Source organism: Anser anser, assembly GCF_964211835.1.
Source record: "Anser anser genome assembly, chromosome: 1".
Taxonomy (NCBI): domain Eukaryota; kingdom Metazoa; phylum Chordata; class Aves; order Anseriformes; family Anatidae; genus Anser; species Anser anser.
The window spans coordinates 151,650,474-151,781,210 of NC_139720.1; the positions used below are offsets into that span (position 1 = coordinate 151,650,474).

Below are 130,737 nucleotides of genomic sequence, written 5' to 3' on the forward strand. Positions count from 1 at the left end.
TGTAGAAATGTACTTATGTGTATTTGAATGTATATTTATGTTTGGCCTGCCAAACTTGATTTTTCCAGTGCCTGCACACCTCCTCCAGTGGCTTCGTATGTAACAAAAAAACGTGTCACAAAGACGCAGTGCAAATTCTCCATTATTTTGGGGCAGCTTCTCTGAAGTAGTTTATATGTATGTGATTTGTAAAATTCAACACATCAACCATGGACATATTTTGATATATGATAAATACGTGATCGAAATAAAATGTGTAATAAAATGTCACAGGTTCTCCCTCCTAGATTAAACCATGGTCTGACTTCATGGCAAATAAATTCCATCAATCAGCTCATCATTTGCTGTCAAAAAAAAAAAAAATCAAAGCCAACATAAACAAAATAAAACAACAACAACAACAACAAAAAGGTTAAGGTTTAGTTCTATTAATAGTTCTCATAAAATGAACAGGAAATTTAATTCAATAAATTAATACACAAGGAACAATACACAAACATAAGATTTTTACAGTGTAAAACACTGAGGAGTTAGTGTTTGTGGACATAATTTTAAAGAATAGATAAACAACAAAAGTCTAAAAATACATTGGATTAAAATCTCATACACAATTTATTAGCACAGCAATCAAACCTGAAGATTCCCAGTTGTTTAAGAGGTGTTTTTAAAATGTAACATACAAAAATAACACAGAAAAAATTAAATCTCTGTAGATTACTCACAATTTGAACTTTCATATATCCAGCCCAAATTTGTGTTTGTAGCTTGACTTTGCAGGATTCTTTTATGCTAGAACCAATGATCCGTGGTATGATCTCTGACCATATGTTGTTCCATTTAGATTTACACCAGACTGAAGTCTTCTGATCCAGAAAGAAGAAACCTGCCTAAGAAAACAAAGAAAAACAAAAGAATCACGTTTGCATAAATACCTCCACCACCACCTTGCCTGCCTCATTGAAAGGAAAAAAAAAAAAAAAGGAGGAAACAGGATGGTGGGATGGTGGGAGAGGAAGCCAGAGTGGGAGAGGGAGAGAGAGGCAAAGAAAGGGGAAAGGAGGCAAAGGGAGGTAGGAAGGGTGTAAGGGGATGAGAAAGTGGAGTGAAAAGGGAAAAGGAAGATATTTTGGGAAATGTGAAGTGGAAAGAGGAAAGAGAAAGGGAAGGGGAAGGGAAAACTAAAAAGGAAAGGGAAGAGAAAGGGAAAGAGGAAGAGGGAGATGGAAATGGAAGGGGAAGGAGAAAAGGATGGGAAAGCGAAAGGGAAAGGGAAAGTCCCTTTAAAAAAAAAAAAAAAGTCCCAAGCAAACATCATGACATTCTCAGTATGCCTGAACTAAATATGGAGTAATTACACTACATTTTGAAAATATAATTTGAATATTAAATCTCACTGGAGGTGATCTGCACTATCACTCTACGCTATCACTGGGAGTTTATATGTGAGAGCCCAGACAAACGTTACTCAGCCTCTTTTCCTACAGCTCTAGACTGGAGTGTGCTCCGGTGGGGGCTCTCCATAGGCCGCAGCCTCCTTCAGGTTGGATCCACCTGCTCCACCATGGGCTCCTCCATGGGCTGCAGCATAGAAATCTGATCACTGTAGTACCCATGGGTTGCAGGGGGACAGCCTGCTCCACCAGGGACCTCTTCACAGGCCTCAGGGAAACTTCAGCTCCGGAGTGGGGAACACCTCCTCCCCCTCTTTCTTGAGTGACCTTGGTGTCTGCAGGACTGGTCCTCCCTCACTCTCCCAGCTGCAGTTTTTTGCTCTTTCTTAAATCTACTCTTACAGAGGTGCTTATTAGCTCATCTCTGGCCAGCAGCAGGTCCCTTTTGGAGTCGGCTGAAGCTGGCTCTTATCTAACATGGGGCAGCTTCTGGACTTTTCTCACAGAGGCCACACCTGCAGTACCCCAATACAAAATCCTTGCCATCTAAACTCAATACACCTGAAATGACAGCTGTCATGGTATTCAAGTAAGGCTCACTTGAGGTCAATTTGCAATTCTTTCTGAATATTTCACTCATCTCATTCTTAAATTGACAATTTCCAGTTGTGCTTCATAGAACATAAGGCAGCACTAAAGACTGGAAAATACGCATCTCTTTTAATAAAGAATTAATATTTATTGAATATTTGACTCTAAATAAATCAGATAATTTTACTGAATAAAACCAAATGTTGGGGGAAAAATCTCTGTGGGGTAAGTGAGTTCAAAGCAGCATTAACATCCAAATATTCATGATCATTCCTGCTAGCAGTGACTTCGGCTGTGTAATTTGCCATAGAACACTCCTGAGCACACTCTTGATGGATGTGGCCTCTTGTCTGGTAGGAGGACACACTTGGCTCACTGCACCTTCTGTCCAGCAATGCACTAGAGGCCCAACAAGCCTTCACTGTGCATGGTTTATCATGTCACCTGGCTTAAGCAAAGCTGTACTAAAACGCTGTAAGCACTGTGTTTGTTGACTATCAGAGTTCAGCTGGAAGAGAATTTATCTTCCTTAAATACTTGTTATCTTTATTAGATAACTTATCATCATTTAGGCAGTTTCAAGTTCATACACTTTAAGGACACAATAGCTAATGCTGTCAAGTGGACTTTGAAATGATCCATGAAGGAGAATATATTGCCACTGTTTCATAATCAAATACTATAGGAGATTTACCTTGCAATATTTCTTACATCCATAAAGCTCGAACATTCCCAGTTCAGAATATTATATTTGTTTCCCCAGAGAGACTCAATTTTGATGCAGTATCTCCTCTGCAGAGCAGGCCTTCTTTAACTGCCTTTGCAGCTGGTTTGATTGAGGTCAAGTAAGTCATCAAAGGTCACTGAATGAATGAATGACCCAGAAAGATGCTGAAACTAAGCCAGGACCTTTTCAAGTTCCATTCTGTAACTACTGAAGCACACTCTCCCTTGAATAATTCTGCCTGTTGATCCCCACTGAAAGTATATATATTTCTAGTGGACAGGAAATGAAAGTTTACATTCAAGCTGCTGTTAAAAGTTTCTGTACATTGAGGGGGTAGGGCTGGAGGGGGACTACACTTTTTTAGTGTTACATTAATAACATTACTTCCATTTTTATACTTTATGATATCCTTAAGTCCTAAGAAAAGATGGGAACTAACACAAACCCATGCTCACATACATGCAGCTTTACACCAGAAGTCAGATCCCAGCTTTGAGGTTTGCAGACTTTGTCTTTTCATTTGAACAGATTAAGTTTAACAGTCTTGTTTTAGTTTTTTTCACAAACATTACAGCTTGAGACACTTCATTTTCTTGTTAAGAGAACAGATTCCTGTGTTTGTAAGAATCACAGTGAATCTTAGTGTACAGCCCACAGCTAACTTTCTGGGCCAGAGATAGCAAGTCCAATATCAGATGTGTAACTATAAATTTCAGTGTAATTCTACACAGATTTCACCAGTAAAAAAAAAAAAAAAAATCTGGAGATAGGTGTAACGTGCATTTGCTAAACAGCTTTCACATGGAAAGTTTGGGGTGCATAGCATGCAGTTATCTCCTAGGGCAAGACCCTGTATGGGCTCCTAGAACCAAAGACAATAAATAAGGTAGAAGTAACTAACTACCTGATTAAAATGGTAGGATCTGTATGCTGCATTTCCGTATGGAATGTTGTCCTGGTTTCAATTAGGACAGAGTTAATTTTCCTCCTAGTAGCTGGTAGGGTGCTATGTTTTGGATTAGGATGAGAAGAGTGCTGATAACATGCTGATGTTTTAATTGTTGCAGAGCAGTGCTTACACCAAGCCAAGGACTTTTCAGCTTCTCGCTCTGTCCTGCCAGCGGGCAGGCTAGGAGTGCAGCAAGAGCTGGGAGGGGACAGACCCAAGACAGCTGACCCAAACTGGCCAAAGGGGTATTCCATACCATCTGATGTCATGCTAAACAATATATAGGGGTGGCTAGCCCGTGGTGGGGGGGCCAGCTGCTCGGGAATAGGCTGGGCATCGGTCAGCGGGTGGTGAGCAATTGCATTGTGCATCACTTATTTTGTACACATTATTAATAGTAGTACTATTATCATTATTATTATTGTTGTTGTTATTATTATTTTCCTGTCTTAATAAACTGTCTTTATCTCAACTCACAGGCTTCACTTTCCCATTTCTCTCCCCCATCCCAGAGAGGGAGGGTGAGCGAACATTTGTGTGGTGTTTAGCTGCCGGCAGGGTTAAACCTCAACAAATGTATACATATACTTAAAATGAAACACAACAAAACAAAAAATTTTATGTGCAAATGCAGAGAACAAAATTTTAAATGTAATTAAAACTGATTTCAAACATATAGACTTTTTCTTTTCAAAAAGCCCACTCACAGCCTCATGTCCTAATTTTCTTTGCCCTATACACAATGACTCCAGACATTTTGCTGACATTCCAGTAAGACCAGTACTGTTTTCCTTCTACCTGTGGGGAATCACTATAGCTGTCAGTTTATCACTTAAACACAAAACAAGTCCATTAGCTAAAAATGTGCCAAATAGAGCCATGCCAGAACTTCTTATCTCCTATAGGCACAGCAAGGAAGAAAAGGCCCATGCATTAACCATATCTTTTTGAGAAATCATGGCAGTCTGGTGAAGTTCTCACTGAGAACTTCAGTTCTTCCCCTGGAGAGGGGAAATATAACCCCCATTTTTTAAAAAAGGAAAAAAGGAAAACCTGGATAACTACAGACCAGTCAGTCTCACCTCTGTGCTCAGCAAAATCATGGAGCAAATAAATCCTCCTAGAAACTATGCTAAGGCACATGGAAAACATAGAAGTGATTAGTGACAGCCAACATAGCTTCACTAAGAGCAGATTGTACCTGACAAATCTGGTGGCCTTCTACAACACAGTTACAGCATTGGTGGATAGGGGAAGAGCAACTGACAACATCAACCTGGACTTTTGCAAAGCATTTGACACTGTCCTGCATATCCTTGTCTCTAAATTGGAAAGACGTGGATTTGATGAATGGACCACTCAGTGGGTAATGAATTGTCTGGATGGTTTCACTCAAAGTGTCGTGGTCAATGACTGGACCAACATGCTGGAGGGAAGGGATGCCATCCAGAGGGACCTGGACAAGCTTGAGAGATGGGCCTGTGTGACCCTCATGAAGTTCAACAAGGCCAAGAGCAAGGTCCTGCATCGAGGCCAGGGAAATCCCAAGTGCAAATACAGGCTGGGCAAAGACTGGATTCAGAGAAGAAGGACCTGGGGATGCTGGTTGATAAGCTCAACATGATCTGACAGCATGCGTATTTGCAGCCCAGAAAGCCAACCATATCCTGGGCTGCATCAAAAGAACTGTGACCAGCAGGTCAAGGAAGGTGATTCTCTCCCTCTTCTCTGCTCTCCTGAGACCTTACCAGGAGAAGTGTGTTCAGCTCTGGCACCCCCAACATAAAAAGGACATGGACCTGTTGGAGCACAACTAGAGGAGGGCTGCAAATATGATCAGAGGGCTGGAGCACCTCTCCCATGAAGACAGGCTGAGGGAGTTGGGGTCATTCAGTCTGATGAAGAGAAGGCTCTGGGGAGACCTTACAGTGGCCTTCCAGTACAAGAAAGCTACAGAGGATATTTTTAGAAGGGAATGTAGCAATCAGACAAGGGGTAATGTTTTTAAACTGAGAGAAGGTGAATTTAGGTTAGATATTTATAATAAATTCTTTACTCAGAGGGTGGTGAGGCAATGGAAAAAGTTGTCCAGAGAAGCTGTGTATTCCCAATCTCTGGAAGTGTTTAAGGCCAGGATGGATGAAGCTTTGAGCAACCTGGTCTAGTGGAAGGTGTCCCTGCCCATGGTGGGGTTGTGGTTGAGTTAGATGATCGTTAAGGTCTCTTCCAACCCCAACCATTCTATGATTGTATGAGTCTACTTTAAAACCTGTACACATCTTGGAACAGGTTACTTTCCCACTTCTCATCTCCATCTGTTTTTGTTCTGCTTTTTCTGTGTAGATCATGTCCTGCTTAATTCAATGTTCTATGAATCTTGATTGCTGGTACCAAGTGTTTCTGGACTTCTGCTGCGAATTTACTTTTCCTATAATGTCTGTACGTGTAGGGCTTTTGTTTGTTTGTTTGTTTGTTTCTGTATGATTTAGGTTAGGCTGAAACTGGTAGTCTGAAAAAGGGAAGGAAAGGTCAGTACCATTTCTAGTAATAACAGCTATTTACAAGCCCAGGGAACTCAGCAGGTATCACTTTCCTTCTTAGTGACATGCAGCTATCTTAGATCATAATAGTACACCCATTTTTGCAGCAGTAACACGGCATAACCATTTTAAACAAAGGAAGTGAAACATATATTTATGCATGGCTACAAGGCAATTGCGGGGATGCAGGGTGAAATTCATCTGGAAATGAGCCAGAACACAGAGGGTATCTTCTCACCCTGCAGAAGGGTCAATGCAGATTTCTGTAGTCACAGCTCATCAAGGCTTCAGCTTTGCACTTAGCTGAAGGGGCCTACTAATGTGGCATACTTCAGACTTGACACTGAAGAAAATATTAGGAAAAAGTGATCCATATCCCCCAAAATGAGTTGAAAGATTACTCTAGGAGTTAGAACATATGGAATTTGTTAAACACCCTGCTTTATCCTTGGGACTCAAGGCATCTTCTTTTTAGCTATGAGATCTGATGGGATTTTAGCCTAAGTAGTATGACTATGATCTTATGTCCTATAAATCAAACTGCTCCAGAAAACTTCTGCTCATCAAGTGATGAATAATAAAACTGTTTTAGAAGCTTCTTTTTAGCTTTCAGAAAATAAAACACTCTTTGGTATGCAGTGTTTCAAATGTTCTCCTTTATTTTCCCGTGGGGGATTTTATATATATATATATATATATATATGCATGTGTGTGTGTGTGTGTGTGTGTGTGTATAATCAGACAGTTTCAAGTTGCCTAGAGCTATTGACTGGTATATATGCAAAATCTTGCCATTATGTTTTCAAAGCAGCAACAAATAGAATCAGGAGTACAATTCCTTTGACGATACTTTGAAAAAAAAAATAAATTACCTTCCATTATTGTTTGGGCTTGATCCTTCTCCTTCAGAACCTTGTGGGAGTTCTGCCATTGACTTCAGGGGAAGGAGGATTGGGTTGTTTTCTGCACAGATTTTAAAACAAAGGCTTGAAATTGGCAGGAACAAAACACTCTGCCATGAATCGAGACAGCACGTTGCCAGACGGCAGCTTTTCAGAGTTATGCAAACAAATTTGGTTTATTCAACATAAATATTTGAAGGGAATGGAAAAGAGGAAGATAATTCTTACTTACCGAAGGGTCAAATTTGAGTCTCTTCAATTTTAGCTTGGCACCAAGAGGAAAAGAATCTCTATGAACACTGTTAAATTATTGGTCTATAAAGCACCTGAGCATATGATGTTTCATAATATTATACAGATACTTCTGGATAAATGAAGAAAAATAAGAATGTTGAGACATGGTGAGAAGGCATTTTGAGCTTTCAAGATATATATTTGAAGTTAAGCAGTACAAGTAACCCCGTAATTTGTAAGTTAAATATTCAAAATATGACTAACTCTCCAGATAAACTCAACAGGCAACAGCTGATGGAAGAAACATATCAAGAATTCCAGAAGAGCACTGCTATAAAGTTGTTTTGTTGGTTTTGTTTGTTTGTTTTTGTTTCTTTGCTTGTAATTAAGCATCACTCAGAAAGACAGGAAATGAGCATATTAAAAGTGACAGGGTTTTTTTGTTTGTTTGTATGTTTGTTTTTCTCATAAAGTAATTTTGGGTCTATTTAGAAGAATGGCTCATGCTGTGGTAAGCAATAAAAATATTACTTTACTCAAAAACCTTGATTTTTTTGCAGTGGAATGAAACAGCTAAATGATGAGATGTATTTGTACAGGTCAGAGTAAGGGAGCTCTAAGAACTATACTCCACTGTCACAATCTTTTTCTCAATGTCTAGAATAAAAAAATAAATTTAAATTAAAAAGTACATCTGCCATGAATTCTCTGTGCATACAATTTCCTTCCGCCTGTGGTGAGAGGTGAACTTTTGAAATGGCAGAATGCTTCGTCTCTTAACAAATAATGAAATCCACATTCCAGTCAAATGTGATCAGCCCTGTCAGTGTAGAAGGATATTTTTATTGTTCATGTTTGCCTTCAGAGTGCCACTGTACATTACTAAGCATGTTGGCTTCTTGCCACCTCTATTTTAACATAGTCAAAATCTGGGAACTGGAGAAATATCTGCCCTTTTTTTTTTTTTTTTAATGGGAGAAAACATTATTTAAGTGAGCAAATATTTTTAAAAACTTAGGCTAGAATATGAATGTGTTCATATATGGACATGCTTATTTTAGTAAAACAGAAGTGACCATATCTTTGAATTAAATTCTTGTCCCTTACATACTGTTCATCTGCACTGTTTTGACCTCATGGAAGAGAAAATTGACTGTAAATTGTCTGAAAAGATTTGTCTGAACTCATGGAGCAGTAAATTCTACTTTAACATTATTTACTTGAGAGAAGTTGGACTTGCCACACCTTTATCTCAAAAAGGTGACATTAAATTTTTTTTTGTACTCTCTAACAAAATGTATCAGTGCGCCACAAACTTGAATGAATTCTTTGTTTGTATGATCCCTAGAGCACTGAGCAAAGGAGAAGAGAATAAATAACTAGCAGAGAAGATCAGAAGAGTAAGGCGAGAGAGTGGGAAGGAAACCTTTTTTATTCTGATGAAGGAGTTTCATTTCTAATTGATCCTCCTCTCAGCTTACTTCAGGGACAGGCATATGACATATGCTACAGACGGATAGCCAGCAATACCCATACAGCTGTAAGGTTCTGGCACTTCTGGTCCTGGCCCATGCTGCCAGCTGGCTAGCAGAAAGCAGGTTTGCAGGATGATTTGATTTTCCACAGCTGTCATACAAAGCAAGAGGTCGAGGGAGGTGAGGAGAAAGAGGAGTTGTTGGATAGGGAGGGAGACATAACTGACTGATCCTTGCTTACAGTACAGAGCCTAAGTTCAGCCTTGGTGGCTGCAATATCCCTGACAGAAACTTTCTCCATGTGAAAGCTCTTCATTTAAACAGTGCGTTAAGGAAAGTTTTTGCTGTGGTGATTCTATGATTCCACAACTCTATTAATTATGTTCATCAACAACAAAACTTACATAAGAAAATCTACCTCTTCCAGGGACATTAGTTTTTTAAAGGAAAGATAAATAAAAATCCTTGGTTGCTGGCACCAAAGTCAAATACAAAGTCTTCTGCATATTTTTCATTTTTGTTAATGTGGCTTAAATAAAAATTCACTTTTATTATCCCAGAAACCTTTAGGTAAACTGGTAGGTAACTTGCAGGATAGACCAAAAATCATTGTAATTTTTTAATATCTAGAAACACGTAATTTCATAGCTATCAATTTTAATGAAATATACCTGTTTATTAATTATTTGTAATTTTTTAAAACTAGACAGCTTTTTAGAGTATGTTAATTATTTCAAGTCATTTGAAAAAAAAAGTTTCCTGTGAAATAACCTGACAACACTATTCAATACCAAAAACTGAGCATGAGGAATTTCAGACTAACAGGACTGAATAATTGGATAACAAAATGTCTGAAGTCTATCAATATGGAAAAATATGAAATGAAGAACATGAAGATAATATTTTCTTGTTCTAGTATTTAGCTCTATTGATTTCTCCCACTTTGAACCCTGTGCTCTAGTCATCCCATCTCAGAAAACTGAGAGGTTCCATGACTGCTGGGATGATTGTATGGAAACAGTATCCTACAAGGCATGACTTAATAGGTTCAGATCTTCAGGTCAGAGAAGAGATGGATTCAAGTGATAAAACAGGTCTACAGAACTATGAATGGCACAGAGGTCCACAGAACCAATGTTGGCGAAAGAGTGATTATTCACTTCTAGTGCCCTTCTAGTACAAGAAGTATTTGCTAGCAAAAGAAGCTAGTAGAAGACAGATTCAAAGCAGAGTGAAAAAGGTAGTTTGCCATGCAACTTGCAGTCTGTCATTGGAACTCCTTGCCAAAGGGCCTGGTGGCTGCAGGAAGTGGAGACTGATCAGCTACTGGAAAGACAGATTCATACAAGGCCTGTAAACAGACTAATCACAGAAGTTGAGGGAAGTTCTTGAGCTGAAAGTAACTGAATAGTAGGAAAGCCAGCAGGAAGAAGTATGTCATGCCCTTGGCCTTTTTCCTCCTTCTCCTGAGCATTCACTGAAAGGCCAATGATGCTGATCTAGACAGATCTTTGTTCTGAATTGTATGGCTGCTCTTTCATTTGTGTTATGAAAAACCCAAGCAATTCTCCAGCAAGGAAGCAAATATTTATACTCAGAAGAGTTATTAATAAAGGTATTTGTATCTCAGCAGATTATTATGAAATACATGGGAGGAATGTTTTGAAGAGACAATAAGCCATTTATTGGAATTCACAGTCCAACACTTGCTTCTCTGTGACACACGATGGAAGCTGAAAACAAGAATTCAGAAAGATGAGCAAGCTAAGTAGGGAAGGGCCAGTGGTAGCAACAGAGGACAATGGGACTGTACTACGTACTGTTCCAAAAGGATCCACTACCTTAGAAATCAAATATCTTTAATTTGGGGTTCATGGGCAAAACTCTTCTGGTAGTGCCAAAGCCCACTGTGTTTATTGTATTATTTATTTATTTATTTATTTATAATAATAACTATTATTATTATTAAACTGCAATTAATACACTCCCTTTCCCCTCACATGACCAACATTTAAGAAATGTACTTTCTTACTTGGCTTGAAATATAGACCTATATTTTCCCAAGCAAATAATTATTTCACAGCATATGTAAAGATTTTTTTTTCTCTGTTACCTGATATATTCAGAAAGCCATACTGTTGGAGGACAAGATGAACTCTCAAGTCTGAAACTGCACTGGGATTATACCATTAGATATTTCTGTACTCATTCAGTCACTAGACAAGGTTGATATTGTTGCCTTCAAAATAGACCATACTATGGAGGAATGACCAGATTTAAAATACTACTTTCAAATTAAGATAAAGAATGATTTAGAAACTGTACCCCTTTAGAATCATAGAATCATAGAATGGTTTGGACTTGAAAGGACCCTAAAGATCGTCTAATTCCAACCCCCTGCCAACTCTCCTGCCATGGGCAGGGACGCCTTCCACTAGACCAGGTTGATCAAAGTCCTATCCGACTTGGCCTTAAATACTTCCAGAGACAGGGCGTCCACAGCTTCTCTGGGCAACATGTTCCATTGCCTCACCACCTTCTGAGTAAAGAATTTCTTCTGAATATCTAACCTAATCTGCCTTTTAGTTTAAGGCCATTACTTCTTGTCCTATCACTCTGTCACCTGAGAGAGTCCCTCCCCATCTTTCTTGTAGGGTGCCTTTTGGTACTGGAAGGCTGATGTAAGGTCCCCCTGGAGCCTTTTCTTCTCCAAGCTGAACAACCCTAACTCCCTCAGCCTGTCTTCATAGGAGAGGTGTTCCAGTTCTTTGATCCTCTTGGCCCTCCTCTGGACTCATTCTCATTATCCTTGGGTTCAAGTTTCAAGTTCAAGTTCAAGTTCAAGTTTCAAGTTCAAGGGTTTATTTTTTTGTTTGTTTGTTTTTGTTTTGTTTGTTGTTGTTGTTGTTGTTGTGTTATGCTTTTTTTTCCTCCTCAGTAAAATGGTGTAGCTTTGCTTATGAGCTTTGCATATTTCTTATATTTTTTTCTGGATATATTTATATTTTAAGCAACTTTCTCCTGTGAGTTTTCACTCAGATCTGCAGGTCTTCTAATACTATGGAGCAGGTAATTTGTCCCCTAAATATTCTTCTGCCACAGCGATGCCTACAGTGAGAGTACACTCTTAGACTATGTTGATACTTCTAAATAAAATATTGGACCAAGATTGCCCAATGGTCAAGGATCTCTTGCAAACCTAGTTGAATATACATTCCCTGATATAGTTCTGACCCACATCAAATAACTCTCTCAAACAATACAAGTAAAAATTCAGGATACAGAATATCACAGGAAGCTTCCTAAGGACAATGTGAGGTTTTAGCCATTCTAGTTTGAGGAAAGAAATAGCATGGGCAGACAGGTACAAGCTTGCACCAATTTGCCTCTGGACCAAGACACACTGGCCTTTTTGTTTATTTGTTTACTGGTGTAGGTGGATCCTGGGAAACTGGCCTAAACTCTTAGCAGAATCCCCCCAGGAACTCTAGGAGATCTCACACAGACAAGGCACAGAGCAGGCTTCAGCATTCCCAACCATACACAGAACACAAAAGACATGTAGCTGCTGTATGCGTATAACTTGGAAAGCTTCACTAGTCATCAGTGCAAGAGAATTGAGTTGAAGGGGGAAGGGGATAAAACCAGGCATGCCAGTGATGAGCTAAGGGATGGTGCGCTAGAATCAGAGGGACTGTGTGCCAGTGAGGTCCGTCGGTCGGCTCCACAAGGTGCTGTGTGTAGGGAAGTGCATTTGAAGTGATTCTACACAAACGCACGCAGTATGAGGAATAAAATGGACAAGCTAGAAGTCTTGGCCCAGCCCCACAGCTACAACATCATTGGCATAAGCGAAACCTGGTGGGATGAGTCCTGTGGCTGGTGTGCTGCAATAGATGCTTACAGGCTCTTCAGGAGGGACAGGCAGGGTAGGCAAGGTGGCGGGGTGGCAATGTATGTGAAGCATGGGCTGGACTGCGTGGAACTTCAAGTTGGGGATGGCAAAGTTGAGAGCCTCTGGGTAAGGATTAAGGGACAAACAAATAAAGGGGATGTCATTGTGGGAGTCTATTACAGACCACCCGGCCAGGACAACACCACCAATCAATTATTCTTTGCAGAACCAAGAGATGCCTCAAGATCAACTCCCCTTGTCCTTATGGGGGATTTCAACTTGCCAGATGTCGACTGGGATCACCACACGGCTGACACAAGCAAGTCCAGGAGGTTCATAAAGCACCTAGATGATAACTTCTTGGTGCAGGTGCTAAGGGATCTAGCTAGGAAAGGTGCCCTCCTAGATCTATTGCTGGAAAACAGAGAGGGTCTTGTGGGAGACGTGGCAATTGGTGGCCGTCTCGGTCATAGTGACCATGAAGTGGTTGAGTTTAGAATTTATGGTGACAGAAGGAAAACTGTCACCAAAACTTCAGCCCTGGATATGGGGAAAGAAGACTTCAGGCTGCTCAGGGAACTAGTCAGCAAGGTCCCCCGGGAAGCTGCTTTTGAAGGCATAGACGTCCATCAGTGCTGGTCAGTCTTTAAGCACTGCCTCCTAAATGCACAAGATCAGGCGATTCCAAAATATCGGAAGGCAGGCAGGCGGGGCAGAAGGCCGGCCTGGCTGACCAGGGATCTTCTACTGGAGCTTAGGCGAAAAAAGAAAGTGTACGGCTGGTCAGGTGGGTCAGGCAACCAGGAAGGAATACAGGGATGCTGTTTGTGTTTGTAGGGAGAAAATTTGTGTGGCCAAAGCCCAACTAGAGTTGAAGCTGGCCATGACTTTGGGAGACAATAAAAAAGGTTTTTTTAGATATGTGAGCAGAAAAAGGAGAACCGAAGAAAACATAGGTCCGCTACTTGAAGGGGAAGGTCTCCTCACAGACAATGACATAGGCAAAGCAGAGACGTTTAATGCCTTCTTCGCCTCTGCCTTCAATGCTGATGATGGGCTTCAGGACCCTGGGTGCCCTGAGTGGGAGGACCATGACGGTGGGAATGACAAACTCCCTACCGACCCTGAATGTGTGCGGGATTTGCTGCTCCACCTGGATCCATACAAGTCCATGGGTCCTGATGGGATCCATCCCAGGGTGCTTAAAGAGCTGGCTGATGTCATCACGGGACCTCTCTCAACTATTTTTCAACAATCTTGGGAATCTGGAGAGGTCCCAGTAGACTGGAAGCTGGCAAATGTTGTGCCAATTTTCAAGAAGGGTAAGAAAGAAGACCCTAGCAATTGCAGGCCTGTCAATCTCACATCAGTGCCTGGTAAAATTATGGAGATGATTCTTGAAGTTATTGAGGCGCACCTGGGGGACAATGCAGTCATTGGTCCCAGCCAACATGGGTTCATGAGGGGTAGGTCCTGCCTAACAAATTTGATTTCCTTTTATGATAAGATCACCCATCTAGTTGACCAAGGGAAACCAGCTGATGTGATCTTTTTGGACTTCAGCAAAGCTTTTGACATGGTTTCCCATAGGATCCTACTGGACAAAATGTCCAGCATACAGCTAAACAAAAACATCATACAATGGGTGAGCAACTGGCTGACGGGCAGGGCTCAAAGGGTTGTGGTTAATGGGGTCACATCAGGCTGCCGGATGGTCACTAGTGGGGTCCCCCAAGGCTCCATTTTAGGGCCAGTCCTCTTCAATGTTTTTATAAATGATTTGGATGTAGGACTAGAAGGTGTTTTGAGCAAATTTGCTGATGAGACCAAACTTGGAGGAGTTGTGGACTCTGATGAGGGTAGAAAGGCCTTGCAGAGAGATCTGGACAGACTGGAGAGCTGGGCAGTTACCAACCACATTAAGTTTAACAAGAGCAAGTGCTGGGTCCTGCACCTGGGACGGGGCAACCCTGGCTATACATACAGACTGGGCAACGAGACACTGGGGAGCAGCCCCGCAGAGAGGGATCTGGGGGTTGTGGTTGACAGCAAGTTGAATATGAGATAGCAGTGTGCCCTGGCAGCCAGGAAGGCCAACCGTATCCTGGGATGCATCAAGCACGGCATCGCTAGTCTGTCAAGGGAAGTGATTGTCCCACTCTACTCTGCGCTGGTGCGGCCTCACCTCGAGTACTGTGTGCAGTTCTGGGCACCACAGTACAAGAAGGACATTAAACTGTTAGAGAGTGTCCAGAGGAGGGTGACGAAGATGGTGAAGGGCCTAGAGGGGAAGATGTATGAGGAGCAGTTGAGGGCACTGGGTCTGTTCAGCCTGGAGAAGAGGAGGCTGAGGGGGGACCTCATCGCGGTCTACAACTTCCTAGCGAAGGGGAATGGAGAGGCAGGTGACCTATTCACTGTAAACACCAGTGATAGGACCCGCGGGAATGGTGTTAAGCTGAGGCAGGGGAAGTTTAGGCTGGACATCAGGAAGAGGTTCTTCACAGAGAGGGTGGTCGCACACTGGAACAGGCTCCCCAGGGGTGTAGTCACTGCACCAAGCCTGTCTGAATTTAAAAAGTGATAGGACTGTGCACTTAGTCACATGGTCTAAACTTTGAGCAGACCTGTGCGGTGCCAAGAGTTGGGCTAGATGATCCTTATGGGTCCCTTCCAACTTGAGATATTCTATGATTCTATGACTCTATGAGAATTAACCAGCCCTTGGCTTTCTGATTTTGTTGTTGTTGTTGTTGTTTGTTTTTTCCTGGTATGCACATTGCTGCTGGTGACTGTGCTTCATATTTGCATACACCCTTGTGGTGTATGTCTATTCAGGTTCACTTGTCTTGTTTTCTTCTTATTCCTTTTTATAAAGAAAGAAAACATTTTGGTCCTCTAAGAATAACATCAGTGAATCACAGACTAGACATAGAATCATAGAATATTCTTAGTTGAAAGGTACCCACAAGGATCATCAATTCCAACTCCTGGCTCCTCATAGGACTAGAAAGTATTGCTCTGTGAACATAATTCACTTGTGCAAAAACCTTTGGAAGTAAAATAAGAATAAATGGACCCTCTGTCCTCAAAAGGAAGAAAAGTCTTCTTAATTAACACCTTTAACTGCTGTCAAAATCTCATTGACTCTAAAACATTTGAAAAGGACTAACCTGGTTCAAATATTTTTAAACTGCTTGTGGAATCTCTCGAGACATCACAAGATGTTATTTCTGCAAGAACTGTAAAGGGATAGACCTTTCCCTTCTAGAATGAATCTCCAATAGCTTGTGCCATCAGAGAAAAAAATGATGATGCATTAACATGGCCCTGACCCAGCTGGTTGGCATGCATTGTCACTCCAAAATTCCATTAATAGGGTGCCTGAGGACATGAACTCAGTTTGACTTTAAAGCTTCATGTATTTCAATTAAAAATGCATTTATTTAATTAATGTAGACATTAGAGAGGACATAGGTTTAAAAAGGAATACTGAATTTGATAGACTTTCTTCCCTTTTTCCAAGATATTTGGGAAATACTGTTTTGTTTTCTTTTGTTTTTATGCGTAAGATAGGAAAGAGATGAAATAAAATATTTCAAATGAATAGATAGGAGGTCTGAGGAAGATGTCAGGCCTACTGAACTCGAAATCATTATGTTTAGAAGTTGATTATTCTCTCTTTTTTATCTTTTTTTTTTTTTTTTAACAGCTGATAATGCAGTACTGCTTTCATTTGAAGGGGTTAAAAGCAAGAGAATTTTTTTGGCCACAATGAAAGAAATGTTTACTGGTATCATTTCAGAAGTAGAGTCAATGTTTTTGTAATACAATAGATGGGACAAATTCTGCCCTTGATTACAGATGGGCAAATTCATCAAAAGAAGAAAGTGAAGCAATAGGAAAATATGTAGGTAACAGAAATTTCACCAGGGATGTTCCTAATTTAACTAGGCATTGTGGGCCTTATTTTCAGTTTCAGTAAAAGTCTTTGACTGACCAGCTTAACTCACTTTAAAGATCATTTGCACAGCAGAGTTAAGGGCCTTAGTAAAATAAGATTCAGAGTACAATTTCTTCTTCATAATGGTTAGAGGATTTCATGAAGATGCCACTTCTGTCCCGCCTTTATAGATCAACTTTTCTGATGCGGTAATAGCAGTGTTCATTTTAAATAATTAGCTGTCATGTGGATTGCAGTCACAAATGGATACATCTTTCCTAAGACACCCTGTATGGTATCTATTCTTATCAACCTAATGTAAACAGAGCTTGTGTTACCCACAGACACACCACATAGATCTTATCTAGCATAGGAATACCAAATCCACTGACTGATTCTTAGGTAGCTATCAGCTAGCTGGCAGCTGTGATTTTTCATATCTAGTACATCTGTTCAATACCATATGCCAAGGCTAGATCTAGGGATTTTGGCACCTTCCTCTGGTTGGACAAGTTCTTTGACATGTTTTCTCCTTGATGTAAAACCAAACAATGAAACGCTTCAACTGCCTTTGCACCTACTATTGTCTGGATTATTTATTTACTTTGAGCAGTTATACAAATGGACAATTCTGCAACCTGATAAAAAGAGGGGAACTTTGATACATATCACAGAATAATGATGTGTCAGAGAGTGGTTACACAAGTATTGCTTTTTGAGCTGCAAAGCTTAACCTTGCTTACTGAAAAGGAAAGATGGTAGTCTATGAAGAAAGTTTTGTGGCCTGTTGAAATAGGTTTAAAAATCCTAAAAATGTAAAACATGGGGAATATTTAAGATATGCTATAGCAAATGGAGCAATAATACCTCATAGTTATACAGACAATGCAGTAAAGTAACAGAACAGAACAGTCATTGTAATTTTTCATCTCTCTCTACAGCTTGAATCATACACAAATCCATCCTATCACCAAAGAGGTGATTCTCTCTTCCTTCTTCTCAGCTACTTTTTGCCCTCCACTTTTTCTGCCTCCAGAATTTGTGGAGATTCACAGTAGTTCAAAGAAGGAACTGATCCAGCCAAACTATTACTGGGGAGGTGCAAGGAAACAGGAAGCTTATTCTCAGAGAAGATTGGTCTCCAACAAGTTTTTTTGGCATGGAAGCTAGGTCTGCCACTAGAAAGGAGATTGGAACAAACATTGATGTGTTCATCACAGGCAGAACAATCTCTTTAAATCCCAATTTAAATTAGTGTAAACTTAGAGTAATAATAAAATAATAAAAAAAGCAATCTTAGCTTTACTAGTTCTTCATATGTAAGTCTTCACCTTCACTGCAAAATTCAAATGGTAATTCCAGTTTTAGTGGGTTGAAAGCCACTGATTTCTTGTGGATGCTCTCAGCTGTGGTTCTTAATGCACCTACAGCACAGCAGATTTTGTGTGTGAGATAAGCCAGCCTGCCAGAACCTGTTCAGGGACAGAAGCTTGTAACACTTTCTCTCTGGGCTGAACCTCAAGGCATAATGCTGCCAGAGAGTCCAGCACCCAAGATTTCTGTGGCCACAAATGCTATCTGACAATGACCTGATCACAAATTTACAGATTACAAGATTACACTTCTTATATTTCAGTACTGGCCCTGCTGAACAGTGGTGGCCTTTCTACACACTGCAGTCTGGTCTGGAGTAATTCACAGATGACAAAACTAGGTCTTTGAATACTTCTTAAAAAAGTCTTTTACACCTGTGGAAGTACCATCAAAATTTTTAAAACTCCAAACAGTTAACTTTTTTTTTTTTTTCAATATGCCATTGCTGCAAGAAACATAAAACAATAACGAATGCATGAGTAGAGCTGCTCAACACTGGGAGTGCCACATTTTCTTTCCTTCAAGAATGCGTGTTTCAGGAAACCTACGTGCTAAGGGTTATAGATATTACTGCACACGTTTCTTTCTTTTCCATATTTTAAGGAGATGAAATGGCACACAGCTTTTATCTTTTTTTCTTTCTTTTTTTTTTTTTAAATTATAGCTCTTTTTATTTATAAAGACTTCAGCTTGAAAAGCTGTTAAAAGTAATACACCACATCTTTCTGAGAATACAATTCCATTATTTAATCATGCCCAGAGGCAGCAAAGACACTGGGAAATAATTGTCTTTTTGTCATTCAAGCATGAAATGCCCAACATTGTTTGAAACCTAATTCTAACAAACCTTTAATATTCTACTTCAGAAATCCCTTGACCATGGGCAAGTACAATCTCATTTCTCAGTTTTAAAACAGTTTGATGAAGAAGTATTCCAGAAGGCATAAGTTGTGTTTTGTTCTCTAAATCTTTTTTTTGTTTTTTCAGGTCTTCAAGGTTTCATTTTTTTTCCATCTACTAAAATATGATTCCATTAATATTCTAGCATCCCTGTAAAGTATTCTAGCATCCCTGTTCATTTATATAATATCTTTAATCTGAAAATTCCTCTTTTAATTTTGGTCAAATCACATATGAAGAAAGCATAACATACTGAACGACGTGCCCAGAACTGCAGTAGTTAAACAAGCATGGGAAGATTGTTCTATGACAATGGCATCATTTGAGCACAATTAGCTTTTCTCAGACTATTGCCAGTTTTTCTACTAATCAGTAAGCATTTGCAGAAACTTGCAGTATACTTTTCCACATCATGATCAAAAGATTTGTCATATATCACAAAATCACAAGATTCCAGCACTCAGAAATAAATAAGCTAGTTAATGTTAACACTATGTCTAATAATTAATAGGCCCAGTAAATGAAGACACACACAGAGATGAAGCTGTTGCTGGACTATATATCTCATTTTGACTCCGAAGGACAGAAGACTAGAATATCAGCACCTGATATCTTGTAGATATTGGGGGATGATATTCAGTATAGGTGGCCCATAAACAGTAGGCTTAGATTCAAATTCAAAGCTAAAGTGTACAGTTTCACTCTCAGATCTGTAAATAAATAAACCAGTTCCATTAAAATGACAATCTAAGCACAGATATGTCAGGGATTCACAGTCATTGATTATGACAGAAGTAGATTAGGAAAAGGAGTGCTGTACTGGATTCAAATGGGGACGAGAAAGCAAAGAATTCTTCAGAATTTGATGTGATAACATACACAGAGTGAATCTATCTTTTAATTGCCATCTAATATGAATAAAAAAGTTTAATCATTTGTCTCAGTCACAATACTTTTCATAAATTTTGTTAAAAGAATACACAGATGCTACAAGCTTGCCTGTATAAACTTAAATACCTTAAGTCATGGATGTTCTGCTTCTTTTAGTGATATCCGCACAGCCCATGACACACATGCTAATACTGTAATTTGAGTGGACTTTCTCCATAGGTGATAACACCTATAAGGTGTTTCAAGTACATCAGTGAAAATGCTATTAAATAATAAAGAGTTTAGAAAAAATAAAATAAAATAAAATAAAATAAAATAAAATAAAATAAAATAAAATAAAATAAAATAAAATAAAATAAAATAAAATAAAATAAAAACTTTGGAATATAGGCAACATCCGGTGCTTTTTATAGACCCCCTGATTAAATCAAAGAAGTTGAAAACCCTGAGCATGGATAGAAACAGGAATGCACCTCAAGTTCTAATGTATAAGTTACACCTCCTTTGCAGAACTCCACTGTAAGGGGGAAGGGAAGGGAAGGGAAGGGAAGGGAAGGGAAGGGAAGGGAAGGGAAGGGAAGGGAAGGGAAGGGAAGGGAAGGGAAGGGAAGGGAAGGGAAGGGAAGGGAAGGGAAGGGAAGGGAAGGGAAGGGAAGGGAAGGGAAGGGAAGGGAAGGGAAGGGAAGGGAAGGGAAGGGAAGGGAAGGGAAGGGAAGGGAAGGGAAGGGAATTAATAAAGACATGCTGGAGAAAAAAAAGAATAGCCAGTTATAGTACATTAGTTAGACAAGAATAATGCAGAAACAATTGGGCGAAAACAATTTATATCCAAGATTTTAAAAGCGGGGAAAAAAAGTATTTCACACAATTGCCTCCAAAAATGAATTGCTCCTGAACCTCAATCTAACGTGTGGTACAGTGCAGCTTGTCAAAAGTGTATATTTTAATATTTTAATATTATCTTTTATTTTTAAATATTTTCATATTTAGATTTTTAATATTTTTATGTTATATTTTGTTATATTCATTAAAAAAAATCAACCTATACACTTTTCCCAAAATGTACTAATTTCAGCCTAGGGAATGAACATCTCTTTGTATGTCAAATTCTAAGCTTTCAGTTGGATCTATCTAAATATATGTTTTGATTATTTCTTTATAGAGATTGTTCAGATTTATTTTGATTTTGCATGCTTTTATATATAGATATCTATACCTATAAATAACATTATAATTTCAGCAGAAAAAGTATATCGCTGTAAATATGCATTTTTCAAAAAGATTATGCCAAATATTGAAGACTGTCAAGGTACTACACAGCACAGAGCTAAGCCCTCTGTCCTCTGCCCCCTTAGTATCCTATTTGCTTTGCTGAATACACAGTGAAACTGTAATAAAGGGCTTCAGTGAGTAGATTTTAAATTAACTGACAATTTGAACTTTGAATGATCACAGTTTTGTGACTGTTTGGGGAACATGACTGCTGGATTTAAAGGTGGATAAAGACAAAAACTATTCTTCTCTGACAAACCATTCTTCTAAATAAATTGAATTGTTTTTTTTTGTTGTTCGTTTGGTTTTTTTTCTTCAGCAGAGAAATGATACTTAATCCATTGAGATGTAAAAACTCTATAAAAGAGACTCTTTACAGGAGCACTAGGGTCACCAGGTTAAAGAAAGTGAATGGTATTCCTAATGGAAGATAAACGGTTGCCCTGTGGGGTTTTATCTGTCATACTAATCTCAAACAGCATCTTGTATAAAAGTAAAGTTAAAAAGACTGTTAAAGCAAGCTTCTCCACTGCAGTAAACTAATACCTGTGGCTTACCGCCTCTGCCCTACACATGTGAAATGTTTAAAATGTTTGGCAGGAAGCTTTTTCCCACATTTGGCTAGGCATACTCAGTGAACCCAATGTGAGATAATCCAAAACAATTCAGGTTCAACAAAGGTTGGGAAAATATTATAGTGGACACAAAGCTTTGATGGAAAGCTTCTTTGATCTTGAGATTATAAAATACACAATTTCTAATCTGACAAATTTTTAGCTGCAAAGCAGAATATCTAAACATTCCTCTTTTGTCATAACAGTTTAATCCCTTAAGAATGTGATTTAAACCATCAGGGAGCAAAGGTTACCACAAGATTTGTATGAAAGAGGAAACCTGCCTCAGACACCTAGATAGAAAAATGTGAAGGCCATTAAATTATATAACTAAACACTCTCTGCAGATTGGCACTGCCAGGTCACTCTCAGTTCAAGCCGTGTCATATATCCATTGTTCCAAACAGTTATTCACTGAATGAATACCAAAGCAGTTATGATTATTTTAAAAATTGGATTTGAGTTTAAAATTATCCACTTTATCATGCATGGAAATAGCATCAATACAATAAGAGTCTAGATAACAAGAGCTGAGAGTTGTTTCTTTGTTGTTGTTGTTGTTCTGGGTTTCTTTTTGAGGGGGGAGGGTTTTGCATATATAAAAAAAAAAAAAACCTTTTGTAGGTCTAATAAAATATATTGCCTCTTCCCAATAACCTTACCCATGTAATCTTACATGGCCTGTGGGCCACAATGACATCTCTTCTACAAATGTAAAAATAGTGATTTTAAACTTTAAGCCATCCTTAAAATGCATTGACTTCCCGTTAGACACAAAAATTCTTGTAAGGAAATATGATCAGCAAAAGCAAATCCAAAGTTATGTTATAAATTAGTTACACAAAATGATTCAATACTGTAAGTGACATGTATACAAGTATGAGCCAGAGTTCATAGAATATTTTTTTCAGTGATGATAAATTATGAATTAATTTTTAACATTAATTTGACTACCAAATCTTATAGAGCACTAAATAACTTCTAATGGCTTTAAAAGTCAGATGGATTAAATGTCAAATTTTTATATTAAAAAAAAAGTCTTTTTTTCTCACTTCAGTTGAAAGCAGAGTTCATTCTTTTTTATTTCAAAAGCCAAAAAGTAGAAATTTAATTTCATGGTGACTTGATTTCCACGGGTTCTGCATACCAGTGTTAGTCACTAATGTTTGCAAGTTAAATACCTTTATTCAAAATCCCTTCTTTTTTTAACTTTCTAAACAAATTGTTCCCTACCCTATAATCATCCATGACAAAGAAAAAAAAATTGGGTGCATAGGACAAAGTTTGAAATAATGACTAGAACAGAGTTTTTTTACTCAATATAAAAATGAATATAAATAATGATGATTAACATGTGAAATATCAAATTAGAAAGCATAACCTAGTACAATGTCATATTACAAAACAAGGAAATCATTTATCTTTATGGTACAATTTTTTAAAACCTGAGCTTTGGTTTTACGATTTGAAAGAACAAAATAGGAATAGGAAAAAAAGCATCCATAAACATTAATCTCCATAATATTTAATTGAGAAATATCATGTCAGAAACAGTAGAAATATGTATTCTTGACACAGTGTTAATTTTTATGTTTCTTGGCACTATATCAATAGAAAAAAAATCTTTATTTCTTGTGAGAATATGTAATGACCTTTCTTAATCACCCTAAAATTTTCACAAATTTTGGTCTGTCCATATCTTAAATGTGGTGAAAAATGACTAACATACTAAAGCTACTCAGGACAGTATGTTGGAAAGACAGGTAGAATATTTAATTGCACAAATCTTGGTGATTTGTGAAGTAAGTATTTATTTGCTTAGAAATGTCAGTAAACAAAATAGATGATCATGCAGAATAAGAACATCCTTTATAGATCCCAGGGTGGCACACTCACTAATCATTCTTGAATCACATCTAGTTATCTCTACATGCCCTCAAAACACAAGATGTGGTCTCTGACCCAGCACAGGGTGGCAAGGCTTTTAATCCCCAAGGGGTGGGCTAAAGACTGGCTCTCCCTTAGACTTTCTAGAATTTGCAGAATGTGACTGCCTGCCTCTTTATGTACTTGAGCACAGGTTAAATACAGGGATTATCAGGTCTTTACCAAATGATTTCCCTAGGGTACTTTCTGTTTCTTCACAATGTACAGTTTGGAAAATTAAAATACATAGACTTCCATATAAACCTAGGATAGTGTCATAAAAAATACAATTCATTTCAGAGGGCAGCACATTGACCATTAAGTCTTCCCTTTCCATTGATGAAAGGGTTTCTATGATTCTGAAAGGGTTTCTATGATTCTGAAAGGATATCTGTATTTCAACATTCTTGTTCTTGGGCAGAAGTATTTCAGAGTAGCGTTTGTGTACTGATACAACACAGTAAAAATGCCATAACATTAAAAAATACTTTCAGTGCATCTCCTTCACTAAACCTGAGATATAGCTCAATGTAACTGACAGAATGAATGCTTTCTTCTAAAAATCAGAATACATTTTTATACAACATGTGCATAACATTTACAACTTTAGTTTAGGCACACACACAAAATTGTTTTGCAGAGTTTTCATGAAGTATTTTCATAGTGCTTTCATTAAATAAGTTATTATTCATATCTATCAGAATAAAAGCATGCATACTGGTGAAAACTTGCTTAAGGGAAACAGGGAACTGAGACAACACTCACACTGAAACAACCCCCATACACCCATGTGACTGACCCAGAAACAATTCAGTTGTTGCCAGTACAGCTGTCTTTGAAGTCAGCCAAACAACCACACTCTCCTGCCAAAAAAAAACCTCCATAGCTTGTCATTAGGGTATTGCAATTAATTTGTCACAGTTTCAAAGCAGTTATTTTATTTTTTAAAATGATTCTTCTCTATTTCTCAGTTCTTTATGTTATCTTTTTAACACAGTGCCTTGAATGGTCATTACTTCCCTGAGAGAAACTTCTGTTCTCTGAATCTTCTTTCAAACTTGCCTTTGTCATCTGCAGTTTCTATTGTCGTTCTGCTCACATGGATGCACTTTATCATCCAACTTCTGTCTTTGCTCATGATAAAACAATAAAACAATAAAATAAAACCAAAACTCACATTTGTCCTATCTGCAGTCTCAGTCTTTTGAAACATCCCTCAAGATCCCATATTTCTGCTTGTGTTTTGTTGATATCATCAGATCAGTTTTGGCTGAATTTCTGCTAAATAACTCCAAGAAAGTGTATATTTTTTTTTCAGAAAATCTTCCTTCTTGCAGAACATGTCTTTTTATTTTCAAACTCTATTACTCTCCTCATTTAAGAACTTGTACTCCTAAAGCACATAATGATCTTTAATGACCACCTCCCTTCTCCATCACAAATTTTTCTTGTTTGTTGATCTGCTCTGTAGCTATAAATCATAAGAGGGATTTAGCTTTACTTTTACTTTACTACTCTTGGACATTTTGTCTTAATTTCTTTTTAGTTTTCCAGTTTCATTATTTATAATTTCCTCAATTTGTTATCCCATTTGACTTTTGAACCCAGACTAGTTCATAGCAGCATGTGAAAATAAACTTCCACATTCCCTTTCCAACCAGTATCTTTAAAGTACTAATAGTCTTCTCTAGATGTTGAGTACTCTAGAAAGCTTCTGTTTTTCTGCCTCATTACATACCACTTAGTTCACCGCTCCTAATTTACTCCACCAGTTTACATCCTTGCAGCTGGACTAAACTCAAAAGTTTTAGACATCTTATTTAGGTAGTATTTCCTACATTATAGTATTTTGGCTCCTTAGAAGAGTAACAAGGACTGACAGGTATGATACAGCATCTCTGAAAGACCTATTGCAGAGAAAATTCCTTGGAGTACCTAAACTGGCACCACACATCTCTGTTTAGATACCTCAGTTGTACTCTGCGTGTTCAGTCTAAGTTTGTTGTCTATGTTCCCTCTGTAGTCCAGAATAAGTGTTTAAAATAAGTGGAGTGAGTTGTCTTCCAGAGATGCGTATTTCTGTCCATTGAATAGAGAGAAATTTACAGAGTTCACTACCAGAGAAGTCAAATTAGTGGGGAGCACCTTGTCCTCAGTGTATAACCATGGGAACTGTGGATATTAATTTCTTCTCTGTGTTTCCTTTATGCCTGAAATTGCCCCTAATCATTGTTATTTTACTTCCTCTTTAAATTTAATCTGAAAACTTTACCATTCTCTCTATTTCATATCTAGTTGTTATTAGTATGGCAAATATCAAAGAAAGGAGTTGCTGTTTCAGTAGCACTCATGGAATATATACTCCTGGATTTCTTTGTTTCAAGTCTGTGTCAGAATTAGGAGTGAACTTTAACACTGGCAATATAGTAGACTGAACAAAGATTAGATTCTTCTAGAAAAAAATCATCAAAAGAAAGGCATTTGGCATATCCACATTCCCCTATTCACTCTTGGTAGGCTCACATGAAGCTCTAAGGAGACAGCATTGAATTATTTCTTCTTTTTTTTTTAATTTTTTTTCCTTTTTTTTTTTTCCCCAAGATAGATGTTAAATGAAGTCAACAACATTAGTCAGAGGTCAAGAGAGCCTGAATTTCAATTTGATGAGGATGACATTCAATAATCTGAAAGACCAATATTACAGACCTTTGACTGTTCTTTCACAGGAAGAATTAGTAGCACAAAAAGCTGAGCATCATACTTTCCCATTGACTTCAAATGGAAATAGAGGTTACTGCACCTCAAGTACTGAGCACCTTTCACTACCAGGACTTCATTTAACAAAGGAGAAAATGTAACTGAAGCTAAAAGTGCTGGAGAGACAGTTAAGCAAAATGGCCCAGATCATTTCTGCTAGATATTATTTCTGCGGAGACCAGGACTTTCAGGAATCTCTGAAATGTGGCTTTCTTTATGTATTTATTTTATGATTAAATTACATCATTATCTTAATTTAATGATTTAAGTATAGAATAAAATTCCTGTAATATGAGAGCAATGTTTATTATTTCATCTTCTGTGAGGACTTCAGACTCTCAAGATGACTAGAGCAGCATGTACACCTCAACAGAGCAAAGGTCATTTTGGGGATGTCAGGAATTAAATAGCTCTTTGTTGGGCTACTTAATAAATAAAGAGGGATTATAACAATGATTATTGTGGCATGGAGGACAAGAGCATTCTAGGCTATCCAGCTGCAACTTGTATATTCTCTACCAGCTTTATTTTTAACATACAAATGCTTCTTTGGCTGGAATGCACATGCAGATTAGGCCCAAAGCAAAACCTTTTTTGGACATAAATGTCCTTCACACTTGTTTTCCTTCTTTGCAGATGATGGCATCAGCGAAACTTGCCAGAGAAAGTCATAACAATAATACTGACTACAGTAAAACAAATTGTGCTACATGAAAAAAAAAATAAATAAATAAAATAAAATAAATAAAATAAAATAAAATAAAATAAAATAAAATAAAATAATAAAATAAAATAAAATAAAATAAAATAAAATAAAATAAAATAAAATAAAATAAAATAAAATAAAATAAAATAAAAAAGATAAAATAATAAATGTAAGGATGTAAGTCATTGGTTACAGAGTTAAGCAATAGGAATATAAGCAGAAGAAAACAGTTGAGTAAGACAGAAGCTCCATCTGCAAGTGAAGGACTTAGGAATTATTTGGGAAGACTGGGAAGCTGTGAGAATAAAATTAGCAGGAAACAGACTACACAGAACCATGTAAAAGATCTAATGTCAGAAAATAGGGAAATAATTTAATTAAGTATAGCCAAGTAAGCATTGCTTATAAAGAAAAAGACAAAAACTCAACACTAAAGCAGGCAAATCTGCAGCATGGAGATGAAAATTATGTGAAAATCAAAGCAGTCAACAAATATGGTCAGAGCCACAAAATGAAAGGGAAAGTGTAGAAAAAGATCTGTTCAGTATCTGTATGTTTCTTTGGTAAAGACCTCAGGCTGGATATGGGTATACAAAGAAGCTTAACAAAGGTTCATTCTCAATTCAAGAATTCAAGTTCCTGAAGCTTTAGCCTTACCATGATAAAAGCATTAATGGAGTATAGCTATCATTGACTTTCTGAGAATATTTTCAACTTGAACCAGGCATAAGGACCAAGAAATGGAAGGGACAGGAGGGGAGGGGAGGGGAGGGGAGGGGAGGGGAGGGGAGGGGAGGGGAGGGGAGGGGAGGGGAGGGGAGGGAAAAAACTTACTTAAACCTTATTAGAATTAAATAAAGGCTTCTATAGGTAGATCAGTTATAAAAAGAAGAGCAGAGAAATTGTGGGCCCTCTCCAGAAGGAAATGGGAGACCTGGTTACCTGGGATATGGAGAAGGTTGAGGTACTCAATAACTTTTTTGCCTCAGTCTTCAGCAGCAACAGCTCCAGACACATAGCCCAAGGCCCAGAGGGCAAAGGCAGGGACTAGGAGAATGAAGAACCACCCACAGTAGGAGAAGATCAATTTTGCTGAGCTTAGTGGTGCAGTCAACATCCTGGAGGGCAGCGTTGCTATCCAGAGAGACCTGGACAGGCTTGAGAGGCAGACATGTGAAAACCTCATGAAGTTTGATAAGGCCAAGTGCAGGGTCCTGCATGTAGACAGGGGAAATCTCAAGCACTGAGACAAGCTAGGCAGAAAATGTATTGAGAAGAGCCCTGAGGAGAAGAACCTGGGGGTGTTGTTTGATGAGAAGCTCAACTTGAGTCAGCAATGTGCACTTGCAGCCCAGAAAGCCAACTGTATTGTGGGCTGCATCAAAAGAAGTGTGGCCAGCAGATTGAGGGAGGTGATTCTCTCCCTCTTCTCTGCTCTCATGAGACCCTACACGAAGTACTGCGTTCATCTCTGGGGCCCCCAGCACAAGGACATGGACCTCTTAGAACAAGTCCAGATGATGGCAATGAAAATGATCAAAGGACTGGTGTACCTCTTCTATGAAGACACTCTGAGGAAGTTGGGTTTGTTCAACCTGGAGAAGAAAAGGCTCCAGGGAGACCTCTTTGCAGCCTTCCAGTACCTAAAGGGGGCCTACAGAAAAGTAGATGAGAGACTTTTGGTTAGTGAGTGTAGTGATAGAACAAAAGGTTTAAAACTGAAAAAGGGGAGATTCAGATTAGATATTAGGAAGAAATTATTTACTCAGAGGGTGGTGAGGCAATGGGACTGGTTGCCCAGAGAAGCTGTGGATGCCCCATCCCTGGAGGTGTTTAAGGCCAGGTTGGATGGGGCTTTGAGCAACCTGGTCTAGTGGAAGTTGTCCCTGCCCATGGCAGGTGGGCTGGAATTAGATGATCTTTAAGGTCTCTTCCAACCTGAACCATTTTATGATTCTACTTTTGGAAAACTGCTAACATGGGCTTCATTGAAAAAAAAAAAATCTGGAAAATCCATCCACAAGTTTAAAAACAAAACGAACTTATGAAGGTTTATGTAGAAAGTCCTATCCCAAAATTAAGAGAGGCTTGTCTAAGTCAGAATAAATCCTTACCTATCCAAGAGTGATGGAAAAAAAAATGTGACTTCTGCTCTAAGTGCCCACTCCAAGGCACAGTGATGTTTAATCTCAAAGCATGAAATCTTGAACGTTTCTCTAAGGCAATGTGAAGTATGTGATAGCTGGAGAAGTATATGACTATTAGGAGGACATAATTAACTTATTTTTAAATATTTTAATTAAAATAGTTTGTTTTCTTTTTCACTAAATTCTAGAGTTCCAAATTTACTTTCAACAATGCTTCTATTTTCCAAGTAACATTTTCGTGCAAGTGTTTTCCACCAAGTATTTTCTTGTATTTATAGCTTCTTGCTAGAAGTGAGCTGCTTTTTGTAGCTTCTCATTTAAGTGATTCTTCTAGTTGGCAAGGAACCTAAGACTTAAACACTGTATTTCAGCATACAGGTTCATTCCAGGAATCCTGTCTTTGACTCTTTATCCTCTTTTTGTGCTACTGATCCAGAGATTTTAAATTGCTTTTTAAAAGTAATTTAATGAACCAATAATGTTTTGTTTCAGCTTGATATGTGTTTGGTTGGTTTACTTGGGATACAGTTACCAAACATGACTCACCCCAGGATGATTATGTTTCAGCTTCAGCCAGGTGCAGCTAGGACTTGGCAACAGTCATCACGAAGATGGTGTCTGCGAATTCTACACTTGCTGACCTTCACGATGTGGGTGTTTGGAATGACTCTGTTGGCACAAATACAGATTCTCTCATACAACCATCTGTTCCTTGTGAAAAGGATTTTTCAACAGGTACCTGGGATGTTTCATCTACAGCATTCAATTTTCAGCAAATCTCCCATGTTTATGATGGGAAAAGTAATGTACACACTTCCCTGAAGAAAGTAAGTACACTAGAAATATTTAGAGATTAAGTTCTTAATCAGTTTAAATGCAAGAGTAATTCATGGAGCTCCTCTTCATGACACCCCAAACCAATCCCAAGTTTGAAGATCTAAAGGCTAGTCTTCAACCCCAAGGTCCTCACCCATTCTTCTATCATATAACTCCATTTTCACAGACCTATTTGTTCTCCTGTATCTCATCATTCCTCTTGCATACCTACCCTGCCTGTGCCAGGAGAATGACTAGCAATTAGTATGTTGATGGGAAAGGGTATCTTCCAAGATAGGTATAACACAATGTGCCTAATAATAGACCTGATTAGCCTCTTTGTTGCTGTTATTTACGGAACTACAAATCCCACTTACTGAACTGAAGAGAATACATACTTACTGAAGAGAATATATAAGTATATTTCTCTTTTTCTTAATTTGACCTACATCACACAGCTAATGCTGGAAGAGGGTTTTTAGCTTTCCCATTTAACTACTAAACCAAGAAACTACTTCCTAACAACAGCCTTCAAGTACTCCTGTTCCACTGATTCAAATGCCAGCATCTGTGCAGCATCTGTTTTAAGACAGCTATGTCAGTATGAGATGTTATTTTTACTCGCTATATGCCAGTTAGTTTTCTTGAGGTGATTACTGATTTTACATATTCTTTGGAGACTTCCTTCTCTTCAGAAATTCCAGCAAAAAGTTTATCTACCACTGAACTGTACCAAAGGAAAAAAGTAGTTTTCTGTATACAGGACAAAGTTTTTGCAATTGTAAGCTAAAAAAAATATGAACAAAAAATATAGCTCTCATTTGAATATTGAAAGTGAAGAGTTCTTTCTGCAATAATAGACATACTAACTTATTATGAAAGATACATTAGTGTATAGAAAATAAACAGAAATTCTATATGGATGGTGAAGGTTACAGGCTATTTGACAATGATTCCGGAACCAATATTGTCATTTATGTAGCATACTGAATACTTTGCAGTCAGATTCTGTGACTACAACCATTTCTTTTCTGATGCTTCTGAGACATCTTTTATTTTAGGAGTTTATCGTTTAGAGATAAAGAGGTCTTTCGTTTTAATGTTTCCTGAAATTCCAATGTTAATACAGTCTTTATTGGCAGGGGAGTGGTAGGAAGTATGCTGTCTTACAGGTAGGGTATTTTCCAAACCAGTTCACTGGTTGACCTGGTTTTGGCTAGGATAGAGATAATTTTCCTCCTAGTAGCTGGTAGGGTGCTGTGTTTTGGATTTAGGATGAGAATAATGTTGATACCATACTGATGTTTTAATTGTTGCAGAGCAGTGTTTACAGCAAGCCAAGGACTTTTCAGTTTCTCACACTGTCCTGCCAAAGGGCAGGCTGGGGGTGCAGCAGGAGCTGGGAGGGGACAGACCCAGGACAGCTGACCCAAATTGGCCAAAGGTGTATTCCATAGCATATGGCATCATGTTGAATAATTATATGGGGAGGCTGACTGGGGTGGGGGGACCGGCTGCTCAGGGATAGGCTGGGCATCGGTCAGTGGGTGGTGAGCAATTGCATTGTGCATCACTTGTTTTGTACACATTATTAGTAGAAGTACTATTATCATTATTATTATTATTTTCCTTTCTTTTCTGTCCTAATAAACTGTCTTTATCTCAACCTTTCCTTTCTTTCTAATTCTCTTCCCCATCCTAGAGAGGGAGGAGGGAGAGTGAGCGAACAGCTGTGTGGTGCTTAGCTGCTGTCCGGGTTAAACCACAACAGTGGTTCACATGGAAATGTCTTTAACATTTATTTCAAAGTATCTTATCTCATTTGTTTAAATTGTGTTTCAGAATTTCTGCCCTCCCATCTGTGATACACAGATACAAAAACATACAATCTTAGGGTTCAAGCCAAAGTAACCACCAATGACAAGTTCTGCAGTTGTCAGGACATCTGCAGGTGCTTAGTACTCTGCAGAAGCACTCTATCACAGCTACCTGGTACAGAGTCTCTGTGTCCTACTTCTTCAACTCATATTTCTTTCTTATTCATATCCTAATACGAACTAAAGCTTATATATAGTTTTCCATGTATTCATTTCTCATCTAATCTTCATAACAGTGTAAAATCCTGTAATGTATTATTTTTAGAGACAGCTGGCATACGGAATGATAAGCAACACAGGAGTCCAAATCAGGGAATTCACTCCAAGCAGTCAATGGGTTTTTACATAGATAGATAGCAGTTCTCACTGCTTCTTCTCCTAAACAGATGGATGCAAGCCAGTTTCAAAACTTTGGGAAACACAGTATTATGGTCAAATTAGCAAACTGTTTTGCATTCTGAGAAGTATATGACCCAACCAGACTTTCTAATTTTCTTATGTTATTTAACTGCTTGAGATAAACAAGAGTTTTAAGCCACAAAGGTGGAGAAGAAAAATCGGAATAAATTGCAGACTTGAGTAACTAATGATGTACATGCTCCTTATGTCCATAGCACTTCATTCTGAGTACATCAGTTAGGATAAAAATGTGTTAACAATATCTGGTGCAAACTGATGCTTCATCAAAATTCCATAAGGGCTGGAATGTATTCTGAAACCCATACTCTACCAACTTAGAAATCTGGGAGGTCGCTGATATGCTCCTCTTGAAAGCTTCAGATTTTTGCAAGCATCAGCCTAAGCTGTTCTTTCAGATATTAAAAGAAAGGCCAGGTCTTGCTTGTTTATATTGGAGCTTATTTCTTTTAGAGTTTAACAGTGCCTTCTAATGCGGAGAGGAGAGGAGAGGAGAGGAGAGGAGAGGAGAGGAGAGGAGAGGAGAGGAGAGGAGAGGAGAGGAGAGGAGAGGAGAGGAGAGGAGAGGAGAGGAGAGGAGAGGAGAGGAGAGGAGAGGAGAGGAGAGGAGAGGAGAGGAGAGGAGAGGAGGAGAGGAGGAGAGGAGAGGAGAGGAGAGGAGAGGAGAGGAGAGGAGAGGAGAGGAGAGGAGAGGAGAGGAGAGGAGAGGAGAGGAGAGGAGAGGAGAGGAGAGGAGAGGAGAGGAGAGGAGAGGAGAGGAGAGGAGAGGAGAGGAGAGGAGAGGAGAGGAGAGGAGAGGAGAGGAGAGGAGAGGAGAGGAGAGGAGAGGAGAGGAGAGGAGAGGAGAGGAGAGGAGAGGAGAGGAGAGGAGAGGAGAGGAGAGGAGAGGAGAGGAGAGGAGAGGAGAGGAGAGGAGAGGAGAGAGGAGAGGAGAGGAGAGAGGAGAGGAGAGGAGAGGAGAGAGGAGAGGAGAGGAGAGGAGAGGAAAAAAAAGAAGAGAAAGGAAAAAGGAAAAATATTCCAAGCAAGACCAAAGGATGGCTAGAGAATGGTGTGCAAAACACAGAAAATAAAGACAGGCTAAACATACTGAGATCTGGAAATATATATATAAAAAAAGAACTCTAGCATTTATCATTTTATTTGGTATAGTACTGCTGGTTTTGAGATCTAATCTTTTTAGTAGAAGTCACCATAAAACACAAAACTAGATGGAAAGTTTCCCATATCAGGGAGATCTTAGGTAGAGGAATGACACTGGGGAGGTTTCTGGTATAAATTGTGTTTTTTCCCAGCTGAACATTAAACCTACAACTACATGCTCTGTAAGCTAAACAAACTGTTACTGTGAGCCTGATCTGTAAGTGACAAACACTTCAGAAAAATAAAACAATTCAGGTAATAGCTAACTGCAAAAAAATGCATATTTTGATTTTCACAATACAAAGATGAATTTGTAACATAAAGACAATGAAGTACAAAAGAAAAAAATAACCAACATGGTTAGAGTAATTCTGGTAATCTTGAAAACTACACTAAAGACACTGTAGTTTAGACACCTAACTTTTTTTTCTGTCTTATTGACTTTGTTGAATCTGTGCAGCTTGCTTGTGTGGGCATCCAAATGTGTATGCCAACAGAAATGCAGACAGTACAGGTGTCACTACCTAGCAATTTGTCAAGATGCAGCAAGGAACGAATCTAGGTCATTTGGATAATTCTCATTTGAATAATCATCATCATTCAAGTCAACTCAGTCTGTTGCCTGAGGCATCTGAGCAATTTCATCCCCTAACCTCCATTCTGTAAAGTACAGAAAAATATTGTGTGAACTCAATAGAACTCATAGGAAAAAAAAAACAAAAAATTTAAAAAAAAAAAGAAAAAAAAAAAAAGAAGGGTGTAAATTATTGGTTTAGATACTAGATATTCTAAAGATTGTATATAAATTTTCAAGACTTACAGAACCTTCACAGTCATATTTTTCTAGTCATTACCCTTACCCTTTTTGATAAGTAATAGCTAATGAATTTGCTGGAGATCATAGAATCATAGAATCATTAAGGTTGGAAGAGACCTTCAAGATCAACTGGTCCAACCATCACCCTACCACCAATGTCACCCACTAAACCATGGCCCTGAACATCATGTCCAAACTTTCATTGAACACCCCCAGGGACGGTGGCTCCACCACCTCCCTGGGCAACCTGTTCCAATGTCTGACTATTCTTTCTGAGAAGAAATGTCTCCTAATTTCTGAACTAAATCTCCCCTGGTGCAACTTGAGGCCATTCCCTCTAGTCCTGTCACTAGTTACCTGTGAGAAGAGGCTGATCTCCACCTCCCGTCACCTTCCTTTCAGGTAGTTGTAGAGAGCAATGAGGTCTCCCCTGAGCCTCCTCTTCTCCAGAATAAACAATCCCAGCTCCCTCAGCCGATCCTTGTGTTCCAGGCTCTTCACCAGCTTTGTAGCCCTTCTCTGTTCACGCTCTAGGGTCTCAATGTCCTTGTAGTGAGGGGCCCAAAACTGAATACAGTACTTGGGGTGCGGCCTCACCAGAACAGAATACAGGGGAACAATCGCCTCCCTGGTCCTGCTGACTACACTATTCTTGATACAAGCCAGGATGCTGTTGGCCTTCTTGGCCACCTGGGCACACTGCCAGCTCATGTTCAGGCAAGCGGCAACCAACACCCCCAGATCCTTTGTCCTCTGCACAGCTTTCCAGCCACTTTCCCCCAAGCCTGTAGCATTGCACGGGGTTGTTGTGGCCAAAATGCAGGACCTGGCACTTAGCCATGTGGAACTTTATCCCATTGGCTTCTGCCCATCGACCCATCCTGTCCAGGTCCCTCTGCAGGTCCTTCCTACCCTCCGGCAGACTGACACTTCCCCCCAACTTGGTGTCATCTGCAAACTTACTGAAGATGCACTCAATTCCTTCATCCAAATCATCAATAAAGATATTAAAGAGGATGGGCCTCAACACTGACCCCTGGGGAACACCACTCGTGACCAGTCGCCAGCTGGATTTCACTCCATTCACCACTACACTCTGGGCCCGTCTGTCAGCCAGTTTTTAACCCAGCAAAGAATGTACCTGTCCAAGCCATGGACTGCCAGCTTCTCCAGGAGAATACTATGGGAGAACGTGTCAAAGGCCCTGCTGAAGTCTGGGTAGACTATATGAACAGCCTTTCCCTCATCCACCAGTCATGTCACCTGGGCATAGAAGGAATTGAGGTTGCTCCCACATTGCTAAACACAGCCAGGTAGTTTCAGCTTTCTCCCAAAAAGAGTAATGATCTAAATACATCAGTTTTGTACTAAGAGAATGGATGAAAGTCAAGAAAGAAATCAGCATCAGACAAAAAGAGTGACTTTCGCACATTATCAATTTTCTAAGCCAAGAGATATTATAATTTAATATTATAACATAATTATTAAATTAATTATTAAATTCTAAGATTATAATACTGAAAGAGAGGATGAAAGGAAAGAGAGGAAACAGACAAAGATCAACAGAAGAAGAAGGAGGAAGACGATCAGAAAAATAAATAGATTCCTCAGAGATGCTTAACAGCACCTCTGAGCAAGAGACAATTACCAGTGGATAAAATAAGCAAACTGGATGCCAAGACAGAAAGTAATGATAGAGCACCAAGTAACTACGTCAATATATTTGTAAATCTACAGAAGGTTCCAGGAGGAAAAAAAATCATCCAACTTTCTATTTGTTGAGATTGTAACCTTCTCATAATATAATTTTTCACTACATTTCTGGACAGAAAAGGAATGCAACCATTCATAAAAGTTTCTAAACAAAGAAGTAACTGCATTTATTTTGTTTTAAGACACATAAAAACATATGCCAATAAACAAGAAAATATTTAAAAAAAAAAGAAAGGGGAAGAAAGGGGAAGGAAAGAAAAGGAAAGAAAGGAGGGGAGGGGAGGGGAGGGGAGGGGAGGGGAGGGGAGGGGAGGGGAGGGGAGGGGAGGGGAGGGGAGGGGAGGGGAGGGGAGGGGAGGGGAGGGGAGGGGAGGGGAGGGGAAGGGAAGGAAGGGAAGGGAAGGGAAGGGAAGGGAAGGGAAGGGAAGGGAAGGGAAGGGAAGGGAAGGGAAGGGAAGGGAAGGGAAGGGAAGGGAAGGGAAGGGAAGGAAGGGAAGGGAAGGGAAGGGAAGGGAAGGGAAGGGAAGGGAAGGGAAGGGAAGGGAAGGGAAGGGAAGGGAAGGGAAGGGAAGGGAAGGGAAGGGAAGGGAAGGGAAGGGAAGGGAAGGGAAGGGAAGGGAAGGGAAGGGAAGGGAAGGGAAGGGAAGGGAAGGGAAGGGAAGGGAAGGGAAGGGAAGGGAAGGGAAGGGAAGGGAAGGGAAGGGAAGGGAAGGGAAGGGAAGGGAAGGGAAGGGAAGGGAAGGAAGGGAAGGGAAGGAAAGGAAAGGAAAGGAAAGGAAAGGAAAGGAAAGGAAAGGAAAGGAAAGGAAAGGAAAGGAAAGGAAAGGAAAGGAAAGGAAAGGAAAGGAAAGGAAAGGAAAGGAAAGGAAAGGAAAGGAAAGGAAAGGAAAGGAAAGGAAAGGAAAGGAAAGGAAAGGAAAGGAAAGGAAAGGAAAGGAAAGGAAAGGAAAGGAAAGGAAAGGAAAGGAAAGGAAAGGAAAGGAAAGGAAAAACACTTTTGTCAATTAGATTTCTTTTTCAAGTGTGGTCTATTAAAATTAATACTGGCACATGAGGCAGCCTGAAACCAGCATGTCTTTTCTGTGTTTTACAGTGAGAACTTAGAAAACAATGTTTTCTTCAGGCTGACCAGAGGCTATCTGAACACCTGGCTTTTTATTGAGGGAAACCTAAGTATTGTGGTGTTCCCATCATGGGAGTCACATATTAGACTAAACAATAGTCTGACTTCTAAAGAAGCAGAAAGGGGAAAATGGAAAGATGTACTCTGTTTGATTTTGGCAGCAGGGAATAACTAGCTAATGCTAGAGTTTAGTTTATTTTAGAAATTATTTGTATTGAGAATTCAAGAGATCTGCTACTGATTTTTTTATATTTATCTGACTCATATGAAATAGCATTTGTTGCTCTGAAACTACTATTTCAGGTATCTTGTCAGGGAACTGAAAGCACCATACTTTTCACAGAGTCACAGCAAAACTGAAGTGGGAAACCACCTCTGGAGATCATCTAGTCTAACCTACCTGCTCATAGCTGCTCAAGGCCATGTCCAATCATGTTTCAAATGTCTCCATGGATGGAGATTCCACAATCTCTCTGGGCAACCCTTGCCACCTTTGTGGTTAAAAAACAAACAAACAAATAAACAAACAAACAAAAAAATGTTTTCCTGTTTTAAATGGAGTTTCTTGTAGGCCAGTGTACACCATGTGCTTACAGTACTCCTCACCAAAACCTGGGAAACCTAAGAAAGCATCGGAACAACTGCAGCATATTAAGCAAAGCTTAGGGTGCTCAAGATGGGCTACCGATGGCATATTTGCCAGTATCTGAGTTAGAATCAGCACACTCGGGAAATGGCAAAGCCTTCAGAGTCAGTATGACCTTTTAAGGTCAAGAACTGGAACAAGCTAAAATCTGATTCAGTCATCCTTGAATTAAAATAAAAAACAACAAACCATGAGCAATGTGTTGTGAGGTACAGCAGTGACTAAATACCTCATTATCTACCCAGGACCAAGGGAGGAGGACAGGCTCTCAAGTATTGTGCAGCATATCCAGGAGGGTGAGGAGGTGGCACAGAAGAGGAGAGGTGAGGGTGAGCTGTAGAAGGGAGTGAAGAGGGAAGGCAACAGAAAAGGGTGATGACATCATTTAATAGATTTGATTTATGAATCACTAACTTTGTGAAGTTAATTCCATACTCACCTTTCTCTCCACTGCTCCCCCACTCCTAATAAAGTTGTGTGTTCTAAACCCTTGAATTCTTTTTTTGTTAGCAGGGAAGTATTGCTCATGAGGAAGACAATGTTCATTTAATTTCCCAGCTTTCCCAGGAGACTCTTGTGCATATTATTTAAGTAGTTTTCAAAGGAGCATACGTATACTGGCCCTCTTTACTACCCACAGCACCTCTACCTAGACAACTTAATACACCAGTCAACATTTACAAGTCATCACTTAATCAACAGTGAAGAAAGGTAAATTGAAATTAAATACCCTAATTTAAGAGTTTCATTAGCTTTGCTATAATACAAATAGCAACACACATTCTCATTGAAGACTGGTAATAAATGTGTTAAACACATGAAAAGAAAGTGATACAATTGTGAAAGCAAACACATAGGTAAAAATTTCTGAAAGGTTGTATGTGAGAGTGTGCAGTGGGAGCAGACATGATTTGGCTACTATGTGTGCTACTGTAGGTGTAAGGAAGGAAGTCTCTAAATGGTGGCTTAACATGACTCTCTGCAACCACATCACAAAGAATACAGGAGTAACTTGTCCCTCCCAGCCTCTGTGAGAATCAATCTGAGGAAGCCTGATGCTATAGAGATATTTCCTGTATATTGTGTGGGAAATTCAACTAAGTGCAAACTACCGGCAACAATGAGACAATAAATTATAATAAACAGGAAAAATAGCATTGGCTCCTGAAATCAATGGCTGGAGCACATGAAACATTCACAGCATTGATAAATGAATAAATATAACAAAAAACCATTGGGTTTTGAAAGAATGGGCAGTTTTATCTGCACTGAAAGGCTCCTTTTCTGTTAACTAGATACATGTAAAAAATAAACACTGTTGAAGGACTTTGATGAGATTTTGAATGCTGGAGAGGTGATTTAGAAAGCTGCACAAAACTCTGGAGTTATTCCTTTGCTTGGCCTTGAAAACTGCAGCACAGTCTGAACAAACAGCCACCTTCTGGCAACCCCATTGCATCTATTCATGTCTGCCATTCAGCCTGTGTTAAACATCTGAAACATAAGCAGACCTCCTTTCTGAAAAATTTAAAAATATAACAAAAACAGAGGCAACACTCTTGGAAGCAACCTATTGTCCAGTGAAGAAGACCTGGAATACTCACAGGATTAAGTACTGTTAATCTTGTGTGTTTATGCTATCTTATTAAATTCAAAGGAGCAAGCATTTTGAGATGAAACAAGTGGGACTAAAAGGTCTTCTCAAATAAGACACTGAAACACCTTGCAAGCTGAGGGAACTGCAGTATTCAGCTTTTTTTTTAATTTTTTTTAAGTGTCTTCCTTTGATATCCAGGCTCCAAAAAGACCTTATGAAAATGCTTATCTTCAGCTCAGAAGAGCTGTGCCACCTGAGGCAAAGTGAAGTTCACCTCCAGACAGCCTCCAGAAGTCTCAGAACCTTGTGGGACCAATCTATGGGAGGGAACACCTAGCTGGGATAGGGCAGCGGAATTTAGCCTGTATTAGAGATCTCTGCTCTTCAGCAATGAAAGATCCAAGGACCCAAACATAGATTTTTAAAGGGAGTAAATTATTCTTTCAGTATAAATTAAGAATAAAAATAAAAAAGCAGGAACCTACAAACACACTCCTATTGTTCTTGAGTTAATTCATTTTTACTATTTTTGGTTGAATTACACAATAGAAGACCAGGAGCAATGAGGTACATAGAATACATATTTTGCAATATGAACTTGATTGTTTGTTTGCTAGTGTTCCAGAATAAAATGTTGAAGAGAATACAAGAAAAAGTGTTACACTCAGGTCTTAGTACAGTAGTTGAGGCTCTACCTTTTACAGTATATAATGAAGAATTATTTCCATTTATTCTAGGTAGGAAAACTTTCAGATTTAATGGAAACTGGCTAATTAACCCATAGAAAGTAATGCTAGGTGGCAATGACTGGGCTGTGTAGATTCTCGTGAGAAAGCATTCCAGGATTCAACACTGTGGCCATTTTAATTAATGACTAGAAGGGGAAATTCTCATTATGTCAAGGAAAATCAAAAATTATAAGAAAATGTGGCAAGAAATAATGTAAGAGGATGGATAAATATTGGTTTCACAGAAAGAGGCAGCCTTCAATACAAAGGGAAAGTAAATGCATGGTGCTTGTCAATGCAAATAAACTCTTCACTCTAGAAACTTATTTGAAATGTTATGTTCAGATCTGGGTATCTCATCACTGATAAATGCAGAGTATTCTAAAAGAAGTATTAAAAATATTAAGAACATGCAAAGAATGATTAAAAAAAAATAGCAGATAGTAAAGCATGTCTAAGCTTGGCAAAGGCAGTAGAACACAATAGCAACCCCTAAATATTTGAACAACAAAGAAAGAGAAAACTTAGCAACAAGAGAAATAACCAGATTAACTGCAAGATACTGAAGTGTCCTTTTAGAAAGTTCTATTAATGTCGGGACAACAAATGATAGAAATGCTGTCAGCAAGCACATTCAAAGTTAGAATAGACAAAATGATAGTAACTATGTAGTAGTCATTCTGTACCCACAGCTTGAGCAGCTTGATGTGTTAGTATTTCTACCTCTCTCAATGCAGCTAAACATCAGAATAAATAATATACATCACTTATCTTTTACCTTATGAATAGTAAAGAAATTAACTTAATAAAATGTTTCTGAGATTTCTTTCTTTTAGCATAAACAATCTCCACTACCTATAAATAATCTGTTATGGAAGAGGCATGTTAATAGTCCAACAACTATTCTGAAAAGCTTCTGAATTGCATAACACGTTCATATTAATCATTATCATAAATAGTTCGTACATGTCTAAATGCTTCCTATTTTAAATTCTACCACGCAAAAACAATACCGTAACTTTGCAGTACCAACTGCAAATACAAGCGTATCACTGTGGCTATGAGAGAGGGCAGTAGAGGGCAGCATAGACTAGGAATAACTCCAGAACGAAACGGTCCAGGAAAAAAAAAAAAAATATATGATTCTGTAAGAGGTGGAGAGAGAAATCGTTAAGACTCAATGCATGCTGATTTTTCTTTCTTGGGATGCTCAGTAAATTTGAAACCACAGGAAGTTGTTACCAGCCCTTCATCAAAACATCTAAGCATCTCCCCAGCCTCTATCATGGTCATCCTGTGCTAGTTTTTTATTTAATTATTTATTTTCAAGGTGACCTCACCTGGCATTGCAGCTTATGTTTACATTTCAAGGATTGCAGCACATACTTTATAGCTTCCCAAGTCACCTTCCTTTCCATCCTCAGCCTTCCCCTTTACCCTCTTCCTGATATTAAGCTTTAGGTAACTGTATCTTAGGCAGGATTGACTGGAGTAAAATATGAAATTTTATTTTGGGGGGTAAAATGGCAAGGAAAAAAAAAAGCAGAAATGAATTTAAAACTATGTTTATTTGAAGATAGTCTAGAACAGTTGTAATTGTTTCATGTCATCCTGCCTATTTTTCCTTCAAGTCTTTTCACAGACTGAAGACACAGAAGCTGGAAAATGTCCTCCCTTGGAACTGGACATAAAACCTTACTTCAGTGGCTGTATCCTCCTGCCATCTCATTTTGTATATATTTCCTTTGACCGTCTGGGCCTGATTTCTGCCTACCTTTTATTTTATCATCTGTAATGCTTTTGGCTCAGAACACAGTCTGTGTCCTATGGCCTTCAACTCTTTTCTTCCCACTCCATCTGGCTGGTAATCAGTCATTTGCAGCTTTCCATTTATAATATTTTTCTTTGCCTCCTAAAATCCTAAGTAAAAAAAAAGATTTAAGACAGCATTATTTGTAAACAAAATTTTGGAGCCCTGTATCCTATACATCATTCTTCTATTGTTGTGCTATGTTCTATACACATACATGCATAAGCATGCACTGAAAGTGCTTAACATAAATATTTCCAAGCATTACAATATGAAAGTGATCTCAGGCTGACCACTTATTTTTTGTGAATTTAGTTATTCTCAGAAACCGTAGAAACAGGCAGAAAAAAATATATATATATACTTATTATTTTCAGTAATATCTCAACTAGAAGGCTTTGTCATGAACCAGAACCACATTTCAAAACACAGTGCAAAGAATACCATCCCTGTTCCAAACAAACAAGACAAAACAAAATAAAACCAAAACAAACAAATGGAAAAAAAAATCATGGAAATGTAATATGAGGCACTATGTGATTTATTTATTATACATATTTATTTTTGTAAGGCATGGACAGCTACACAAACTCTGCCACCCACTTTCCTCTTACAGCACTGCTCTGCAGTGATCCATATTCTCTTGTGGGACATTTAGTTAATCTGTAGAACCTTGTTAAATAATAAATGCACAGCACTGACAAGTAAAAGTTTGCTTAAAGGACTACACCAGTTTTTGTGAAGTGTTGACAACTAGCAGAAATCTGTTGATCCAAGTAATATGGGAACCACTGGTTTTCGGAGAAAAAGTCCACACTGAAGAAATTTAGAGTTCATGTGGAGAGATGCCAGGAACAGTGTATATAGTCACCATGGGTATGAAGATGTTCCTCGAACAAGATGGTAAACCTTCTGTGGTATGGTGGCTTTATTTACACCAGGAGTGAGCTAGCCTCCCTGCACCCTTCAGACCTCAAGGAATTGCCTCAAGCACAGCCCACCTGCCCATTTCAGCCACTGCCTGTGAGTAAAGCTAGATCTAGACCATCTACCCAGTCACTACCTGAAGAAAAGAGGAGTCCTATTCATCCTGTGAGTGTTTGAGCAGATGATGTGGAGACCTTCATAGTACCTTCAAAAATTTTTGTTTGAGCTATCATTTAGCTAAAGAAAAGGTTGAGGAAGCATTACACACACTTCCTTCCCCTTCTTCTCCAAAATATGCCTTGCTCTGAGTTTTAATGAGTACTAACATTTTTTCTGATGGTTGGTTACCATTAAGGGTCAGGATCCTGTGGACACTCTATCTAGATGTGACAGATCTTAAGATCCTGAACTTGGGATCACAAGGAAAAGAGTCTGGGGATTCAGAAGAGAATGATTCAGAGGAAGAAATACCCATTCTCTATCACTTGCTTAATAGAAATGAACACTCAGCTAGAAATTTAAGCCAGGTGTCCTTTTCCTTTAGATCACATCAGCTGTTCAAAATGGCCTTGAATCTCAGCCAAAGCTGAGACACTCTCGTGAATATGAGACTGCGAAGTCTGGAAAGAGGAAAAGTTAAAACCCAAGGAAGATAAAAGACCCCTAAGAGGCTCCACTTCCAGCTGAAATTATTCAACTTACATAACATCCTTTCACCATTACACTTAAGAAAATTAGAACCATCTAAACCTTGATAATGGAAAAACAATCATACAGCACTAGTAGATGCATTACAAAGTCTTCAAGGAGTGATAAATACAGACAAGAGCTATTTGTCTGACAGTTTGTACTGTGAACGCAAGTAATTCCAACCAACATACATAAAACAAAGTAATACTATAGATCCCAGAAGATGTGCCTGAGGAATACCAAGTGACACCGAAGACACAGGAGATCAAAGCAATAAATTTTACAAGGTAGGAAAAAGAGTACAGTTATAGCTGATGGTCAAAAGTGTCAAATGCCACACGGAAGTTCAAAAGTAGCAGGCAAATGTAGTAATAACCCTGCTACGAACAACTCCATATACATATTATCTGGACAGCCTTCAGAGAAAATGAAAAATAAAACTCCAAAGATATCTATATTTTATCTGCAGAGCTTTTTGCACTACCCTTTGACTGAAATGACAGAAATTCTTGCTTTTTAACTGACAATACTTTTGCTGACAGAATTCCCTCCTAATGCAGCCACTTGTCTTAAAATAGAAAAAAATATTTCCTGTATCAGAGTAAGAAAAGTAGATGTGATGATCAGATAGACAATTTGGAGTTGGAAAAAAAAATCTGCAAAAGAAACCATGGAACGGACAAAACAAGACAAGATATTTGATGCAATGAAACCATACTGTTGTTTTGCCGGTTACCCCTCCACTTTCTCTATACTTTATCTGTGCACTGTCTACTCAGCTTATAAAATCTTTTTCAGAGGAAATTTGTTTTCATACTTGTCAAAAAATGTTGATACTTATTCTGGACTGAGTGTAGTAGTGAAATTTTCAAACTAGTTGTCATATATAAAAATATTTCAGATAAATCAGTTTGTAAAATTAAAATTTAAACGCTGTCCAATAATAATACTTTATTAAGAAATCCAAATATATCCAAATATGGTGAACAGTAATGAAAATGGTAGTTCTGAAGCATACCTGCAAAATCTTCAGCTCACAGTTAACCCCTGTTTACAGAGGCTGAAAAAAAAATATAATTAAAGTGATTGTTCTTATTTCACTGAACTCTTGGGATTTCGAATTTTGCCCAGCAGTAGAATGATATAAGGCCTTCTAGGCAACCACACTTCAGACAGCCTTGCAAAAATAGCTGATCACTGAACAGACTCATCACATTTTAGGGCAGAGAGAGAGCCTGATTCTGCAGCCTACGACTTAAGGATGCTTTTCCTGGATGTGGGAGGACCAGATTTAAGTCTCCTGTAGAGAACAGAGAGAAGACTCTGAATCTCTCACTTCTTGGTGGTGGCAGTGTCATTCCACCAAACAATCAGCCCAGAACATAGGAAATCCTTGTCATTGAAATTTTGGGGAGGAAGGTTGGGAAGTATTTTTACCAGACGGTTTTCTTTTTGGTAATCTAGCATTTTTAGATGAGAAAATGACCAGTTAAAAATTAAATCTCAAAAGGCAGAATAACACTATTCCATGGATACCACCTAATTAATATATGGCAAAATTTGATGAAATGTTAATACCAATGTTAACACTGAACACAGAGTATTTAAATTTAGGGCAAAAAGAAATAACAGATGGAACAGAGATATATGCAGAGCTCTTACATTTATATATTCATCTACTTATGAATATATTAGCATCTGACTCACAAATAAAACATATTGAAATAGTCATAGGAGCACTATCTACCAAAAAAAAAGTAAATTGTGAAAATTTTAACATGCTACCATTTGTAAATGTAAGCTCTTTTTCAAGGGCTGATTTTTTTAGAAGATTATTGAGCCTTTCTGTGCAATTAGGAAAAATAAAATACTTTTCTGGTTAGTAAATTCTACCCTACACCACTGCCATCAATAGAATTTTTGCCATCAACTTCAATGGGAAAAGAATTATACCCTGTGTTAGCTTTTGGCAATTATACTGACATTATCAGTGATTTACTGGGTGGTATTTCAAACATGATACCATATGTCAGCTGATACTAAGCAAGTTTGAGTGACAAAGTTCTGATCATAACCACTTGGTTAATAAATATCACAGATATTGAGCCTCTAGAGCATTTAAACTCTGACAGTTAGGGCATCACCGCAAAAAGAAAAGCCTTGAAAAAACCCTAGGAGACTCAGCTCTAGGTTCAAATGACTTCCTCTTAAGTATTCTACTTCTCAAGTTGATTAAGATTCAGTACATAGCTCTGATTTGAAATTGAGCAGTTCAGCTAAGGGGGAAGCTGGAAATTTTCTGTTGTTGATAGGTAGAAGTGGGAAATAGTACTGCTAACACTTCGTGATGATTTCCAACCCTTTTAGATGTGTAGATCCATATGAATTTAGGCTACTGAAATGTTTGCTTTTCTGAGTTACTTTTCACAGACTTTTTAGAACTGCCTTACAGATCCAAGGGGGTTTTGTACTCCACATAGCTGTAAAAATATATGGAAAGACTATCCTGTATTGGTTATTATCTTACTATCCTGTATTGACTTAAACCTTTAGAATCACCAAAGAATTACCTTTTCCTCCCACTTTTATGTTGGTTAAATGGCATTGATGCCAGTTAGTTTTAATCTGAGAGTAGAGTTGGGTCATTTGTACTTTAAAAACACACACTTGCATTTCTTCTCTTTCTTACATTTGATGGCAAAATATGGATATTTTGAATATGAATGTGAAGCAGAAAAACAAGCCAAAAACATAAGATGAAAACAATACCGATGGAAGACATAGCCAATGTCATATTACTGGTGGTGTACAGATAATACGAGCTATTAGCTTTCATTTTTAAGCAGCTTTTCTGAGTTAAAGATCTTTCAAAAGACAGAATTTCAAATACATTTTGATCAAAAGGGTTATTTAGATAAAAGAAAAATAGCAACAACAACAAAAGTACAAACTACTCAATCTACAGAAGTAGTTTAAATCATTATATTGTCTGTTTTGAATGATGTTCACGGACAAGCATGTCATTAAGGAAAGGGCAAGGTAAATAATGAGTTGCTGACTATCAGCTGCAGAGAAATAAAAAAAAGAAGGATCCCACAAGCCAGGGAGCCTGATGCTGCATCATTCAGTTAATGGGCTGAGAGAATCAGAATTAACATTAGAGCTCTGTACTGAGAGATCGGAAATGCAGAGAAAAAAGAAACTAGAGCATTCAGGGTAAAATCAGCTGCTGTATATACAGGCCAGAGGATGTTATTTGGCTGCAGGGGAACTAGTGTGGATCATCAGTTTGTACATCAGCCCATTAGCCTCATGCTGGTTAACTGTATTTTTTCAGCTGGGAAGTATTTAAGGCCACATGTTAAAACTATTTTTTTCTCCTTCTTTCTAGACTTACAAGGAGGAACAGGAAGAAATTTAAAGTAAATTAAGAGTAATGGCAAGATATTGACTTGCTAAATGAACTTATTGAAGTCTTTTAGATCATATGAGGCTTGAAATCAGAGGGGCAGAATGGGGGGGGAATGACAGGCAACATACTGAAAATGAAAGAGCAACTCGGAACATTAAAAGTTTGCATGGATTTTAAAGTCAGCAGTAAAACCTGTAAGGAGGAACAGGTGTTGCTCTCTGATTTAGTCATGGGTAATATCTGGAGTCAATAATGAAATCCCTAAAGATGCACTAGTGTGATCAGAAGAGGGGTTCAGTGCTCAGTGGGGAATCTGAAGGTGAGGATGAGCAATACAGCTGTGCTAGCTCTTGCCAGCTGCTGCTAAAGGGAGGGAAACCTCCCTCTCACGGCCCTCTTCTTGATCTTGAATAGGCTCTGGCATTTATCTGAGCTCGTGGTGCGCTGGATCAAAGAGCTAAACTGGCAGAATATTAACTCCACCTTCCCCCGAAGCATGGGTTGTGCTGAAGAACTGGAGTGCCATATTGGAGGAATATTGAAAGCTGTGTATGGACAGTAAAGGCATTTTTTAAATATGCCTTCCCCCACTACCCAAACGTCTGGTCTTCCAGAGGAGACAGATAGCTGTCCCACATTCTCCCTCTCAGCCTGGTGTGTTGCTGTAGTGTGATGCTGGAATGCACAAAATGACATGCAGGAGGATGCTGACCAGTGCATGCAGACAGTTGCATTGTGTAATTCTGCATGCCCGTCTGCTGGCAAAACATAACCTCACCTCCCAGACCTCATCCCCAGCCACTAAACCACTCAGTAATCTGGGCAGCAGCCATCAGAGCCTCTGCTTTGGACTACACTTTTCATTATCAGTCCCCCCCTTTTTTTTTCTTATTTATGACTGCTAGAAAAGAAATTCCTCGTCTCTGAAAAACAGAGACTGAACTGGTGCAGCCAAAGTCTGCTTGGAGGGAATCCAGCATCTTCTATAAACAGTTCATTTTCACCACATTTAATGCAAGTACCTCTAAATAATAGTAATATTTTGCTTTCAAACATTATTTTGGCCTTTGACCAAAGTTCCATTTTATGTCTAGTCTCTGTTACAATGTTTTTGACCTATTATGTACTGATCTTTCTTTCAGAAGAGATAAACTTCTAAAAATAACTCTTTATCTTCACACGACTCATTTATAATTTTACAGAAGATTAAAATTCCACTGATGAATGGGTAACAACAGATGGAGCTGGGCCAACACAGAAATACCCAGTCTCACTTTGGTATCTTCCAAGTACATTCTACTTCAGTACAATGCTCTGAAGCAATATCTGCTTAATGACTTCTGCATCATTATTCTATAGATAAAGAATGAAATATCCAACAATTTCATGTAACTGAGGTCAAAGGGAAGACTGATGTGTGTTTTGGGAACAGAAGGCTGAATGGGGTATGAAAAAAAAAATGCTCCAAAACCACACCCCAATAATTCTAACTTGTGGGCAAATAGTCTGAAAGAAAATATTTATACAGAACTGAAATAGACACTGATGATCATAAGAAAGCATGGCAGAGAGATCCTTCCTTACTCATAGTAATTTTGTAGTTAGTTTGTAGTAAAGGCTCTAGTTTGTAATTACATTTTCACTGCTGTTAATTTGAAACAAACATTATTGTTTGGGGTACAGAGACTCCCTTGCCTGACAGACATCTTCACAGGTTCTGCATCTTCTTTATCTACTCACAGTCACCATCTGCCACAAGATATCTTGCTTAATGAATGGTTAATTTGTATATGTTTGATAACAATTTAAGAATACTGGCCTAGAAAATTATCAGTAGCAAAGGAAAAAATTACCACAGGACAAGCAAGGGTGTGACCACAAAATATACTGAGTTTGTACCTATCTTTCTGTCTGTCTTCCTGCACTTTGCCCCTCAGTGAAATTGTATGATTGAGAAAAACCTGAACATGTACAGTTACTGTAGAACAGATGATGCAGTGTAAGTGTGGTGCTAGTTCATCCTCTGACAACACCTGTATTTTGCTGTCTACTTGCATAATTGCCATAATACAGCTCGCTTGTCTTACTCATTCTGTAAAAACAATGTGGGTTCTCTTATCTTTTGAAATGCAGTTTTGTTGTTGGTTTTTTGTTTGTTTTTTGTTTGTTTGTTTTTGGTTTTGTTTGCTTTTCGTAATTCAGGTTATTTTGACTGCACTGAGGCAGGAGCCAGTGACATGAACACGATTATCTGAGCTTACTGGGAAGTTGCATAATATGAGGAAATGGTGCAAGGCAATGGAGAGGAGGATAATGTCTTCAAGATGAGCAGCAGCAGACAAAAAAGGATGAGGGACCTGAACCTTAAACTCATGTCAAGATTTCAGGAGAAATTTAGCTTGATGTGGGAGAAAAATCACTTTGCTAAGTAGAGACCTTTTGGAAAGCTATACAGTCTTATAATTAATACACCACACTCAAAGTAAGGCCCCGCCTATTCTTTTCCCCACCTGCTCATGCTCAGTCAGGCAAATCCTTGCTTATGGCCTCACAATTGTGCTGTAGTCAATGACCCTGGAAGTATTTATTAATCTGGCAGCACACCTTTGCCCAAAAATCTATCCCTAACTGTCATATTTTCAGCTTGTCTTCCAAGCCCCTATTAAACTCTTGCCTGAGACAGGAGACAGAAGTCAGAAATGAAAGACTCTTGTCAACCAAAACTTCCATTAGCAGACAAGCTGAGTTCACTAAAGTCCTGCTGCCTGTAACCTGACCAGCTCCAGCTAAACTCAGGACTCCAGGGGCAAAATGTCACTTTGTTTATCCTCTTAAGTATCTGACTCCTAGCAACTGTTCATTTGCAAAACACCTATAGGCTACGTGTACCGGGTTGTGAACCCTACCGTCATTTGACACCTGTGGGTATACATCTGGCTCCAGTAGAACTGAATCAATTTACATCAAGATTTTCATATTTTTTATTGTATACATTATGAGAATTAAGGTCCTGTATCTGTAAGCAGCATCACTGTGGAAAAATCATTTCCTCTTCACCCACTTAAATAATTTAGCAAACATTTCTTTTTCCCTATACAGACATTTTTGCCATGTTAGTGACTAAAAAATTTACACAATCATCTACCTCTTCATCCAAATTAGAACATTTTGGTTGGAATTTGTTGTTGTTTTTCCAGAAAATTACATAATCTTACCTTGCCACTGTGAAAAATACGTGTGTTTTACAGGTAGTTATTTAAGGGATACATATTCAATAAATGTCAAAAAAGAGAAGTTCTTCAAATGCCTATTTTGGAGAATCCTTTTATTAAATTACAAAATCTGTTGCCAAGAACAGTGGAACACTTCAGTGTTCCCTTCCCCCTGCCTTAACTGATAGAATGCCTGAGGATAATTGTTTTTTAAAAGGTAAGAAGGTACTTGAAACTCGATCTACTGCCAGAAAATGTAGGTCCTTCAGTTAGCTAGAGAGGTTTTGCTAATGAGATCCTAGTTCAATCATTTATATTTCTTTGGTAGTTATTTTCTTATGCAAATTAACAGACTTTTCACCACACAGAAACAGGCAACAACTGACTGTTAAAAGAATTGTCTTCTCTTAATGAAAACATCCAGCTTCTTCTTTCTTATGAGTTTACAGAAGGTTATTTGTTTGGATTATTATAATCCAAAGTACTTCGATGTTCACACCACACTGGGGTTTAGAAAACAACCCTATTATCTGTAATTGCAACTGCAAAGTTCTTCCCTTCAGAGAATTACTACTACCTTGTAATCAAAGAATGCAAACCCAAATATGTTATATACAACATAATGAAGAATGTCTATGAAATCCAACAGCTTTTTTTTTTTTTTTTTTAATAATGAAGCAGGCCACCACGATTTTCTTTAAAGGTACTCAAAGGAAGGAGGTAGGAAGCATCTAAAAAAAAAATTTAACTGTTTGCACATTCTCTATCATTCAATTAACATGCTAACAGGGTATAACTCTCAAAGAAATTAAATCAAAGGGACAGGGTAAAGGCATTTTAAACTCTGTATTTCTTTTTCCCTAACAGGTAACCTTCAACCTAGGGAAATGGTGATGGAGGGAATAAACGGAAGAAGCTAGAGCAGTGGGGAATTTTTATCATCTCTCCTGTATTAAACACAGAGAAAAAAATATCTTTAATTCTCTTTTACTTTTTACAAGAATGACAAAGACGGTCAAGGACCATGAGGTATCCATAGAGTTGTAAAAACAAATGATTAACTGCATGCAAATGTAGTGTTAAGCCTTAATTTGCTTCTTTATTTCTGTTTTCACACTAACTGAAAGCTGCTGCTGCTACTAGGTGTCAGGAACATGATCCTATTTTGTTTGATGCCACAAAAGATCAAGTTGAACTTTCCTTAGCCTCTAGCTATGTTGAATTCTGTAATGAAGAGTTAATCTGTGCACAACTTGAAGGCTGAAATTATACTTTCTTCTGTTCTCAATAAAGGTGTAAATTCTAACAGATATTCTGAAACCCCTGGGAGATCCTGCCTCATAACACACCATAGTCTGCTGAGGATTATTTTTAGACTCCTTTTTTAAAGCAAAGCTCCTCAGAGTTCTGCAAATATTTACTGGTTAAATCTTGAACAGACATTGATGTTTGAAGAGATTTTTTTTCCCTTCGATTATAAGGCCCACAGATGCCTATAAAAATAATGACTTACTTTCTTTAAGCTTATTTATCATTTACCAACTTAAATTTACCACATTTCTTATGGTACTTGTAATGTCATCAAGCAGGACCAACTCCTGTTGTAATATGCACTACATATTAGAAGTTAGCCTCCAGTCACAAAGCTGTTTCAAACACAGTACTGTAGGATCTCATGCATTTTCATTGGACACTGTTTGTACTTTCACAGCTCAAACATCTTTTTAAATGTCTCTTCCATTTTGTCATCTCTCAACTTTTATTACAAAGTGTTAAATATTCTTCTAACACTGCTAAGCACACATTTCCATCAGCTGAAAAAACAAATGAGTAACTAGTCACAGTGCTCTACTGTCAGAATAGATATTGCACAATATGTCAAACTTGACTGCATTTTCAGCTATTTACATTACTCATTGTTTACATGTTTAATTGAAATAGAAAACAATGTATTATAATCATCCTACCCAAGAAAGAGTAATTCATTCATTCATTTATTTATTTATTTATTTTAATTCTGAAACAAAATTAAGGAACACAACTGAAAGTAACACTCTCTGTAACACAGAGAAAAACCTGAAAAACAAAATCTAAACAATATTCTTTAAAAATAATTATAGGTTATCTCTTTTCAGCTCTAATTATTATCTTTCCATGACAGGAACTACAAACATTTCATGAATATTTCCATTTCAGTTTGTATACACTACTAAGCAGGTGCTTTTTCACACTTATGAGGTAGTCCATTTTAATTTCTCTTTGTTGACAATGGAGCACGAATAAGGGGAAGATCTTCTATGTCCATGCTGGCAAAAACTGGAGCTTGACACCACAGTCATTAGTTTGAGCTAGTCTTGTGAAGGATAATAAGTCCTATGCCAGAAACATAACATTAACCTTAGCTAACAATGATCAAACTCTTATTGCTACTAGGATTTTAAACAAAGAAACTCGAATTAGTCAGAAGCATTTTAAAAGTGAAATGCTGCAATGCAATAATAGAAGAATACTGGAGAATTAATGGATAAGGTCTGATCTCTACATTCATTAGCACAACGGACTTCAAAGTCTCTGGATTCCATCCAAATACAAGTATTAAATATGAATAATAGTGAAAAGATTCATTCAGTAGGATACATATCAGTTTTATCTGAACCTCTTGAACTCATTAATCAAAATACCTGTAAGACCTGACTTCATTTATTTCTTCTGATTGAATCAAAATACTTCTGAAAACTACCTTTCCAGAGAAGTTTATATATATCTTTTTTTCAGCACTGCTTGTAGCTTGGAAGTGAAAAAATCCCTATGAAGTGTCAATAAGAAGTTTCAGTCATGATAAATTAAAAGGTTAACTGTAGGTGCAACTCAAACTTGGAATGGAATTTTGGATTAGATTTTATATCTAAATTGAATTTTATCTGGATAGAGACAACTGTCATTCAGAGGACAAGAATTGTTTCAGAATCTCTAAAATACAAATATATGTAGCTTCTCAGGTTGCTTCCATTTAGTGTTTTTTGTTTTGGTTTGGTTTTGTGTGTGTTTGTTTAAGTGCTCTTATATAGGATATTTATATTTATAGGATAAATTTCACACAAATCAAGTACCCATTCCTCAGGAAGAACTTCAACTTTAGTTAATTTTCAGATCATATATTTATAATGTAATATTTTTGTGCAGATAGACATTGTAGATGTATTAAATTCATGAACTAGTATTTTTGAAACAGCTGCTAATGCGTGAGGCAAATTACATCAAAAATTAGAGCTTTTCTGCTCTGCCACCAGGGCTACTTAGCTGACTATCCATAGCAAAAGTGTCTTTGCTCTGCTGCATATGAGTAACTATTGGAGCAAATGGAACTATTTATGTATGAAGAATTTATGTGTGAATAATATATTATAATTACAACATTTCTGGTTCTGTAGGCATTAACTTGCATAGCAAAAGTATGGAAGCATCTACCCTTTCTCCCGTCTTGAGTTTGCTACAGTCTGATTCAGAACTACATCCTCCACTTTCCTTAATTTTTATAAACCTTCAAATGGTGGTGTCATAACTCTGTACCGCCAAAGTCCCTGGACACATCTAAGCACCTTAACTTCCTGCCAAAGAAGGAAGAAGAAGCATAGTTTTGTGTAGCTGGTCACATGAATACTCATTGAGCTTTTAGTCTTCTGAGGATTATTGTTCTCAGCCCAGGTGTGCGTCTTGGACCATAACTGTCAGGGTCTGACACAATCTTAATAAAAGGGAATTCAAACACAGCTGGAGAATGTGGGTTTCTGTGTGTTGGTGCAAGGAATGTGGATTTCCAAGAAATAATGATGGTGGGAGGAAAATACCAGGCATGTTGACTGCTGACAGAAGCTACTTTTGTGCCAAAACTAAGAAAAAAAGTCAAGAGCAGGCATTCTTTTGAAGCTGTTACCCCTGTAAGACTGCCAGCTGAAAGAGAATGTGTGATATCTAAGGCACTGTAAAACACAGTGTCTCTATGGCGCACAGCTTTTAGCAAATTAGCCATCTTCAGTTTGGGCTATCTGTATGTTGCATATCAGTAACACCTGTTTTTTTTTTTTCCTCAGCTCTCCACTCTTTCAGAGTTTGAATATTGTATCATTCTCCCTCTCCGCAGTTTAATAGCTTCATGTTGTACGTGTTGATATATGTGGCAGACAAAAACAAAGATAAACAAAAGAATGCTCTGTTTTGTTCCTAAGGGTAAAAAAAAAACACAAACACAATTAATTACTTTATAAAAGTAGGACTTTCTCACTACACAGTGATTAATCATGTTAACAACAGAGGTAGATTTTCAGACTGTGACTGGAAAAAGTCACTGTGACTGTTACTAGATTAAGCCATGGAAGAACATAACTTGTTGACAAAAAAACTGAATTGTATTGTAAGATTTACATTTACACAGACACGTCTCTTGCCTTCCATCTTACCAGCTCTGCCAGTTTGCTAAAGTTTCCTTCTTTAAATTGAAAAGAAAAAAATTTAAAAAAATAAATAAAAAGAGAGAAGAAAATCTGGTAGGGAGAAAGAAGACGAGAAAGAGAGGGAATGAGTTCTCCAAACCAGCATATGCAAACGAAACATATGGTTGAGCCTGCTTATTCCACGAGCAACATACTCATCGAGGATGAGTCATAAACACATGAAGTATAATACTCAGTACAATCTAAAAAAAAAAATAAAAATAAAAAAAAATAAAGGAGCTTGTAAGACATGTTTAAATGTAACACATTTATACTGAAGAAAAAAATTAAATCTTAAGCTTCTTTGTCTTAAGCATGTGCTATATACAAATATGCTAGCCTTTTCACTTCTTCCTTCTTTCTTTTGGAAAGAAAGCCAGAGTAACTGTAACCACACTGTGATACATGAACTCATCTCTAGTCTGCAGAAACTCTGAGTTACTTTTTTAGATAAATGCTAAATTTTAACATGAGCTGATGCATGAGTTCCTACACAGGTTCACAAAGTGGGAAGAGTTTTGTATTTATAAAATCAGCATAACTGAGTTTGAAGAAAATTAAGCTCAGATTTATGCAGAATTCTTTAAACTGTTAAAGAAATCAAAAAATCATGAAAATCTTTGTTGAAATAGTAGAGTTTCCAAAATCATTCCTCCTATACAAAAAAAAAAAAAAAAAAAAAGATCTTAGACAAGCACATAATTTCTGGTCCATAGCTGTCTGTAAAAAAAGTCAACAAGATGTTGGATATTAACTGCTGTATTTTAGCCTGTACGTGTCACCCTAACATAACATCAGAACATGGCCAGGCCCTCAGGCCCTCAACTCAAAATTTGACATCAGGCTCTTTTCCCAGGCTTTACAGTGCAGGCCTATGATTATGGTTAAGTAATCAGGAAGTTTCCCAAAACACAGAATAAAGAACAGTAATTTCTACTTTATGACAAAAGGCACCAGCTGGGTCCCCCTCATGTCTAAGTGATACCTTGACTTTGGCCAGGGCCTTCCAGTCCATCAGATGGGCTCTTTCTGGGAGTGGACAGACTCTGGAGAACACCTGCCTCCCAGTCTTGATCTGCTCATCTTCCTGGAGCTGAAATAACATCTCCTTCCACCCCTTGGCAGGCACAGAGGTATTCAGCTTGTTACACCGTATTTGCTGATCAAGCAACCATTCCCTGTTTCCTCCACGTGGAAGCGTCCCCTGGATTACATCTGGCCTATCAAGTGTAATTGGACTATCTGTTGGTTTGCATAATCTAATTAGTCATTTTTTTCACCCTTCCTGATAAGGAAAGCAAAGACCTTTGCTTAAACTTTTGCTTTCATGATTTAACTCATTATTAAAATACAACTACGCAGTTACTCCTTTATCATTTCTAGCCTTTTCTCTCCCTTTCCAAATCTTCATTTTATTTCATAATTGTTGCTATCCATCCTTGTCCTGAAAGCTAAAGCAAATGCAAACTCATTGATCAATTGTTTTGCTACCAGCAACTGCACAGAGATGAAAAAGGGAAGAATAACAGAATAAACCTGTAGGAGACAAACATGTACCACCCTGTCAGAGATGAGATTTAAATCATTTAGGTGGATGAAGTTCACCACATGTTATCCTTAGAATTGAGGCAAAATATGGGGAATTCAAAAAGAGAAATATATTTGAGTATGATTGTATTCAAACTAAATAAAATTATGGCATTCTCAAAACCGCTTATATTAGAAACCATTTCTAAGAATTTAAATGTTTACCACAAGACAGTGATAGTCCTTTTGATGTTCTTTTCAAATAATAGAATTAGAGGTCTGAGGACAGAGTAGACTTTCAAAGAGAAAATGATTCAAAATTGCTATTCTGTTCTAACTGCAAAGAAATCTTATACCCAGTTTTCACCAGAACGCTATAATAAAAGGAAAAGGAGTGCAACATGGGTGCACTGAAACTATACTCCTGTGACAAAACTGTGTGGTCCTGCACCTGCAGTGAATATAGAGCATATAGGATAGTATTTGGTAGGATGTGGCAGTTCACCTATTCATGAGACAAGCCGTAGTGCAGATATCAAAATGCAGTGGCTTAAAAGAGACAGAATTGTTACTCATTATGGTGTGTCCTTATAGAGACTAATGCAAATAGGATGTTATTTTGTAAAATGCTTTATGAAACCTATGAGACCAGTCAGTGTAAAATATGAATCATACTGGTAATATTAAATATGAATAGCAAAGCTCTCAACATTAGAAACTATTTTTTGTGACTAGAATATGTTTCAAAGCATATTCTACAGAAAAGTCTCTGAAATGTCTTAAGATCCTGGCAAACAGGGAAAGGTTATAGTGCCAAATTCTTCATTCATTTACGCAGAAGTATGTCAATATTTTCTGCAAAATGGAGGGTTGGCCCATCTGAAGTTTGATAAATTTATTTATTTATTTATTTCCTTTCTGCTTGGTCCTTGACACAAACAGAAAATATTAGGTTTTTAATTTTCAGTTGGTTGTCTGGCAGACCTAGGAGAACACAAACAAATAAAAAATATTTTTAATAAAATATGTTCTCCTAGCCAATTCTGGAGGGTAGGGGAGGGCACTTGAGCAGGAGAAATAAATTTATTCGGGTTCTCTTGAGGGCTATCTGTTGTTTATTTTAATCTACATGATCTTCCATAAGTTTCTGTCTGCTATCTTACTTTTTCTAATGTATGGAAAGGTTTCTTTAAGTATAGTTACATGCTTATATCTTTGCATACCAGAAATTCCCCTTCTCTCTCTTTATATATGTATATAATATACATATATTAAAGAAAAAAAAAGAGAGAGAGAGAGAGAGAAACCAATTTGCCTCAGCACGTCTCAGAAAGAGCATTTCATTTTTGCACCCAGAAAGAAGTGAAAACTGTTACTATTGTATAACGAAAGTATTGATATGCCTCCTGCAGTAATCTAGATTTCTGAGACTTAATTCTACTTCTGTGATGGCACTTAAAAATACTTATGGCATGTTGGCAGTTGTTTGAATTGGCTGATAACCAAACTCCTATAATTTGCAATATCAGAATAAAGTGATTTGGTTTACAATCCCCTTCAAGGTCACTGAAGACCTATAGAATACATAGAAAGCATCCTCTATATGTTACTCTTAAGCTTTAGCAAGCATAGGGCTGTTCAGTTGTTTACAAATCATTCTAAGAAGAAAGGGCAGAGGAGAGTCTATAATGAGATTTACAGAAAAAGCCTGCTGCTCTAAACACATTCGTTTGCCATCAGTGGCCCTTAATTTCTTAAAAACAAGTTTCTCTCTGATTCTTTCTTGTGTATATAACTGGGTCTAAGGAGCAAACAAGACAGGAAAACAATTCCTCTGTGCTTATGTCCACACATTGTTTCATCTCCATCAGCTACGTAACCTAAAGCCTTTTATTCATTTTGAGCTAGACAAGGAGCACTGGGAAGGAGAATGGAACACAGCATTATCCTCTCAGCTTGCCAGATGCAAAGAGCAGAGCAGCATGCATGTTGCCTTGGACTCTGAAGAGCTCAAGGAAGGCTGGTACATTGAGAAACAGCAGTCATATATCTTCTTACAAAGTAAGGAGGCATTATTATGTGCCCTACAGAGCATTTGCTGAATGCCACAGTCTTTCCCTTTTTTATATTCCTGACATTTTCTCAAGAAACACCGAACAATAAGCTTCATGAATTACACACATATCTAGAATCACGCCTAAAAGTAAGAGAAGCCCAAGCCTATATCCACTGACTCACAAATCTGCACACAAATAACAAACACTTCTGGTGCTGCAAGGCACTATTTGTCTTTATCTGCTCTGCCCCTGCCATCTGACTGTTTCCTAAATATTCCAAAATAAAAATAAGAGCCCCTCTTTCACTTTCTTTCTCCCTTCTTCTCCTTGCATCAGGCAATAAGGGGAACAGTTTCATTAGTGAAAATACTTCATATTGGGTTGTTGTATGTATGTGTCCATATATCTATCTATAAATATATGATTATATATATAGCTCTCTCTATAGGAATATAGAAATATATGATATAGAGAAATGAGATACAGAGATTATATAGAGATGTAGATAAAGCTATATATGCAAATGTAGATGCATATGTAGATGTAGATAAATGGGTATAAGTAGATGTACATGTGCATGTGTCTAGAGATAATGATTTTTTTTCAAAAAAAAATCTATACATGTATATGTATCAGTTACAGAAAATTGAATCAGTTCTAATTATAGAGCAGCTATGCATGGGACAAAACACCACAATGTACATATATATCAGCAAGGCTGGCACACAGCATAGTGTTGGCAAGCGAAGCTGTGCAGGGATACTAGCTTGGGTGTGAGAAAGAGGGCAGTGGCTTTATTGCATGATTTTCCTAGGCTGAGCTGACTATGAGTCACAGGAACTCCTAACATAGGCGTAGCTCTCATGAGCCAGCTGCAGTTTTCCAGTCCTGCACTAATTGTGCATGGATGCTCACCATTACTTATGGAAGTACTGTAGTCTATAGGCATTTTTATATGGGTCAGAAGCCTAGTTCTCATAAAAGTTCTGGTTATAGTGGTTAAATCAACACTGGTAATGCTGAAGCATCTCACCACTGATTCAAGTGGAGGGAAGTTGTAGTGTTCCAAGGAGTGTTTCTCGTATCGGCACATTGGTAGGCTAGGTAGGTAGGAGCTATGCCACATCTCTCTAGCTTCGTACCTAATCTGAAGAAGTTTGAAAGACAGCAACTGACCTTTGTTTCTTGTTTGGTTGGTTGGTTGGTTTGGTTTGTTTCTTTTATCTTTATCTTACAATAGGAATTTCATGACAATTCTGGCTGAATGGAGTCTTAGGCGTAAGTGGAAATTATAGGCATCACCTGAATAAATATGTTTCTTTTGTTGTTGTTTGTTTGTTTGTTTTTGTTTTTTTTTTAAGAATGAAGCTGCAAACCAGTGTAAATAAATATAAATCATAAAGGAAAATTATGGACAAAATACTTTTAAAACCTCCTATTCGTGAAGAGACAGGTATATAAAACTATTTTTTTTAAAAAATCTCAACTAAAACTATACAGAAAAATATTTTTGCATTGAAAACTAAAATTGAACGGTGGCTTCTGACTCTGATAAATTTATATTACTTTTTCTAATTGCTTTATTGAATATAAATGTATGTTGTCTCATTTGTCTTGCCTCCGGTAAGGGTTCAGTCAATTTGTGTTCTCAGTCTTAACTTGAATAGGATGCTGTAGTTCCTGTTACTGCCAAGTGAACTCAAATTTTCCCGGCTTATCTTCATTGTTATCAATCTGAGGAGTGTTACTATTTAAAATATATATATACATATTTGAAAATCAATTAGCTACACTTTTGTGAGTTATGCACTGTTTGCTTAACATTTCTGAGTGAATTTATGTAATTATGACAGAGGCTAAAATGTCATCTTCCATCGTATTTGCTTATTAAGTCAGTCGTCTCTGATCCTGAAAAAGTAGCTGTGATTGTACTTTGTGTGGAGTTTCTAATGTGTGACTGAATACTTGCTTTGTTCATCTTTTCCCTGTTAGCAGCCTGTTTTCTTGTTTAACCCCTTCTCAATAAGACATGTGTCAAGTCCTATCCTGGAGGGAAGGGATGAAGTCAACCAGATAGTTATTGCAGTTACAGTTAAGTCACATTTAGGCATTCGGCGCCTTGTTGACTCAGTTGCAGTATAGATTTTCCCACACTGTTTACTTGACACTTGTGAGTCCAGCCTGTACCAACTTCTATTGTATTAAGCAAACACTCCTCCTGTGCTAAAATTCCACTCATTGTTAACACTAAAGCAACAGGATTTTCTCCAGTTCACAGACAGCAGAACCTATTGTTATAAGAAAACTCTCTCAAGACGGAATCTGAAAAGAATCATATGACCCAGAAAGGGATTAGCCTTCAGGAAGTCTTTGGGCTTTACCATTTTGTGAAGGCATCCCCAGAGAGAAGAGAAAATAATAAAGTAAAACATATTTCTGGACTGAAGCCTGTTCCAAAATAGGTTATAAGCACTTTCAATTGTGTGAAAAAAAGAACGTAATGTTGCTAAATGAAACTATGACTGAGGCTAGGGAGATTGTGGTGATTTAACATGAGTCAGGTCAATAAACTTTAATAAAATAACTTTTTTACTAAAGGGAGGAAACAAAATCATCTTTGTGAAAAAAATAGCAGTTTTTAAAATACAAGTCAATTACATCACATACTGTTATACAAAAAACCCTTACTGCTTAAATAGTTGTCAAAAATTACTTGTTAGAAGAGATTTCAGCTGTTTTAAGTTAATTTCCATTTTCCTCAGCACATAAAATAGATGTGTCGTCATTCAGTTTTTTGGAGTTATGCATTTCAATTTTAGAGTCTACTCAAAGCGTTTAGACATAGGCAGACAGTCTGCTAACAAAACAAAGCTAAGATTTCTTTCTTTTTACCAGAAGGAGATATGATTACTTATTTCTTACTGATACAGATCAATACTGTAAGTTAAACTACTTAATTAAATCATATATTTTAAAAGCAAATTATATATGTAAATGAACAAAGCTTTATCACCAATTGTGGAGAAATAAAGACACAGTTATCTTGCTATATAACAAAATTAATATACTTCTTTCTTGGGCACAGAGAAAAATACACATATATCTACAACACAGAAGATCTCCTGTATTTCCAGTATAACTAACTTTCCATACACTCATAACATCAACACTTTCTGAAAACAGCTAATGGTACAAAAGAATAGACTGTTGTATGAAGCTTGAAAGTAGAAACAGTGGCACCCAGTTACTTCCATATGCTAGATATATGGGATGGAGCCCACTGCCTCAAAGGGAAGCCTGGAGACCTTCCCCCAGCATCTTTTGTTGCAAACCCAGTAGACAGTGCTACACATCATGCAAATGTGCATTGGGAATAGAATACCAGGTGTATGTAGTAAAAATCTCATAATCTGGAGCTTCAGCGTGATTTTTGCTCCTCCTTCAGCATCTGCATATTGCTCTTTGCCTGGTTTTGTACCATACTCCCATGCTGGCCAGCCCTCCCTGAGCATGTGGCACAGTGGTACCTCAGCTGCTTTCCTTCTGAGCTCTTGAAGAAGGGACAACAAGAGGCTCCTCAGCATCAGCAAATTGGATGTTATTGTCCCAGTGAGGCTGTCAAAAAAGTTCAAATGAACTAAACCAAGCCAAATAGGAGCATGGGGAACTGAGGAGTGCAGCCCTCTCTCAGCTGGTGCCGTCTTCCACCTACATGGTATTTCCTAAGACAGGTGCCACGCCAAATGCCATTCCTCTAGAAGAACTCTAAGCTAAGCAATAGGCAAACAGCAAAATATTATTATGGCTCTCCCTCACTGTTCTGCTAAGTTAACACAAACAAAGATAAAATTAATGTAAGGGAGGAGACAAAGGTCAGATTGTACTCTCTTCCATTCTGACACTTCCCTAGTTTTTATACTGACCTCCACTACTGTGCATATTCAGTAAGATATTACAGTTGGAAAATGCTCTTTGATTTTTTTCCCCCTGAGAATCAACTTACAGAGTCTGTTAATACAGTCCACATAGAAGTTTGCTGCACTTGTAAATGTGCTTTCACTTACCCTGTGGGTGATATCTAGGCATGCTCCCAGGTTATGGTCACACTTTCAGGTGTGTATCATGGTGCCCCCAGGACCCATCTGGCCCAGATATACAGGCTCTGTTTCTTTCCACCAGCCAAGGAAGAGGGGAGACAACAGCTTTGGCTGGTCCTTAAGCTTCTAGATATAATCAGTATTTGTGGTTTTTTTCTATGAAATCTTACCTGAAGACTAAAACCTTCCTTAGGGCAACAACATTCATTTTTAACCTTATAAATAAATAATTTTATATTTACTCACCAAAAGGTAGGAATCCAATTTTCTTATACCACTATTTTGAGAGTATTCAAAATGATTCACGTTATAAATTTTGTTGAAGGATACATGCCTGGGGTGTGGTGTAGACATACAAGAGCCAGCAGGGTGAAAGGACATGTAGCTAAAATAAGCAGATGGGTGGACAGATGGGCATGAGAGGAAGAAATAATATTAATCTGCAAAATAGATAATAAAAGTCCCTGGAAGAATAAAGTGAAAATGAAAGAGTGATAGTTAAAATATAAAGAATGAGATAATCTAGTCAGAAGGCTAATGGGGATTAAAGGTTTCTGTTTCTTTCAGAAAGGATCTTTAGGTTGGGATCTTGAAGTGACTGAAACACTGAACTCAGTGGGGGGTTTCATATATTCAACAGCTGTAAAAGTCACATGATTTATTATAGTGCCCTAATGTGAAAATAAGTCCCTTGTCCATAAGGGAAAGGGCTAGATCCAGTCAAGAAGTGTTGTGGTTTAACCCACCTGCTCACAACCCACTTACAGATGCCCAGCCTATTCCCGAGCAGCCAGTCCCCCCATATTAATTGTTCAGCATGACGTCAGATGGTATGGAATACCCCCTTGGCCAGTCTGGGTCAGCTATCCTGGTCCTGTCCCCTCCCAGTTCCTGCTGCACCCCAAGCCTGCCTGCTGGCAGGGCAGAGTGAGAAGCTGAAAAGTCCTTGGCTTAGTGTAAGCACTGCTCTGCAACAGCTAAAACATTAGCATGGTACCAACATTATTCTCATCTTAAATCCCAAACACAGCACCATACCAGCTACTAGGAGGAAAATTAACTTCATCCTAGACGAAACCAGGACAAGAAGGTTCAGACCTATCTCATTCTGTAGAAGCTCACATAGCAAATTTGATGCCTCTAAAGGACTGGTTAAGTTTAGCTTTATAATTTGAGTGTGGCTGTGATTCTTTGATCCGAATACGTTAAATATAGTCTAGGTATATATAACCTAAGTAAACTTTATGTGTATATATATATAATTATATATAAATCATATATAGTTTATATATAACTATATAAACAATATATACGTAAACTTCTAAGTAAACTTTATGGCCCAGTTTTCATTCCTTTCAATACACTACTGAGTAAAGAAAGAAATCTCCATGAAAACATAAGGATTTATGAGAAAAAAGAAAAAAAGAAAAAAAAAAGTGAATTTCTTAATTGTTACATGAAGATACTTTAAATGAAATATACATTCATAACTCAATTTAATTTTGGGGTTTGCTGGCCAAAAGAAACTGAAGGACTTTTCAAAATTGGTGTATACAATATATTTCAAAATAGGATAGACCCATTTATGACAAATGGACATAAATTTAGGAAGCCCTTGGGATTACTGAAAGAACAGAATGACTGCATCCATTTCTACCTGATTCTATTGTTCAGGTTTTATGGTATGGCTATGCAAGACAACTAATAATCTAAAATCACCAACCTTAATAACTGGTATGATTAAGTGAAGCCACCAACACCTTTACCCCACCCAAACACGTCTAAGAAATTTGAACATTGCAGAATATTGTTAGACTCGTGCCTGCACAAACTTATGTTTAAATCACAAAAGAAGTGGATGTTACAGCCAAGGTAGTATTTAGAAAGTTTGCATATGTTATTAGTGCTTTGCTAAACCACAGCTTAATAAGTACTCACCTTAGGATTGCTGGCACTTTACCCTCAAATTATCTCCTCTAATAATGGATCAGCTTGACATTACTAACCATGTTGGTGCACTTCCTCTCGTTTAACTAATGTTTCAGTGGTGAATAAAACTGACCTAAATTTGGCTGATTCTTCTTCCTCCAGGCAGGACAAAGTATATGAGTGGAGCTAAATACAATTATTATAAATACAGTAAGTGCAATAACATACAGGGGAGATATGATGAATAGAATTCTGTTCCTAGCTTCGTAGTTTTGCTTTTTGAAGTTGTTTAGACCTGAAGGAGTGTTTTTACCTGAAATCTTACCTAATTTTTCCAACTATACCATTTTATGTAATAGAGTATATTACCTTTCTCTGCAAGTCATGTTCAGCCAGTGTTCATGACTACAAAAAACTACTTCTGGATGCAAATTTTTGTGTTGTTTTGTTTGTTGTTTTTTGTTGTTGTTGTTGTTGTTTTTAACAACCCTAACTTAATTAGAACATGCATATCATCAAAGAATGTATCATACCAGGAATTATTTAACCTTTTTCAGGAAGCAGGGATCTATTCATCTGTTTGCCACCAGAAACTCCTGATGACAGAAAGGACAGTAGTAAGCCTACCTAAAGCATTCCTAATTCCCGTCTCATACAGTAGTAGATCAAACACCTTTGTTCAAATACACACCTAACATATTCAGCCGTACATAAAATTTACTTCTCAGTTTTGTGTCACGAAGTTCCTAATGCTGCCAATCAAAAAAAAAAAAATCACAAATGTACAAAGGGGCACCTGCAAAGCAACCTTACAAGCAACCTTACAATGTAGGTATGGGCTTATACTCATTCATATAGCATTAAGTTCACATGGTTGTGGTACCTTTTGTGTATTATCTTCATGATTACTTCATTTATCCAGGGAAGGGGAAAACAGCTTGAAGAGGGGTTGAACATACATACCAACAGATATCCAAACCATTAGCAGTGTTGTATGATTATAAGTATGACACTAATTCACATCCCTTCTCTAAGCAACCTATAGGATTGCTATTAAACATGCAAAAATGTATCAGTTTTTTTCTTTAAAATACAATGATTCTGTGCACATGACTCCTGAGTAAGTGTCCTGCTGAAAAAATGTATACATATCGTATTAGAATTAATCATACCAAAGAAGCACTGAAGCTGAATTTTCTGTAAAATCACTTACAATTTGGATGTTCCACTGAAATGAAAATAGAATCCAGACCAGCTTATGGTTTTGAAAGATTGAGCTTTACTCTATATGCAATGTAAGACCATGACCCTGAAAGCAAGGGATCTGAATGCTTGATATTAGTTCCATAAATGTCAAAGGGTCTATTCATGGTGTGCATAGATACAAAAATACAAAGTTATAGGGCCCAAAGTAGTAGCATTCATGCTTATCTGTGCTTATTTTTCCATTTTACTTACATTGTTTTTAACTTTTTATTTTTTTAATTATGCATCCAATAATTTCCATCCGTCTTGGCAGATATACAGATCTGTCAGGTTTTATCCAGAGGCTCGAGGGAGATTTGCTCAGAGCTGGAAAGAGACTGGGCAGAGACAGACTGACTTTTTTTCCATCTTCTCATTTTCCATTCCCCCAATTTTCTTTTTTTTTTTTCCTTTTTTTTCTTTTTTTTTCTTTTTCTGAATGGCTTCTTTTCCCCTTCCATTCTTTCAGACCCTGCCTGTGAAACCTGAGTTCTTCACTTTCCCAACCACCCCTTGTCCTATGCATTCATCAACACTCTCTACTATCTCTGTAGCATATGGTCAGAGACAGATACATATGGTGATAAGCATCACTCCCAAGGAAACACTCATGTATTAAAGGGGTAAAGAGTAATTCAATGCTAAGCTTCCACCTAGACCAAATTTATTCAAAAGCAGAAGGAATGGGACAGTAGAAAATTATATAATAATCTAACGTGCTGGGGTGTGTTCTGAAAATAAGGCTGAGTTGGAGGTGATAACTAGACTGCACATAAGATATGCAATAGCACTCCCTTTGGGCAGGCAAGTGTATAGGTTTAGTCTTTTGGACAAAGAAAAGGGAAGAAAAACCAAACTCACTATGAGATAAATCCTAAATGTGGAGCATTGCTATACCAGATAAAAGGACAAAATAAAATGTCTTTTAAGAAATATTTCCCTTTAGAAGTGCATTTTTCCTTTCACTTTGTTCAGCAAACAACAGGTTGTAATCCATGAGTGAGCCATTTTACTTTAGGTCATCCCCAGAATGGAATAAGTCTGCTTCTTAGAATTTTATTTTTTTGGATGGGGGAGGGGAAGAGGGCCTGGGGAGGGAAGGAAAGAAAGAAGATATTTCATTCATCAATCTATACTGATATAAAAATATTTAGTCTGATAACAACAGCCTGTGCTACACTTCTACATTGCCCCACGAAATTGACTTCTGCATGATTAAGTTCCTCTTCAACTCTGACTTAACACTGGATCGTGCACAGGGAACCACAAGAGTCAACTAGTCTGGACACCAAGTTTCCTCCATAGAATGGTGAAGGCACAGTGTAGTAGACAAATATATGCACATACATTATAATCACATTTGTACTGCTACAGTCGTAGCAATACAAAGTCACATCCCCAGTAATAATACTAGTATAAAATTTATTTATATCATCCTGCAATTAAAGCAAATTTTGTCTCAGCTAAGGCTGTAAAATCAAAGCTCATCATTTTGCTTATCAGAAAACTTTTATCGCTGCAGTGTACTATTTTAAAAACTGTACACTTTTACTAATGTGTAGAATGTATTGATATATGATTTCCATAAATACGGATATTTCCTGATTCCTTTCCTGAACCCACCTAGCTACAGATACACAGACTGCACATCAGTGAATGCCTCTGGAAATCCCATATGTATGTGACTGATTTCACTGCAATGTAGGATAACAGTATGACGTTTCAATGTTCATATAATTTTACACTTCTATACTGATTTACAGATAAGGAAGATGTTGCTGTATAATTTTTATAATCAAGAGTAACGTCCTCTGTGTGAATCATTTCTACTATCAAAAATAGTGGGTATTTTTCTCAACTATTGTGAGATTTTTTGAATGAGTTTTCAGTATTTCAAACTACCAATTCAGACTGTGACAGACAGCAAGTCTTTCTGTAAAACTAAAATAATTCAAATTTGCTATTCTCTCACTGATCTTAGCATTTATCTTCTGTTACCAGATGGATGTTGGATGTCAAAGTCTTGTGCCTTTAATGTCCATCATTAAATTGAATAAGAAGCCTTTCACATTTATTTAGGGTCTGTTATTTATGTTTACCATAAATCTATGAAATAGTAACTACTGTAAAGATCAGGAGTGCATGCTACAGATTAATGTCCACTGCCTGGGTAGAATGCATCCAGCAGGACAACTCCCTGCTAATATCTATTGAACTAGTAAATGATGAGATCTAACAGAAATATGCTCTTCAGTCTTTTATAGGTCATGAGAGTAATTTGTTGCTTAGGTGGAAACATCTACACTTCTTTCTGAAGTATATTATTTTTCATCTGATTATAAGTATAGTTAATGATGGTATAAAGACAACTGTAGCTTTCTTTCTGAAGTCACTTTTCTGGGTGAAAGGGAAGGAAGAGGGTGAAAAGCAAGATGAACAGCAGATAAGGCTAAGTATATTGTTTCTGTTTTTTTTTTAATATATAATTAGGAAATTTACAAAGGGTTAAAGACAGCTATACATAAATAGGAATAAAAATGAGAAAAAAAATGCAATTGGATTGGGAGAAAAATTCCACTTTATAGACAAATTCTTAACTGCTTAGAGGAGTATCATTTGGAAACCGTATAGTTTTAAATATCATTAAGAGAAGCTTCTTGTAAAAAAATAACCTGCACTGGTAAGGTCCATTGATATGAGCAATATGTTTCATATTTTAATAAGATTAATGAGAAAAGTCATTGGTACCTCTATATGAATTTGTACTGTGTAACTGTTATGACTGTTTTTCACACTTTTACACAGGATCTTCAAAGGCCTCCACAATGTATTCATTTCAAATATGATTTCATTCAATATTTGTTAAAGTTGTTCCTCCTTCAAAACCTACAATGGGAACTCAGTACTCTCAGTGGCTCAGAAGAAGTGCTCTAAAGCATTAATTCACTGTGGAGGATGAATATACGTTTCCAACATTTTTTCATAACTTCTCTACAACTCACATATACAGGACTTCCAATTTTAGGTAGACTGACTTACTGATAGGAACATTCAGTTCCCAAAATAGTATTTTTAGCCCCAGGGGATATTTTTGAATGTTGTTCCAGATATATGTTTCAGAATGTTGAAATTCAGAAAGATGTGGATATTTGGTGGTATTCGTAACAAGCTGAGGAATACTGATATCTTTCAGACAGCTGTTTTTGAAAGTTTGTGTACCATACTTACCATGGTAACTGAAAGACTGATACAGTAAAATAGGTGCATTCTGGCCACTAAACCAACAAAATGCTTAATAATAACAACATAATTTAATTTCCAAACAGAAAATCTAGTCTGCTGGTCCAGCAAAATAAGTCTCCAAAGAACTTTAAGATCTTGAAAATCTGTATTATGTAAAAACAATGTAACTTGTATATATTCCATGTTAAGCACTAATCAACATGTATCAGGTCAGGTCAAGAGTGCTGGACACATTGGAAAATCAATTTAATAACTGAGTAGTAATTAGTAGCAAATCAGTGTTAATTTTACAGCTCCACATAATCATTCTACAAGTACAGTGATCAATAGCAAGAGTAAGAGACTGTAGTAAAAAGAGACCTATCACAAAATAAATTCAGTCAATACCTATACTTCTCTAAGTGACCAGACCAGCTGGATGGATTATAATATATATTTAATGATGTGCTTTTTGACTAAGAAAATAAGAGATGCCAGACTGGATCAAACCAATGGCCTAAGCTAACATAATGGCCACTAATAGATAATACTGTGTTTAGGATAATACATTATTTACTCTGATATTCCATCTTAATTTCTAGTAATCTTAGTGTTAGGAATTTTGTGCAGCAGGGTTTCTATAAGTTTGGGTCTAGTAGCCTTTTATGGATTTTTTTTCATAAATTTATTTTTATTAATTTTAATGTATTCTCTTTTGACACATGAACTGATATTAGCAACAGCACAATTCAGGAAAACCCTATTAACAAGCTGAACAGCATGACTCTTGAAGAAAAGTGAAGTACAGGAGTACTATAATTTCTGCATGGAGATACAAGCTGCAGTGTAGAGACATTCCTTTGAGGCATCTTCATAAATTTGCATGGTTATTTAGTTCCTTTGTAGCTAACATGAAAGAGACAGAAGGGATGGTTGCCAAACAGACAAACAAACAAAATCAATGAAGGAGAGGATTTTCACACATTTTGTAATGAGAACGTCACACCTTAAAGGATTACATATAGTATCCAAATTCAGTTACCCATCCTTTTTCTCAGCATCCCTATAATGGTTTCTTTCACTTTGCCATTTGCAGTCCAACCCATCAGTATGTCACACCTTGATGTCTACAGCACCATGACCCTAGGGTAGTTATTTCTCCACTCAGTCCCTGCAAACTGAGATCAGCTTATCAGCTAATCAGCTTCCACCCTGGAAGTGTGATGTGTTTTTCTTCTTTTCACTATGCTGTACTGACACTGTTTCACTGCAATATCAGAAGTTTGTACAATTTTACCTCTTCATGCTTATCTATTTTCATTTTATGAAATCATTCATTTTTCTCCACCACTCTGCCAATGATAACAACTTCATCTTGTTTCTACCCTGTTTTCTGAATAAGTCCAGTCTACATTCATTATTCTTCAGGAAATATGACCCCTCCAAAGCTCAGGCAGAAATATGTTTCACAGCCAGAGTTCTCCATGTTCAAACACTTACCGAAGGCCCAAAAGTCTTCTGATGTCCCTGAACAGAATTGGTTGAGGGAGTGCACTATGCTGGAGGATGAATCAAGACAGAATTCACAGTTCTGGTACAAAATATGTATTTTGTTTTAATTTTACCCAGCCCTCCCTGTGTAAGTTGTGTAATCAAATATCTGCATCATCTACTTCCAGAATTTTTGTAAGTGGTACAGAAATAGTAGGAGTGATCAAATGACAATAAAGATCTTGAAATGACACGAACAAGAGACATTGCTATCTTGCATTTTGAGCTTCAGAAGAATTTTTCTGTACTAGATCTCTAGAGATACTCTTTATAAAGTCTGTTAGTATACTCAAACTAAGAGTTACTGGTAGTTTAAAAAACTCTGACAAAATATTTTTTGTCAAAAATAAAGTTTTGAAAAAACGGAGATTACAGCCTCACCATGCTCCCAAACATTTTATTTCCAGTTCTGGAAATTAAACCTGAAAGCAAAAATAAGTTTCTGTTTGTTTCTTGTTGTTGTTGTTTTAAAGGAAAATATGAAGACTTTTTATTGGGAAAAAAAATCTAAACAGAAAAAATAAGTCTCTCTTTTAAGAAGTTATCGGAGGGCATCAGAAAGACTGTGGAAATTCAGTCAGTCTGTGCCAGGTGTATAACACTGCCATCCAAAGGCTGCAGGAAACATTTGTGGGAATATAGTTAATACCAGTCAGTTCAGAAACTTCTAATGTACACATTTTTAAAAGCTATGTCTCATCTCTCAATACCACGTGTGCTAGCCTTGGAGGTGAAAGGCCATGGGATAATCTGCTGTACTGTGTCCTGATTTGAGTTTCTGAAAACATCTTAAAGTCTTGACAGGATTATCTCTGTTTAGCCCTAACTCTACCCCACAAAGAACACTTATTTGAAGAGACCTTAGCAAAACTCATGTGATGAGGCCAGTGAAGCTTCCTTGGATCTTAGGTGTTTGCTGAAAAAGAGCCGGGCTTGCTATTAAGTTATATTACATCAACATGTATTGGTAGCAATGATGAAACAAGTCCTATATTATTTTCATATAAATCATCACTGACCAAATACAGCTGTGTTATCCAAACCATTAATGTGCCCCATGTTATATTATTTCTAAGTCTATTATTTCTAGTAAGTAGGTAGTTAGGCAGGTACATAAGTAACGCCAATCCCTTCCCTTCCAGTATCCACTTTTATAATTGCATTCTTTAGGTTTCCTGTCACTTGTATCAGAAACAATTGCTGACAAAGCATTTTTTTAAGAAAAAGCTTTAGAAAAGCTTTTACTGAATAAATAAATAAATTAATTATTTTAAAAAGTTCTTTTGTGTTGGAAAAACTTCACAGTTTTTCTTTCACTGCAAAATACAATATAGTAGTAGGTCTATCACAAGAACTATGCATTTGATACATACATAAATGTTTTCAATTTGGTTACAAGAGTTCAATTTGCTTACAAAAAGGGACAATGGATTTAGCACTGGCAATTTTGTCCCTGCAACCCATAAAATAATAGCACTTCTCCTGCTGTCCCTTCAGTGTTTCAGATAAACAATTTCTATTGACAAGGTTTTCTATTTGGACGGGCTGTTTGTATTAAAAGGGGAAACAACTGTCAAAGAAGTCTTCTTAACAGATACCCAAAACTAAAAAAAAAAAAAAAAAAAAAAAAAAAAAAAAGCTTATCATGGATTAAACTTTGTATCACTTTGTCTGAAGTAAAGAGGAGATAATAGGAGACATGGGGATATATGCAATGAAGAGAAACAATACAGTGTTTCTTAGGGGTTAATCCAGGTCTGCAACTGAATACAACAGAGTTAATCTGATCAGAAGAGGCTTTAGGCTAAATTCTAGGGGAAAACTTGTCACTTTATGATCCAGTTGTAGTAAATGAAAGCCTATGTTTGCAAAGAAGATTTTGGATCTGGGATCCATTGGGGCAGAAGTTACCTCCATGATTTCTTCCTTGTTCAACACGCCAGGGGTCTTGTAGCCTGATAAATGATTTTTCAAAGATCTTCATTGTTACCTTTTCTTCTTTCTGGAAAAGAACAAGTGTTACAAAAAACATACTTAAGAAAGCACACAACTTTGACCTAAGGGCAAGAAGTCTTTGATGGTAAGGACTTTCCGGTTTGCTTGTCAAATTTTCAACTCAACGACAGTAATCTTCTTGGTTATTTCTACAACTGAATACAAAATATAATGATAACTTTTCATAATTTGAAAATTATACATTTAGCAGATTCAGGTTTTATTGATTCACCCAGATGAAAATGTAGTAAATAAATATATTATTTTACAGCATTTATTAGTTACTATGAAGAGGAATTCTAAAGTAAAAGTAAAGGCTAAAAATGATATAATTAAAATCTCCTATGATCATGTTATTAGGGATTCTTCTATAATACTTTAAATTCTATAAAGTCTTTAAAGAATCATCAGAAAGAACATGTTACACAGACCAAAATACAAAACTACATTTGTGACACTAATTGAGAAAAAGTTTAAGAGATATTAGTCTAAAAATAGATTTTTGTTCTTTTCCAATAAAGCATTAGAGTATTATTTTCCAAAAATATTTTTTATCCTGTACAAAATAAAAGACTGAGACTTCACTGACTCATACAACATAAGATATGGAGACTGAAATATCTGATTTTTTAAGAAAGCTGGAAAAGTGTAAAGGAATTCAAAAGAATAAATGGTACATTGGTTATTCTTGAACTAAATATATATATTTGAGTAACATTCTTTTCAAGTTAGACAGTAACTATCACATATACGGACACGTATATTCTTTGGTATCTCTTTTGAATACACAGGTGTCAAAGTAAACTTGGTAATTATAAGGTATGATTTCATCTTCTACAACATAAAAATAATTATTTTAAGAACTTAAAATCTAAGGAGGATGTTTTATAATATTTAGAACAACGCCAGCATTGAAGTATGTATTGAAATGTAAGTAAAGAAATATCAGTATTGACCTTGCTTCTGTGTAAATGGTTGGGACATTTTCTCTTGTCAGAAGTTGGAACAATTTTTTCTTAACAAAGAGTTGTAGTTTACATCACTCTCTTTATGGAAAAAAGCATGTCACACTCACTGGCAGGAATTTCTCTAATATAGCGAGAAGTGACACCTTCTTATGACACCCATATACCAATGATGCAGGTAGTCTTCATCCCCTCAGCTCATGAATCCTCATCTTTGGGACCAGGACAGATGATGATGAGCGAGGACTATAGCCTGAATATGACTGTACTGTTTCTCATAGTGATAGAAATTCCCTTTTTCTGGAACAGCTGAATAAATTGCCTGAACTGTGCTTTCAGCTCATCAGTAAATGAGACACCAGGCATGGACATTAATGTTGATATGATCTCTAAACACAAAGGTAGTAAACTGAACTATATCAAGCTCTTTAAATAACTCACCAGAGTACAAAGATATGCTGTAAGGCAGATAACAAAGAGACAAATGGCTGGTATGTCTTCAGCTTCAGCAGTAAGTTCATAGTTCAGGAGCCCTGTAGAATGGGGTGGGGGAAGGGAAGTAGGAACATATTACTAGCCTGTTGAGAAGATCAGTTGCTAAAGCTGTATAATTTTATGTATGTATGTATATATATTTGCTTTTTAACTCATTTATCTACCAAATTTTCAACAAAAGGCAAGGTGTCACTGAATCTGCTATTGCATCAGATCTTTTTTCTTGCATGTGACTGAAGTAAATGTACTAAATTACCTTTTGAATCAATAGTTGATCGATTGCTTCAGTGTTGATTATGTCCTCCATTTAAATCTGTGCTCAGATAGCTAATTCGGACTTTTTCTTAGGTGCTTACTTATCCGCTTTTACTTGATAGACATATGCTCATGTGACCAACTTGACCAGATAAGTGAGGTCTGATAATTCCACTAGGTAGTTATGGGAGGTTAAACTTTGTTCTGCCATTAGACCAACATCTAAATCATTTTGGAAATCCTTATCTGTTCCTCAACTGTAAGATGACGACAATGTTAAAAAAAAAAAAATCTGTAAGGGTAAGGATGTAAAAAATATTGAGACATTCCGAGCCCTTATTGAAGGCTGCAACATTGTCATAGATTCACTGCTATTATGTGACCATGTTATTTCACTGCATCTGACTACTTGTAACTCCAGTGTCCATACAGTAGTGGAAGCAACTGAAAGGCAAATAGATAAAACAAAACAAACAAAACCTTACATGTCAAATTTGCTCACATGCCAGAAACATGAAAGGAATTTTCAATACCAACCATGGGTAAAATGTAGATTGTAGTACAGGCAGTTCCCCATTTTTTTCTCTTTTTTACTGTCTTCTTCTCCAGCTGTTCATGATTTTGCCATCTATACAGTAACTTTTGTAACTACTATTTCTAGAAACTGAGTATGGGGAGAATGGCCATGGTATGGTCAGAGTTGTGATTGGTTGTCTTCCAGGATAGAGTCAGTGGTGTCTAGAGAAATGGATTTGAAGAATGAAGTGAGAGAGAATGAGGTGGCAGAAGGGACAGAAGAACTGCATGTAGCAGCATCACATCTATGGTACATGCTAACAGTGCTGTTATGGGACTTACAATCCTGCAGCCAGACCAAGTGATGGAACACACAGCACCATTTTGAGGTAACAGGCACAACAGGTAACTAGCACAGCCAAGGAAAAGGAAAAGACTGCATGTGAACTAGCTACAGACAACAGGAAAAGCTCAAAAGCTCCAGAATGTGTACTTTAATATGTTCTTATTTGCCAATAAAAGATATAATCTGTGGCCCTGGAAAACTTCTAGTTTAAGATTGTCTACCTTATCTCATGACCCTAAGACTTCTGCTACTCTTTGAAGGCTTCTGCTGGTGCCCAAGACAGGACACTATGCTGGGACAGCAGTGGACAGTAGGGCTAGGTGATGGTGGATCTGCTAGTCAACCGGGGACAGAAAAGCATCCAAGATTAAGAACACATGCTGATGGTAAGGAACAGAATTTGCAACAGACTTTGATCCCAGCAGACAGGTGATATTTAGAAAGATCATCCAATTACTTGGTGTCTCAGGCAGCTTTGCCCCAGCCATTTGAAATCACGCCTAGAAGAATCATCCAGAAAGAAACGAGCTAGTTTCTAAAGTGAATACAGGTTTCTGTAGTGAGACAGCCAAAGACAGGACAGATAAAACAGGTATAATTTTATAGAACTCATGAAGCTTACTAGAATACCTAGAAACCTGTGATATGTCACCTGAAAAGAAGTCTTATCCCTCTTGGGTCCACACAAGGTAGAGGCAAAACTTTAATGTCGGTTCTCTTTCCACTCCCTCCCAAAATGAGTTTCTTTTAGCAGAGGAGACAGTTAATTTTCATCAAAATTGTGCTCATGTGCTTGCCAGTACACAGGCAATATGGACAGCCAATGATCTGAGTGTGAACTAGAGTATGAGCTAACATAAACAAACTCATACCCCTATGAATCCTAATTGTCTACAGTATCAATAATGGACTGAACAGTTGCCATGCTGTCTATTGAACACCTTTGTCACCAGACAACATCTACTCCAGGAAGATAGCCAGTAACACATGACCTCCTAGAAAAGAAGCTGACCAAGTATACCATGATATTCAAAGGGGAAAATAACACCTTTAAGTACATTTCAGTATTTCATGCAAAGCCGTTGGCTTCATTCCTCGATGCATGACATTTTGGTAAAGATATTTACAGATGTGCATAAAAGGGGAGGAAGGTAGCAAACTGAGTGAAAATGGTAAAGTTTTGCATTCACTTCATTGACAAATAAACAATCCTATGTAATTTGAGGCAGAGCAGAATCATGTCCCTAGAGGTCTGAAAGATCCCAAGGTAGTCTCTGAAAGTACTAACAGTATGAAATATATTTTGCTTATGGCTTTCGGGAAGTCATTGATAGGAACTTTAAAAAAAAAATGCTTTTATACCTTCTGGCATACAGGGAGCTGTTTATCTGTCACAGCCTCCACTATCTCTAAGACTAGACTTCATCATAAAGAGTTTTTCTGGCTGAGATATAAGACTGTTACACAAAAGATACAAAAGGCTTGATTCTCTTTTACCTGCTAACTCTACTGAATGGCAGAGAAATTACCCCCAATTTGCATCAGCATATACTACGGCTGAATCAGCCAAAGACTTCTCATCCAACCAAGATTCAAACAGCAGAAAAAAAAAAAAAAAGTGTGCAGGTATAGAGCAAATTGGTGGATTCACAAAACACATACAATTTCTATTTGGAAGATTTTTGTGTTTTGTTTTGTTTTTTTGGGGTTTTTTTATTTGTTTTGTTTTGTTTTTAGCAATGGATGACTGAGCAAACCAAAAGCCATGATGGGCAGAGTTGAAATGGAAAAAGACAGTAATGTTAAGATGAGTTAAAAGCTCTTTTTGACCCTATCCTTAACACCATCTCCCTAAATGCTTCCCTGTGAACTTTTTGTGTTGTATTCAGTTTACTGAAATAGGGGATAGAGAGGCCAAGCCAAGGATCTATCCCGCTTCATTGAGTAAAGCTAGCCTACCAGGGAAGGTGATGGGTTAGAAGTTAATACAAATGACAGTTCTAAGACAAAGTTAGCCAGTGCCTTCCTGTAGAGCACTGTAGCAAGAAGGGGACCCCCTGCTGATTCCACTTCTTTACATTTCCTTTTGCTTTCCTTCCCCTTATCTGGAGGTCCTGCCATGCCATACCAGGGGATCCTTATTAAAATACAATCTGCTGTCACTAATAGAAGTGAGCAAAGCCTCATTAGCACAAGGGTTAGAAGAGGACTAGCTCTAATTACAGCTCACTTAGAAGAGACAATCAAATGAATAGATAAACCCTTCAAGAGAGAAGTCATTTTTTTCTTGAATTTGGACAAGAGTGGATTTCTTTTATGTACTCTTTCAAAAGGAAGCAAATTCATCTCAGTTCTATTGACCGTTTTTTGTTTTTTGTTTTTCTCACAGAAATACTTTCATAAGATATTTTCTGTGAGAAGACATTTAAGTTGGCCAGGTGGGTGGCTAAGGGGCTGCTTGTGTTATTTGTGCCTGTGTTGGCCAGCAAAGGCACACTCTACAGCACTTACTACCTCCCATCACAGATTCATGTGGAGAGGGACAGGCTGTAGATTCAGATCCATCACAAAAGAACTCTTCCTTCCATGTGCACACAATTGGTAATGAAATGGTCCATTGCAATGTTTAGAGTGCAGTTGTCATGAAGCAGGCAGATTACTGTTTCTCCTCTGGGCAGGCATACCACGGAAAAATATAGAAATATAATAAACACTGTGAGTCAAAAACATAGAGATTGTAATTTTTAAATGTTTAGTTTCACCTTCAGCCTGCTCTAGCTTTTCCCCTGAATGGCTAGAGAGAAAAGAACCGACATAAAGTTGTTAGGAAAGAAAAACAATTTTTTGATGTAAAATAATTTTTTTCATAATTTTGGGGAGAATTACTCAGATTTTGTACACCTCTAAAGAATTTTCTTATTTTGCCACCACATCACACATGATTTTGGTCTTCTGATCTAGACGGAAAATATTCTCCCAGCACTAGGCCCTGGTTGACCTGGTCCTGTCCAAGTTCCTGACCAAAGTCATCCAAATTCTCCCAGTTTTTGCCTTACGGTGTTTTTGCTGATGTTGTTGTGTTTTGTTTATTTATTTGTTTGTTTGTTTGTTTGTTTTTCCCCATGCCTTCTGGTTCTCTTTTCCCTACAGAAATACTCATCAGACCTATATAAGATACATCAGATATATATTTGGAAAATATTTTCTAGAATCAGTGTTTATTATTTTACGACTCATGCTAGTTATCAATCTTATTTAAAGTCATCATAATGGAAGTAATTTGGAAGGATTGCAGGTTTAATGCCATGCCAACAATAGGTGAATTTAACCAGACCAGATGTTACTATATTACTATTTTAGAGTCGGATTGCAAGTTACTGGGAAGATTCTGGATCAAACCAGTGATCTGTTTAACACAGTTCTTTGTTTCTGACAGTGTGTTGTACTGGTTGTAAATGCAAAATGTGAGGGGACTTACTGTTTCTGAGTCTTATCCATTACTTGGCTGTTAGTTTATGTTGTGCTGTCACATCTTCTATGCATAGGGTCAGACTATCTTCTATCTAATTTAGGAAGCCTCCAGACTGGTTTTCCTATGTGCAGCTAAGGAAAAGAACTGCAGCAAAGAGGGTGAAAATATAATGACCACAGCTGATTTAGAAACTGTTTTCTGCATGAAAGGAAGAGGACTGTTTTCCTTTTGCAGCCTTGCTTTAACATATAGAGGAATCTCCTCTGATTGTGTTCCTTGCTTTCTGCAACACCACTGCACCAATACCGGCCCCTGACTTCTTGTGAAGATACATCCCAGTCCTAAACAAGAATCATGAGAGTTATTTTTATGTTTTATTTTGTTTTGTTTTGTGGTATGAAAAGTTATCAGACTTTCTTCCTAAGAGGACTAACCCTCTGCAGGAGACTAATATTCTGAGTGCCCATCTAAGACACACAGTATCTAAAATCATGCCTTATTACAGGGCTTACATAGAACAGAGCAGTTGTATTTTAAATGAAAATACTACAAATAATAGTGCTAGAGTTTTTGCTCATTACAATAGTTTTCATTACAAAAGTTATCTTTAGGACTATTCTGCTCTTTAAGGGGCTCTCAAAGTCAGTGGGCACAGCACATAACACAGAGCAGGGCACACCAGGGGGCAATCCTGTCATCACCATGTGCAATGCAAACCTAACTTGCTGGTCCTGAGATGAGACCCTTTCTTCAACTCTATACCAAATAGACTAGGGGCATGTTTCTAATCTTTACAACTTAATGAAATGATTTCTGTGAGCGTGATCTTCCCTCCAGGAAAGGGCTCTTCCATCCCAGAAAGTGAGACCCCAAAGCAATTTAATAGTTAGACATTAAACACTGAGTGAATTTACAAATCTGTTGGTTGAACTGTCCTAGGATTTGCAAGAGGAAAAGTGGTAGGAAAAGGCAGTTTAATGACCAAAAGTAGAGAAAGCAGTCAGTCCTCCTGTCCAGAGGGTTCAGCTAAGAGTTTCTCATCTCTTTGCTTGTTATGAGGCACAAAGGAAACTGACGTTTTGCAGGGCCAGTCTGTGAGGGCCATTCCTGACAGAGCAGTTGGCTGCTGTGCACATCTGCCATTCAGCGTGCTGCTTGTCACCGGCACAGGAATGCAGTGGCTCTGGAGGAAGAAGAAGGAAAAAACTCCTCAGTATGGGAAATAGGGCAGAGAAGGGAAGAGTGGTAGAGAATAATGAAGAAGTAGAAGGACACAGATACCTCGTATAATTAATGGCTGGACTTGCTAATCTGATGGTCTTTTCCAACCTAGTGGATTCTATGATTAACTGCTTGAGAGGGTTTGAGGTGAAACACATTAAAGTGGTTATACATGTTTATCATGAAACAGCATAATAATAAACAGAATTCTCTATATGAAGACACAATTGCAGTAGAACTTTAATCAGCTGGTCTAATACTATTTCAAAAGAAAAGAGGTGACAGCCAGGGAAACAGTTTGTGACTACTGAAGGCAATGTGCCATATATCCTTTCATGAATGGATGTCTCCATCATATTCAATATCTAGATCCATTTGTTGCTAAGACAGAATAATTCCTTAATTCCTGACAGTGTTATCTCCAACATTACCTGCAATATACCTATAAATATTTCTATTCAAAATATCTTCATTAACTATATGAGAAATCATAGCTGCTTTTTAAAATATTTTGTATATTTATTAAAATATGAGCATTATTTATTGTATTATATTTATTATTATAGTGAATATATGGTTTATATCATTGATAATAAGCTATATATACTTAGTCTAACATGGTCATAATTTCTAGGGCTTTTCTACCTTTAAGTACCTTTTATTTTGTGAGTTCATAGTGAATGATTTCTTTCTGTTAAGGCTAAGTAAAACAAAACTAAACTAAACTAAAGCCATGGAAGTTAAACTTCATGCAATGAATGATCAATACTGGGTGAACACAAAACGCTGGATAACTACATCAGTTGGAACATTTAGATGTAAGTTGTTTGTTATGTAGGGGCCCAAAATTCAATTGTTTTTCTTTAATTATAGCTATGTTAAATTCTGCTGTATGGTATACCAACCAAATCAAATGAATTATTTCTGCAAAATAAAGTTTGAACACAACTGGCCTTGGGAAAAGAGAGAGAGAAATCAAAAAAGGATTCATTTTTGCCCAAGTAATGAAAATCTTCATTTAAGTGCTAATCAATATGGAAGTTAATCTGCACAGCATATTATCTATCAAAAGTCAGAATATGTTTCACACAAAGTGTTTTATTATTAAATGTTTTAAACATTGTTCTGTGGAAAACTAATTTTACAGTTTATATACATATATTCCATGAGAGGTTCTCAGCTGGTGTATATCAGCCTCATACTATTGGTGTGAGAGAATCTGAGATGATTTTTACAGCTTTGAAGATGAGATTGAGCCATATATCTACCTGAGAAGGTTGGTAATTTTCATCAAAATTTTTACATAAACGACATGTTCCACTTCATAGGTTTTTTGTTTGTTTGTTTGTTTTTTGTAATTTTCCCTGAATCTCCCTGAGACTTTTGCTACCATTGAGAATAAAGATCTTGAGCAGAAAGTTAGCACTTTAGCACTTTCAAATCAGTTTCATTTTACAATTGCCTTTGAAGATATAAAGGACAGAGCTTTCCTGAGCACCTTAAACTCCATTTCTAGACAATAAGAATTTGGAAACTTTAAACATTTTCTGAGGCAAACTCTGCCCTGCAGAATATGAACTGAAGTGCATAAACTTTGTCTCTCTGTTGAGTATTTTGTTGAGTATCATTATTTTTATTATCTTTCTGATGAAAACAAATCTACCTCCACTCTTTCCAAACTGGCAACGGCAGCACAGTGTGATTTTGGGTTTATCTTTGTAACAAGTATGAAGCACAAAGAAGAACAAATTCCCCTGTTTTTGTTTATAAGAATCTTCAGAAATCTCAGTGAGGTTACGATGTTCCAATATCTTACTGTTTTTCTTTACATTGTTATCAAAATAGATAACTGCAGGAATAAGTTGACTTTATCTTGCAGAAAAGTTTAAAACTGGGAGTAAAAAAACACAAAACTTGTTGTCAGTCTAAAACATCAGGTCTGAGCAGCAGGAATTACGACACAGGAAAAAAGCCAGCAGTTCACAGCCTAAAAATATCTTTCCTCTTCCACTTTGCTGTAGTCCTATTATAGCTTAAACAGAAGTTTGTACTTCTTTCTCTAACCTTTAGCTTAATAGTTGTCTATAAGGACTTCCTTTAAATGCAAATACACTCTTAACAGTAAAAGACATGGCCCTGCATTACATCCTGGAAACCCAGGAGAAATCTGTCAAAATCTATGAAACTATGTCCGTTAAAACATGCAATATATGTGAAAAAATAGGCCCAGTATAAACTAAGTAATATTTTAATGTGTTTCATTTTGCATTATTAATAAAGTGGTGTGCACTTTTTTTTGTTGTTATTATTTTTTTTTCACTAAAGACTTAGAAGCTGTGTCAAGTTATTTTCATCTGTTAGGGAAAAGAAAATCTATTACTTGTTGTTTTAATTTGTCACTAGTGGTATGTGACAGAGACTGCAAGTTTTACACATCTCATATTTCCAGTAGGGGATCTAGTACAAATGAAAAAATGAATGTCTCCTTTACTTATCAAAGTGTCAGTATCTGCTTTACTATGCAAATGTGTATCAATTTTGCAAATTGTTTTTCATGCAGAAGTAAATTACACCATTCACTACCAATGCACAAAGTAAGCATGGAGGTACCCACAGAACTATCCACGAGCAGACGTAGATTATGGAGACATCTGAAGAGGACATACAATCAGGATGCAGGAGCATCCTGGCCTTTCCCAGTTGTCAGTAGCCATTGCACTTGCTGGTAAGCAGAAAAAAAAAATGTAAAGCTCCCTTTATGCGAGACACAAAGGTGGAACAGCGGAAGGGATGTAATTTCTTGTGCTACACATGCTGTCCACCAGTTACATTAAATCCTGCTCGGCTCTCATTGACTGTTTGTCCAAGGCTGACTCACACTGAGAAGGAAAGCAGGATAAGTGAAAATGCAAGAGCAATTATGATTTAATCTAGGTATAAGAAAGATGAGTCAAAATACTGTACTTCAGCAGTACTAGTATGGAAAACATCCTCCTTATTATAATGGTTTTCTGACATTCCCAAATAAATGGAGCCGCCAACTGGGATTTTTCAAGATTTAAGTGCAGAAAATGGGATTAGGCCATAAACATTCTATTTGGTTAGTTTCCAAATGGGGTGAAAAAAAAAAGAAATATGGCATATTTATAAATATATGTTAAAGACAATTTTTCAGGCTTAATAATTTAACCAGGCTTGCTGAAAGTGGAGTGGGTCTAATCTGGAGATATACTGTGATCTCCCAGATCCCATACTACCCTGTCAGCCTTTCCTCACCCTTTTCCAGTGGCTTTCATACAGTATTTGCATGCCAACAGGGTTGTGGACCTGAGCAGCCTTGACAGAGCCACATGACCTAAGTACAGTGGCTGCCCAAATTTGCCACCTCCCAGGAGTTGCAAATCTGCCAGCAGAGACATAGCTGATGGCTGGCTTGTGGGTTCTCTGCCCCACGCCCAGGACACTTCATGAACACTCATGGTCATTCCACCATGATGAGTACTGTTGTATAAGACTTTAAGATAGAATCTAAATGAGAGAGTTTTTCTTTTTCTTGGCTATTTTTAAATAAGGTAGACATGAAGATCTACCTGGCATCTAAAGCAACTCAGTCATTATCTTTAACCTTACCAATATCCTGAATGTCAGCTGAACAAGGCAGCTAAAAATTTCAGTAAAGAGAACAGTGAATAACAGGGAGGATGTGGTAATCTAAATCAGAAATCAATCATCCAAGAAGCTTTTTCAAATGAAAAAGGAAAAAAAAAAAAAGAGGCAGTCAACTGCCAGCCACTCTCCCCCACCAAAAATAAAGCTTTTTTTCTTTGTGTCTCTTTCATGTGCACCACAGTGTTTCTGCAAACAAAAATAATAAGGGCTCTCAGGTCCTTCAAAGTGAAACATAATCCCTTCATGGAGAATGCATCAATAAATGAATGGAGTTCCTTGGTCTGTTTGGAAGAGTAGTATCAGCTATGCTTGGGGATCTTAATAATTCTCTTATTAAGAACCAGAGCAGTCAAGAGATTTGTTTTTCCTGTAACACCTGAAGCAACAAAAGTCCAGTGAGAGCACAAGAAATGGTTTTTCTTAGGTCAGACTTTGAAAATCATTTTCCCTCCTTGGCAGCACCCTGTCAGTCAAAGCCTGCAGGAAAGGAAAGGGTCGTCTTGCCCCTGCCATTTCTAGGAGGAAAGAAGTGGAGCTGCATGTTACAGAGAAATTAATATGCCATTGAGAATAACCTCTGATAAACATATATATATATAATAATCTTATTTATTAGTTTCAGAGATTACCTTTTTATGACGGAAATTTCATTTTCTTAGCAAAGCCACAGCCTGTTCTCTGTTGGGTGTAAAATCCAGATGCTCACTTTTTGTATTTTTTAAATCTTTCTCTGTTTATCTAGATGTACAGATTTTTAAGACAGAAACATTATATAACCAATTGTTTTGTTGTTCTCACACAACTGCAGTACATTGCAGCAGTATATATATATTAAAAAAAAAAAAAACACAGACCAGATTTTTAGCTGATTAAACAAATACAACTTAATTAAAAAGTATATCCTCACCTATTTCTACCATCTCAGCAACTGTTTTATCTGGCAAACCAGATTTTCAAAACACTGAAAATCATGGCTTTATTAACAATTGCTTCCTCTTTTTTTTTTTTTTTAAACAGGTAAATTTTGAGAAAAGTTTGTATCAACTTCCAACCTCCTCTCCTTCCCAAGCAGTTATTTAGATAGAGAGCCCAAGTCTAATCTTTCACTACAAAATAGAGAAATGTACTCCTCAAAACAAATAAACCAGTGAAAGCTTACTGCTCAGCACAAGCTCCTAAAAATTTTTTCAAAATCTTTGAAATGGGCTGCAATTTACAGGTGAAAAATATTCGGAAATCCAACTGCCACAAACTCAAAGGCAATACTTCATCACCAAACTATTAAAACCCTAGATAATGTTCCTTCACTCTTCACATATTCTTCCAGTGATTGTACTACATCATAGTGCGGCAAATTTAATGTTGATTTAATGCTGATTAAAAGTATGCCTGTTAGTAAGTAATTTGATGAAATAAGAACAGATCAGTACATTGAACCCATTGTTGCTGAGGCATCTCCATATACCTGGGGGATTTCTTTCAGAGTAGCCTAGTCCCATGGACTCAAGACCCCTGTAGAACACTGAGAGAGAGTACAGACTGGTGTCTCTGGTTCATTTTCTTTAAATACTCGCAGTACATGGACCACTTTCAAATTATGTGTCTATCTCCTTACTGCAAAATCAGCTACCGTATAGTAGCATTTGGAAACTGTGGGTAATTTGTAAAGATACCTTGATTCAGCCACAAGTGCGTGTTACACCTCTGCATGGAGAAATGTACCCCACAAGTCTATTTTCCTCCAAAAGTTTTGCAGACTCTGAATTTTCAAAGCTGGCTCCCAGTAACTTTTCATGCAACTGTTTCAGCTGAATAAGGTGACCTGAAGATTTCAATACAAAGAGCAGCACTTCTGAAGGAGTATAGTTATCTGCAATTCGTAGTGTATATATAAAGTTATTGTGTGTAACTCTGGTGATCCCATCTGTTCCTCAGTAAGCTATTCTCTGAGAAGTTAATTCCCCAAACTGCTATTTCCTGAAAGATTTATTTTTTCTGTTTACAGATAGACTTCATCCATAGTCACAGGTAACTCAAGATGACTATGGCCAGTTTGAATAACTGCAATGTAATCTATTTCCACAAATAACCATTTGACATTATTGTTTCAACACTGATAAATAAGCTATCACAGAATTCTAGTTACTCCTTATTTATCACTGCTATAGCATAGGTCACTTGTCTTTTAGATTGCAGCGGAGAGCAAATGAGGAAAGCAATAAAATTTAGATGCTGATAATATTGGTTCTTCAGAGCAGGTATTTTATGAGTTGTGGTTTGTGAGATGAGTCACAAAATAGAAGTCTAGAATAAAAGGTATTTGTTGTTGTTGTTATTGCTGTTGTTTTTTAATTATTTTTTTTCTGGAATTCCAGAGGAATAAAAAAGAGATGTTAGCTTTGATTATAAATAGACTGTTCAAATTACTTTAGCAGATAAAACCTTGCATAATACCCCAACAAAAAATGACTGTCTTTTACATTAAAAGACAATTACAAAAAGTCTTTTACAATAAAAGTCTATAAAATGTTACTAACCTTTCCTGTTAAAATACAAAGATTTATCAAGGTTCTTACCAATAAGCATTGACAGAGTTAATTATAGTACAGCACATCTAGTCTTTGGTACATCTAAGAAATCCTATATAAATTAGTGAAATTACATGGATTTCAATTAATGCAGAATTTATTCAGTCTGTAATATCAGTTATGACTGAATCTTTCAGTCTTTAGTTGCTCACTGTTATTTTCAAAACTAGCAAACAGACAAAATGTCTGTGTTTGAATCTGAGACAAATGGGCCATAGGCATGGCAAATTTATCCATGAAGTCTTTGAAAATAAATCATCACTTAAGATGAATGTGTTATATTGTTAGAGAATACTTGACAACACAAAAGTGTGTAATAGTTATATTGCTCAAATAAAAAGGTTGTGCATTTATTAATAACTGTTCTACTTTTTCCAACCCTATCGTTTTGAACTCTACCAATTGTATATTACAAATTTATCATGTGAAGAAATCAGTACCACCCCTGGGCTAACTTCTGGGGAACATTTTATACTTTGCTAAGTATACATTATTTCCCAAGCCATCTGTGTCAGTAATTCTGTACACCCTCTATAATTACCATGTTAATAATTTTTGAGCCCAGAGATGTGGTTTTTGATTGAGACATACATTCCTTCACTTTCACTATCTTTTACGGCTTAATCATTTGCTCCCTCATTTTGCAGTATGCACACAATAGAGCATAATGTGAAATTAAAAAGCAAGACAAGAACTGCTAATCTAGTAGTAAAGTTTGTTCTTCTTTGCATTCTCCATGCACAGACATATGGACACACAAAAGCCTGAAGCAAAAATGATCAACTGCTATTGAAGATCTAACATTGATTGCTAGCAATAAAAGTGCTCCCTGGACAGACAGCAATAATAAAAACAGGCCACCATTCAGGGTCCATCTCGCTATTGCTTTTAAAGGTAATTGCAGCATCTGCTTCTTGAAGTAGTTTAAAACTAATGTAAAGATCTTGCTTCTGTCCCACTGAATGCAAGCAGCACTGAGTAAAGAGTGAAAGGGTTTTGAACACAGCTATACTGGAGTGCACTACCAGGTCAGAAGTGAAGGCAGAAACAGCTGCTTTTTCAATAGACTCATCAGAGCTTCTCCATGCTTGCTGCACTTGCCCGCAAGACTCCAGCACAGACTATTGTGCTGTATTTTTTTTGCTGTGGGAACTTCACTCTTAAGAAACAAATGGACTGGCATTAACTATTAAGTGTCAATCAAGTTGACTATAAGGGCGAGGGGTGGGGGGACTATTTTAAAAATTTAATTAGCTTTCGTCCTGTGATCCTTCTATGCATTTGCATGGTTCAGTTTGCCTGATTTAAGTCAATGAAATTCTGCGGAGGAGGGGAGATACATCTTTCTACCTGAACTCCTTTTTTCACTTACTGTAGCAGCACTGACAGCTATCTCTGCTTTTGCATGAAGATTTAGTTTTGTGACACCCTTGACAACCTATAGAGAAGGTGATACCTGTTATAATCTGATTTGCTATATCCTTATCCACTGATTTTACATTAAACTTGTCCAGTCTAGATGAAACAAAACACCTATTTTGTTCATCAGTTCAAATGTTCAGTAATGTCTCTTGGATAGAAACAAGAATATAAAGCATTGGGCTTCATCTTCCCTCTATTATTCATTGGTCTTAATAAATTTTTTTTTTTTGCTCTGCTTATCTCCTTACCCTTATGTTCTGGAAAGAGGATTGCTTTAACCACAGATACAGAGAACATCCCACAGTCTCACCTAACCATGGAACCTATTTCACATTTCATTGGCTGTGTGAATGAGCTGTGAAAATTGTTTCCTGGTTCTCTAAAGTATCAGGACAGTGATTTTCATGGGAGAGTTTTCTTCTGGTTATACAAAATAAAACTCACCCACTAAGTTCATTTCAAAGTTTTAAAACTATTGTGCATCCTGTTAAATTCAAACAAATCTTTCCTGCCCAGTGAATACTTGTTACCAAATCAGAAGCATTATAGTAGTTACCTCTTGTCAGCAACAAGCAATCTATATAAAGAAAAAGAAAAAAAAAAAAAAAGGAAAACACGAACCTTACTTTTTCTGATAAGTGTAGATTTGGCTTTCCCAAATTGAAAGGAAGCTGCTTTCAGTGTATCAAGGGACACTTGAACAAGGACAGTCTATTTTAGTAAAAAGCTGGTTTTGTCTAAGATTAAGCACACAGAAAAAAAAATAGCTTAATCGTGGTGGGAACCTAATTTTGAAAGTTACGCTAAGCATTTCTCATCCTTTTCTTCTTTAACATCATTGTATCTCACTGAGATATTAATCGGATCTGAAAGTATCTAGTAAGCCTGGGAATATTTAAAACCTGTGAAATGCAGTCACAGATTTTACTTAAGTCTTGTACAGTATTTAGTGCTCCTAATACTAGAGTACATAGAGTTTACTTGCATAGATGAATCTCAGAAATTCTTTGCTCCAAGCTTTGCACTGATAAACACTGTAACTAACAATAAAGAGGGAAAAAAAAAAAGAAAAAAAAAAAAGGAGAGAGGGTAGGAGTGGGAATCTGATCAATCTGTATTAAAAAGAAAGAAAAAGCTACATCATCCTTCTGTAATATGCCAAGTTGTCAGGAGACACTAGCTAAAAAGAGATGAGTAGAGCAAACATGAAATCCCACATAACAGACAATGTGAATAACAAAACTATATCGGGATGTTTTAACTCAACACTGAGCAAACAAATGTTTTAACTGGTGGTTTACCAAAAAAAAAAAAAAAAAAAAAAAAAAGCCTGTACATTCCTGTATGCAGGAAGAAAATACTCAGATATGCCTAAAGCTTGGTGCCCATCATCTCAACAGAACACGGGGAACCAGAGCTAGCTTGACTTCAGCCAGTTTCCAAGCAAAAAGGCTAAAGCTCAGGAATTCAAAAGCTTTAAGCCTGTAAATTCCATTCTTCCAATGTGAACTGTGGAAGAGAATCTTACAAAGGAGGGTCCTCCAAAGGTAGCTACTGCAGTGCTCAACTTCTATGAGTAAAGCTAATAACAGAAATAGAAAGGAACATGCTGCTGATTGCATGTCTGTACCTGTGAGAGAGAGAGAGATCATGAGGTGCAAGTGTTGTGGCGTGCAAACATATCTGTTTCTTTAACTGAGGAAAGGAAATCCAACATGCCAATTCGCCAGTGGTAGAAACAACCAAAATTTCAGTTTCATCAGAGCTACTATTTTTCTTTCAGAATTGCTGAGAATATCTAGCAGTGAATAACTCTTAATCAGACTTGTTTATTCACATTAAAAGTCAGCACAGGTCACATTGTTCACTTGGTGCCATTTGGTCTGCACTTACTCCTTCCTGAACAGGAAGTCCTTAAGATTAAAGATTGTATTTTTATGGTCCCTTGCCTGCCTAGCCCTAGCTATTACCTGAAGAGCAATGTAACCAGGACTCAGTTTCTAGAAAGGATATTAAGAACCATTAGTGTGTATGTATGTCAGGATGAAAAATAGGTGGAAATCAAAGTAGAGAAACTTGGTGAAAGCAAAATTGCAAGAAACAGCTAAGTGATTGTTCACAGTATTGAGAATAATACATATTCAGGCAGAGTTATTTTCTATCCAGAAGTCAGCAGAGTGCTAGATCACTAGAATTTTTTTAAATTTGAGCAGCAAATGTGATTTAAATACCCCAAAGCTGTTGGCCACTGGACATATATTTACATCCATTTCATAAGGTATGAGAAATCTAAAGGGTTTGCTTTTCAGTAAAAATTGTTTTTTTTTTTTGCCAACATTGCAGAAACTGTGTATTGGCACAAGGAGAAAGAAAATTTTAGGCAGAGTCAATGGTGTGTCTAGGAAGGTCAGGATGAATGCTTGACTTCACAAACTAATCATTCTGTCGGCTCTGTTATTATAGGATGTTCATATTTGATTTTATATTTTTTTCTTTACACACTGTAAATTACTCAAATGATTACTTTGATGAGATCTTAAAGAAGGAATTAACATTTGAAATTAACACAACTATATACTATTTCAGTACGAACATGTTTTGTTATTATACTTTAGGAACAAAATCCAAATGATCTGTCTGAGAAATGACTTTTTGACCACAATTTGCATATGCAAACTGAAATTGCATATGGCCACTTTTGAATATCTATGTTCTGTACTGAATCTACATAGCAAATGTCATTAACACTATATCGGTGTTGTAAGGGCTGTATAGTAACAGCATGACTTGCATAGACAGAACTGCAGGCTGGATGCCTAGCTCTGCCAATGCTGATTTCATGCAGTGGGAAGGACATCACTACTGGATGGATGGTTGTAACTCCTGATCTCTGAGCAAGCTGGTTACAGAATGAGACAGGCTGCAAAATCACCTGTATCAGCCCTGTGCATTGCCAGGTCACATACTGTTTAAGTTTGCCTAGATCAGGAGTGGCTATATGACCACAGTTCTGTTAAATTAGTTAACATATGTTGATAGGCAGTTTTATTATACCAGATTTACAGTGATTCTGGAAGGACAGCCAATATTCAAACCAGCATAAAGCTTCATTGTAGCTCAGCTATTTCTTTTAGCTAACATTTTCCCAAAATAACATAGTCCTGCCTTCCCATCACCACAGCCACTACTTCTCACTCCCACATTGTTTTCTTCCTTATGGTGACACTGTGTTTATTCAGACACCCAGTGCACATAGACCCCAGGTAAAGTTAGCCTGCCTTTCTTTCCTCCCTCCCTCGCTCCCACCCTCCCTCCCTCCCTCCCTCCCTCCCTTCCTTCCTTCCTTCCTTCCTTCCTTCCTTCCTTCCTTTCAGCTGTACTAGTTTTCTCCTACGTGTCTCCCTAATGCTCTTCATTAAATAAAGGAGGGTGTAGAAGTGTGGATGAGCAGCTGGGGAGTGCAGATCAAACTTCTTTCATGAATGTGGAGCAATCCTATTTGCATGGTGCCAACAGATGACTCATCCAACATGAAACCTGCTGGTTTGGAGATAAGCCATTGATTAGAGACAAGCTCAGTGTTTGCTGGAAACCTGGAAATTCTCTCTGAAGACGATTAGGTGGTTTTCTTCACCCCTGTGTTTCTGGAATAGTGCAAATGACAAGAAATAGAATGATTTAGTACTGTGGTATTCAACTTTACAAGCATTTTTCAAAATTATTTCCATCACAGTCTGCATTTCAGCTGCTAAAGCCTGTCTGAAGAAAAACCTTAATGTGTGTATGAGTATTGCGGTCTCATATTCTCATACTAAAGCAGTTAGGAGCTAAAGCATGGATAAGGATGTCCAAAGGCCGGGCTAAAAATCCCAGTCTTCCCCAGAGAAGACGTCATGCTAAGAGTAGTAAACCCCTTTTCATTCATTAAGTGAGAATAATCTCCAGTTCCAGTATTTCCACAGCTATGTGATAGACTGGGACAGAGGAATCCTCTCTTTTCTTTAAACATCTTGTAAGGGTTCTGCTCAAAATAATAATTTGTTCTCAAGTAGATGTAGAAGCTTTCATCTACAGATATTTATTTGCACTTAGGAATCTCAGACTCCCTATTTGTCAACCTTCACAAATAAATGGTTTTACTAAGCAAACAGATGAGATGAAAACTTTAATAAATTAAACAAGCCTACAATAAAAAGATTATTTAACTGCACAAGTTGTTTATGGGGATAAAAGATTTTAATCAAACTTACCATCAACATTTTGAAAAGGAAGAACCATTTTTCAATCGTGGCCGGGGCAAATTCTTTGAAGTATTAATGTAACCCTGAGAAACTGGCTATTAGTCTTAACCAATTGCTGGATATTAGACACAACAAAAACAGGAAAATTCAAAAGTCTCTGTCGACTTTCCGCTTGATTGTAACAAACTACTTTCTGAGTTTTCTTTTTTGACGTAGAATTTTATGCAGAAAGGCCAGGCTCTGTTTTTTTGTTTGTTTGTTTGTTTTTGGTTTTGTTGTTGTTGTTGTTGTTGTTGTTTTGTTTTGTTTTTTATACATAAAATTCCCACCAACCTATGCTCTGAGATGTTCAAACATGAAGGACTGTTTGTTTATAATGCACATTCTGCCAATCCTGTTTAATTCAAAGACACCACTCCAGTGTACCTGAAAGAAAAACCTGGAACATCGGTGCATGGGTCAGAAGCAAATCTGGCCGGTAATTACAAAATGTTGTGAAATAACATAGCAATTAAATAATGACTACCTATCTAGAAACAGAAAAAAGTACCACAGGCTCCCGTCACAAACTTTTATATTGTGTAGTACATAGTTGAAGCATAGGCACCTAGACAGCCCCAGACAGGGAGCGCTTAGATAACCTTTATATTATTGCCTGGGAAAAAAAAATGTCCTGTATATCTAGAAATGCTAGTGGATACTCAACTAACATTGGTAAGTTTCCACTATAAAACAGAGGAAGAGAAAGAGAGAGGTGCACCAGGATATCCCACGCTGAGGCACTGTGACTAAGGAACAACATCATATAAAGCAGACACACACTTCACACAATATTCGTTGGACTTAGAGGAGTGTTCTTTTATGAATGCTTTAATACTTTTGGATTACGTATGTTGTTTTAGAGCTGCGTTAGTCACACCCTGGGGAAATATGAGCTTCCATGCCTGCCTGTTTCACTGCCGTGCTAACTTGCCCCACAGAATTTACCATGTTAAGAGGGGATTTAAATCTTGATTATATTCACCTGTTCATTTTCAATCATTTTTTTCCACCTAAGAGGCATGCCCCCTCCACATGACACAGTTCATAAAACCAGTGACCTTTGTCTGGCTTTTTGATTTAAACAGAACAGGGAAGCAAAGGGACTCTCATGCATTGGCAAGCATCTAAAAATACAAAGCAAAACTGCTGCCAGTTCCTATTAAGGTGAAAGGACTGAGAAAAGTTCTTCGTTTTCCATTTTTATTATGAAGGGTGGCACAGCTGCTTCCCCTGCACCATCCCATTCCCCACTCCAGCCCTGAAAGCCAAAGAAGGCAACACCTCGCTCCTTCAGACAGGCCTATAACACATCCTGTCATGTTAGAGGTTCATAGTGATTCTGTGAAGCCCTGTGTGGAGAGAAATTTGTTCCTTCTGCTTTCTGCTCAGAGACAAATAAAAGGAATAAAAAAAAAAAAAGAAAAAAGAAAAAAAGAAAATGAGAAAAAAAATCTGTTCTTAATTTTTGTTCTTAAACAAAACCTTAAAGTTTCAAGAATTAGGATCCTTCATATAGTTATTTGGAAAAGAAAGTTGATCATCACATCCCACAGAGATCTCAAAAAAAACCTTTACTGTAACTTTATGGTAGGAAGAACTTTATTGTTCAGTTCTGGCAGTGGCTCAATGCAGTTGCAACCGGACAAGATCTGGATTCTGCCAACCACATAACCTACCAAACAGTGATACATCACTTCATTTTTCAGTGACAAGGGAAAAATAAATGTTTGGGAGATTGAGAGAAGAAGGAGAAAGAAGATAAGGTAGAAAAATAAGAGAAAACTAATAAATGTGTTCAACTAAATTAAAGGCCTTCTGCTTTCTCTTCTTTACTTCAAAATATTTACTACATTTTCCCATGACTTTTTTACTTTTTTCCCTCTTAATAATTCATGTTCCAAATGATGTTAAAATAATCTGCAAAACATATTAAAAGATACAACTTTTTTTTTTTTTCAGTTTCAAAACTATATTCTCACCTTAAAATACACTTCAGAAGGATGAAAAAAACTTTTGAAGATTCACTATCATAAAATCTTCAGGCTCACTCTTCATTACTTGAGACCTATCAAATGTTTACCAAAATCCATTCAAAATTAGATCAGGTAGAAATAGAGGGAAGGAGCTTTGACAGTAGAAAAGACAGTGGAGTCAATGGAGAAGGTGAAGGTCAGTGGTCAGAGGAAAGGATAGGGATGTCAATATGAGAGCACTGTAAAGGACAGGATGAATGCTCTTGCTGTGGGAAGTCTGATAATTATGTAGTTAGTGGAAATGGGGAGTGGATATTTAACAATCAGCATTAATGAATGGATTTTGGAGGGTAATCAAGAATGCAATTTAATTGGGAGGCACATGGGAGGAAGAGAAAAGACCTTAGAAGTTTTGAAGAAGATTTCCTTGAACTGAAACTTCAGTTGATTTACATCCTAAGAGAGAACTATGGCAAAATAATTCAAAATAAGCCTCTTCTTTAATAGTGCAGAATACAGTGACTAGTGACATTACACAAACTTCTCCTTAAATGACTATCCCACAATATCTTTAATGCAGTTTATAATATTAGATTATCTATCACATCCCCAGTTCAGACGTGTGGTAAGATAAAGAAGTATTGTTCCACTTGAAACCTGTTGAACCTTGGTAATTCAGAATTTATAAGGCAAATAAGCAATAAAAGAGATTTTCTGCATCCTTCTTTTTGGTTCTTATTTTAACTGAAATAAAAAGTCAGTTATTAAATGGTCAATCAATTTTCTTCTCTTTTTAATCTCTGACTGGGTGTCATGACTAGATATTTAATACAGGTTTAATTGAACATGATACTGGATTCTTTCTATACTCAACACTTTATTTCTCTTCTAATGATCTGCTTTTCTCTTCTCATGACTGTTTCCATTTCCTCTTGATGTTATTCTCTCAAGCAAACTTTTACTATTTCAGCTCTCCCAGCTGTCCTTGCCATTGTTCTCCTCCCCCTTGTGTTGCTGTCCTGCTACGTCTTATGACCTTATTACTGTGTAACTCTTAACCTTTTCTTTTGTCAACCATTTCCAAAAAGGACGTGAAGGTACTGACCTGACCAGCAATGAGCTAAATGTCTTAACTCTCATTACTGACAGTTTAGTGCCTGAACTATAGGATCTTTATGGTAGAAGTGAGGAGCAAGCAAGTAGTGTAAACAAAACCTAGCGGTAAGTGACAGTCTAATAACTTGTAGAGAGCTGGCCAGTGGTTTACTGCAGGAATCACTATTATACCAAGTATCACTTAAGGTTTTAAATTATGATCTGGAAGGTGACATGCTTAATTCAGCTCACATATGTAACATACAGTCAGCTTGAGAACTGTTAGACTAGAATGGCATTAAAAAAAAAAAAAGGAAAATGAAGAGCCAATATTCTCTGTTTTGTCCCATCTGTGGCTTCTTCCTGGCTGTGTTGTTCTCAACAAGTCATTTCTTTTTAATGGTTCAGCGTCCCTTCAATATTGTTATGATTCTGTCCCCAGTTAGGAGCTACATTAATTAAATCAATATACTCTGTCATAGGGAGGAACAAAACAGGATCAACAAAATTAGGATCTTTAAAAAGCCCACTCCATGCACTCCTCTCTGGCATACTAAAACAACAACTGCTTTGCAAAAGTTTTGACTGAATGCAAAAGTGCACAGATAAAAGATGATCATAACGCTCCCCTACCTTGCAAAAGCAAATGAAAAGTTCATAGAATCACAGAATCATAGAATATCCCAAGTTGGAAGGGATCCATAAGGATCATCAAGTCCAACTCCTGGCACCACACAGGTCTGCCCAAAAGTTTAGACCATGTGACTAAGTGCACAGTCCAATCCCTTCTTAAATTCAGACAGGCTTGGTGCAGTGACTACTTCACTGGGGAGCCTGTTCCAGTGTGCAACCACCCTTTCGGTGAAGAACCTCTTCCTGATGTCTAGCCTAAATTTCCCCTGCTTCAGCTTAACACCGTTCCCGTGGGTCAAGTTGCTTTGGTTCCTTTAGTATGCAAGGACACATATCTTCAGATATGCAGACAGCCCCCCAAATCATGGACTTTTTCTAAAATTTTGTTATCTACAGTCAGTATTGAGCACTAAATACGTACCAAAAGGAAGTGGTAAGTAAACAGGCAAAACTTAAATTATAGTATACACTGGAACTCAAAAATGATGTCACAGTTCATGCAGGCTTACCTGAAACAGTTCTAAACAAGTTAGATTGACAAGTAATAAATATGAACCAAAATCAACATGGATTCCAAGTTGGTGTAGGGTCCTGGGAAAGTTTTGCAGATGCTGCTGACACCCAAGTTTAGCAAGCACATAGGGTTGTTTCTTGGTTATGTTTCTACATCTTGCAATCACATTTTTGGATTTCAAGATGGGCATAGCTGTTTGGGAAAGAATTTATTAGAGAGATGAAAAGTTTACAAAAGTTATAAAAAGTCTACAGTCTGAACAAATAACAGAAAAGCAGTCTAGGGAAAACTCTTCAGTGGAAACCTATGAGAACAGTAATTTCAGCAATTTTGTGGGTAATGAGGCTCTCTCTTCCTGCGCTGTTGTCATGGTTGCATACTTACACACTCATTAGCTTGTCCTTTGCTAAAAATCACTGGTAAAAGACAGAAAACACTCATCCATCTCCAGAGGGCCTTCTGTCTTCCTCAGACGTCCCTCCCTCTTCCACTAGAGGAAAACCCTAGGCTAACCTTGAAGTCACTGAAGTTTAAGTGGTAAAGAAATAAAAAATCATTAAGTATTTGTTTATTATGATATTACCCACTTTAATATTCTAGTGTTGTTCTACAACAAGTGAACAAATTTCTTTCAGTAGCTGGCTCATTTAACTTAAGAAAAGTTAGAAAATCTTATTGGTAATTATTACTCAGGCATCCTGCCAAGTCCATCTGCAAAGGCAAAGACAGTAGGGTATCAGGGACCACATGAAAATATGCTAGTTATTTGGGCTGGTTTTTAAGTGTTTTTTTTTGTTGTTGTTGTTTTTGTTGTTTCGTGGGGGTTTTGTTTGTTTGTTTGTTTGTTTTTGGTTGGTTGTTTTTTTTTAATGGCTACCCTACCGCATGACCCTTGGTTGTTTCAGAGCAACAAGAAGCTTGCCCTCTGAAAGCAGTTCAGTATTTCTCAGGCCACTGCTGCAGACCATCTATAACATTCCCAAGCAGCACTCTGATAGTTACAATGACTCTAAAGCAAAAGGTCAAAACCCCTGCTATAATGAGAGGTGTTTTAAGTACCCGGGAAGGCAGACCTTGAGTTACATACAGATGAAGGCAGTTTTCATTGCGAAAAGAAGCCATAGTAAAAAAGTAAAATAGAGGAAAAGAAGTGTTAAGTCTTTGAAGTTGAGTCACAACTCTGCTAACACCCTGATTTACACACACAACCTTTCTTTTTATTTCCCATGATAAACCACTATTGCATGACAGGTTCTGGTATCTAGTGGTTGAGTAGGAGGAATTCTTATAGCATTTTGTTTTTATGCTAGGTAAACCTCCCTTCTGATTCCTCTCTTCCAGCTTCCCTGAATTTTGAATCTATATGCAAAGTCTACATGCAAAAAATAGGCTAAATAAATCCAGTTGAAAAGATCTCTGCAGAGTGATATCATTCTGGGTATTACCTCTAGATTAACTTTTCTACTTTATTTGCTGAATCAGATCCTTAACTAATGTAAAATTAACATACTTTAATCACATTTTCATGTGTAATTTATCATGCCAGAATAGAAAATACAGTCCAGTATCTATTTTGACTGTAGGGAGGTAGAGGAAAAAGGCCATAAGAGTAGTTCCACAAACTTGAAGCCTAACACAAATATCTCTTATTTAAAGATTATAAGAATCATCTCTGTTCATCAATATCACCATAAATTTCTCCACACTGCCAAAAATCTGGCAGCCAACAGAGTCAATATGTAACCTGAAAAAAATATATATACTGTAATTGAGAACTGAGGCCTGAGGATGCACAGAACTATTGCATTATCTTACTGCTGTACACAAAGTATTTGATTTTACTAAGTCAGTTACAAGTGTTCATCATCTATACTCAATAAGTTCATTCACCTGGGAAGCATTGTATTATGAAAAATGATGATGCAACTACAAACTTCTGAAGCCAGCAGTGCTTTTGAAGGCTCTGAGTGATACTATGAAGGAAAATATAGCAATATCAAAAGTTAAAGCTCACTGAGGCAACAGTCATAACATTTCTGCTTTGCATGTGCAGTATCTGGATTGCTTACAAGATTATGGTTAGTCCAAGTCCAAGTCCAAGTCCAGTCCAAGAAGCATGTTAATAAAATTAGTTTGTGTCATCTAAACCATCCCAGAAAGATTATGGAAGTGAACAAGAGCCATTACAAAAGAGATAGAAGACACTGGGCACTGAAATCCTAAAACCAACACATTTGCCAGGCAGTCAGGCAAGGATAGAAAAAATACAACTTCACTACTCAGTCCAGTGTCTAATATTAGGCAAATAAAATTGCAAAGAAATCTTTCATTGAATAAAAATTTACAATGTTCTTGTCGTTGTTGGCTTAAGAGCTAATGATTGCTAAAAGATGAATATTAAAACAAGTGAAACATCTAGTAGCACAAAACAAGGTGCTTATGACAGAAAAAAAAAAAAGTAATAGAAGAAAGAGATGATGGTGTATGATACTTCACTTACATTTAAAACAACTTTTATCTAACTACCTGAATAAGTGAGACTCCAAAGGCAGACTAGGAGAATGTGATTTTCTATCAATTTGACATCTATACTTCTAAGAGTGCAAGAACAATCTAAGAAAAAAAAATGTTCAGTTACACATATATGTGTATTTATAGAGATACATATAAGTGTGTATGTACATAAATATCAAAATATAAGCATACTTCAGCTAATATCTCTATACTTATTACTATTCCTATCAACTTGCACAACTAGTATTGATGGTGGAGATTTCAATCTCTTACTTAACCTGGAACAGAAATATGCTGATACTTAATTTTGCTTCTAAGTCTCTCCTCTAATGTCATGACACTTTCATGGGGATGTCTGCACTTTTTGGTAGCACTTTCTGTATTCCACCATACAGACTTTCAGTGAAAATTGTTACATGCACAGATAGCAGCAGCTGTCACAAGCAATCACTGAGTACCAGAGACATTAGTAATTGCTATAGCTGCAGCCTAGAAGATGCACCTTTCCCTTCCCTGTGTCACTCACACAGACAACAGAGACACAGTGACTGTGAGGCAAACACTACACAGGGATGAGTTTCTGCACCAGATGATGCTGTGCTGTCTAATCCACCTCAGTCCAAGTGCCATCATTCCCTTTTTCATTGTTACTGGTAGACAGAGCACACAAGAAGACAAAATAACTTGTTTCAGATACCTTTCCTTAACTGGTTTCATAAATTGACTTAGATGATAGCTAAGTCTTATTTAAACTGGGGGAAAAAAAATGCACCATTGAAGAATCAATCCTATTTCTAACTACCTCTTGCTAAACATACAGGAAAAATTAATCCAGAATCAAGTTAATGCACACTTGAAGGCAGAGGAGGATCACTATTGAAGGACATGGTTTCACTTTGGTCACAGAATGTCTGTATTATAACAGTGCAAATTTGGGGATAAAAATGGTCTTAATATTGCAATTTGGAATAGATGAATCAGCTGAATCATAGTAAATCATTATGTATTCTTATCCTAAAAATCTGACAAAAACAAGTTCACTTAATTATTTTCTCTGAACTTTAAAGTGCATTTGAACACATTCATTTATTTTGCCATGGAAGCCACAAAAATCTGTTTATATGGCTAAGTCCTTAATGTTTATTTATATCAGGAAAGAACGCACAGCACTCAACATCCTACAAAAATGTATCTGTGCATGGTGTGAATAGCATCTTAAAATGCTGTACATCTACTTAAGCAGCACTGCCACCAATTCAGCTCTGTGCATGATTAGGACAAGATTCACAACAAAAAGCATTTTCTAGCTGTTATCACAGATGACAAAAGTAGAAGAAAAGTTGCTTTTGTGGACATGGCATTGCTCTGGGGCATGAGATCTAGTCTGAGTACCTTGGATCAACCACAGAGCTTCCCACAGTTTCCATTTAACTTCATGCGAGATTCTTCACCTACCCTGTGATTCAGCTCCCCAGGCAAAAAATTAAGACATTTTCTTATCTCACTGGGATGCTGTAATGTGATGTGATGTGCTCACATGCTAGAGCAGACAGCTGCGGAAGTACTTAAACCAACAGTAAGACATACAACCCAAAAGTTTAGCTCAAATTATCTGATGCATTCTAAGGGCCCTTATCTTTAAAGGGAAGCCTTTCCATAAGCAAACCAAATGATCTAGTCTCAGGCTAACTAGGCTAAGTGGGAACTTTCTTCTTTCCTTTGAACAGGTTTCAAAGTAAAACAAGATAAGCAGAAGCTCCTTAGAGGACCTCTCTGCACAGAGAGCTGGGATGTGACAAGAAGCGCGAAGTATATCTAATTTCAGGAGCAAAAGCTTTGGTTTGGAAGGGTGAGATGAAGTGTTTACACCCACAATAGATAAAAGAAAGAAATTCCCCAGTCCCCAGGGGTTGTGCCAGTGGGAATTCTTTTCCCTTTGTTTTAAGTGTATACAGATGCCAATCAATGGCATATGTAGCCTGCAGGAATTTATTGAAGGATTTCAATAAGTGACTAAAATACACACCTTTGCTTTCTCCTCAGACATGAATCCATTCATATGTAAGTCATAGATGTTGTTACACAAATTAATTTCATTGAAAAATATTTTATTAGTTAATAAATATACTGTTAAAAATATACTAAAATATAAGTAAACTAAAAATATAATGTAATATGTGGCTAGTATGTTTTTACAAGGGTTGTTTTGGCTAAAAAAAAAAAGATTTTTATTATTCTAGTTTAAATTCTTGACATTTGTTTTTGAAAAATAATAAGAATATCGAAGTATGAAAGTACATTTCCACAAGAAGTATTTTTTAAAGTCAGAATTTCTATCATGTTTTGAAATACGAATTATGTTTTCTTCAATGATAGTCTCATCCCCTTCTCTAATAAGTAATGCATGGCTTAGCAGTTGTATATGTACACTTTCTTTAGAGACAGACAAAAAGAATTCTCCATAAATTTAGCAAGTTTTTATATTTTAGGAACTGCAAACCAAGAACTGCAAACCAAATATTCTTTCCCAAAGAAACATTTTCCTGTACTGTGGACTGAGTGTTAATGATTTGCTCTAGGTATCTGTTACCTGATATGCAAGCAGTTTCCCATCCCACCTAATATTACATACACTGTCTTTTCTACTATCACACAGAGTCATTGTGTGTGTGCTCCAAGTCCTGACTCAGGCAGTTAATCATCTTTGTACCAAAGCTCTCTGGAGAGACTTAAAGCACCTGCTAGTAGTCCTCTCTCTGTAAAAACAAACTAATAGCCATCATTGTTCTTCAGCACATGCTGGAGAAACACAGTTAGAGCTTAACAGGCCAGTCATGTTCATGTTATCGCACAGGTTCGTGTCCCATCAATACCAATTTTGAATTGGCCTCATTGCCTGGCATTTTTACTGTTCTGCAGGGAACAATAGACTAGCATGTCATCTTACAGCTGCTTGGCCACTTGGGTGGATTTGAAGCACATCTTTTGAGATCACGGATCTGTTGTCCCAGAACAACAAGATGAAGCAGGTTACTTGATGCAGATGTGATATTAAGCTGGGAAGTAAGTTCAGCAAAAGATGATACAGTCTGGGTTACAGTGGGAGGTGCTGCTTTTTGCTTTTCCTTTTTATCTTTGCCCATAGTTGCAAAAATTAATGGTACAGCTGTCTAATAGAACATAATGACAAGAAAAACAACATAATTTATGGAATTTAAGTACCTAATTCTGAGATACTAAAATGGGACGTTCAGTCTAGACTGGAGCAAAATTTTGCCCAGAATTTACGAGGATCTGTAAGTTGTGATGCCTCCTGCATTCAGTTCCCAGTGATGAACATAATATTCAGTACTTGGTTGGTCCAACAAGAAGAGAGCTAAACAAGTAACCGTCTAGTCTGACAGATCTCAGTAAAGATAACTGAGTGACTGACTTAGCTTTTGTCATTTAAGAGCACTGTTACACACTGAAGAACAAATTCAAAGGAAGAGTATGCTATCTCTTCCTCCGCCTTTCACTAAACACTCTCAGATGTGCATATATCAGTAAGGAGGAAAGGGGAAGGGAGGGAGGAGACTATTTATTACATGTGTAAACCTCCTAATTTAATCTCCTAGTATAATTATGCTGTGCAGAAAAATCAGGAAAAGGTTTCTTCCACCCTTTCTTCTCTCATGTTGCCTGGTTATCCTAAAAATAGTCTCTATTAAAAGAAATAGATTTTCAGATAGATCTCTAAATGCATAGACATTTAGTTCAAAATATTTAAGTTTAGAGTTCATTAGAGAATTTTATCTCATCTATCTAATGCTTTTAAAGCTCTGCGGAAAAGTTGTCCTCTGCTATTAAAATCCATTACACTAATTTAAATTTAAGATTCCTGTAAATGAATTCTATGTACTCTTTCAAGACATTTCCTCTGTCACTGTGAAGGCCCTGGGATATGTGAGCTCAACTAGCTCAGCTTTAGCTTAGACAAGTCTACTGCAAAACTTCCTGTAAAAGTGGCAGCTGATAGTGATAGGGCTGACATCAAGGACAAAACTAGCATTGCCTAAACTGAATTAGTCTAATGAAACATGATGTAACAATCACAAGAACTTTTTTTCTGAGGCTGACAAAGTAGGGCCTTGAGTTCCTCCACCTTCACTCACCCTTAATTGAGTGTGGGTAATGAATATACATGTTAAACAGCTCCATTCTTCTTTCCTAGTTTTGCTTTTGGGCACTGCTGTGCTCTTCTTGGCCTTTGTTGCCATTGTTTCCAAGCAGGGTGCAGGACATACACTGGAGGATTGCTACCCAGATGTTTCCAGCCACCCACAGAAAGTAGTCAATGGGCTATAAATTTGTGACGGGAAAGGAAGATTTGCAAAAGAATTAGAGGCAACTACAGGGAGAAGCTTGAATAAAAGGAGCTCTGCTGGTGGTATGGTACCAGTAGATGGACAGGCTGAGGGTTTTCCTATGGCAATCTGTTCCCTGCGAGCCATGAATTTTAACTAGCTATGCACAGAATGATCACTTTGCTTGTTTGAACTTCTCCTTTTATTGGCATATAGCCATGTAGTTAAAGAAAGGTCATAATTACCGAAATACCATAAACTGCCTGCACACAACTATTGAAAAAAAGGAAGTGACCAGTTTACATTTGTGGGGATTTTTTTAAAACCTTGTGCAATCACATTGGGTTTTTTGCTGTTGTTGTTGTTTTTTTCTTTTTCTTTTTCTTTAAATTCTGTGTGGTATTAAATTTAATTAGTAATTACCTTTCTGTCTGTACTAAGATAGCATAAACTGCATTTTTTACATTTGTTTTAAGTTTAAATTACAAAGAAAAATACAATTCTAATCATAGACATCTTAGAATAGTAATATTAACATCCTGATTCTAACATTTTTCTTCATGCTTGGTAATAACCTTTCCCCTACTAAAATTTAATCGTAGGCTCTCAAATAAAAATAAAATAAAATAAAAAAAAAGTCAATAAAACTTTTGTCATGTCATAAAACACCCAGGGTTAGACCGAGCGTTAAACCATACACACGTGTGGAAACCAACACACCTTGCACCAACAGGACTCAGCTGCCTCTCCACAGGATCATGTTATACATGCTCACTAATTATCCACTGATTTCCTATCACCTCTGTAGGTCAGCAGCAGTAGGACTGGAGAACATTGCTGGTGCCATTTCATCATTGGTAAGGGCGAGGTGTGTTGTTGAGGATATAGTCAAAGTAGGAACAGCCAAGTCAGATTCGGATCTTCATTACATTTTCCTTTGGGAATTTATTAGGTAAGAACAGAGGCTCTCTGGATTTCATTCTGCAGGGAGAGTGCCTCACTTTTCTGAATGTCATATTGCAAGAAATTTTTGCAAAAGGAATTTGCCAACAGGATTATCTTGCTATGGTTTTCGTGCAGGAGTTGGCCCTTAGGTTTTAATTTCTAATTCAAGAATCTTAAAAATTATCTGAAAACAAAGTAGGAAAATCAGCCTGAGGTTAAATCTTAAGTTCTAATATATGCACTAAAATTGAAAATATAATACAAGAAATTACACTGAGAGATAAAACCCTATTGGTATAAAGTTATCCATATGATCAATGAAATGAGGGTATGGTGTCATATAATTTTTACCTGTAAAGTTACAGAGGAAACCTGCACAGTTCATAATAAAAGCCCTTTGGGGACAGATGTCCCCGTTTCTAAACATGGTGTTATTTATCATCAGAGAGGCAAAGACATATTATGAAACACAGTATCTGCCATTAGTGTATGCATATGCATAGGATTGAAATACCTTAAAATGCCTGATTTAAACTATGAAAATGCATATTAGAGGTATTTGCTTAACCAGAGAACACAGATTGTCTACTTCATATGAGGTCTCACCCTGAAGCTGCCATACAAGATGACATGATTGCATGACAGAGCACCAAAGTGCCATGCCAAGAACCAGTGCCCTTTGGCCATAATACTTATAATATGATCAGAAGGTTCATGGTCAAGATGAACATAAGCAAAGATCCCAGTTATATCAGTTAAACACAAGCTCTTTGAATTTTACTGAGCATCATATTAGCTGATAGTTCAATTTGTAAAAGCACAGTCAGCACTGGCAATGGAAGGTTTACTTTCCTTCTTCAGGGCTAAAACTCCTTTTGGACGTCACTGAATATAAACAAACATACAAACAAAGAAGCCATTAGACTGGATCCTGAGGACAAGCAGTTTACAGTGTTTGTGGTCTTCAAACCCAGGATGCTGTGATTGTGCATGATGTTCCCTATCCCATTATGTGCCTTCCATAAGCAAACTTACTGGCTGAATTTGAATTTTCAGGTTATACTTTAAAACTGCATTATGCATTTAGGGTAACATGTCTAAGGATGAGACATTTTGAAGTATATTACATCTGACTCAAGCTAACAAAGAATTTCTCTGTGGTCTTACTGGATAAAAAGGAAGTCTTGGGTAAACCTGTTCTCTTTAATCACAGTGAAATAACACTCTTTGATTTTCAGTGCATATCATTCACAGTTATTGATAGGACAATGCTGGAAGTCAAAACAGTCATCAAGGGTTAGCAGATATTAGGCTTAACATCATACGTTTTCATTAATGAGCTTAAATGAACAAGTAAAGAAATACTCCAGTGATTAAGGCTATTAGAAAACTAGTCACTCATATCAGCCACCAAACATGAGTCTCAAATTTCCATTAAAAAAAAAGTATTTTCTGTCTTAATGAATGATTATTTGGTCACAATATGATTTTCTGAAAACAGCTAAATTATGATGCATCACTAAGTACTGATGGCTCAAAAATTTAATTGCCTGTATCAGAGTCTTTTCCTAAAAATCAGACACTAGAATCCAAGCAGCTAAAACTATTATATCTTACAAATATAGCTGGTTTTAAGCAACATTACAGTGTTTTAAAAGCCCATTGCCATCTGCTCTGTCAAAGTAATAAATGAAGAAGTTGGATTTACATGTGGCACTCTGTTAAATGAGGTAAAGTTCAGGACAGAGTTTCACTTCCCAGCAGATGGGGATCTCCCAGCAGGGATGGAAGTCAACAAAGAGGGTAGCAGGGGGTTTCCATAAATTCATGTGATCCCTGGGCAGAACTAAATGGATTAAATAGCAAGGACTCTAGGAGTTAAGCTGTATCTTGTTATACTAAGATGTCTGCATATTAGGTACACAACAGTTATTCATCCTTTCTTGATACTGTAAAGAAAACATGCTTTCTCTTTTCTTTGAATTTTGAGCTTGTTTTGGCATGTCTTCTTTTGGAACTGCAAAGTACAGGACAAATTATGCAGTAAGAAAGTATTGAAGAGATGATATTGTAGAAAAATGCAAAAATATCTATAAGTATTCTTCAATAGTTTCACTCATTATAAAAATTATATCATTCATTGTTCATTAATATTTGTGTCACTGAGACTTCATTATTAGAGGTTACTAAAAATCTTTTTCTTTTTTTTTAACTTTTTAATGGAAAAGTGGATCATTTTGTCATAGAGTCTTTTTTTTTTTTTAATTGTCACAGTCATAGCAGTTAAGGAATTTAGCAAGCAAATGGTACTGTTTAAAAAGTGCAAATATACAGGCAAAATGCTTAGATGAATGCAATATAATTTTTAAAGCTATTTGTATTGTGAGTTGGGGGGGGATGTTGTAGGAGCATCAAAATTGAACAAACAAAAAAAATGAATAGATGGTATTATAATTCATTAAAGTTAACAGATATATCTGCTTGTGAAAGCATTCCAAAAAAATCCCTTGTTTTTCTATGCTTTATCTGACATGTTTCTGACATTCCTTGTAATAAATACCTGTTCCAGAGTGAGAGTTTTGATCTTGGGTTGTTTGTTTAAATTATTTTGGCTGAAATCATTCAGTTATTTGTATGGTGGGACTCTAATAGCAAGCTTACCGTTTTCTTTGTCCCATCATAGCAAGGCTGCTCTTTTTTACTGTTTCATGGCATTGGATTTTCACCAGATTAAACCAAAGTTTGTGTGTTTTTGGCCTCTACAGGTCATACAAACTGTGCATTTGCAATGCAGCTGATTTGGCATGTTTTATTTTGCACAATCTCGGCTCTGAAAAACATAGAAAAAAAAAGTGTTTGCTGCTGTAGCAGAGTTAACAGAAAATTGTTTAGTCTGAATGGTATTTTAATTAAGTAGAATTATATGAAATTATACTTGGTGTTTATATAAAGAGGAATATGGTTTTAGTTGCAACATAGATATATGTGCATCCACACAGATGTATACTTGTACACTAGTTTCAGATGGTTTTAATTGGAGACATCACTATAGCACCCATCTCTTTCTGTCACCTGATTGCTTGTCTGTTGAAAATTATTTTCTTTACTTCAGAATGATGATTTAACAATATTGTGTAATTAATATGCATATTACACATCTTAAAACATTATTGTTTATATACTGTTCTAACAGACTTTTGTACATTTTCTGAGACAAAATCTCATGTGAGAGAATCCCTTTCCTGTGAACGAGCATTTATTTTCAAAAGTTCATAGTTAAGATGATAGACTAATAATTCTACCCCCATCAGCTGTGTTTTTCCCATATTACCAAGTCTGAGCATGTTGAAGAAGTTTAGGGGGAGGATCTCTTTGTCAAAATGAGTTAAATTCATCAGCCAAAATTCTGGCACACATTCATTTTCATGTCTCCTCTAAAAGTGAATGACAACTTGAACAGTTCTTAGCTTCGAACTGACTGGTTTTGGGTCTCTTGAGAGAACACAAAAAAAAAAAAAAAAAAAGAGTGTAAACTGACAGAAATAGTTTGCCCAGTCTCTGTAGCAGGAGGACCAATTTCCTACTTCAGAAAACCTGTGAGCCCTTCAGTGCCCAAACACACAGCAGGATAGTGCCAGCTGATTTGCCAAGGAGCATCTACAGACAAGATAATGGTGAGGTGGGGGTAGAGTCAGGTTACAAGCTTTGAATCTCTCACACATCTTTCTGTTTCCACACTCAGATGGGTTTTCTTTTATATGTGCTTCCCTGCTTCCTGAATTTGCCCTGACTGTGAGTGTATGGAATAGCAGTTACAGTTTGGGCATTGAAATATGCCCTTCTTTTTTTTTATGTTCCTTGCTCCTTTTTTTTTTTTTTTTTAACATGCATATTTATTTCAAAGAATGTTTTGGAATGCTTTAACTTTTGTTTGTTTGTTGTTTTTCTTTTTTTTTATTTTTTGTTTGAAGAAAACTGCAACAATAGAGAGATGGGTCTTTCATTTGCTTCCACTCAAGTCGGCATCCAGCTCCTATTGTTTTCAGAAATGAAGGATCATGATCATAACACGTTTACAAGACAATACAAAAGGAAGGGAAAAACATAACAAAGGTATAAATATCTCCATATGCCTATCTATATATAAAAGTAAAAACTTTTCTAGCTGTCTGTTTGTTCCTATTTTAAGAAATACACAGACAGTCCCATTAACATCTGAATACACTGTATTGCATTGTTTGTCTGAAAGAGGAGGAGAAGAAAAGCAACAGAAAGTTTGAGAGCACTTGAAAAGTGTAATACAGGATTTACAGGATTGTGTGGAGCTGGAGAAGGGAATACTGAAGACAGGCTTGGATCCTGAAGTCACCTTGTGAAAGGCTCTTTGTGTGGATTTCTTCTGAGTGTGTGGGGATGCCTCAAAGCATCTCCCTGACTTCAGAGCATATCTGAGCTCTGGATCTTCACAGGAACCACAGTATGCAAGCTCACATAGCAGCTTAATCCCTGCATGCACTTAAGGGAACACATGTCCTGAGGTCTCTTCAGTTACTTTTTGGAATGTGTTCCCAGTCTGTATTTTTAGCAGTGCCCAGCTTTTATTAGTCTCAAAAGCCCATGCTCTATGATCATATGGTATTATTCATTGACATGGACTATTTTAAAGTGACTACCTATTTGTCAAATCCCCTGAATGCCTGTGGCTGTCATAGGTGCCAGGATGTTTAGTTCATGTCTGAGAGCCACAGCATTTACCTTCTCAGTCACTCTTCTGTCTTTTGTAGTTTCTTAGCCCTCACCATATATCTTACAAATGTATATTACAGCTGGGAAAAAAGGGCAGCCATAAGTTACAACTAATACTCTTGGTATTTTATGCTGTGGTGTTAAAAAGTTTTACCCTGTCATTTTCCCCTCAGAACAGCCATTGATATTATAAATTAGGGTATTTGGGGAACTTTTGGAATTTTTGACATTTGCTTATTTTTTGTCATAACAAAACGTGATTGTTTTGTGTGTGTGGCAAAATCATGCTTTTTGACTTAAAATTATTGAATATTAATAGTACAATTTAAATAATTTTGTTCAGGAAATAATGCATTTAAACTCTCCTGGAGGGGAAAAGAAAAAAAAAAAAAAAAGGAGGGTTTTAGCTCCAGGAAAAGATTCATCTATCCTTCGGCTAGACTCACACAAGGACTCCGGCAATGTGGAGAAATGCAGGTCATATCTTCCAGGCACCTCACCTCTTATTAAGACCCACCACCCTGAGTCAACTGAAATTAGAATTAGCAGTACATGAACAACACATCATTTCAAAGGAGCCTCCAGTCTTAGTCATGAGGCCACAGGTTACTCTGAGGTGACAAGAGTTTAGGCATTAAACTAGTCATTTAGATGTTGGGCGTCATCAAGACTTAGATAAATACATGCACAGACAAGGGCAGGGCTTTAAGAAACATCTCAGGCAGATGCCTACCCATTTTGGTCCCTGAAGCACTGAGAAACAGAAAACATATTCTTAAGGTTCTTAAACGCTTGTGTTAGACCTCCAAATTAGTTAGCAAGGTCTAAACTCTGTCCTAATCTTGTGACAGAATTAAATTGCTTCAAATGTCAGAGTGGTGAGCAGTGAAAAACAATCCCAATATTATTGTTTTATGGTGGAAGTGTGCTGTTTCAATATTATTTCCAACAGAAAAATTGAGACAAAAAAAAAAAATCCTTTTTAAAGACAACAGATATCCAAACATTTCTTTAGTATTTTAATTATCCCTTATGATTCTCCCTAAGATCAAATTTCCCCTTACACAGTAGGAATTACAATGAATTTGCTGACAAATGCTACATGCAATGTGACATAGCTGCAAAATAAAGGAGTTAATGTGACCTTAAAGTAGATATTCATGGCAGATCTTTTTTTTTTTTTGTCGACAGATTGCATTGCTTTGACTCAGTGCAAATTTGTAAAACAAGTTTCAGATGTAACCTACATCATGGTGTCAGGTTAGAAGAAAAATATCTTATCCAAAAGTGTGTAAAGAATTAAAACAATATTTTATCTCAGCTGGCTCCTTATGAGCAAGATGCTGAAAAGTAGAATTATCACTTGTTGGAAGAAGTTATTTTAAAGTTATTTTCTAATTCTATGGTTAAAAAAAAAAAAAAGTTTTGCCATTCTAAATATATACATATATTGAAAAAGTAACAATCAGAAAATAATAATTGTGAAGTATTATTAAGCTCATTTTCTGAAAACTCGAAGTATATATTTTAAACTTCAACTTTGTACGCAGAAATTGTCAGTAAAATTGATTCCACCTCACACAATGCAGATTAAGGACAGAATCGATTTAGCTAATTTCATAAAATGTTCAGGATTTTTCACCCGAAGATGATCATTTATAGTTAATGTGATTAAAATGGAAGAAAAACATATTGACACCTTCTGTAATTGAGGCATGCCTTTCAACTGGAACTTTCCACTTGGAATGGATGACCCAGGAAATGTGATTGTTTTAATCAACATTGACCATAAATATCCATTTACACAGATAAAAATTCAGAATTAATCTGTTAAAGTCCATGAACATATTCTGGATTTTCACCAGCATGAATGACAGCAGAAATGTATCCCTGGCTACCCCCAACAGTGTTTCACTTAAGTGTTATTTAAAACAAATTTCCAGTGCAATAAAGCCTCTCCCCTCCGCAAACGTAAATTATATTTAATATGCCTGGGAACAAGCGAGGCTGCCAAAGTCTGAGGCAAGCCAGCTTTTATGACTTCAGTCCGTTCTCAGCCCTTGATTACAATTTGATTTCCTTTGGCATCAAAAGACAAACTATTTTAGTGAACAATGTTCTTCCTTTACCAAGAGTGAGCTCTAGTTACTTGGCAGAGGGCCTATTTATTTGCAGACAACATGTCCAACCTCCCAGCAATAGCAGACCCATGGACTTTGATTTAAAGCAGCACAAAGTAAGAAAAACAGACCAGAATGTATATTGCTCACTTGAGAGGCTTACTGTTTAAAAGGCCTACTTATCATCAGACTGTGCTTCAATCCTCAACACTTTCTTTTGTGTACTTTATGTCAGACATATGGCCACGTTGGGATGCTGACAGCAGCTTTAACACTACTGCATTACACATAGTACTTGTAATTTGTTCTTTCTTATAGCCAGGGCTTCCTTCAAAGAAAAAAAGTAATTTTAAATGCTGCTGTTAATAACTGTAACCATCCAGCAAGAAGATATAAAAATGATGTGTTTGGTATAACAGCGGAGTTCATTCATCTATGCTGGGAGGCTCATAAATGTTGAATCATTCAAAATGAAGCATCTATCACACTACGAAACGAAACCCACAAAGGCTCCTGAATGCAGTAGCACAAAATAAAATGTTTCTGCTCTCTGAACTCCCACCCTCACCTCCCACCCTATTATGTTGCAGGAAAAAAAACAGGAGAAGTGCATTTCAAACACAACCTGTGAATGACACAAATTTCACTCACCCTTTTTGTTTACCTCCACCTTTGGGTAGTTATATATCTCCCTCGGGCTTGCAATAGCATGTTTTTCCCCTTTTCATCACCATTTGAGCACCAAGAATGCCCTTTTACCTCTTTCCCTGTTTGTTTGGTTTACTTAAGAACCTTAAACCTGATACTGTGACCAGGAGAGAAGAGCAGGCAAGACTGCACCCTGGTCTCAGGAAGAATTGTCCTTGGGCAGGAGCCTTCTTGCAGCACAACGGGAGGGTTTCCTTCCTCTTTCCCCCAGGTCTTCCCTGGGACCAAGGTGCAACCAGAAGGGATTAGGCTCCTTTTTAATTCCAGTAGAATTCTACACCTTAAATTGTTGTCAGCTTTGCTGTGGAGTGAGAAGTTTCCAACAATAATGTCCTTACGTTGAAAACCGTTGCTTTGCTTACAGGAAGGATGCATGAGGAAATATCCTGACTCGGGCTGTTTTGTTTGAAACATTTTGATAGCAAATGTTGACAGTGTCAAAGCTGTATTTCATTTTTAGTCATTTTTGAATCAAAAGTGGGGAAAAAAAAATGCAGGTCTGAATCAAAGTATAAAATTTCAGTGCTTTGTAAACAGAATATATCCATCAATATGCCATTATTTGGTCACATTTTCAGTCGGTTTTAAAATTAAATATAAGATATTTACTCTCAGAATTTCCAAAATAATATACATTCCAAAGGCTAGCCAACTTTGCTTAAAATCAAAATGCAGCTGAACAGAAGAATGAGATTATAAAACCTTACATCCTTCACTACCATAGCAAAGAGGCAGTAGGCTGAAACAGGAATGAATATCACATAATAATAACACTAGGTAAAACATGCAAAATTATTAGAAAAATGACATGTTTACACATCTTGTTTAAAAATTTAAAAACACATTAGTGATGGAAGCAAGGAGAAAGGGGATTATACATGTGTCTGAACTATTATTGAGAGCAAAAATAAAATTGTATAAGATCATTAAGATCTTAAGCATTGTGTCACTGTCATGACAAATAAAGAATAAGGTCTGAGAAAAAAAATGTCTCCTGTGCACTCTGAAGTTTGTCATAAGTAATAAAAGGAAAGTGCAGCTGGGTGTGCATTCTGAGAACATGTTCATTGTGAGTCTGCTGGCGTAGAACAAGAAGGTAGGCTGGAAGGAAATAATGCTATTATATCTCAGCTGGAAAATTCCTGTAATATTTAAGGGAAAATATCAGAAAAAAAAATCTACAGGGATTTTTTAACTATTCTCAGATTTATTAAGAAATTAGAGCAATATAGGGCAATTCTAAAATGTTGAAGCATTATCGCTGTGTAGGTTTTAGGATAACTTTCATAGAAGCGTAATTTATTTTATATGGAATCTTACTGAGCTAACTCCAATGAAATATGGCAGATTTGATTTGCTGGCATAACTCAAAGATTCTGGATTGCTTGTTGGTTCTGGCAAACAGGAATAATTGGAGAATTGCTACACTACAGCCATGTGTTGTGTGGGTTTTTTTTATCTGTTGCTTTAACTCTTAATGATGGGGATAGTCAAATATCTCAAAAACTAGCTAAGCAGGATTGTGCACAACTTAAAAAAGAATAATACTCAGTCAGTGCTTACACCCCTGTCACACTGACATGAACCATGTGAAGCACCAGGCCTATATTTCTTTGCTATGAGACAGATTGTCAGGTATAAATTTACTCTAAGGACATTTACATCTAGTTCTCCCAATGTCCAATAAAATAACATAAAAAAATAGAGAAAGCATGAAATAGATGTTTTCTTGAGTCATTCACCTGTGCTATGAGAGACTTGAATCTAAATGATCTTTCTTTCAGCTTCATGGAGGCAGCAATCTGAACTCACTTTACAAGAGACTACCCTTAGCAATTAGTTACTGAATAATATGTTACTGGTTTGTACCATTCTCCCAATTAGAAAAACTCCATTTTGCTCACCATGCCACAGAAGGAAACAGTTGCTGTGCCTGTGTTGAAGACATGCACACTTGTTGGTGCAAGTTCCAAGCCAATGACTATCCCATCATTTACATGAATTAAAACTCCAGGTAACCCAACAGTTTGACGGCTGGAGTTCTCACAAAGTTGAAGTTGAAGTCCTGTCATCAAAACAAAGGACACGGATGAAGCTTCACACAGTCAACTTGCTATTTTCACAAGCATGCTATTTTCAAGCACATAAGGCAAAAAAGAACAGAAGACTATGTTATGTATGTTTTATGTACAGTCTGAACACACCTGAAAGACCAAGATCACAGGGGACAGAAACAGAAAAATGTTTTGTTTGAGAAGCTGTGTTTTGGAAGTTAGGGATTTTTTTCCTTCAGTTAGGAAACCTACTGTCAGATGCTCAGTGACTTTCTGAGACACCATCGAAGCTGTACACACTTAAACACTCAAGCATTGACTATGTATTCAGGCTGATCAGTGCAGATGAATATGACTTAGAGGGTATCTGTCATGCCTAAAGGTGAAGCTGGGCACTTTTTATGGAGAGGTAGGTGCCTTCTTCAAGACTCTGGATTTCAGGTGACAGTAGTTTCTCCACATACAGAAGTGCAAAGTTAATACACAAACTCTAAATAATGGTCTGGACAAGGACAAAGAGAATTAAAAAGGAACTAGCTCAGTATTCTACTCTGCATCCTCCCTATTGCACTGGTCTCTGTCATCCTTAAAAATACTTTTTTCTCAGGCTTCCAAAGCTCATTCACATTCTAAGCAAAGAATAAAATTATGATAACATCACCATTTTAAAACTTCAAATACAAGAGCCAAATTCATCCCTGATGTGATCTCATTAGCTTAATGAGATTACACCAGGGATGTAATTGTCCCAAGGACTAATTTAAATGAACAGTAATATATGTTTTTTGTAAAATCATGTAATATGCTTTCATTAACTTCCCCTAACCACATATTTAACCTCTCTTTCTCTCTCTGCACTCATTGTCAGTGTAAATGCAGCTCATCGCCTAGGTAAGATTAAGCACATTAACTACATGAAGGAGTCAGAATGTTGAATTTACCTATTAATCTTTTCTCCCACCCTCTTAATGGACTGATTTCAACTCCATGAAGCAAAAAGCAAATATTGCTTCTCTCCATAATGAAAAGTTAAAAAAAAAATGTACCAGGTGCATTTTTAATTATATTTTTGTTCATTCTCTCTCCCTCTCTATGTCCTTCAAACTGGTAAAAATACAGTGACTGTTTTGCTGCATCATGTATGAAATGTTTTGCTTCATTGTAACACCAAAGCTTCAATCCTTCTTTCAAAATGTGACTATTAATATTTATTTCACCCTCCAGCTCTCCTGAGCCAAAGCAAATGAACTGTGGCCTCATTGAAATGATATGGTCTCTTGACCCTTTGTGCAGTTTAAAATGATGTAACCTGAACCATTTTAATCTGAAGGCTGGAACAAGTCAAAAGCTGTAATGAGTTCAGCACACTTCAAGACATAAGAATAGGTATCTTGCTATAGAAGATATATCATTTGTATATAGAAGCTGTAACATCACATACCTCATGAGGGACACAAACATAAAAATCTGACTAGTAGTAGATTCTTCCACCTATTCCCAGTAAAGACTTCATAGACCAAATCTTGCACAAGGTATGAAACGTTTGATAGTAAAAGTAACACCAGAGTTAAATACCTGTGTTGACATTTCCAACAGAATAGACTTTACCGTGGGTTTCAAACTTATACAATTTCTAAACCAGCAGACAATTAATAACTTAAGGAAAATGCTGTCTTTCGATGATCTGGATTTGTTACCATTTTTGAGAGTAACTCCAGCCCCACTCTGAGATGTTACTTCAGAAACCCTTTAAAATTTTTGCAGTATTTTCCCACTTGTACTGTGGTTACATCCAGAGATCTCATGGGCTCCACAGAACTGAGAGTTAAACTCTGACTCCACTGAAATCAGTGACAAATTCATATAACAATTCTTTACATTATTTTTTTTTTTTAATTATTTTTCATTTTGGTTTGGTTTGGTTTATTTGTTTGTTTGTGGGGAGGAGCTTGGAAGACTTCTAAATACTTTATAAAATGGGATCAGTCCAGTCTTCCAGAAGTAGGAAAACTTAGGAATAATGATATAGGCCAGGAAAGCAATTAAAGTAGAGGCAAAAACTCTGTCCCAAATGTCAAAGGATCATCCTATCTTTTTTAGCAATTTAAGAAACAGCTTCTGCTCATACTATGTAGTGGTGAGTTAGTGCTCTGTGCTCATCTTGAGAGCTAACAAACTAATGGCAGAAGAAAAAGGCAAATTAAACAAGGCAGAATGAATTCAGTCTGCAGAGCATCCAGCAGAGCTGAATGTAACAAACTTGAATTAATTAGAATAGCAAGGAAAAACCTTCAGAGAGCAAAGGGTGTTCTTGGTCACTGATTGCTATTTAAATTGGTTTGGCCTCTAACGATTTAGAGATGGTCAGAATGCATAAATTTCCCCAAGCTGTATCTGCTTGGCTATGATGTCTGAAGAAGGGAAAAAGTCCAATTTGCATAGTACATTTTTACAGATGGTTAAGCCTTTAAGTGGATTAATAAAGTCTGATAATTTTAAAGGTATAGTTTTATATTAAATGGAGACCTTCAAGTTAAAAACAAATGAAAACAACATCCACATACACTCTGATTAGAAGAACATAATACCTACTTACAAAGGTTAAGGTCAAAGAGATATTATAGAGAAATAACCAGAACTTCTGAACAAGAAAAGCTTTCAAATTTCACCAAATTATGTATCAAATAATTTTAATGGGTCTCATGGTACTTTTCAAATCCTTAAAGACTGTTGTGCGTTGAAATAGCTTGCCAGTTTGGAACTCAAGCTAAAGCCCTTGTGATAGTTATTCCTTCACTTTCCAAGTGGGATACTATTCAAGCTCCTCATTGTAACTCTCCACCCCAACATTTTTCGATTAAATGATGAAACTTCATGGTGACATGGTTTGATGACAAAAAGAGAGAAAACAAAAAATATTATCAGCCTTCAAACCCCAATTTTTTTGTGGACTAAATCCTATAATGCAAATTTCATCCCAAAGAGGCCCACTGAGAAAATGTGTATTAAAGAAGAAGTTATGATGGGACAGGCAAGAGTAATTTTTTTATTTTTTTTTTTAGTTTCTCATTAAATCGAAAAGAAAATTTGGGACATACTTAGAATTAATTTTTATACACATGTGAACAAAATTAAAATAAAAATGAAAATAATTTGCAGCCGAATTATATACCTTTTAACATGATATAAAATGCTTTTATTTTTAAAGTGTTTTAAATGAACTGTATATAAAAATATAATTTTGAAATGAAAAAAGTATTTCAATTACCTCATGTTAACATAAATGTTGTCATGTTAAAAAAAGTTATTATTTTAGCACAAAGCAATTTAACTAATGAGGCAAAAATTCAAAAGAAGTGGCCAAAACCAACATTTTACAACTTTGAAAAACAAAAAACAAACAAAAATCTTGAGCTGCATTGGCAAGCTTTACTTTGGGTTACTTCAAGTCAGCAGATCAAAATTGTCATGGCATCCTCTTGGATGAGAACTGCTGAGTAAATGCAAATTATGCTTAAATTTTGTAAAACAATTTATTTTTTTAAATGAAATTACCTGTAGATTACCTGTTAAGATGTGTGGTCTGCCAGTATCTAAAGTCAATATACTAGTGGCTATGGCAGGAAAAATAGTCCCATACAGTCTAATTTTCCTGGCTACACTTTCGTGCAGTGATTTGAGTGTCTGAATGACAAACTGAACTTTTCTCTCTTTTTTTTTTTTCTTTAACCAGTAAGTCAAGTTACTTAATACAATTTTTATGTATAACTTTACTTATGTATAAAGATTCTTCACCGAGAAGGTGGTCAGGCACTGGAACAGGCTCTCCAGGGAAGTGGTCATGGCACTGAGCCTGCTGGAGTTCAAGAAGCATTTGGACAACACTCTTAGACATATGGTCTGATTTTCAGGTGGTCCTGTGTGTTGCCAGAAGTTAGACTAGATGATCCTTGTGGGTCCCTTCCAACTTGGGATATTCTATGATTCTACATTACTATTCTATGAAACTACATTACTCTGGATTTGGCATTTATAAGCACACAATGAAAAGGAATGTGCATTTCCATTACTTAAAATACCAATAATATATGCCGAATTACAAAATGGGCTTCAAAATAATGTATTACACAGACTCTGCTTTCTGAAAGAAAAAGTTTCAGCAGTAACAGATTGTCTTCAAAAGGGAAAGAGCCCTCAAAAAAGGAGCCATTTGAGAAAAACATAAAGCACTAAGCATGGATGGGAGCAACCCCTGCCTCACTGCCAAGCCTTCAGAATTTTAATAAAGAAGCTTAGTGCAAGCACTATGCCCTTCTCCTTTTAAATAATTAAATATCAGGTCTATATAGAAATGCTAGTATTACAGACCTGGCCTTAGTGATCAGTTTAACTAATAAAACCGTGATGGAGGCTTTGAAAGTGAGTTGGATTACTGAGCTATTAACCAAAATAATAAATAGTTATCCAAAGTCAATGATTAACAGTATTTTGAAGGAGCTATTAACAGGAATTCCAGACTTAGCAGAGGATCTTGGACTTGCCAAATTAGCTTCAGGCACTGTTGCTTGGAGTGCACTGTAATGCCCTGCAACCAGGGGTCTGACTTACCTCTGGTACCAACATCAATACTTCAGTTGTTTCCAGTACTGTTCAGTGTGCACACTGTGAGACCCTAAGTTATAGCGCTAAGCTTTTTTTTTTTCCTGTAGCTTGCATTGGGAAAGAGATTGCAAAGGGTTAGCCAAATGTTAGTCAGGTGGTGTCTGCTTTGCTTGCATAAGTTACCATGAATATCTGGGAATCCCTGAGAAAGTCAAAGGAAACTGCATTGTGGGCGTTGCATCAAAGGGCTGGGATGGACAGTGTGCTGGACTCTTTTTCCCAACAGGATCTATATATATCTCCATTGTTCTCTTTTTTAATTATTATTATTTTTTATGCTTAGTACTAAACCTGGATTCCAGCCAGTGAGGGACAACAATATCTTGACAGAGAACCTCATGCATCCCACACGGGTCATCTACATTGTCCAAAATCCATGTGCATCAGAGATTACAACAGTGGAAAACAAAAGAATTACACAACAGAAAGGTCTTGATGGGAGTAAACAAGAGAAACGTGACTTACTGCTGAAGCACTTTCCTGTCAGTAGCTGAAGCAGAGGGACAAGAGGAGGTCCACCCTTCAAATCTTCTCAGAGAGTAACAGACAAATGCAGCCAATAATCAACTGGACTCTCATATACTGTTGTCCACAATTTCATACAAAAACACACATTTGTTTTAAGATTCAACTGATAGTGCTGATAAAGTTTTAGTTAAATTAAAAATGTGTTATTAAAGTCAATCCTGTTTTATTCAAAAGGAAAATCAACCATACCCGTGGGATAGCTTGACTGAGAGAAAGATTGTGGAACCGTTAAAATGCTTGTCTGTTCTGAAAGAGGTTACTTGATTTCACATCAGTTGTCAGAACTGTGTGGGCAGCCTAAGCTGGCTCACAGCCTTTGACACAATAGCCCATCTAAAGCACCCCCTCTGGGAAAGGTTCAGCTTAACAGCAATGACCACCACTAAACTCACTTTTCATAGAATCATGAAATGTCATGGGTTGGAAGGGACCTTAAAGATCATCATCTAATGCCAACCCCCCTGCCATGGGCAAGGACACCTCCCACTAGAACAGGTTGCTCCAAGCCCTATGCAACCTGGCCATATACACTTCTGGAGATGGGGCTTCCACATCCTCTCTGGGCAACCTGTTCCAGTGCTTCACCACACATAGAGAATTTCTTCCTAATAACTAATTTAAATCTACCCTTTTTTACCTTAAAGCCATTACTCCTTGTCCTATCACTGCACTCCCTGACAAGGAGTACCTCCCCAGCTTTCCTGTAGGCCCCCTTTAGGTAACAGAAGGCCACTGTAAGGTCTCCCCAGAGCCTTCTCTTCTTCAGGCTGAACAACCCCAACTCCCTCAGCCTGTCTTTGTAAGAGAGGTGCTCCAGGCCCTGATCACCTTTGTGGCCCTGCTCTGGACTCATTCTATACATCCATGTCCTTCTTATGCTGGGGGCCCCAGAGCTGAATGCAGTACTCCAGGTGGGGTCTCATGAGAGCAGAGGGGGAGAATCACCTCCTTTGACCTGCTGGCCACACTTTTGATGAAGCCAGTACAGTTGTTCTTTCTGGGCTGCAAGCACACATTGCTGGCTCATGTTGAGCTTCTCATCAACAAACACCTCCAGGTCCTCCTCAGAACTGCTTTCAAACCTTTCTCTGCCCAGCCTGCATTTGTGCTTGGGATTGTCCCGGCCCTGGTGCAGGATCTTGCACTTGGCCTTGTTCAACTTCATGAAGTTTGCATAGGCCCACCTCTCAAGCCCATCCAGGTCCCCCTGGATGGCATCCCTTACCTCCACCATGTTGACCACACCACACAGTTTGGTGTCAGCAGTAGACTTGCTGAGGGTGCACTCAATCCCACTGTCCATGTTGCCAACAAAGATGTTGAACAGTGCCAGTCCCAATACCAGCCCCCAAGGAACAGTGCCTTTCGCTCTGCACATGCTACTAGCAGACCATCCCGATTCTAAAGGAGGGGATTGCAAAACAGGGATTTTTAAGATGGGCACTAGCTCCAGCTCACCTTCATTCCTCTTACATCTCATTGGCAATAGCTCATTGCTTCAGTGCGCATAAGTACATATGCTGCTTGTGCAAAAGGGGAGATCCAGCCAGAAACAGACTGAGTGTGGGATTAAATATGTACAGAAAGTGACAGGGAGATTACTTAGTCTTACTATCCAGAAATGCTTGGAAAAGATGTTGCCTAGTGACCTGAAATATTGGGAATCCTCAAGGCACAGAAAACACTATACCTTTCTTATCTGTCCCTATGCATGCACTGACTATTAGCTTAAGTCATGCTTTTTTTTTTTTTTTTTTTTTTGTTAAAGCCTGTGCATGAGCTGTGCTTTGAGGTATCCAAAAGGACGGCACAAGATGAAGGCAATAACAGGTAGCTCAAGCACTGGATTTATGCAAAATATAGACACATAAGACCGAAGTGTAGTATTCTGAAAAGCCTCTTCCCAGCTGCTGTTTTATCCTGGAGCTACCTTAACTCCTTTAGTAATTCCAGAGTTGTGGTAGTCCAGAATGCACAGAAGTCTCTCAGCTTTCACAGGACTAAGTCAATAAACACATTCCCCTTACCTAAAACAGATCAGAATAAAAGTATCACATACCCCTGTACCTGTTTTAATGTCATGATCCAGCAACCGCTGTCAGAGCAAACACAGCCAGTTCCAGCCGGCTCCAAAAGGGACCCACTGCTGGCCAGAGCCAAGCCAGTGAGAGATACTGGTCATGCCTCTGGGAGAGTAGATTGAAGAAAGGGAGAAAAATCTGCTGCACAACAGCAGCTGAGAGCGAAGACTGAGACCCAGCCCTGCAGCCCCCAAGGTCAGTGCAGCAGGAGGGCAGGAGGTGCTCCAGGCAGGCAGCAGCAGTTCCCCTGCGGCCTGTGGAGAGGCCCCTGGTGGAGCAGGCTGTCCCCCTGCAGCCCACAGGTCCCATGGTGGAGCACTTCTCCACGCTGCAGCCCATGGAAGTCCCTTCCATGTTCAGCTGTCCTATGGCTCTATGATTTTATGAAAAGAAAGAACAAAAAGTGAATGACAGCTGTGACCTCATAGCTGGAGCACGTAGTTTGCAAAAAAAAAAAAAAAAAAAAAAAAATGGGATCTGAATTCGGGTCCCCAAAGCCAAATGGTTACACATATGCATATATATAAAGGCACACACGCACGCACACAAACGCACAAACACACACACACTCTCAGAGGGAAGTGTTAATGCTCTGTTAAAAACAGTAGACAAAAATGGGCCACTCCTTTTTAAAATGCCATATGTTTCTGCCTCCTAAAGAGAGCTTGAATTCTGGGCTGCAGATTACACGTGAAAAGGAGTATCTCTAGAAACCATGGGTGAGAAAAGCAGTGAGTGGGATTTGAGACATATCCCCAGTCTACCAGCAGGTTAGATTTAGGCAGAATTACACCCATTTACTCACCTCAGGTAGTTTCCTCCCTCTATTCCAAGATGCATAATTTCCTCCATGTCTTTGTATAAGAAGCCTGGGTACATCTTTCCCATCTAAGTATATGGATGCCTTTACTGAACTGTGCCCTAGCACATTTCAGATTTCCTACAAATATATCAACAGTCTTGAAAAGTTTCTCCTTTTCATGAACGAAATCCACAGGCTTCTATCTTCTGTATGGTCAATTTCTAATAAATTTTACAGAAAGGCTTTATCCCTCAATCCTCAAGTTTGATGCTATAGTATTCAAACGATCCAAGTGGAAACTATCTCATTTAAAGAGCCTGATCTTTACACACACATGCCTTATTTGATATCATTGTTCTCTTGCAGTCTCCCCATAAGTGTGTATTATGTTATCTCTTGTCTTACAATATATTCTCTTGAGAAACAGTGAAAGGGAAAACTAATTTCCAGTTCTGTGCTTTTTTTAAAGACCTCTCCAGATGAGGTCTTTGTTATGGCTGCAGGCCCCAGGTGCTACAGTTATGTGATATTATTTTATTAGAATCACTGATATTATTATAGACTTTGCAAGAAAGAGGGAAGTGTAATTACCAAATTAAGCAGGAAGATGGCACAGTCAGTGAGGAATGAATTAAAAGAAAATAGTTTAAGGAAAGGGAAAACTGTGTTTATATTTTATAAAAAACAGAGATTAGTATTTCAACTTCTTTTTCCCCTTACAAGTTGAGTAGTCTTTCCCCATGCAAAAGCCTGCAATTGAGCTCAGCATGAAAATAGTATTTTGCACATGCAAATCTATTGTAAATCATTTTTAAAGGATTTTCACCTTTGCTCCATGTAATTAATTATTGAAACAATACTTCTCTTACTGTTCTTAGCATTCCCACTGAGTGTGAAGTTCCTGAACTATATATTGTACATGAATCAGTTCTGAATTTGACACTAGTGAGATAAGAAAGTAGAGGTGGATGCTTAAGAGATTTCATGCAGGCAGGAAATGCTGATCTGTTGCAGAACAAAAAAATATTTCCCACTGTGATAGGTAGGCTGGAGTCTATTTCCAAACTATAGCAGAAGTCTCCGTCTTAATGCCACTAATCATATTAGCTAAATATCACAGCAGGTAAAATGAGTTTTCAATAACACTGCTGAGTAATTTTCCAGCTAGTTTCATGCTTGGGATAATCTTATTTTTTTCTTTGTAAGTTTTGCATGGATACACTGGAGCAATTATCTTCAGGCATTTGGAAACTAAGCTGGCACAGCAGCTTGCCAGTTTGCCTTAGTGTGACCCACTGTGGTGTTTATGTTCTGCATGCCAGTTGTTATTAGCTCACACATGCATGGAATACCATTTTTCTCTTTATTGGTTTATCTTGGGGAGTGTTTTATGGAAGGGACAGGATCTGAATATGAAGGTCTTCAAAACAGGTATTTATTATCCATACACAGGAAGTTTCATTCATTCCTACCATCTTATTTTATTAATGAACATATAGATATCTTGGAGGAGCTTAAGGATTAATAAATAATGGAGGAAATAATTGCAATTTTCTTCTGATCAATCACAGTTTTCTCTGTGTTTTATAAATATTTTTCCAATCTGAAGCACTTGTTCAATCAAGCCAGATTATAACTGTCCACCACAAGAGAGTTTAAATTTCTTGGTAAATTCAACTAGTGCAGGCACACAGTGCTGGGTGTCTTCCTCTAATACTGTGGCTACATCTGTCTCAGAGGTAGGGCTGACTTAAATGTCTCCTTACCCAACATAAAGCTTCCTCCATTCTATTTCTTCAGCTGGGCACACTGAGTCAGCTCAGAAAACAACCTAGGTCAAAGAAAAAAAAAAAGTTATTTTTCCTTTATCCTAGCCCGGTGCATACTCTGTCTCATAAACGACAGCAGCTGTGCAACACAGGGAACAATGCACAGGTGGAACAAGAAGGCAGGGATGGCAAGGTAAGGGCTATTTATGCCTTCAAAACTGCAGAAAAAATGTCCAGGGATACAGGACTCAAAAAGAAAGAAAAGATAAATTTGTCCTTTATTTTACCCAGATTTACCCAGAATTTAAGTTTTCTTTACAAATATAATATCCTAATACAAATGAGGAAATGGAAGCCAAGCCTCATTCTGCACCAGATCATCACTCAGCAAGATTATCTACCTTATCTACTAGATCACACAAGAGAGCAAGCCCAAGATAAGGGATTGTGAATGCTTTGAGGTACACTTTTTCTGCCTTTTCTCTATTCAGTGCAGAAAGCAGAGAGCCCTGCACCATGTTAGGAAAAAGCAAGTCCTAGTGGTGCAGCAGAGGGGTGGAGAAGTTGCCCAAAGCCCCTTGCCATTTTCAAGAAGTAAATCTGCAACTGCATGTGAGGGAGTGTGCTCCCTTGGTTCCAGTCCTTAGAGACATCTTATATCCATGCCTCAACTTCAACTAAGCATGCCAAAAAAGTGCTGGGGCATAGGGTTTAAGAGTTAACAACTGCAGGGCTGGTAAACATGAACTAGGTTTGTGAGTTGTATTAATTTCAGAGAAAAACATCCAGGACTTGGGAAAGGACTAATTATACAATAAGAAATTATTTTTTTTTCAGTCTAATGTTATTCAGCCTTTCTCCACAAAGTCCGTGAAGTCTCAGTCTAATCATATAGTTCATGTCCAGAGTCCTCTGTAGTACCTGGCAAAAACGGGAAGATAATGCGTTTTGGCCTAATATCCCTCATCATATGCGAGGAGATGCTTAGACAGAAGTCTGCAAAAGTTCAATCAAACTCAATACACTTTGAAATAGACTATTAATATGTATATCTCATTCATTTCATATTATGGGTTAAATGTTAAAAGACAACATGTAGAAAATGCTTTAGGAAGTGAATTGAATATGGCTAAGCAGTTAAATTAGCAAACATAAAGAAATGAAGAGATCAGTGTTGGGTGCAGAGCAGTTGAAATGAGCATTATTGCAGACACCAAACAGATAGAAGCTGTCCAGTCTTGACCCATACCTACAGTTTGATCTAATGTGAGCCTCTAAACTAAAAATCCTAGTTTCCAGCAGATTTTTATCATGCAGATCTTTTCTGTTGTAGCTGAATTAGAATACTTTTTTGTATACTGGGTCATCCATGCAGCAGAAAGAAAAGTTTAAATCCTAACTGTGGTAAAAACTTGAATCACTGTTTATGACTTACTAGACATCAGAGGACCAATTTGCCAGCTGTGAGTAATATCATGTGTAGGTTTCTTGATCAATAAAAAAATTTACAAACAGTAACTAGAAAGATTTTGATTTGTTTTGCCCCCAGTTTAAACCATTCATAACATATTTGTCCTGGGAGTTCTGGTCTCTTATCTCTGCCTTAGCTCATACCTTATCCTTTATCCTCACTGAGGGCATTAATCAGATTCTCTGTCTGGCTACTGTTTTCCCAAACCATATGAAAAGTTTGTATCTTTCATATATCTACCTCTCTGTCTGATTCAGAAATTGGCCAATAGGTTCCAAAGTTATTAAGAAGAGCAAAATGAGAGTGGACATAGTGACATGCAACATGGTGACAGGAGCTTTCCTTTTGGAAACTAGACAAAAATATATGCTTGCATATCCTAAATGCTGAAATTACGTGGAAGGCAACTTCTCTGGGTTTCCGGTTGAAACGGAAACCAGATGTTTCAGGGTTATTTTTTCTGGTCCTTCAGAGAAGAGTTGCTTTGTCAGTAAGTTGCTTCCTCAGACACAGCTTGAGATTTTTTTTTTTTCTGCTGGCATTCAAGTGCACTTAGGAGTGTGGGAACAGCCAACAAACCTTTCTCCATGATTTTGGAAACTCCTTATGAAAAACATGTTCAGCACAAATTAGTGTCTGCTCATATTTTGAATTTGAAGTCAGTTTTTTCTTTCAAATAAGAATGACCAAATCCTTAGCTTGTCTAAATCAGCACAGAACCATTCAGCAGCACTGTCCTAATTTAAACCAGTTGACAGTCCTTTTGTGTAAAAATGGATGAGTTCCCACACACATCAGATTTCATAGCTGTGCTGGCACTGTGTGGAAACCACTTCTTGTTTGGATCTTCCTATTGTAATAAAGGAACTGCTCTTCTTTCCCCAGCCTGATGATTTACTTCTACAGGCAATCAGGTAGCGATACCTGAGGAAGAGAAGGCAAGGAAAGTGACAGGGAAAGAAAGAAGGCCACACCAAAAAAAGAAACTGTTTTAACTTGTCTCTCCCTCACAACTATTTTAGGTGATGTTTCAAAAGACATAATACCTACTTTTATTTAAAAAGAAAAACAAAGGGAAAAAAAAAAAAAAAGAGAAAGAAATCTAGGAAAATAAACATCCTATTTGACTTTCTTCTGATGGGAAGATAAATTCAATTTCATTGAGCAGGACAAACATCTATTAATTCAACAGATTTTTATATGTTAGAGATGGCTAGCTCTAATTTGGGTTTAACACACTCAAGTTTGGAGAAGATTTATGCAAGAGCTTAATTTTGCATGTTGAAAATTATTAAAAGACATTCTTACTATCAAGGAATCAATTATTTAATGTTACCTGCTATGGTTATGAGTCATACAAAGATGTGTAAAAGCTGACCTAACACCTGAGTTGCAGGAAAAGGACTGTAACTGGTAAAACTGAGGACATGGAATCCAGGTCTTAATATCATTTCCAGTGTCAATACAAACTACAATAATTCTTTACTCTATAATGTGATAGGCCATATCAATGTTTTTTTCTGCCACTATTCATTTATTTTTCTAGATCAAATATCACTAGGTATTACATACACAGATTTCAGGAGGTTAGTGCATTGTTTTTGTTTTAGTATTTTCTTTACTTGTTAACAATATTTCCTTTATTAAGAAACAACTTGAAAACTGAAAGGAGACAACAGCATAAATTACATGAAATGCTAAACTATAAACAATTGCAAAATGTTTACCAGGCTAATGGAAATACTACAATGGTAAAATAAAATAAGTTTAGGTAGATTTGACAATATTTAACAAGCAACAGAGGAAAATCTGAATCCATACACACAGGTAATAATAGGTACAAAGAAATAATTACTTTTGAACTTTTTCATTTATACTTACAAGGAAGTACATATCATGTGTCCTAACAGATTCTTTACAAAGATCATCGCAGATACATATAAACATGGTGAAAAACAAACTCAAATAGAATGAATCCTAGTTTAAGAAGTGTAAGGTCCTTGCAGGAATATATTATTTATTTTTATTTATTTTACAATAACAGTAATCTTTTTATATATTTGTTACATGGCTAAAGAACATTACACTTGAATTTCCTGCTTCAGTATAAAAGAGACATTGATATCCCTGCACCCTCAATAAAAATTAACCTATCCATATCATTAGGATCCCTCCCATGACTGTTATTTCATGCAAAGCTGGCACTCAGCTTGTTGACATTCTCACTTGTTGATTTGGAGCCTAGCAGTAGGAAACAACCTTATGACTTTGATCCATACTTTTTGTATCCTTAGAGAGAGTCATGGGAAAACATACTGCACTCGCAGACTCCTTTTAATGACCATGGACATTCAGTCTGAATCAGCTGAACTTGCTTTTTAAAAGATGGAGGCAACACTATGCCCCAGCTTACAATGACATTGTACAACTGCACACAGTCTGTGCTCATTTTACTATCTAAATAAAGTTTGAAAAGTGCCATGAACACTGCTTTGGCAATGGCAAGACAAACTAAAGAAACCACAATTCCCCTGCCTAAGTTTTAGTGACCAAATTAAGCAGTCTGTAAAGTGAATTTGTATACAAGTACTGTTCATATTACTTAATTCCAAGCTTGTTTGTTTGTTTGTTTGTTTAGGTGAAATTAGCATTTCAGTAGCAAAAGTGTGAACATTATAAGAAACTATGTTGCAAAGGAAACATAAAGTCTACTGAAACTCTTACAAAAATGTTGCAATAGCACAGTTTCAGAACGACCAGGAAAATTTATCTGAAAAGTATTTCCTGGCAAATAGAAATAGGTCTGTGTCTACCAACATCCAGGATCAGGTCCAGAACTAACGAGATTTTTTAAAATTGAAGGTAGAAAGCATAATCAAGCTAGGATAGGAAAGGTATACAAAGAAAAGTATCACTTTAAATTTGATTAAAATGCATACCCGTTACCTCAAGCCTCCGCTACCAGCTGTTACTGGAGACATGAGTTGGTCTAGATATCTTCATCTGACTGTGTTATACCTGTATGGCTCAATGCATCTGTCCTAGGGAATGATCATTCACCTCTGTGTCAGGCGCTGCAGAGTGCCTTCATGTCCATTACTTGGCTGCCCCTGTTTAGAGCAGAGAGCAAAGAGTGGCTTCATCCACCCTGCGTGTCATTTGCCATGGGTGCCCCTTATGTCCCATTTTGGTGGCCTCAAAATTATTTTTTAATGTGCAAATTTTTATGGGTTATTGTGGTTTTTTGTTTGTTTGTTTGTTTTTCCTAGTTCAATGTGTACAAAACGTGAGATCAACACTGCAGTCCACTAGCAGAGCAGTTATATGTCACATAATGTCACATACTAAGGAAGTTATTGCACATTTTGGGACATGATGTGAAGGCATTGGGGTTATTCTAGAGCACAAAACTTGCCTCAAGTGCCAAAGAACCAAATTTACTGAAATCTCATTTATTTTTCCTGTCATGAGGAGCTTTCAGAATGTATGATCCCCCAGAACCATAGCTGGGTTTTGTCTCACAGAGAGCTGTTAGTGTACTTCAAAAGGAAGCCAGGGAGTGAATTCATAGTTCAAGACCTCAGCCCATTTAACAGTGAAGATGCACTCTGTGCGGTTCCTCATACAGATGGGCAAAACAATTAAATTGTAGATGTGAGAAGGAACAAGAAGATTTGGGACAGTACTCTAGTCACATGTCTCTAAACCAGACTTCAATACAGGTCCTTTACCTCCACCCATATGTCCTTATCCAGTTCATCTCTAAATTAAAAAGAAGAAAAAAAAAAAAAAGATCAAATTGATTTCTAAAGGGTGTGAATGTTCAAACACTCATAGCTAATGAGATCACATAGAGGTAGAGAGAAAAAAAAAACTCATAACACTCCTTCAGAGTCATGTCAGATCAAATTGTATGGACAGAATGGAAATTTATATCTATAAGCACAATATCTCTAAGTGGAGATAAGATACCACTGTGTAATGCAGAGGGATCAAGCATGAATAACAGTATGTCATGTGAAACTGCACAATGAAACCACAAATGTAAACACTAAACTTTGCCCAGACAAGCACATCACTGCTGCAGACACGTTATTACTTCCCTATATACCATTTACCAATGTCTAACTACAGTAACCAAATATTTGTTTTGAACATGCATCTTAAATGTTGCCTTAGCCCAGCTATTCCAGTAGCCCTATCTGGAACAAAACCTCAGCCTAGATAAAACCTGTAGCTGGGAATTTTTAGAGAGGGACTTCATGTATTTGCACAAAGCAGCGAGGCTCACGACCTGACTAGGACTGCTGGTGGGTGACAGCAGATTAAGTGATACTTATAGTTCTGTTCAATGGCACTGTTCAGTTAAGACTTTGCTCTCTACTGGGAACCTCTGTTTATACCAATTTGTTAAGCATAAAATAACATCAGTTATTTTTCAAAAATATTTTTCCAAGGTGTGTATTGACTACATTAGTGAATAAAATTGGAGAAGGGAAGGAAAAAAAATGGGGGAGAGAGGGTTGATTGAAGTTTAAAAGTACATAAATCACTTCAGAAATATAATTTGCAAATTCATTGTGTGAAGTAATTAATCAAAGCATGGTTAGTTGTAGTACTTGAGAGACTTTGATCTGACAACTGAAAGAAATATAAAGAAACTACTGGGTATCGAGCTACAGTGTTAGAACGCAAAACGTTTCTCCATGCTAGTTACAAATTTAATTACTTCTTTTTTTTTTTCACTGACAGACCCAAATTAAAACAAATGGGCCACATCGAGACAAATTTCAGATGCATGGAGTGCTTAAGAATATATTGTTCCCATAATATGAGGATGCCATGAAATATATTAATAAAGCTGTTCAATTTTTTAATTTCACTAGGAAATACATTGAGAATTGAAAATGCAGTACATAAGAAGTGCTTAACATTTTCTATTTTAGATGCTTATTTTAGAGATTTTAAAGTGTAGCTTTTATTTTTACAATAATATATATCTACCCAGATGTACAGTAACATGTGACAAGGAAAACAGTTATGGTAAAAACAGCAGAGAGAGTAGTTAAATATTAACTGGACTACCTTAATACTCTTATTCGTTACACTCAAATACCAAGTTTCAGCCTGAGCAACACATAGAGTTTGTTTTGCTAATCCATATTGGCTTAAGATTGCTGAAAGTGGCTTGAGATACTTTTGAAATAACTAAATGCACTTCTGGAGTAACTGACTGTAAGACTAAAAATAAAGTATTTCGTGTAAAATTTATGCAAATACATGTTACGTATATTATATTTTTATGAAATAAATGACACTATTGATTAAATAAATTATTGAGTCAGTGAGTACTGCTACCATATCCTGTGAAACACAGCTGTGACTGGTCCATCATACTGGAAGTCCTATCAACAATCATGCAGTCGGAAGCTGTGAATCAGCACAGTCAGGGCCAACATTTCTAGTGATTTGTCTTAAAAAAATCACAAAGATAAAAAAAAAGTCATTGTTACATCACCTGTGTTCTGGCTTTTAAAGCCATAGATGTTTATTGCCTATTCTCTACCCAAGACTATTGACTATAATTATGTAGTCAAACAAACAAACAAACAAAATCCAGACAAATGAATAGCAACCTATAAACAACCTATAAGAACATTCCCCTGCCATCCTAATCCTCACTGATAGGAAGAGGTCTTTAATCTCCAGGGCAATGATCTCACTCTTTCCCTTTCCTCTTTGTCATCCTCCCAAAGCTACCTTCCAATATATTTCTCCATCTGTTTCACACAGTCTCTTACCTTCTTCTCACAGTCTTCTGCCCTGATTTAGCTGTAACCTGAACGTAGTGATCAGCAGAGACAACACATAATTGCTTATGTTAATGAAGAAGTAGGAAGAAAATCCTCCTTTTTGTCCATTTGTGTGGCTAGCCAAATACAGATGCTTCATTGGCTGCTAGTGCTGTTATTTAGCCATAGCTTTTCTGCATATACTACACACAACAGCAGCAAAGTAGCCTCATTCTACTCTCTCTGCTGAATAAACTGCATGAATGATTAAGCAATCTTACAGCAGTGGGCTCCAGAAACACTCTTTTACGTGTGAACCTGCAGTGCTTGTGGGTAGGCTGGAGTTGTAGGAAAAGGTGAATTATGTAACAGAAGGAGAGTAGTAGTTAATGTGCAAGCACCTCTGGGAAACATACCCAAAAGCAAGGCAATCCAGAGGATGTAAACACCTTTTTCTATGTGATTCACTACTGAAAT

At 37.2% G+C, this 130,737-nt stretch overlaps 2 long non-coding RNA genes across 15 annotated transcripts in view; both read right to left on the bottom strand.

The window, feature by feature from the left end:
- Positions 1-1,912, bottom strand: part of LOC310892252 — an 8,108-nt gene extending 6,196 nt beyond the window's left edge. The window contains exons 1-3 of one of the 3 annotated variants that reach the window (XR_014577984.1): positions 1,610-1,781; positions 723-887; positions 1-344 (exon numbers count right to left, since the gene is read on the bottom strand). The exon at positions 1-344 is cut by the window's left edge and continues 14 nt beyond it. This is a non-coding gene — a long non-coding RNA (uncharacterized lncRNA). The other 2 variants (XR_014577982.1, XR_014577983.1) reach the window with 2 other exon arrangements.
- A 67,487-nt stretch (positions 1,913-69,399) lies between these two features.
- On the bottom strand, positions 69,400-120,841 carry LOC310888175. 12 transcript variants are annotated; one of them, XR_014575847.1, is made up of 8 exons: positions 118,283-120,398; positions 113,006-113,166; positions 103,303-112,243; positions 78,331-79,507; positions 73,682-73,773; positions 72,192-72,282; positions 70,230-70,288; positions 69,400-69,635 (listed from the first exon to the last, which is right to left on the bottom strand). It is a non-coding gene; the product is annotated as an uncharacterized lncRNA (long non-coding RNA). The 12 variants fall into 12 exon arrangements; XR_014575849.1 differs by lacking the exons at positions 69,400-69,635; positions 70,230-70,288; positions 72,192-72,282; positions 73,682-73,773; positions 78,331-79,507 and adding exons at positions 90,600-95,914; positions 120,413-120,841 and having other exon boundaries at positions 118,283-118,345; XR_014575851.1 differs by lacking the exons at positions 69,400-69,635; positions 70,230-70,288; positions 72,192-72,282; positions 73,682-73,773; positions 78,331-79,507 and adding exons at positions 90,600-95,914; positions 120,405-120,841 and having other exon boundaries at positions 118,283-118,345.
- Positions 120,842-130,737: the final 9,896 nt, after the last annotated feature.